This window comes from Haemorhous mexicanus, chromosome 2 (assembly GCF_027477595.1).
Source record: "Haemorhous mexicanus isolate bHaeMex1 chromosome 2, bHaeMex1.pri, whole genome shotgun sequence".
Lineage (NCBI taxonomy): Eukaryota > Metazoa > Chordata > Aves > Passeriformes > Fringillidae > Haemorhous > Haemorhous mexicanus.
The window spans coordinates 108,015,837-108,140,387 of NC_082342.1; the positions used below are offsets into that span (position 1 = coordinate 108,015,837).

Below are 124,551 nucleotides of genomic sequence, written 5' to 3' on the forward strand. Positions count from 1 at the left end.
AGATTCTCTTAGGAAATTACACAAAGTAGTTTTTAAAATCTTCACATCTTCCTTTACACCCCTATGAATTAAGAGTTGTGGACAGGCAATATCTCTTCTAAAAGGATAAAAAAAATGCCTGGAAAAAGAAACTATATTCAGCTGTTTCACTCCATCTCCTCTGGCTGCCCAACACAAGCTCTTTAAAGTACAGCTCAGTTCTCAAGATCTGGAGCTGAAAGTGATGCTTGAAAATCATTTGTCTTGGAAATTACTTTCGAGAACTGCAGGCTGCTCTGTGTTTCCTGTGCCCACCAGCTACTGGTAAGGTACTGGCTATACTCTGACTAGAGTATCCATGAAGATGTTCCCTGTTTTATTGCAGCCAACTCTCAAATTGTTTATCTTTATTAGTAAGAAGGAAATGCCCCTAGCTTAGGCTCCTAACACAAAGTGGTCTGTGTAAGGCAAACCCACAGTTTTGTCAAGGATAGTTCACAGGTGCTCTGGCTGACAATGGGCAGAGTGGATTTGTAGTACTGGGACACCAGTTAAAATTAGTTTATCCACTGTGTGCAGTGCTATGTAATCACAAAGCTGCTCCCCTCTGTCCTTGAGGTAGAACAAAGCCAGTGCTGGTTTAACTGACTGCTATGCTGCATGATGAAGCAATTCAGGAGCTGCAGTCCAAGTGAACAGATCTGGGGACATCCTCACTGGGTCATCCTGTGCAAGACATTCCTATTGTTCAGAACAGCCAAGTATCACATATGCACAGATTAATCCAGACTGGATGGGGCCCTGAGCAACCTGGTGTAGGGGAAGGTGTGCCTGCCCATGGTGGGGGACTGGAACTAGGTGGTTTTAAGGCCCCTCCCAACCCAACCCAATCTATGCTTCTAAAAAGAGAGATGCTTCAGGCTTTAACAGCCTATGAAATTATGAACTACAGACTACTTTGTCTCAAACTCTTACCTCACTTTGACTTGCTTGTGCTAAGGGCACTTCTTTCCCTTTCCCTTCCCTAGGGTTTAAGGGTTCCATACAGGTTTTGGGTTCAAAGTTGATAGGTCTAATGCTATCATGTGCATTTATTTCAGGTTACAGTAGGTATGAAACAATACCTGTTAGACCGAAACTATTCAATTTATTTTGCATTCTGCATTAGAATAGGGAATTGTGTCCATAGGAACTTCACAGGTAATTTAAAGCAAAAAAAAAATCCCTCAAACCTTGAAAAAATTTTTTGATATTATGCCCTTTTATGGTCTCCTTCACTGACTAAGCCCTTTATTTCCTGTAATTTAGGTAAACTCACTTTCATGGATAGATTTTTAAAGTTGTAAAGGGCTCCCAACATAAGAGCTAATGCTGAGTAGCTGTTCTCCAGTAGATTTTCCTCATGTATAACTTCTAAATTTTTATAGAGGATGCAAGCATGACTATAATCTAAAAATGGGTAGCATAAGTCTGAAACTAATATTTTTATGGAACTGTATTCTAGAATAATATTCAAACCACATCTCTCAAGTTCCTCTATTTCCTTTGTTTTTCTCTGATACTTATTTCTCCTTGGAATGCAACAGCTTTGGAGGACCCTCTCTTAGATGGAACTTGAGCTGAGATTTGCCTAACAGAGTTAACACAGAGGGGTAAATGCTGCAAACTGACAGCAAGAAAAATCTATAATTTGTTTTGCCATAGATCAACACTGTGAGACAGGTGGTGAAAAAGCATGTACAACCATTATTTTTTGAATAATAATCTAGTAAAGGAATATTTCTAGGAACATTTGTGCTTTACCTATGTTTTCATGTGAATAGTGACTTAAGAACAAATTTCATTTGTTTTAAGAATCAAAATCCCACCTTTCCAGCAAGTATTTTTGGTAACCAGGTTAAATACTGCAAACAAATCCTGAACCTTAACAGAGTATTTTGACCTCATTTCTATTTAAATAAAGCAAGACTGTTTCATACTGTAATTGGAACATAAAAAACACCCAAACCAATAAAATAGTGTAACATCCTGCTATTATCTGTTTTAAAGAGAGCAAAGATGAAAGGATATTTTTTATTTTCTTGTTTGGATTTCAGTTTAAAATATCACACATATAACCTATCTCCCTAATTCCCACTACCTGAGTTTCTCTCTCTCTTGAGATTTTTTTTATACAATAATATTAGTAAGGTAATGAAAACATATTTTCCTTCATACTTTCACAACCAATGCTACACATCTCTGTAATGTGCCAGTCTCTGTATGTCTCCTCCTGTGTCTCAGATTTCTTGTTTATTCTGATCTCTTTATTTCTTCCAGAAGCAATCTCCTAACCTGCAGAAGTGCTAAATGGACCATCTATTTAATCATTTCCCATGAATTTCTTCTTTCACGCATTCTAGTCTGTACTTTAAATTCTCAGGTACGCTTGGAGGCTCATTCTGGAAACATTCCTGTATTCTGTGAAAGCACCCCTTTACTTTAAGTTACAGTGGCACATAAACACTTTCAGAATCACATTTCGTCCCAGCAGTCCTTTCCTGTCCTTAGCTCATCTCTATGCACAACAGTCTAGAGATGAAGGCCACTCAGAATATATCTAAAACCCCATTTTCTTTCCCTGAGGCTCAAACACTTATCCAATCAATTCATGTTCTGATTGTAGCATCTTCAAACTGGTAAAATTCACAGCCTCTCCTTGACAAAATCAACATTTTAGCTGATTTTAGGTCTGAGCTTGTGATGAACTGCAATTGGGTACAATTTCCCTGAAGCCCTGCAAACCCCTCTAACTTAAGAGTTTTTGATAGTGCTGTTCATACTAGTTTTACTTTTTATTATGCAACATGTCTTCTATGGCAATATCTGAATAATCACATATCTACTTCAATAATAGATCAAAGCTGAAGAGATTAATTTTTTGACATATTATTAATTAATCTAAAGATAAATATATTTACCATTTCTAGAAAAAGATGCCTATGATATTAAATCACTAATTGAACTTGAATATCTTAAGTACTATATTAATAACAGATTCTATTTGGTATTTACTTGATAAATTATATTTAATCAGTAGTATTGTTTATGAGAGAATTTTTTTCCCGTCCAAGCTTTTTGCATGAACTCAGATACTCCCGACGATTGATGTTTAACCTTTTCCAACATTCTTTGATACTTGCCCTGTTGAGGTCCAGCCACGCCCTCCCCTGATGCACCCCTCAGCTGTGACTCCTGACACTGTGACAGCTGAGCCGCTCTGGAACAGCGTGGGGACACTGTGCACTCACATGGTGACTGCAGGGCACTCTGCTCTGGCCACTGCTTCAGCTTAAGACCAGCTCTAAGTAAAACCAAGCAGGGGGAGAACGTGTATCAGAATCTGTGCTACCTCCTGAACCATTCTGAAATGGAAATCTTTAATCCTGAATACCTTTACTTTAAAATGCAACCACTCTGTGTGACACGTCACAGTCCACAACAATTTAACTCCATGGGAACAAGGATAAACTTTGCCTCTCTGCCATGGGCAAAACACCTGCTCAAGTTACCCAAGTCAGAGCTGGCAGTTCACTCAGAACTCATGGAACTGTTCATCCATCTTCTGCATTTTATAAAATTCTTATTTTTGTTTGTTTTCTGGAGATAAACTTTCCAGCAGTAAAATACAGACTGTGTATCTTATTTTCATTCCTTTTTTAGTTGCACTTCCAGTTTCTATAAAAACTTACTAAAATTCAAGTCTGTATTTTTATGGTACACTGACTGAATGTAGAAGCAAAAATATAATGATGTTACAAAACCTGGTCAATGACTGGTTAATTTAAACATGTCCATTTTATTTTGCTTTATTTCGAGGATATGACACTAGGAAAAGCGAGGATATGACACTAGGAAAAGTACTTGTGTTCACAACTGTTTGAATATAATTCCCCTTCACTGCTTCTGAAGACCACCACTGGTTTACAGTCTGTGTATTTATATTAAATTCATGTAGGTCTATGTAACAACTTGAGTTTTCAACCAGTAAGGTGTGGAATAAACCATATTTGCACAATTTCTCAATGATTTGATAAATTTGTTAGACTGGAAACCAGTGCAGAAAAAAATCATTATCAGATCTCACTATAATGTTACTGTTTGTAAGTCCTTTTAGATGCTGGGGACATCCCAAAGTCATCTATGTCAGTGAATAAACTCAAATTTGGTTGCATGAAGGGCTGGATACACTTCTTGTAATTCTTCAGCTTTTATGTCCAAATGAAGTTCTTTCCAACCTTCTCAAAAGGCATCAGTCAACATGGACGGCTTTCATCAAAAAGTGGAGTTGTTAGAATGATGGAAAATCTAAACGTAAGGGGTAGATAAGCCCCCAGCTGAGATGAAAGACAAAGGAATTAAGCAAACACAACAAGTGAAAACCAGAATGCACTTCTAGCATCAGTTCCTGCTCTGCGCCCACAAATGTCAATGCTGAGAGGCTGCCCAGGGCTGTTTTCCCTCACTTGCTGTGGAAGTCAAACACTGTAAATAACAAATGCCTCCTCCTCCTTTTCTTGGTTTTTTTAAATCTAATGCCACATGGTATGGAATATCCCTTTGGTTAATTTGGGTCAGCCGTCCCAGTAGTATCCTCTCCCAGGACCTTGCCCGCTGAGAATGTCGCAGGGCCAGCGCTGATGCCGTGCCACACCCCGGTGTGTCACCAGCACCTTCGCAGGCACCGATGCAAAGCCGTGAGGCTGCCGAGGGAAAGTGAGCCCGTGTCAGCCTGACCCAATACAGGCACACGGCCCGAGAATTAGCACTGACCGCGGCCTGCTAAGGAAACTCGGGGCCCAGGAAGCATCTGCTTAAAAGCCATGCTCCCAGGCAGCCGCACAGAATGATTTTGTTGTGCACCGAGGTCCGTGCTAAACTTCTGACAGAACGTCAGCGGCTAAAGGGAGCCGCATTACTCTCTCGTTACTGAAGCGCTTCCACAATGTGCTTTGATCTTGCCATCACAAACGATTTTTATTCTCCCGCGCAATCACCTGATCGCGGCCAGCAGAGCCTCTCCGAAGAACCAACTGGAGGAGGCAGGTGAGGGAAATTAAGCTAGAGGAGAGGGAACCGGCGCCCCCAGCCCCCGGCGCCCCCAGCCCCCGGCGCCCCCAGCCCCCGGCGCCCCCAGCCCCCGGCGCCCCCAGCCCCCGGCGCCCCCAGCCCCCGGCGCCCCCAGCCCCCGGCGCCCCCAGCCCCCGGCGCCGCCCCTCTGCCCTCCCGCCCCACTGCGCACGCGCCCCGCCCTAACGCCCCGAGCGCTGCCCCGCGCCCCGGCCTGTGACGTCATGCCGCCACCTGCCCGCGCTCTACGCGTTGCCCGGAAGCGTCCGCCCGGGCAGCAGAACCAGTGGGAGAAAGGTTCCGGGCAGGTTGGGTTCCGGGGCTGCCGCGCTGGGGCGCGGCGCGGCCCGCGATGATCCCGGTGCCGGTGGTGGTGACCGTGCTGGGCGGCTGGTGCGCCGTGTACCTGGCGGACACGCTGCTCAAGGTGAGGGCCGAGGGCGCAGGGCCGGACGGGGCCGGGAGGAGGCAGCGGCAGCCCCGTTCCCCCCGCGCCGGGCGGCCCAGGGCCCCGCTGCCGAGCCCGGGCTGGCGGAGCGGCCGCGCCTGGCCCGGGCCCGCTGCGCCCCGCGGGCTGAGAGGCGATCCCGGCCCCCGGCGCCCCTCCCGCCCCGCAGCCGGGCCCGCGGGCCGCGCAGCCCCTGCTCCGCTTCCGCCGGTGCTGGGCTCCAAACGCCGTCCGGGAGAGTGCACGGGCTCCGGTCTGTGCTAAAGGACCGGAGCCGCGAAAAGTTGGGGAAACCAGCTTTTAATATACTGCTTAAGCGGCTCCGTGGCAGTTTAACGTGCTGTCTGGAGTTTATTATTAACTAAACCTAATATACAACCTTGTAACTTTGCGGTGTAGCGTATATGCCTTATAATGATGATTTTCCTAAAAACTGTAAAAAGCAATGCATATTTATTACTTTTGAATGCTTTTAGTTTTACTGGAGAAAGTTTGAGACAGAACTTGATGCAAATACTTTTTTAAATAAATAAACTTTGGTCCTCGGAGAGTATTACGAGACTCATCCTTTTCCTCCTGATACAGGGGGGAAGTTTGGAAAAGAAAATACACCGAGACATCATTTATTATATCTGGGATTCATCTATGGATTGCTCAAATTTCATTAAGTGGTGTTGCATTGTTTTGGGTTTTTTTAAAAAAGATTCAGAGATATGATTTCTATTACATGAACGAAATTGCAAAGAATGCATACAAAGTAGGCTGTGTGCTGGTTAAATATGAGGGAAAATGAAATGTGAGATTTGATCTGTAATTCTTAATTTTACAGTCCAGGAGCTGTATCTGTTTCTGCCAAGGCAGATAAAGCTTAGTGATATGAAAGTACAAAATGTGCATTTTGTCACTCCTGTAAAATAAAGAAAGAAATACAAGAAAATTTAGGTGCTTAAAAAACTTGGAAAAGTGTCTCCCCCTGCAGCTAATTAGAGAGCAGATGTAGCTCTGTTAGTGATGAAAGCTGATAATTGCAAAATATAGTCTGTACATAATGACAATAATAAATACAGTAATTTACCTGAAGACTTCTCAAATTTTCTTGCAGCAAGTCTATGTTAAATATTAAAAAAAAAAAATAAAATACAGCATTGTTTTGAAACACATGAGATTAGCCAGGTACCAGAAGAACATGCTCTGACTGCAGTGAGACACCAGGAAGGTCAGGCAGGAGTCTGCTTCTCTTTTGGCAGCAGATTTGTGTCTGGTGGAGACTCTTGGGCGGTGAAGCAGGAACTGAGCTCAGGTACCAGACCTGTTGTGCCATGATGCTGAGACCATTTGCATCTCTGAGATTCTGAAGGTCTCTTTCTGCATTTGACCATAAAATCATTCTCTTCTGTAATTAAGGAGAGGCACCACCTTTCTTGCAGCAGCAAGGGAAGGAAAAAAAACCAAACAACCCTACACTGGAGCCTACTTAATGCCTGATTTTTGTTGATAAAGAAGGGGGAATGCCTAGAATTCTACAGTAAGCATGAGAATCCAGGAGTTAAATTTTAATTCTGATCTTTTAAGTAAAAGTTGACCAAGGTTATTAATCCTCAGAAATTATATGGGAGCTTTTGAGTTTCAGTGAATTTACTGGTAGATCTGTTGTACATCTCAGTCACCGGTTTCACTGTGAGTACCACAGTTGAAATAGAATTTGCATTAAATAACCAGATTTATATCATTAGGAAGCTCAGGTTGCTTGTTTTTGTGCTGGTACTGTAAATCTCCACCACAGTCACAACCCAAGGCTGCCAGCAGCCACAGCAACATTGTGCTGTTTAATTAATTGTACTGTTTAAATCTCAAATCACTTTCAGTGTAATTACACCAAGAGGATGTACAGAGCATGAGTAAAAAATAACATGGGAACACTTTTCCATGTGTGGTCATGTTGATATTTTTGGCAAGAGAAGGATGTGTGCTGTAACTTGCAGTTAATGTTTATTCTGTAAACCTGTTCAATGTGCAATATTTTTTGCTCAGTTTGTTCCCTTACTGGTTTTGTTCAGATTTTAAATATTTCATTTTGGCAGTCTCACTCCTAGACTACAATATAGAAAGTATAACTGTGTATAAATGTATTTTTGCCCAGATAAATCCACATTTTATAATGTTGCTAGAAATAAAAGATACATTTGTGTCAGGAAGCTAAAGCTATGCCAAATCAAGCTGGGATTTTGAATGTTAAGTCCCCCTTGTTGCTCCTCATTGTACCACTGCCACCAACGTTTTCATTGAAGCTTGGATTCTGTAAGAGGGAATCACTCAGACCCCTAAACTCCTTCTCCCCAGCATCCTAAGTCATCACATTTCATTCTGCCTGAAGGATCAGGAACAAGTGAAGTGTAGGAGGTTGTCCCTCCTTTTGTTGTGAGAAATAAAGGTTGCATTGGACACACTCAGTCAAGGTTGGCTCTCAGCATTTAAGGTGGTCAGGAAGCTGAAATTATTCAGAGCTCTTGAACAGATTTTGCCAGCAGAGAAGAGTGTTAAGGACTCCTGCTTGCTGGCAGATACCTGTGGAGCTCCTGGAGTGTTTAGCAGGTGTCTAGCATTTTAAAGGCTGCATAAATAAATAGGAGCTGCTTTTATAGTAAAACTAATCTAACAAAGATCTCTTAGATCTCACAGGGCCTAGGTCTGTGTGGAAGCAGCTTGAAATGAAGCATGCCAGGGCATGAGGGTGTGTGTTTAATGTGGTGATCCCACTAGGATCAGGACAGAAGGAGCAAAACTTTTCAAAGAGCTTTTTAATATATTTTGCAAAGGTTTGCAGTCATTTGGTGATTATATAATAATGTTTCCACAACTTGTGAGCAAAATAAAAAAGGAAAATTTTTTGTTACCTTTTTTTTCCACATTTGACAGCTGTATGGTCAGTGATTCTATATTCCTCATGGAAAACTTCTTACTTATTTGTCTTGCTAGGACAGTGGGGCTGTGATGTTGTTGGAATGAATTCAAAGGGATGAATTTGTGGCAATTCTAGGGAAAAAAGTGAGGTTTGCATGAGATAGAAGGAACACATTTTCAAGTGTCAAATCAATGTGTCTGATTAACTTTATTAGAATAATGTATTAGGATTGTTTTGAGGTTTTTTTGAGTGTGTGAATGAATAGGACTTTTTTTTTAATTCACAAAAGACAGTTTCTCATATCAGGGGTTCTTAATGATGTATGTAATTTTGTTCCTAATTATCTGGTAGATTATGTGAGGTCTTTTTCTATGTTTCCTTGCCTTATGTATCACTAATTGTGTACAAGTCTAATGATCTCTTCTGTTAAAATTAGCAAAAGCTGATATGATTGTGGACACTATACTTAATGGTGCCATAGGGAGTGAGTGGTGTTGATGGGAGTGCATTACAGTGAAAATTTTTGTTGGTGCCCTCAGCTGATGGGACAAAAATGTGGCTAAAATCAGTAGGGTGAAGAAGAAGGAAATGATACAGAAATGCATAAGCAGAAAGGATAAATGGTGTAATAGGTGATACATGAACAATGGCTCAAGTAAACGGGTCTCACAGCTGAGGATATTGTTATTTGAGATAAACTTTTAGTGGTCAAGATTTAATGAATTTGACAAAATGAGAAAAACTGTTAATAGAAGTTTGCAGTATGAGATCCTCAACCCCCACCACCACTGTGGTGCAGGGCAGGAGGAATGCAAGGAATTGGCAAGTTCTAAATTTGTTCAAAGGACCACAGACAAGAGCCAGAAACTTGTGGAGTTCCTTGTTGGGGAGGAGAAGGGAGCCTGTTGTGAACTACACATTTGGATGTCTTCAGTAGGTGCTGCTGCTTGTGGGGAACCTTGGGAACAGTGCTCCAGTTCTGACAGCTCCAAAGACTTGTCTGGATTGTGTCAGACACTCCTGCCTTGGGAACTGCCCAATGTCAGAATGCTGGAACCTCATCTGTGCTTTTCCTGAGCTCTGAGTTCCTCCAAGGAAAGTATTCCTTCATCTGGGTTTCTGACACAAGCTTCCATGAAGCAGGTGACTAAAGCCAATTGAGAATGCAGGCACCAAAAAGTAAAGTTGGCAATTGCAAAAACCATGTCTGTTGGTCTATAATTCAAGATAATGCTGAAGATAAGTATTCATAGGTCATATTTATAGGTCACATTTCTTATCAAGAGAAATCTTTGGAACTACTAGAAGTTCCTTGAAATGCTGGGAAATTACCATAGTGAAACTACTATTGCAATACAGGTTGATAATTTTAAATTCCTTGTGGTTTTTTGTTAGCCTGATCAGATATTCCAGACCCTCTTTAGGCATAGTATTTGTGTTTGGAAATAGACCTTGTTTTTATCCTTACTAACAGGTATCTGCAATACTGAGCCATATCTCATCTGTTTTAGAAAGTTTTTTTCAGCTGGAGACAAAAGAAGCATTTTTCATTATTGTAGTTTTTAAGATGTTTATTGGAATATAATTGCATGTTGAGAGACTACCATCAACAGTCTCTAGACTTCTAACCAGAAAGTAGAACTACTGAAAGGGATTTAACACTAGGAAAGATGATGCAAAACTTTGTTTGTCAGATATCTCTGGACACCCAATCTCTCTCACAAACCTACAGTTGTTGGAAATAACATCAAAACAGTGACATAACTTTTTCACATTAAATGTCACACCTTACCTATATGTCAAAACTTATGTAAATAAGGTGTAGGACATCTACTTAAAATTATGTATCTGTTTTTATATAAACAGATCACATTTACTGCTTGGTCACATTACAAAATCTTCCTAGAATGTTTTGGTCAAACTGGTTTTCTGTTGTTTTGCAGTCCTCCAACTCTCTGAAGGCATCGTACGAGGACTGGCTGCTGACGTACGGCCTGAGCGTCTCTCCCTTCCACCTGCGCTGGCAAACCGCGCTCTTCAATCGCCAGTTCTACAACTGGGGGAGATGGAAACCCAAATTTCTCTACTTATGGTAAAAATTCAGCCTCCTTTTTCTTCTGTCATAGTCAACAATTGAACCACGTTGGTGCCTTTCAGCATTAGAAGGGCAGTGGGTAGATATTTTAATAGGCTAATGATTAAACCAGTTGGAGTGGTTGCTCTAACTGTACTGTGCGAGTATAAGTATTTAACCTCTTCTAAAAAATACATAAATGTAATGCAAGTTGCATATTGAGATTCTATAAAACTAGAAATCCTTAAACTATTTTTATGTGTGGTTTGAAGTATGCATAGTTCTGAAGAGTACAGGTATTACATCCAATTCTGCATACAGAAGTAGGTCTGAAAGCAGCTGCTCAGATCCTAGATCATTCCCAATGCTGTAGACTTAGCTCTCCCAAGTACAGTTTACAAAGTATTCAGAGCCAGCTGTGTACCTGTAGTTAATCATTGCCCAGACATTCAGCAATGATACCTGCTCAGGAGCACCTTGCTTACCTTCTGTCTTTTATCTGCCTACACCTTTCCATGCAAATGGTGCACAGTGCTGGGAATGGGTAGATAAGTAGGGTGGACTAATATGGATGCTCCTGGACTAGTTAAGAAATCTATCGTTCAGTTGCAGTTCCTAGCATTACTTTGTATCTGCTCTGACAATATAAAATAAGTAAGGTTTGAATTTCTTTTCATTTCCTGTATTGCTACCCTCAGTGAGATAGTAATAAAAGAGAGGTCTGCTTCAAATTGGTTTCTCTAGTATGTAATGATTTTGTAATAATCAGTCTGAAATAGCTCTATATCAATTACAATTTTTAATGTGTGTAATTTATTACAGTATAATGTTTCCACTAGTCTCTTTAATTAACATTACAAGTACATGTTGCTTAAAATAAATCTACTAATTCCCAGTGAGCTTCATTAAGGCTGATAAGAGAACAGTTGAGCTGTTATGAGAGGAGGAAGGATTGGTAGTGAGGTGTATGTGCTGGATTTGCATCATTGAAGTTTTTTTTTAGTTAGAAAAAAGAGTTATCATATCCTTCAGCTATAGGACAGTGTAAAATAAGAATAATAATATTAATGGTGAATAAAATTTGTCATTAGGTGGAATGACATGAATTGAAATTATTTTCAACATTGATTTTAATGAAAAATTGGTGAGAAGAACAATGTAGCTTAAGAAATTGGTGTTTATGTGGTCTTGCAGTTGTACGTTTTAGTTATTCTTTAAAAAAGATTCCGTCTCATTTATTGTTCCTGTTTGTGAGAATGATGCAAAATGTACTGAAGAAGTTTATATATATAAGTACAAAAGCTGCCCCATAATTTGATCCAGGTCTCTAAATATGTGATGCTGTGGTGCAACATGGCCAATTATACATTGTTAGTTAAGTTTCTATATTCTTATCAACTTATATATTCATAGCTACAGGCAAGTTACACGGGTAACTGAATAAAAGTATTTGAAAATTGATCAGGATGTGGTTTGGATGTAAATAATTTATTAAAAAGGAGAATATAAATTACTAGTGTATATTTTTGTTGTTAGTTGCCTTTAGCATTTTTGTACTGGATTGTTGGTGAATTGTGGTAGCATCAGGTAAGTTTTGCTCTGTGTTTTGTGCAGTAACTTGTTCAATAAAGCAGAGATTTACATAGCCAGAGCTGATACCCTTTTTCTCTTGTGGCTGTGCATTGCTGAACTATTTGCTTCTCTGTGTAGGTTCAGCATAGGAATGGTGTTTGGAATAGTTGCCATGTTTGGCTCTGTTATTCTGCTTGGAAAGACCCTGCTGCAAACACTGACCCAAATGCTCACCGAGGCTCCAAAAGCCCAGAATGATCGAATGCTGCAAGTTGTGGTGAGTGTTCCCTCCTCAGGTCTTTGTTTGAGAACTGTGTACAGATCTAAAGCAGCTTCTTAATTGGGTATGAGATGCTAAAATATTCCTATGCAAGAATAACCCAACTCCTGATGTTCATCTATGTGAAAATGTGCTGGTTTTTTACCAGCCTTAAAAATGGGAGAGTGGGTATAGAAAAAGGAAAAATGAAGGCAAGCATGTGGAAGAGTTTGTGTTAAAAATCCTCAGGAGAGGGAATTGGATAATCATTTTGCAAAGCCCTAAATTATAGTGCTAAGAATAAAATTATAGTATTAAGCATATAAAACTGAGTTAAGAACTTGTTTCCTGTAAGCTGTGCAGTGGGCTCTGGTGACCTTACAGTTTGCAGAGCTCGTACATAATTGACAAGAGGAGACAAGTTCTGTTTCTTTTAATACAGTAGAAAACAGCAGTGGAAAAGGAAAGAAGGGCAAAAAACTTTGTGTGATAGTAGAAGCAAAGAATCATTAGTGAGGAGGTGTTTTTTGATTCTTCAAGGACTTATAGCTTAATTTACTATGTGAAATTTCAAGTGCTGTTTCTGGCAGTAGCAAAGTCCAATGATATATTTAATTGTTCTATGCATTTCTGGTGCTGAACAATATATTGTATGGTTTTAGAATGGAATGTATTTCACAGGATAGGGAAGATTGCAAATACTGTCTTTTTAATCTCTTCGCAAGGCAGTAATGAAAGAACTGACATTGCCTTGCTACAGTTTTCACCTCAAGGATTCCTAGTCACCTTTTTTATACCACGAGTGCAATGTGGCCAAAATGTAAGGTCATTTTCCTGAAATTCAGAAATGTATGGGGTTGCTCTGCCTTCTGTTACATGGCTTAGAGCAGAGGTGCCCAGCCATGTTACTCTTTTTAAGTACTCAGCTCTTCAAGTGATCAGATATTGAGAACTGTGTGCAGATACAACAGACCTTAGTAAGCACTAAACTGACTGCATGCAGCTAGACTGGCATGAGTGCAGGAAGCCTAATTTAGCATGTGCCATAAACACAGTGCCTTTGGATGGCTGGGTCTGTTTCCCACAAGCAGAGTGAATATGCAGAGTTCAGCATGTGTTGGAAAAAGCAGGCAGTGAAACCTGAGGGGGAACCACTGTCACTGCCACTGCTGTCCCCTGTCCAGAGCCTGCTCCTGAATTACCTTCAGGGGCAGACAGGAGTGGGCAGTCTGTGTATCTGGGAGGGCATGAGCTGAACATGAGACAGAAAATTTTGTAATTTACATTCCAACAGGATCTGTCCTAACTTTTATGGAGTTCCTTTACATCTTCATTTTCTGAGGTCTTTGAATGGATCCATCCACTTTTGTGACAACAGACTAAAGTGGTCATTGACAATATATTGCTCTTTGGAGAAAATAACACAGACACAACGAAAGTAAAGATGAGCCTTTGGAATTAATCTGGAGTGAACTGGAACAGCGAAAGTAGAAAAGTAGGATAATGTTCACAATTTCAATGTGGACTTGTTTCATCAGTCACTGCCTCCTGGCAATATCACTACATTCAAACCAAGAATTGACTGGCTCTGAAAACAGCTTAATAGATAGGGATAAAGTAATGTCATGTGTGGGGATAAGGTTGCTTCTCCTGAGTTGTCGTTCTCTTCCTTTCTTACCTCATTCTTTCATATTTGAATGGTCACGGTTGTATAATTCTGCCTTTAGCAAGTTTCAGTATTCTTTTTCAGGGGAATGTGCTAGTGTAAATTGACACCAAAAAGGGATTTATGTGGTTGCAAAGAGGTGAAGAATGACTTAGGAGGACCTTCTCATTTAAATTATTTACATGTATTTGGCTGTCTGGAACAGAGCAAAGTGGTTTAAAAAACCCAACAAAACCTCACTTTTTCTTTGTAAACTTAATTTTAGGCTGTGGCATAAAGCTGTTTAACCTTTACCCTCTGGGTGTGGAGAGAGGGAGAAACAGTTGTACTTACATTTTATTAAGATTTTTGTATGCTTCCTCTTTTGTTCAGTCACGTACTTGATTTAAAATACCTGTCTATAGGTAACTGGGCTCTTTCTCTTCAGCTGCCCCCTCTTGTGTTGGTTACCTGCTGACAAAAGTAGGTTACCTACTGACAAAAGTAGGAAAGAGGCAGATTAGCTACAAGCAAAGGATCTTCTTTTACTGAAGGCATTTCCAGAAGGCCATAAAATACAAGACAGCATGCTTTTTAACAAAATACTGCTATTGATTGCAGAGCCCTTCATGAGAGGTAACTTCAGTTTTAGGTGAATCTTAAAATAGCTTCTTTGACGTAAAGTCTGAAAGCATCTGGTGCTGTGTTCTAGCACGCTGTAGTCATGGTGGAATTGAGATGGCAGCTCTTGCTGTTGCCATCTGTGCTCTCACTGCAAAGGCAGCACCACTGAAGTGATGCATTAGTGCCACCAGCTGATGCTGTAATGCAAGCATGATGTTTAAGAAATGAAGTGTGGCTGTCTTTCATGCTGTGAGGTACCACAGCTGAGCCAGTTAAGGTAAATTCCTTGGTCACCATTACACTGGACAGAATTTGTGAGGTGATTAACATCAATGAATCCTTTTGAAGGATTTAATTTAGCTAGATTATCTCAACCAACTCTTGTAGAATTCTGCTACATGGGTAGGTAAATGCATAGAAGTGAAGAAAGTGCAGGACTGAACAAAGGTAGAATCCAGTCTACCTAGTTGGATGTGCAGCATTTTGTTTTCCATGATGCTGGGTTTTATAGAGTTCTCTAGACAGGCCAGGAGTTTTTGCCCACAGCATCTCTTCTGTGTGGCTGGATTGCAATTCATGTTGTGCTCACATCAGTTGTTAGTGAGTGTACTGGAGTGCAGCCTGCCTTGAGTAGAAAAAGCTGTAGATCTGACAGGAGAAATGTCCCAGAGCAATCCCACTGCAGCCCAGCAGCTGAGGGTGATGGAACTGAGCAGGATGAAGGTCCATCAGGAGGAAGGAGGGGATGATTCCTCATGCTTTGACTAGTGACCACTTTGGAGCTTGTCTGGAAGCAGTTAGTGTCTCATGGCAAGCACAGTGAAGGACCTGGGAGTGGTGGGAATCCAAAGCAACAGGAAGAATATGAGAGGCCTGCATATTATGTCTCAGGTAAATTAAAATAGTATACTCATTTCAAGGTGGGATTTTTTTTTTAAGGTTAAATTGCCATGTGTAGACTACCAAAACCTGAAGAATAGATGAAAATTACTTTTTTTTTTTTTTTGATGCTGTAAACTGAAATAATTTTGTGATTTGTATAGGAAGAGAGAAGGAAGAGACTGACTGTTCAGCAGTCAACTCATTTTTGAATTTTTCATGTTCATTCTTTTTGAAGTGCCTTACAATTTTTATTATTTTCTTTTGAAAGGTGGATCTTTTCTATAGTTACGTGACTGGCTGCAGGAATTGTAAACTAATGCTCACAGTGCCAAGCCTGTTTCATTTGAATGGAAGTCTGTGTACGTTTTTATAAACTTCTCGAGCTTAATATAGAGTAGGACATGTTTGGTCAGAGCTGTGGGGAATATATAGGGCAGGGAGAGGGCTTTTATGCCTGGAGAGCTGTTTAACGTTCCACAAAAGAATATATATTTAATATACTTTAAAATACACTGAATAAGTTGGTAAAAGAGGTGCAAACTGATTGTGCTGCTTTGAGAACAGCCCCTGGTCTGTCGTGGATCTGAAGAAGTGAGTGAGAGCAGCAAATTTAGGAGCAGAATGATTTGTCTTTGTACCTCTTATGTTCCTCCTGTGTTTTGTTTTGTTGTCATGCCCACATCAACAGGTGCCTGGTGTCAATTTGCCCATCAGCCAGCTGACCTATTTCTTCTCTGCAATCCTCATCAGCGGTGTGATACACGAAGTCGGCCATGGGGTGGCAGCTATTCGGTAATTTCTGTTTTGCTTTTCTGCTACTCTGACAACAAAGCCAAATATGCCAGAGCAGTTACCTAGCCGTGAATGTTGTTAGCACTGCTTTGTTTTATCTAGAGAGTCTGTTTAGTCTGTAATTCATAGCTTCCTTAGATTTGAAGTTTGGAAGAGTGTACAAATTAGGGATAGAGTTTTAGTACAGTGTCTGTTATACAGATCATGAGAAGGGACTTCTGCTTTGCAAGTATAGCATCAGGTTTAAAACAATTTTTTTTAAGTGGTCCTGTTTTTTACACAGCAATTTAATTCCTGCATTTGTGGCACTTGAACTCATGTGCTATTGCACAGTGATACTTTAAAATTGATTTTAATTGGTTTGTTTAAACAGAGCTCGTGAAATATTATATGAACAGGTTGAAATAATAACTTGGTCAAATGTGACTTGTCCCTGTTAACCTCAGTGATTTATTAGCTTTGATCAAAAATTATATTTTTAATGTCCTTAACTATGATGATTACTTCACCAAAATTATTTGACAGGTTAGTCATTACTGTTAAATGCCATTTTAGCATAAGAAGGTTAAGCAGTGATTACTGGGACTGATGATCAGGTGTCCTCCACATTTCTCCTGGGCAGCAGCATTATCTCTTCTTTGAGCATAAAGCCCTAAGTTGTTTCTCTGATTTTCCTGTGTGTAGGGAGTCATGACTGCATTTTAACCCACATACTACCTTTTTTGTAACCCCAAAGGTTCTCACTCAAAGGGGTGGTTTGAGAACCTCTGGGTTTCATATGCTCTGCTTGTCTTTCAGCTTTCTTCCCTCAAATGTTCACAGGGAATTTTCTCTGGAGGATGAACCTTTTGCTTATCCCATCACAGGAAGAAGCAACACAATTTTCTTTCTAGTGCATGTTGCTGGCAGACTGCAGAGAAGCTAGGAATTACTACAGCGCTCTTTTTAAGCAGAAAGGAAGAATAATTCTTGTATCTTGATGGTGTGATATCTTTATTCATGGTGTAGAGCAAAGGCTTTGAATATTAAATTTTGTGTTATATTTTTGTCAAAAAATTCTTTTTCCAGCTATTTCCATAGGAGAAATTAGTTGGTCCAATGTACATTGGCAGCCAATATTGCTGCTGCTGTTTTCTACTTGACTTTTTTATTCTCCTTCTGGCACAGGTTGCGTCTATAGTGCTGTTATTGTAAATTCTCAGGGTTTCAACATCACTAAAAAGCTGTGCTGTGGGCAAATTTTATTATTCTGGCAAGTCTTAGCGTTCCTGAAATCTAATACCTTTTTGCCAATTTCAGTTCTAGAAAGCATTAGCTGTGAACCAGAAGAACTTAAATATTTGAGCCTTAGCTTAGTCAAGGCTGGTACCAAACAAGTCTTTTTCTTCCTCCCTGTGTGTCTTCTACCCAAGTCATGAAATCCTGAACAGGCATTAAACTGCCTATTATTAATTGGTAGCATGGCATGAGTTAACTCCACAGTAATAGTGTGAGACTTAATTCTGAATAATTTTGTATAATTGTTTGTCTTCTTTTGGTGTATATACACATTAAATAGATAAATGTAAATAAGGAAAAGGTTAGACCCAGTATATTGTCTACGTAAAGATATGGGATTAGCTGATCTGTGCCTGGTTTGTCTTGGAACATGATTTTGCCATGCCTCTCTTAAGTCCCTTGTAAAATTTCTAGCTTCAAAAAAAACTTAATGTGTTTGTTCCAAAAAATTCAATTTAAAAGTAATTAAAAAACCCTTAGGAAAAAATATTATCTGTAGAATAGTGTCAGCTACTAATATATTTCAATAGAATCATGGATTGTTAAGGTTTGGAAGGGCATTACCATTTGTCCTTTTAACTTCTTGTTTTCATTTTTTCAGATGGCATTTCCTTCATTTTTTTTAGTTTACAACATACTCTAAGATCCATTTGGGAGAAACAGAATTAAAAATTCCAGAATTGTGGAAGTATTTCTTTAAATGGAAAGCAATTGATTCTTGCAAATATTTTTACATGGATGAGTTTGAAACTGCTTCCTACGGGCTGCAATTTTTTTACTTAAAAGAGCAATTACCTCAAATGTTGAAATATATGTTAGTATGGAAGCTAGGTAGGTTTTCTAAAAGTGTTTTACGTGTTACTGTTACCAGGAGACAGAAGTTGAATTTATCCTTTATGTTTTTACCAAACTTAAAAATGTATAGTGCTTAGAAGTGGTAACTACTCCAGAAAGCATCCTTTAATTTATTTATCTTTCAATTACTGATAGTATAAAAAAATACATTAGTTTTATAATTAAAATTTAGTCATTCTTGTTGTCAAAAACTGTGTGCTTTGTAGAATCTCTCAGGTTTTCTTTTGTTTGTTTGCAGTTACACCGCTTCACTTTTCTTTTCTTCTTTTTAAGAGAACAAGTACGATTTAATGGATTTGGAATTTTTATCTTCATTGTCTATCCTGGAGCATTTGTTGACCTCTTCACAACTCACTTGCAGTTGATATCTCCTGTTCAGCAGTTAAGAATATTTTGTGCAGGTAATAGTTTGTGGTTTTTTATTAAATCTTTGCTTAGCACCATTGCAAGGCATCATTGTGAATCTTTGATTGAGTATTTAAGGTTTAGAATTAAATAAGTACCAAAGCTTCTCTTTACCTAATGGTGATCCTTCTGTTCTGAAGCTGTGCTGGGATCTCAGAGAATCATTTGATCATTAGTGTCCTTATCAAGCTGCTTTATGGGCTAGAGATGTCAGTTTCTAGGATCTTAAATGAGCGCAAATTTCCTGCCTTGAGAAACTTTATTCTATTCTAGATCCAATTTAGAATAGTTGTGCATAAGAAATTCCAGTTGTGTGGTTGGGGAAAAACTGTGGTTTCTGATGTTCCTCTCATTAGAAAGAGCTCTTGCACTAGGTGCAGAAGTTCCTCTGTGCAGAAGTTTCTCTGTTTTTTGTTTGTTTGTTGTTTGGGATGTTTCTCCACCTTCTCCACGGTGCAAAACCTTGGAGCACACAAGCTGGGAAATACTGAGCCGGAATGGTGCTATGAGAAAAATGACTTCCTGTCAACACAGGTCAACATCCTTGAACAATTCACTACTGTTTTCTGCAAGAGCAATCTATTTTTCAATAGTATTTAGAGTGATTTTCACTGACCTGTGAGTTGTGTTATTGTACAGGTCACTGTGTTTTGATGTTGCCATCAGGAGGAAATAAAGGTTAAAACACAAACATCCAAAGAGGGTCGTAGCTTATGGCTCCAGATAACCTCCAGATGTTTTTGAATTGATGTTTTCTGAAGTCTCTGGCTGCTGGGAAGTAGAACCTCGTTGCTGTGAGAAGTCAAACCGAGACTGTGTCATTCTGCCTGAACCACTTGTATGATTATTTCTAGAGCCAAGGTGGCTCCCAAAGAATTGAAATAGAGATAGAAAAGCTATCACCTTGGTTCAGTTCTTGATGCTGGTGGTTTTTCGGTTGCAGACTAGCAGCCAGCCTGTTGTAATGTTTAGTTATTAACATTGTTTCTTGAATATTGTATCTAAAATGTCATATAGAGGGTGGACATATAGAAGCCTTTAGTATGCATGTTTTCAAGCTTTCATAAATCAAGTAAATAATTACAAATATTAGGTAAGTAAATATATCTGTATTCCAAATACCTGAATCAACAAAAATCATTCACATACAATAGGCTAACTTCTTGGAAGCCCTGTTTCTCAAATTAATCTGTTTCCATTTCCATCTGCTGGGAACAGGACTGAAAGAAAAGGCATACTGAATTCCAAAATTATTTGTTTACATAGATTCCAAAGACATTATTTAGAAAAATAGAATTCTAAGCTGTAATTGAAAATAATTGCTAGCATGTTTTGATGTCAATCAAACACCTGTAATAATTTCTCATGTTTCTCAGGAAACCTGAGATAGGGGAATACAAGGCAGGAGCAAGCATGTTGGAAGACTGGTCAGCATGAATGGCTTGCTTTCAGTTAGGTATAACAAAGAAATGCATTTTTTCACAGTTTATGATAGATATGCTTCAGAACTAGGATGTTTGATAATGATAAAATGCAGTAAACAACCAATTTCTTTTATTTGTCATAACAGTTGAATGAACCTATTCCTGGTGTTCAGAAATTTGAATTTAGGGAGACATACTCTCATATTTTTGTAAAGCACCGAAGTAACAGAGCTAGACTAGAGGCCAATACCAAATATTATTTTTGTAGTCCAAACTATAGTCTGGAGATTAAAAAATATATTTTTTGTACAGCAGATGGCATCATATGTTCAAGAATAGGAAATGAGTGTTCTTATAAGACTTGTGATATTTATAGCATAATTTCATGCCTACTAGTTAGATTAAAAGGGATTCTGTGCAGCACATTCTTGTAATTAGTTCAAATATTTGTATTCCTTTTAGAGATAATTTTTAATACATTTCATCTTGTCTTTAACAGGAGTTAAATGTTTTTTGTTTTCTTTTTTAAATGAAATAATAGTTAATCAATTATTTTAAGGTGTTTTAGGGTTGTGTAAAGTGTCTCTTCTCAGATGTAAGGAATTAGATGTCCAAGGATGAGGTTGTTTTAGCAAGATAAAGTTGAAGGTAGACTGAGCAGTATGCCTCTACAGGTATTCTGATTTGGAGCATGTTTATTTTTCTGTGGATCACCTGGGATGAGTTTGTAAACCTTTTTTTTTTATACTTCTTGCTGTATTCCACACAGCAAATGGTGTCAATTTTGGTAGCAAGGCCCTTTTTTCCTAACTGTTTGAAAGTATTCCTTGTCACTCTCTAGCAGTTCCATCACCTCTTTCTTATTTTTTTAAGGGTTGGGATTTTTTTCAGTTTACTCTGTGTAGCAGCCACACTGTTGAAAAGAATTTTGTTTCCATTTTACATTTTTTGTCTTTTGTTAAGGTGTTAAGCTGAAAAAATATTTTTTAAGATAAAAAGGTTAAAACAATAAAGTTAAAATATTTGCTCAGTATTTCTGGATTTGTTGCAAATAAATGTGTGTATGTGAGATAAGGAGAACTGATTACAAAAACATTTCCTCTATCTGAGTGCCTTTCCATGAGATACAATTAAAATTATAGGGAAAAAAATACTTTAAGAAGTGTGTACCAGTGGAAATGGCAACTTACTTCAAGGACTTCAAAAATGTCTCTCATTTCTGCAGCAATAGAAGTGTAAAAGAAGGTGAGGTGGGATGTGGAGATAGACAGGGGAGATAAGTCTGCCATATGCTATGATTCTCTGTTATATACACTGCAGGAAAGATAGCTTTAATACATTTGTAAATATATTTAATTGAATTCCTGTGCTGGAACTGCACTGTAAGTACAGAATTGAATCAAACTGCTCACAACAGGATGAAGAACTGTAAGAAGGAAATGAAGACTGTTCAACACTGAAGTTTTCCTGCATTATTCATACAAAACTGTTTGTCCAAGAACACAAACTAATGAGAAAATTTGTGTAGAGCTGAATGTGGAAAGCCACAAAGCTTTGATGATGAGCACCAGCTGTGTCTTATAATAGTGGCTTATTGCTTCTTATGGAGAACCACATACTATAAAGATGGCAATTGCAAATAGGTTCCCCAAAACATGTCAGGAAGTGCTGATTGTACTATTGGTTTCTTCATGGGCTTTTAGGTCCATATTTTGTTGTAGAAGAAGCCTTTTTTTTTTTTTCAAATAATTTCCTAAATTCATTTGGCACATATACATGTAATAATTTTAATTGAAATAATGTAGGTTACCATCATAAATACTGAATTGCAAGTAAATTTCAGACATCTTGCTCTTTAGGACAAACAGTATTTTTTCAAAAATAAGCCCATTTATTGAAATTCTTAATTTCAACAGTTTATTGTGGTAGAAGGTAATACATAATGTATTTCAATCCACTGATTTTTTTTTTTTAATATTTATGATTGAAGACAACTCTGTAGATAGAAACTGTATTTTAATAATTGATTCAGAAGCCCCATTTCTCTTCTGGGTACACTACCCTCTCATACTTAGAAAAGTAGAGGTACATGAAATCTTAACCTGTTAGAATGACACCTTAAAAATGGACTTACTGCTCTCCTGTCTTTTTTGATAGTATAATTCTCAGGCACTTAGAGTTTTCTCTAAAACTCCCTTGCAAAGGGGCAAAAGAAGCTAAAGTTTGTAATCTATGTACTCTTCTTTTATGCCTATGTTCAAATGAACTTCATTTATTCTTGCAGTAATAATTTCAAGAAAGGTAATTAGAAGGCAGCTGTAGGATCATTTAAAAAACAGTTTTTTGTTATTAGTGTTTATTTAGAAACTTTTTTTGCCTTCTTTTTAGGAGTGTGGCATAATTTTGTTCTTGGTGTTGCCAGTTTCATGGTGTTGTTTCTGCTGCCAGCCATTCTTTTCCCTTTCTATTACACGGGTGTTGGGGCACTTGTCACTGAGGTTGCAGAGGTAAGAAGGATATTTGCTGTTTCCATATTATATGCTTTGTGATCTGAAATGTACCTGTATCTCTTATTACCACAATCAGATTTGGTCAGTGCAGCTCTTTGCAGATTCTTATATACTGAACTTGTTGCTTAAAGTTTTCCTTTCAGTCTCATGTATCTTAGTATAAGTAAATAAAGGAACATGGTGTGAATAATGATAGACTAATTAGCATACTATAAAACTGTTGAGACATTTGAGATGAGTTTGCAGGTTTATTTCTGGTTTTAACTGTTTTTCAGTATTGGCACAAATCAAATCTACTGGAAATTGTATTATCACTCCAGTTACTGCTATCTTTTTTCAATGTTAAAGATTATTTTGAGCTGATTTCCTTGTTTGGTCAGCTGGAAGCGAAGTAGAGATAAACTTCTGGGATTCTGGAAAGGAATGATTTTTTTCTGACTTAATCAAATACAGCACAGTTGAACAGCAGAGCTGAAAGGATCCAATCTTTCTTGGACCTAAAAGTCAATTAATAAAACTCAGGAGAGAGTGACATTTATAATGCTTTATTTCCTTTGAAAATATAGGTACACCGGCTTTCTTGAAAAGTATAATATGGGTATTAATTTAAGTTACTTGAACTTAATATGTTGTGAGTTTTCTTACCTATATGAAAATAATTACTCAAATTTGAAGATGTGTCCACGACGCCTGAAGACTTCCCTTTCCCTCCCCTTCCTGCCCATTTTTTAGTGTCTTAACCTAAGGATTTCATAGTATTCAGCGAACTGTAAACTAATCCTTGTTTATCCTCCTATAGTAATATGACTGACTTCACTGTTCTTCTCAGGATTCTCCTGCCAATGGACCAAGAGGTCTTTTTGTGGGAGACCTTGTCACTAACCTACAAGACTGCCCAGTTTATAATGTGGAAGACTGGAATTCCTGTCTGGGAGATATTTCAGAGAAGTCCCAGGTCGGCTACTGTGTAAGTGCAGCCACCCTACAGCAATTAAGCTTTCCAGCTAGAGGTATGACTTAAGGTGCTCTCCTCATTATTTTGTATGTTAATTAATTTATATTTTAATTTAATCATGTCTTAAAGACTATTTTGGATTTAGAATTTGTTGTTGGGGTCAAATTTCTTGTAAGTCAAATCTGCTGTCCTGTCTTAAGCAATTACCAATGTGCCATGCTGTTTTGTGAAATCTGAAAGTGAGAGAGGGCTAGATATGGGAATTTCTCTTGTCTTTCAGTCATCTTGTACAAATATCCTTTATGATCTGAATAATAAAATTTGCTTCTTCAGGATATTGCAGAACTTGGTTCTTAGTAGTACAATTATCTCCTCTAAGTTCTGTAAAATGGATCAACTCCGTGATCTTCTGCAGATGTAAATTTCACATTATCTCATAGCTTTGATAAGCATGACATTGCAAATTACATGATTTAACCCAATGATGTACTTTATTATGGTCGATTCTTCAGATATGTCTCCCTATAGGGTTTTATGTCATTGCCCATAAACTCAGTTTTGTCTGGATTGCACATACTGCTTCTGGAAGTCAGTCTACTTCCTTCTGTTTCCTTTTATACATTAGAGTGCTTGTTGCTCTAAGGGCTTATCCCCAAGAAACCAAAAAATACTAAAAACCAAAAACCTGAACTAAACTAGAACAATAAACAAAAATTGAGTAGAACAAAACAGAACAGTCAAGTTAAATTGGCTGAGCTTCTTGTGACATGCCCTGAAGCTCTCTAAAGTTTCTTTCATACAAGCATTCATGGAAACCGAATTCCAGAGGTAAGGGGCTGCTGCTGAGCAAAGCTTTTAGAATACTATTTAGAGCTTTAAAATTGTCACTGCATTTTTCCATCATCCTGGAAATAAACAGGAGGTCAGGCAACTCGACTGTCCGTGGTTTTGATGCACTATAGAACTTTCATGAGGCTGAAAAAGTTGGTTTTTTTCTTTTTTTTATTATGTAAAGAAAGTGATGTTATAGCTGATACAGAGATCAATATTTAAACTGGAAACTAGTGGAGTATGGGCAAGAACCTGCTTTCATGGTTTGACAGTTTGGATTATGCCTCTGGAGAGGAGTGCAACTTTGGCCCATGCTTTCAGCTGGGCAGGGATGGCAAGAACCAATTCTCAGATGTAGGTATATATATCCTCAGATTCTGCTGTTCTCTGAAGTGCAATTTTGGAGTAATGGGTAATAAAACTGCATATTTTGCAGATGAACTAGTCCTATTTAGATTGGAATACTAGAGGCTTAGTGCTGGAGATTCAATATTGCTTCCAAGCCTGGTTGCTGTATTGTATTAGCAGCCCATTGTCCCCATTGCTGCCTTCTAATCAGACCAGTCTGTCTGCATTTTTGGAGTCATAAGCCTCCAGCAGTGAGAAATATTCCTCTGAAATTAAATGAACTCTGTTTGGTCTTGAGCAGCTGTCATTTATCAAAATCTTGACAGTTCACAACTTGACATAAATACAGAATATTGATAAAAATGTATATAGCAAATGGACTCCATCTAGTTGACTATAAAACAAATGGAGAGTGAACTATCTGAGTACTGAAGCTAGAGAGAAAACAATGCCCTAAGGAACTTTTTGAAATTAAAAAAAAAGTGGTTTCAATGTAGTTTATAAGAATACTAATTTCATGGTCATTTGCTATTCAAATAAATATGTGGTTTCTTAGCCTCAGGGTACTTGAAAAAGGTTTGTACGGTACAGTGCTTGCACCTGTAAGCCCCAGGCATAAAGCTCCATGTCAGTGGATTGCAGGTTATGCAGTGATAAATCAGCAGCCTGTATCACAGGCTTGATCTGCCTGGGAAGGGACTGCAGTTGCTGTGATACAGATCCTTACCGTGACCATTCTTCTGCATCTGTGTGTGTCTGTTTGTCTCAGATGGACAGCAAGTTAGGCTTAATTCATTTCGAGAGCATATGTACAAAGGTTCTTTACCAGACTAGTTAAATCAAGGTTTAAAACATCATTTGTTCACTGCTGCAGCCTTCAAGGCTTGGAAGGCTTTTGTGATGTAAAAAGTATGTTTTGAGTCTTGGCCATTTCCATAGCCAGCCCGTGAAATCAGTACAGTAGTAGCTAACAAATTTCTATGCCAAATATTGGTGCAAGTTAGGGGCAATGGATATAAAAGTCTTTTGCAACTTGTAATACTCAAAATAATGCAGTGGTAGATTCTCAGTATCTCAAGGAGATTTATAAAGGTGAAAAAGTCAGTATGTCACATGACTGAAATCACGGGACATTCACATGTTGGTGGTGAAGCTTTTTTTGTAGCTGTGACTGAGCCTCAGCTAGACTGTGAATTAGTGTAATTCTTGAAGGCTGCAGAATAATTAATAATAATAATAATAGTTTTACTTTATTCAGAGACTAATTTTTTCAGGAATTAATATTGATTATTTTGCTCTATGCCTATGTTCTGTAGTTTACAGAAGACTTGATGGCACAGTTGAATGTTGTAGTAACAACAGCCTCACAGACATTTGCTTTTCATACAGCAATAAGTTGGACAGCCATATGGTAAGTTACTTAAACTGCTAATTCTCTTTGGTAAATCCAATTTTTTTTTAGATTAAATTAGTAATATTTGCCCACACCTATACAGCATACTCAACTGTTTAAGAATATCTACAGTTTGTAATAAAGGTGTGCATGTATACTGTTTTCCCAATTACAGCTTAAAAAATCACAAAGTGCTAGTTATGATTTTTCCCATAATTAAACAGGGGGTCTCTGGAAGAATCATAAAAAATCTTAGAGACCTCATGCCTTTAGGCAGAAAGACAGCTCAGTCATTGTCAGTATTCTGTATGCACAATACTGGTGAGAAAAAACTTTTGAGAAGTCGAAATTGCTTATTTTGGTGTTTCAGTCTTCTAATGTATTCAGCACTACAGGGAAAGCAAGGCCCTGGACTGTCTGTTCAGTTATTTTGTCTGAAGTCAGCAGTGCTGCCCCCTAAATTTAAAAACATGCAGGAGAAGGTCCTAGAAATTGCCCAGTTTCTCAAAATAAGGACCCATACTTCAATCTTTTTTCACTATGTTCATTTTCTTGTCATGTAGAAACAAAGTTTCTCAGTAGGATTTTGCCTTCCTCCCTTAGAAAAGGGTTTAGCAGCATGCCAGTGCCTACAGGGGCTACAAGAAAGCTGGGGAGAGACTTTTCACAGGGACCTATAGTGATAGGACAAGAGGGAATGGCTTTAAACTGACATTAGGAAGAAATTCTTTACTGTGAGGGTGCTGAGCCACTGGCACAGGTTACTCAGAAGAGCTGTGGATGCCCTATCCCCAGAAATGTTCAAGGCCAGGCTGGATGGAGCTCTGAGTAACCTGGTCCAGGGAAAGGTCCCTGCCTGTGACTGGGGTTAGAATGGGATATCTTTAAGGTCCCTTCCAAGCCAAGCCATTCTATGATTCTATGAAAATACATCAATGTTTTTTAAAATATGTGTTCCATACTGACTGTGATGGAATATTTCTGTTGGTTCTTTACAAGCAGAAAAACACACTAATCAACTGTGTAAACTTTTCTACACATACCAGTTTGTTATTGTTCTGACTCTAGTGATAAATATCTGAAGAAATTCAAATATTTTTTTTCCAAATCTGCTATAATTTATAGTTTCTACAGTGGTAAACTTCCTACTCCAGGGTATTTAACCACTAAGAGCTGAACACATTCCAGTGGTTCATTTGAAATATGGCAGTGGCAGCAAGATTTGATAAATCACTCTCCCATTGAGCCTGGGCATTCTTAAGCTTGTAGTTGCTACTTATGAACAGGGAAGAAAGAAAAGCATTGGGAAGCTTGAGACCTTGTGACTTTGAAGTGTCTTTAGACTGGCTGTGATTTTTGAACATTTTTTAATGGTCTTTGCAGTGCTATGCAGAAGTTTTTTGAACGTGTGTCCATTTTGAAAGTGCGTCTTCTCCTCCTTCCTCCAGAAGGAATTTGTATCAAGGTTAATGGTGAGGGTCTGACACTCACATGTTATGGGGAGTGCAGTGATCAGGCTGAGAAGGTAGAAATTACTTTTGCTTTTCCTCCTAAGGCAAATAGTAGATTATGATTCCTTGCTTCTATTTTTAGAACAAAAGGAAAAGTGTCACTGAGATTTTCCAAGAGACATGAAGGAGAAAACTAATTTCCTGTTCCCTTCTGCTGTACTGTCTTTGGCCCATGGGGAGCAAGAAAGATCTGGTCTGTCAGACTTAGAGAGTGGAAGAGTGTTATAGGCAGGGGTTGGGGCACAGCAGTGCATTGAGTCCTATGTTCATCTTAGTTGAGAATGATTTCTTAGCTACCACACACCAGGTAGGTTTGTTGGTTTATTTGCTAAAACTTCAACAGGTAAGTCACTAGGATGCTGATATAGGCTCTGTCCATTAGAAATTGCTGAGCTATGTTTAGATACCATGATTTTTTGTTGTGGTATGTGTACTTTGCTAGAAATAGTTTGCTTTTATTTTGGTATATGTAACAGACCCTCTCTTCCACACTACAAAATATGGAATGACAGGTTGAATATGAATCAGGTAGAGATTCATCAGGATTTCACAACAAAAAGCTAGGGAAAAAAATTAGATTTTACTTTTAAGCAAATAAATGCCTCACTGATATAAGCCCATGAAGAGTATCTTTTGCTTCTTTTATTTTGATGTGCTGGAAAATAGCTTACCTTCACCTTTCATAATGATTTTGAATGCCCTTTGCAGTATGCCTGTCTGCCAGCACGAAAAGTTATTGAAGCCAGCAAAGTTTGTCGAACCAACATGGACTGCCATAAGGACTTTGTGCCAAGCTTTTGTGTGACTCCTTCTTTGGAGAACCAAACAAGGCTGATCAGGGTAAAGCATCCACCTCATATTGACATGCTCTACGTAGGACACCCCATGCATCTTCAGTACACAGGTTGGTATCATTTATTTAAAGTTTAGCAAAAGCAATCTCTAATATGGTTTCCTTTGCCTGCCTGCTTAAACAAGGTCTTAGAGTGCTTCTCAGTTAATTTGTTTAAAGCAGAATCCATTTCTTATTACAGCCAGTGGAGAGACATGGACTACTCAGACCTAAAATAAAATGTTCACAGTGCACTGAGTTATGAAGGTAATAGAAACCATATGTGATATGTGATGGTTGTTTTTTCAGAAAACTATGAAAGGGCTATTTCTGGAACAGATCTTATTCAGGTTAGTCATAGGAACCAGGTGCATGCATTTTCCTAGCACATAAATGTCTCAAAATGCTATTGTAAAATCTCTAGGGCACCTTGCTCCAACACCTTGCCTGGAATATTAGCATAACTGCTTAAATCACACTTATATCCAAGTGTCTGTGACAGATTCTCGTGACTACTGAGCCACAAGTGTTATCACAGTATAGTTTTTTCCGGATTTATTTTTTCATTTGACTGCCCCAAATTAAGTAACATTTAAAATTTTAGTTCCTTTCTTTGAAGTTTACTGTGACTCTCCTTTGGGCATTTTATATAAATAAAAAGTACTTCTGCTCCTGAAGTGAGTATGGAAAGAATGAACAAATTCATCAACCTCGGACTTGGTAGCTTGAGTGGCATGGTGAAAATTAGCTGCAGATGGGCTTTAAGAAATTTGAAGTGTTAAATTACTATCCCTTCCTGCTAGGATATCTGTTCCTCACAGACAGCTGAAATTCTTGAGGTGAGTTTAGACAGCAGTACTACCTTGGAAGTGTCTCCTTAGGAAGGCATTGTACTTTTCTGAATAAGCACTGGAACTAGGTACAAAAGAGTTTTAGAAGCAGTGATGAAATCTGGTGGTGTAAATCAAATAACATTCTTGGATACCATATTTTTAATTAATCTATCAGTCTTTATCTTTCCATACTGGTAATTTGATACTCTTTGAGGAGTTACTTATTTCAACTTTTTTTATAATATACTCTAATATAAGCCCAAAATATGATCTCTTCATTTGTTACTTCTGGCCTTATGCCATTTAAGAGGAAAACATTTTTCATTTGTGTGTTACCAACACACCCTACTGTATCTGATGATATTTATTTCAAACGCAGCAACATATTTTAGAATAGAGTTTTACAATTATTCAGAATTCCTTTTCTTGGTCTTTAACAATACGAACTATTGGTACTGAAGAACAATTGATGTTGTTCTCTTTTCAATACATTGGAGCAATGGCGTTTTCATTGGTGTTTCCCACTGTAGTAATTCTGCAGAATAATTGAACCTGCCAGTCTTTCAGAGGTCAGAAAAGAATGTTATGGCATTTTAAAAGGTAGTTCTTCTTTAAGAAGTTACTTTGTGAAAATACTGTTTGCATACACATATAGGAGTAGAATTTCAAAGTGATTTACCCTTGGAATTGTGCACTGAATGTATTAATTTGAAAACTAGAAGATTAATTTTATTACCATCTTTGCTGCAAATATAATCTATTCCCTTATGTTCCCTTTGGAAAAACACTAGGCCAAAATGATAGGATGCTGGCTTGGGTAGCAGGCAGTCTGCTGTGCCATTGTAGAGTTTCATTCCAGTGAAACAACTTCTAAATATTTCAGGCTTAGCATTGCACTGTACAGGACTGGCTGGGGCCAACAGGTTTGGTGTGGTTGTTTTTTTTTTGTTTGTTTTTTTTTCCCAAATGTGACTGATCAGAATGTGGTAACTGTTTTTTACAGTTAAAAAAAGAAAATAATTTCTTCTGCTGCTGTGAGCTTTGAAATAGGAATATGTTTTAATGAAATGCCTTATTCTTTAGCATGATCTTTCTGCCTGCAGGAAACATTACTTTTTAGAGTGGTGCTATATTTAACACACAACATAATATGGGAATTGTAGTACTATGTGTACTATGACTATACTTTCTCTAGAAATGTCACTGTTTGAATAACATTCTAAAATTATGCATGCATTATTTTCTGCTTAGGCTTGTATTGTTGTCATGGTAGTCCTGATTTATGGAAAAGCAGTAATTATTTCATATTTTCATTTGTAGGTAACTTCCAGGTGACATATTTTTAAAAAAAGTATATCTATATTAGTTGCTTAGAAGAAATAGTCTTTACAGTTTATTTCTATTAAATCTTTCTGCTGCCTCAAATTAAAATATCCTAGCAAAAATGTTTTTGTTGATATGGAGGCTATATATACCACTTGTTTCCAGTATTTAAAAATAGCAAAATTTTAAAGATTTATAATCCTAAATGAACTTACAGGAGATTTGGAGATTTGGCCAAAACCAAAACAGAAGGATGATTAGGAGTGCATGTTGTTGGGACAGACACATTAATGCTTTTAATTAGCATTCTTTCTGTAAAAAGTATCTAATGTTATCCAGTATAAATTCATACTCTTGGTTCAATACACATGGTATTAAGTCTTTTAAATTCTTCCTATTGCAGGCCAGTTATGTTCCTCCTCTGTTGGACAGTTGCTATGTAAGGTTGAAATGGAGGGCCCTGTCAGTACTGCTATACAAATTTGCAGTGTTTCTTCTTTATTATATATGAGGGGTTTTATTCCCTCATGTGATTTCTAATACTGCAACATTTTTGCTTCCTTCTCTGGCCCTCATTGGTTGGGAAGAATCTGGTGACTAAGATTTATATTAGGAATTCACACTACTTGAGGAAACATCATATCCCTGAATGTTACTCTTACCCATCACAGACCAAAAGTGTAATATTTTCTTCACAAAAAGAAGGAACTTACCTAGAGATCATTTCCTCAAGCTTGACCAGTCTCCTACTCCTGTTGTATCCAAGTCTTTTAAAATAAAAAAGGCACTTCCTGGCTTTGGGTGTGTTTATGAGCAACAACAATCCTTGGTGAAGGTCTTTTTGTTACAGCCCGTTCTTTCAGTATTTCCAAGCTTGTTTACCCTTATAACTGAGGATGGTCCTTCACTGCTTTTAACCCAGGTTTAAAGGATTTATAGTTCTTCAGGAGACCACACAGAAATATCTCATGCCATGCTGTCTTTCTCCTCCTCCCTTTCCCCCATGAAGAAGTTTTGAAAAGCTCTTTGGTCAACCTAGTCTCCAAATCACTTCCAATTAAAATTGTGTCTGTTGTGAATCCTTCTCAATATTTGCCAACACCATTTAGCATGAGCCAACAAAAGAAATGTTATTTCCAGGTCAAAGAATTGTTTAATTAGAGTGGGAAAACAGTGACTGTTTTCTCTCACCCGGGCTCATTGCTGTTCACCTCTTCCCAGCAGTGTCTTTGAAGACAAGTCTGTAGAGCATAATTTCTTTAACTCTTTTGTTATTCTTCAGAGGACAGATTTGCCTACTACCATTAGGTTTGATCCATTGCAACCACAGAATTCATTGCTTAATATTACAGTCTCTAGAGCTCAGTCCAGCAACTTCCTGAAGAGTTTCTCTGTGTTTGGAGCTTGCTTCAGCAGCAATATTTGGAGTTTAGATCCATGTCTAGTGGCTGTCAGGGACAACAGTTTATTGTAATGAAGAGGGTAGAACAGCAATGATCCATTCTCAATGTAGGCATAATTTCAGGTTCAGGATGGTAGTGGCCATTAGGTGTTTGTCAAGAGGCAGGCTTTGAAACTATAGTGTTTTGCAGTGTGTGTCTTTTGAAACCTTTGAATACACTGGCTGTCTCAGCCATTTTGCTATTTTGGCTCATGAACAGGAGTTTTGATCAGATGTTCTGATACCAGCCTTCAACTTGACAAGTTGTTTGCTTTGGATATCACTTGACCTGTGCATACTGACAGACTGGATAATGCGAGGCTAGAGAGCCTGCAGGAAGACATCTGAGTGTCTTGGTGAGTGGCAAGCTGAACACGAGCCAGCAGTGCCCTCGCAGCCAGGAGGGCCACCTGTGTCCTGGGAGCATCAGGAACAGCATGGCCAGCTGGGCAAGGGAGGGGATTGTGCTCTGCACTGGGGCAGCCTCACCTCAAGTGCTGGGGGCAGTTTTGGGCACCACAATGTAAGAAAGATATAAAACCATTAGAGTGTGTCCAGAGGAGGGCTACAAAGGTGGTGAAGGGTCTAGACAGGAAACCATTTGAGGAGCAGCTGAGGTCACTTGGCTTCCTCAGTTTCCAGAAGTTTCCTGGAGGAAACTTCATGATGGTCTACAACCTCACGAGGGGAAGTGGAGGGACAGGCATTGATCTCTTCCCTCTGGTGACCAGTGACAGGACCCCAGGAAGAGGCCTGAAACTGTGCCAGGGGAGGTTTAGGTCAGGTATCAGAAAAAGGTTCTTCACCCAGAGGGTGGTCAGGCAGTGGAACAAGCTCCCCAGGGAAGCAGTCATGACACCAAGCTTGAGAGAGTTCAAGCAGCATTTGGACAATGCTCTCAGGTACATGGTGTGTCTCCTGGGGATGTCCTCTGCAGGGCCAGGAGTTGACTTGATGATCCTTGTGAGTTCCTTCCAACTCTGGATATTGTGATACTATACAAACACTTGTGTGAAGACTGTCCCTTTTATTGAGACGAAAAGCCAATCCCTGAAGCTGTTGGTTGTGCTTCTGTCAGCCCAACCCCCACCCTGGCATGCCCACCTTCAGCTTTGTCCAGAGGGCTGGGCCCCCAGGTTTGGGAGTGGAGGGGGCTGTTTCTGTTGTGGCTGGGGCTGGGCAGTTCCCACAGCTGCTTAAGGGCAGCCAAGGAGGTGCAGAGACAGCTGAGGGATCAGATGTGTGAGAGTTTCTTAGGGCTACTGCAGTGGCAGGGCAGGTTCAGGTGAACTGGTCTGGCTGTCTGAGTGTGTGATCAGGCGTGCGCGTTCCTCCTGGTCTCCAAAGAGACGCCTGTGGAGAGAGGAGGTGGCTTAGCTGCAGGTGGGACACAGGGACTATCCACCACAGCAGGACCCAGAGCTGGCAGGGCTCACTGCTGTGAGTGGAGCTGCTGGCACACCTTGGCAGAGGCACCGCCAAGCAGGGGGACTCCTCCAGGCGGGATCACTGGTCAGCAGGAGGTGCCAATGCATCTCTTGCTTTCTAGAACAATATTACCCCTCACTCTTTCTCATCCTGATTTTGTTTTGCCTCTGCCTGTCGCTCATGCAAGCTACTCTTGTCCAGGCAGGCTCAATTTGAGCAAACAAATTTGGCTACAGTCCAAGTAGGCTCCCCAGGAGAAGACCCAGAAAATAAGAGGCCAGTTAAAGCTGCTGACAGCTGCAAAAGCCTCAGCAGAGTTTTTCAACCAACCCCTAACTTACTGCGCAGCAGCAGCCCGACTAGAAGTGCTTTGTGGCTGTGAGCTGCCTTTGAAGGAAGCAGGAGCTGTGAGGGGATTGATGACTCACCGTTTTCTCCGACACCACCAGCAGGTTGCAAGAGAACAACACACCAGTATCCCAGCTGGCACAGCAACCACGATTATCACTATGCCTACCATACAGCATGTTCCACCACAGAAAATACTTTCAATGTGCTCATGGGCATTAGGATCTTGTTTGGTTGTTTCTCCAGCCTTTTCTGCAGAGCAATTCAAAGTGTTAGCCTATCTGCTGCCAGTTTACCACTCATGAACTTACAGCATGTTTGATATCACCAGAATGTTCTCTTTTCCCCCCAGTGCTGGTCCTGGAGGCATACTCCCACCCTTTGGGGATAGGTTGTCCCTCTGAACAGAGCTCAAATGATGAGGATTGGGGAGCACTGCTGCTTGGCCAGTCACTTCTTTGGCAAAAACTCATCAGGAAGTTCCACATGCAATTCTCCCTCTCTGGGCCAGCTCCCACACCCTAAAGGGATGGAATTACGCCTTCACAGGAGACACTTGAGCCTTGCTTTCCCTGTCTGCCTTTTCCCCAGCATGTGCACCCCTTTCAGCCACTCCCAGGTTTCAGGATCTGTTTCCCCATAAGGGACCCCAGCAGGACTGCTCAGTACCTGAATGCCTTGGATCTTTTTGAGGAGATTGACCAGCTTTCATATTCTCTTTTTTTTCTCCAGACTTTGGTAGAACTGCCAAAAAGCAGATACAGGTAAAGCCTCAGTATGGGACAGGCATGGAGGATGCAGGAGGATGGGGAGGTTCCCTCCAGCTTCCTTGCCCAATATACGAGTCAGAACACTAATGTGGACCTCAGCTCATGAGAGGGATCCTGTCTGGGGCTACTTTTCTGCTTCAGTCATCTAGGTGCTCAGGCCTAGCTCTGGGATGGAGCTGCAGGGGAAGCTATGTGTGTGCAGGAGTCCTGTTTTTCATTGTCTCCGCAATGGGATCCAGATATCTTGAACCTGACACACTTTCAGCTTAGTTGCTGATGGGACATCCAAGAGTAGGCACTGGGGAAAGAGCCTGCTGCCACACAGCCATTCTGTGCTGATCATAGGACAGCAACTACCTGGCCATGCCAGAGGCTGGCATTGGCCTTGGGATGAACAACTTGCATTTGACATGGAGGGAAGATGAAAAGGTAAATGTACTTTTTTCCAGCTAACTTACCTGTGGGATTTTGCATATGCTTGGTGGCTGGAGATTTCTGCAAGCCATCAGCCTCAACATCTTAAAGAAAATTGCTCATTAGTAAGCTATTGACACATTAGTGATAATTATTCTTTCAAAAGAAGGGACGTTTAGAACTTACATGCTCCAAGCTCGCCCAAGGGCTCCAAACCATCTTTCTTCCAAGCTGCCAGAGAATCTGCTAAAGAATCAGCTAGAAGCAAGCACAGAGAAGTGTTTCCATTGTGTATTGGGATCTTCTACTTTTGTTTACAGAAGCACTGGATGGGGGTCAGATAACAACATGGGAGCCAGATGTCAGTGGATTGCCAGAGCTGCAGAGGACGACCTGGGGACCTCTGAGCTGGCAGTTCAACACTCTTCAAGCACAATGTGCAACACCCCTGGAAGAGAGATGAACCCTTGGGACTCTCTTAATAGGAGAGTGGTCATGCAGAGGAATCCCTCACTAAAGCACTGGAGAGAAGACTGCCCCTAGCCCATGAAAGGCTGGACCAGTGCTGGCAGCTTACCTGCTTCCTGTGATTTCTGTGGAGCATAGTTGGCAGCCCCGGAATGCAGGACCATCAAGAGAATGAGGAGGGAGAGGAAAAGATGCTGGACAAGGGCCATGGTCCTCCTTCCACCACACTGCTGCTGCAGTTGGGGATGGGGGCTGAGCAGTTGGTTCAGTTGGTTCTTATGGTCATGCAGTGCCATGGAGTTCTGTGACCTCATGGTCTCATGCAGCCAGGGCAGGGCTGTGTGGGGATGGCACTCAGGGTGCTCATGGAAAGCTGCTGGAGCACCATGGGGCTGTGTGACCTCATGGCCCTGGAATGAGCAGGCAGCCAGGCTGGGCCTGTGGGGGGATGGAACTCAGGGTGCTCCTGGGAAGCTGTGCTCCCAAGCAGGGGAGCCCATCCCATAGGGCAGCTCCACCCAAGGGCTGGGACAGGGCCTCCCACTGCAGGATCAAGTACACCTTCTACAAGTCTGCAGACAATGCCACACCGAGTGGTGCAGTTGGCACACCCGAAGGATGGGAAGCCATCCAGAGGGACCTGAACAAACTTGAAAAGAGCCCTTATGACGTTCAATAAGATGAAGTTCAAGGTCCTGCACCTGCACTGGGGCAATCCCCTGTATCATGCTGCAGAAGGCTGTAGTGTCTGCTTGGTTAACCAATGTAATTTTTAAAATGAGACTAAAAGAGTATTTTAATGAAATATTGCATTTAGTTAAGTAATTCTGTGTGTAGAATAGGTATAAGAGAAAAAAAAAATTGTATCTTTGGGGCTTTTTTGTGGTTCAACTATTTTTTCACCGTAATGCCTTGGTACTAAAAACTGCTTGAAAAACACATAGAATGTTTCAAAGAACTTCCCAGGTGACTTATCATACAGGCTTTCTTCTAGAAAGAGATTAGATACAATGAAGAAATTCTTCTCTAAACATGGTGAGGCACTGAAGCATTGTCCATAGAAATGGTGGCTGCCCCATCCCTGGTAGTGTTCAAGGCAAGGCTGGATGGGGTTTTGAGCAACCTGGTCTAGAAGATGTTCCTGCCTGTGCCGGGAGGTTGGAACAGAATGATGTTTAAGGTCCCTTCCTACCCAGATCATTCTATGATTCTGTGATTGACTTGACTTTCTGAGCTGGGTGGTATGCAGGATTTCTGTCTGTTGTGGTCTTCACTTAGTCATCCAACAGATTTATTTTCTCTCAGTTCCCCTAAATCAAAGGTCATTCTTAATCTTTAAGCAAAAACATAACTTTCAAGCACACTGGCAGTTTTGATACTGAATAGTTCTCTGCTTGTTGCCACACCAAACCCATTCTTTTTTTTTGGTTCTCCTTGCTGTCCATATCTTTCCAACCCATGGTGTGTTTGTTGGTTGGACTTCTCAGAAGGTCATCTATTAACAGAAGAAAATGTCTTTATGTGGCTAAATGGACCAGTTCTCTGTCTTATGTGACTTTAGAACTGCTTTCCCCTGCCTTTGTTACTGTGTCCTTGAATTCTTTAGTGAACCTGAAGAAATCTGATCTCATTCTGAAGTAAGATATACTTAGCACTACTTTTGGTATGTTATGTTCCAGTGTTCTCTTAGCCTGTGGTTGAAATTTTTCCAAGGGTGGGTTAAACTGTTCCTTTCCCAAGGGGTGTTTGTATTGAGTGGGATTTGAACTCTTGCCTTCAAATATCTCTGTGGAGGTATGTATTTCTTATGGCTATAACTATTCTCCACATAGGTAGGGAAAATTCAGGCCATTGTGGCTGGCAACTCCCATCTAAAGTTGTTCTTTAAAGAGAGAAAGTATTGGTGGTTTAAACTATGCAAGTTTATTCTCAAGGTGGTTTTCTAATTCTGCATTAATTTACCCTAACCTCTTCTTCTGGGGATAAGAGCCTACTGTGCCTTCCTTTTATTAGCAAAGATGTTTTTCTTGCAGCTATCACAGAATGGTTCCCAAACAGTCCCTGGTGCTGGCAGACCCAGAATGCTACCCAGGTGGAACATCCCTGTACTAACATAGTGCCTTCTGGCAGGTCTCAAACTACTGCACCTGCCTTGAAGAATCTCTTAGAAACATTTGACATGCAGTCTACTGAAGGTTCATGTACACTGTCAAAGAACAGTGTATACAGTAATAAAGTATTCAAGATCATGACCCTGCAATTTTCCAGTCACTATTTTTAAGGATGCTAAGTCCCACCTCCCAGGTTTTTGAGTTGCACCAAGCTATATCTTGAAGTCACTTATCATCTAAACACAGAAGAGAAGCTACTGATATACTATGATGCCTTGTGAAGGCTGACCTAGAACAGAGGCTAGAAAGAGTTAAAGAGTAAAGTAGGGATTTATTAAAAGACCTCAATGGATACACCTTGGGCAGCACAAGAGCCCAGCCAGGGTTATACCCAAGATGAATCCAGAATGGTCACAAAATGGACAACTGGTTACGGGGTCTCTCACTTTTATATGTTCTGGTCCATTTGCATATGGGAGTTAGTTGTCCAGTTATAGCTTTAGGTTGTGAAGTCCCATCCTGCTTGTTTTTCTCTTTTCATTCCACCAGTGTTTCTGCTCTTGTGCCTGAGATTTGGGTAATTTATCCTTGGTCCCCAGCTAGAGAAGGAATTGTTTTGTCTACCTACTCTGTGAAGAGAGCTTACTATATGAAGCTCAGAACTACACACTTAAGCAGTACAGAATCTGAAAAATGTAAAAGTGAAACCTGAGGCATCAGCTAACTGGTATTGTGTCATGCAACTGTGCTTCCCCTCGTAGCCTTTGTTTTCTCAGAGGGACTCCAGAATTCTGCTCCCTATCTCCCCCTCTCCTGTACACCATGAGCTCAGCCTCAGTTTAGGGGGATCTGCTGCAGGTACTACCAGAGAAAATTTTTTCTGGCCTTCAGAAAAAATACACGTGTGCACCCACTGTGTGCATGTGGACTGCATATGTTGAAAAAGTCTGGTAACTATAATCTCTTTTCTTTGAAAAATACCGGAATCATACAGTGGAGTCTTTATGACTAAAGATGCCTCTGAAAATTTGTATTTTAGATCTAGTTTTACTGAAATGCTAATTGTGCTTTGTGTAGTGACTTTACTGTGATAGTGGCCACGTTTAAGAAAAATATAATAGCTGCACTCTTGTAAAAACAAAAAAAACCAATCAAACCCTTATAGAGATTATTTGTCCTGGAAGAGGGTCATTTCACATGTGATTTTTCTGCAAAATTATAATTAAAATTCATAATGTTATAACCCTGGAATGACTTTTCATGCTTTGTGTATTTTCATTTCAGTAAGTCTCAGCAGTTTTGTACCACGACAAAACTTTCTAAGTATCAATCTGCCTGTGGTGATAGAGACATTTTGCAAGTATCCTTTGAAGTATGTTTGTTCTTTTAAGGTAAGAAGACAACTGTTCAGAATTAAGTGACCTTCAAAACTTCAGTTGGATGTCATTTTAGACAGGATGCCCTAAAATATTTCTGTAGAGATTTGACATCTTTATCCCATCTCTGCATTGATTACTGTCCATGTGCCAAGCTAAAAATGAAATCTCTCACTTTCTTGTGCTTAAGAGCATATTTTTGGTCAGTGCTTTTTTTAACTCTTGAGGGTGAGCTTTAACAGATGTGACAAGGAAGCCAAAGTAAGCCTGAATTTAAGTCAGGAAAAATTAGCTGTTCTTGCTAATTTTGCAATATCAGAGTTTTATTATTTTTGTGTCATTATACTGAACTAAATAACAGGATATGGTAGTTTTCTTTTTGGTTTTTTTTTTCCTTCAAAAGAAAATGAAATTCCTGTTCAAAAACAGGATAATTTAATTAACTCTAGCTTATTAATTAACAAGATTTTATATATCCACATACTTAGAGATTAGTAGACTTGAATGTGGGAAATCTAGGAATCCTTAGCCTTAGGAAGTGAAATGTTTATGCGTGGCCATAGAGTAACTAAACTTTGTAGTTCAGTTTAATAACAAGTCTATAGAACCAGAGGAAAGGTAGCCCATAAGCTCCTGTTTTCTGAGAACACATCAAGGTTCACACTGCCCCAGCTGCTTTCTGACTGTGTCTTCTTGCCAGGCTATTCAGGATGGAGGTAGGTACTGCAGTTAGCAAGCCTTTAACCAGCAGTGAAATTTACCTGCCTGTGCCTCATTCTCACGTGCACACACATGTACAGAAATCCACTCAGCTTTTCTGGCTGACAGGTAAGTAGGAGAGATAGGTTAGATTTCTGATGATATTCTAGTAATTTACTAGGGTGTGTTTTGGAAAATATTCCTAATCATGATTTCATACTTGGGTCTAGAATACCTTCTTAGATCAGGCATGGTGTCAGAGCTACAACCATCCTCCAAAACCACACAAAGCAAGCAAAGAAGATGGTGGTTTTGCTGTCTCCTGCTTTCACTCAAGTTGTGTGGACTGCAGGTTTAAGTATCCAAACTTAGCTCTTAAAAAATAAAAATCTGTAAAGGCAGTTCCCTGAGTGGGTGTGTTATGGCATAAAACTAATTTTACTCACATAATTTCTGTGATACAGAATTAGGTAGCTAGAAAAACAACCTTTGTATGTCTCTCTGTGCATACTCGAAATACAATACATATATCTTTATTTTTTATTACTTTTTTTTTAAACATTTTCTCAGATACTTTCAATGAGCCTTAACTACATTCAACCAGGTACCTCATCTCACTATCAGGAGCACTGGCAGTTATCAACGCTGTACCCTGCTTCGCTTTGGATGGTCAGTGGATATTAAATTCCTTCCTGGAAGCCACACTGAGCTCCCTGATTGTAGAAAAACAAAACAGAGAGCTTGTTGGCTTTTTGATTTTGCTTGCTGGTAGTGCACTTTTGGCTGCCAATGTTGCACTGGGACTTTGGATGGTGACAGCACGCTAGAACATCGGATATTCTTCCATCAGTTCTCAAAGTACACAGAAATAATGAATACATTACATTTTAAAATTTGTCCAGTACTGAGATTGAAATAATTCCCTTAATATGACTCTGAAAGAACAATCAACTGGTGGTTGCTGTTTTAATTTAAAACTTTATAACACCATGCCTGTGGTCATGGGAAATCCAATAGGAAAAAGTAGGGGCCTTTTTATTTACTCTTTAAGCACCGTATTCATTCTGGAGAAATCGCATTTTAAGGTTTCATAGGAAAAAATCAGACTTCATTAATTCAGATCTCAAAATAAGGGAATTATTTTGCCTCAAGCATTTTTAAAGTGGGACAAAAAACCAGTTTTATTTTATAATTTAAATAATCATCTGTGTGAGCTCTGATAATTTCTCAATCAGCATAGTCTTCAGTGACTTGTTTTGGTTTTTGTGGTCTGGTATTCTACCAAACTGGATTTTAAGAAGCCCTAAAGTCTGGTCTCAAAATGGGGAAAAGCTAGGTAAATGCTTACCATGTGTTAATGGGGAGAAAACAGCCATTTGGGTTAGTGGCTTTCCTTTCCACCTGGCCAAAATGACTGGAGGAATGTTGTCCTCAGTATGTAGATGAGAAGTGCCAATGTCTGCTAAAAATGAAGCATGTGGGAGGATAACAAAGCTCACATTTGTGTTGCTTACACTTTCAGTTGTATGTTATCAGACACAGCTGAAGTTTTTTTTAAAGGCAATATTTGTCAGCAATAGCTACAAGATAACTGAAATTTAGTTTCTGAGTGCTGAAGTATGCTGTGCACAGTTTTCCTAAGTGATGTGTAATGTTTGTGGTGTTTTACTCAGAAAATAATACTGTATTCTACCTGTTCACAGTTGAAAGTGAAACCTATTGTTTTTATGGTGTCTATCTTCTAATGCTATGCATGCAATATGTACAGTAACTCACTGATGATTTTCTGTATTTCAAAGGGTAATTTTCCTTTGCTACAATTAATTCTGTTCAAAGATAGCTAACGAAGATATTTAGCTTGTCTTAGATATGAGTTATTTAGAGGAAGAATATGATTGTGACTTTAACTATTTAAACATTTGGCTTTGCTTCCTGAGATGAATACAGACCATATCCTTGTTCTTAAATGAACAGTGGAAGGACAGTCAGTGTTTTACTGACTGAAGTATGTCTGATGTGCTTTGAAGCTCTTTAGGTTTGTAATGTTTTGTACCCAATAGGATTATATATTTCATGTCTTTTCCTCCTGTGATATATTGCCTAGTTTATCTAAACCAGGTTCAGTCAGAGCCTTGCCTCAATATAGGCTGATATTTAAACAAAAATGCTCTGGTTTGGGAGCCTAAATATTTGAAATAGAGCATTTTTGAAAAATGCCCTGCAACTTCTGCCTCATACAGTGTTCCCCACAGGAGCTGCAGCAGCTCAGAGTTCCTTTACAGAAATGGCCTTTCCACCCGAACTGAAATGGAACCTAAGCTCACAGATCCTGGCCTGCAGGGAGTACTGAAACATCCAGGACCAGGTGAAATAGATTCTTTTGGCACTTGAGGTGAAAGCCTGGGTAATTTCAAAGTGGGGCTGAGCCCAGTTCCTTCACAGATTCGTAACTCTGTGGTGTTTACATTTGCCCACTGATGTGTACTTTTGCACAGTAGCTTTCACACTTAAGATGCACTCCTTTCTTACAATGATGCAAGCAGTAATGAGAAACCATGTTTATTTATTTGCTGTTGGCTAGTTTACATCCCCTTCCAGTGCTGCCACAGGCTGGGTGGGCCCTTGAAGTTCACCTCTGTGGGGTGGCTGGCCTGTGCCTCTCCTTTTCAGTCATTTCAACCCAGGCAAATTGGGACAGGTCCTGGTAGGAGAGGGTGAATCAGTCCAGTGTGAGCTGGCCCCTTTGGGGACCATTAAAAGTAAAACCAAGTGCAAGAAAGGAAAAGCAAACTGCACCCTGTAGTCTAACTTGTCATCACTCCTGGAAACACAGAGAGGTTTCAGAGTAGCAGTTCTGGTGGGCCACTCTGCCATCCCTCGGTGGGCACGAGGACAGGAGCAGCCTGGTCCTTGCACAAGGCCTGGCTCTGAGACTCTGTTCCAGACTGCTCTCCCACCTCAGTGGCTGTTTACTGATCTGAGCTCTTCCTTTCGGTGGCTCTCTAACACTTTCCTCTGTCTCATCCAATCTACAGTGCAAAAATTTAATTTGGACTTACAAGTTTTAATGTAGTTTAGTAAGACAGGATATTTACTTTCAAAACATGTCAAGTTTGATATTTATTTATTCATGTTGACTACAATGGCTTGGGACAATCCTTTAGCATAGTGCCTCTCATGGAAATGTAGGCAACAAATTTGGGAAAACCCAAAGCTTCTGAACTGGCATGCACAAATTTCAACTGCTATAATGAGGCTGGCTGTTCCTGGTTATTTAGTGTGCTTCCAAAACATGAAGTTTTATCAAATGAAGCTAAAGCCAGTGTACTTTACACAGTCAGTGAAAGCCACAGTTCTACTTAGTAGAACTTCAGTCTGTGTCTGACCTCATAAGGAAGTAGAGAGTGGAGAAGACATTGGTCATGGCTTTGGCAAAACAGACACACTAGTGCACTGTACAGACCATAGATATCATGTATGGAAGAGAAAGTACTAGAAGTGCTTAATAATAATTCATGAGTCCATCTCTCCACATGCTAAAATTTGATTGAGTAAGGGTTGATTTAGGTATGTACAGGTTCTTTAGATCAAGACTTTAGGCAAACTGAGTATGAATGGTGACCCAGCACATCTTTGATTAGTGCAGACAAATGTAATAGTCAGGTTGGACTACTCTCTTAAGAAGAAGTTGTTCAGTGGGTTAATTTCACTCTCTATAATCCTGACATATGGATTACATTCTGATAAGCATGTGCCATACATATACTTCCTGGGATGATTTTTCCTTGGGTTTTGGTCATTTATTTAGCAAGAGAAAACAAAAAGTACAGAGTGATTTTTGTGTGTTGGATTTTTACATCCGTATTTCTGATATGTGTTTTGTTTTAGTAAAAATAGGAAGTCTTTCAATTAAATCCTTCTTATTCTAATTAGCCCCTCAGAATCTTTCATATGGAATCCATCAATATAATTTTAGGGCATATTGACTGGACTATAAAACACAGCACTCATAAAGATGGGATGGCTGCTATTATTTATGTATATACTATGCATTTTAAATCTGTATCAGATGGAAAAAGTAATGTCTAATATTCAGAAATGTTATACTTAGCTTTTGTTTGCAAATTTCCAGAAGAATTCCATAATATAGTCATTGTTCTACTTTTTTTTAAAAATGAAGTTGTTTTTTATATCAGCAGATATTTACATAGCATGTTCTGATAGTGCATGATATGACATGAAAATGGCAAACTCCTTAGCATGGGGGATGTTACATGCTCTTTGCTAGCTTAGGAATTTGAAACCAGCTTGCTTCTGTACAAATTAAATGAAAGAGGCTTCAGTAGAAAAAGTATAGACAAACTTGCAGATTAGTCATCCCAAATTATGAGCCACAGTGGAAAATTTGTTAACTCATCCTTTTTATTTAGAATGAAACAACCGTGTCAATAGTTTCTGTGACAACCATGTTAATAGCTAATGTGATAATTCTACATTTGTGGGTATGTGTGTATACATACATTTGTATAACAGACACATACATAGCCATAGGATGGATTAGTGCTTTCTTAGGGATAGCTTGCAGCAATCCTCCATATCCTGCAATGTAGGCTTTTGTTTTTCTTTTTCCTCCTCTCTGTGAATTCTCTCTATGGTTTTCTCTGGACTTGAAAAGAGAGACTTAAGTTTTCTTCCCAAAAGCAATTCTTAACTTCTTTTTATTACAGAAGACAAGTGATGGGGACATGACGTAACCACAGCTACATGAGTTTTGTTCAGCTGATGTTTAAAACATGTTTCTTATTTCTATGAAACCTCAGCTACAAGGACAGTAAACACAGCTTTTTCAGGGCAATTAAATAAGGTCAGCCTTCACTCTTTAGTGCTGCTGTTTGTGCTGTTCTGGAGAACAGCGATGAACGAGGCTCTGTAGAGCATAGTGATTAAATAAAGTTTTCAGGACAGAGCTCTCCATGGCAGCCAGGGTATTTCAGCTTTCTTTTAACAAGGATATGTTTTGTTCAGTTTAGCACATCAACAATCCCAGCACTCCCATAGCTCCCCATACATTTTACATGATGTCAAAGGGTGACCTGTAGGAATATTTTTTAAATAAATTATGTATGTCTTACAAATTCAGAGCTTTCATACAGATCTGGATATCACTAATGACAGATGAAGAAGGCTTATAAAGGTTTATATAGCCTAGTCCGTATTTAATTGTTTTTAAAATATGTGAGTTAAACTCTAGATATAAGTAGTTAGTTGTAAAATATGCTTTCTGTACACCTGCATTCAGACCAATTTCCACAACCAGTCTTGTCTCAGCTTTGTTCTTGTAATTTTGTGAGTAAGGAATCTTGAATCTTAACACAGGTAAGACCCAATATTGGCAAATATTTTATACCCTCTTGATCCTGAATTTCATGTGACGTGTTGTATTGATTAGTTATTTAATGTGACTGAGTTACCTGGGATACACACCCTGCACAATGCAGCATTTGGGAACATTGCACTGGGGGCTGCCACAGAACAGCAGCTCTGTGACTCCTGGTCCTTGAGCTCATCCACTCCATCATGTGAAGAGCAGATGGCAGCGTTTAAGGGCAGTGAAGGACTTCACTTCATGGCAGCTTTATGAAACTTTCACACTACTGACCTGGTGTGAAAGGACAGGAACAAAGAGCAGGATATGACACTGCAATTCCTTCCATTCCATTTACATTGTCATGAAACCTGAAAAGAACTTGTAATTAACATTTCAGAGCAGGAAGATATGTTTTTCAGCCCTTCACTGAATCTTTCAGTGACTGGTGGTCAAACTTTTTTTCTTAACACTTTGTCATTCCTTCAATAAATATGTGCTGAATAAGTAGCATGGGTAGTTGAAGCATATTTTGTAAAATGGACTTGGGTATTTTCTCACCTCTGGATGTTTATCCTGGGATGGTTTTTGCAGCATCGTAGTGTAATTGATCTTCATTGATACTGGTTGAAAGTTTGGAGGCTATTTCCAAGCCTGTTTGGAAAATCTATTTCCAAGTTATTTGTTAATATTTTAAATTCATCTTTTCCTTACATTACTTTGTTTTTAGATTTCATATACTCAGTTGATCTTATCTGAAGCCTGTCAATGGAATATGTATTGTTTAGAAATTCACTGTGGCATTTTTTTCCCTCTACATGGCCTTATTTTTCACACTGACTCACAGCTGTGGAATGTTAGATTTCTAGACCCTTTGTTCCCACTATGCATTGTTCATGATCATGGGTTTTTTAAAAAACAGGAAAAAAAGAAAGCTTCATTTTGAAAATGTCAGCTAACAAATATATGGAACACTGAATAATGTATTGTGATTTTGTTTTGCTTTTTTCTCTATTTAATTAACCAAACAATAAGTATTGTTTTTTATGTATGATAAATGTATCCTGCAAATAAATTCATTGTCTGATTGTTGATGTGCTTAAGTCTGTTTTTAAAAATAAGGTAAAGTGACAAAAATAAGGTAGAGTGATAAATTCCTTATTAGTGGCAATTGCCATATTTTGTCATATATTCTTGTTCTCTTCATATGTGATTCATATATTCTCTCTGGGTGCCAACAAGATACACCATCCTCTTCAGTATCTGACCACCTAAAAATAATAACTATAACTGAACTTTCCCTTATTTATCAGCTTATCACAGTAAGTAGTAGTTGAAATATTGGACGCTGGATGTCATCATCAAGGTAAGCAAAAACACTGCTCTGGCCCAGTGCTGTGTGAGGAACTCAAAATGTCAGCTCTTCAAAGGTGAACTCACAAATGACAACCTTTGATTTGTTTATCCAAGCCAGCCCAGAGCTGGGCACATCCCCTGGCTGGGTCTGGACAGGTTTCCTTGGGTATCCAGGTGGTGTCTGGGCTGTGCTAGACCCAGCTCTGTGTGGGAGGGAAGTGTTGTTGCTGTTCCTTGAGCAAGCTCATCTGGAGCCAGCCAGGTTATTTGTTCTGAGAACTGAGCCAGTCTTTGTTGCCTATTGGACACGCTGTTACTTTATACAAGCAGAGCTGTTTCAGTAATTGTGGCTTTGTTCCCAGATAAAAGATTGCCATGAGAAATGGACACAAAGCACAGATTGGATATATTGGTAGGATTTCCCGGGTAGGTTGCTATGCAGTTTTTGCATTTTTCTGGCATGATCAGATGAGATGCCTTTTTTTTTAATCTCTTACCCATGTTAAAGGTAGATACAATAGCATTTTTCTTTCTGGAGCATGTAAGCTTTTAGGAGAGTCCTGAGGTTTTTCAGTTGTTTTTTAAAGTCTTATCCTTTACTGTGATGTTCCTCTTGTAATCTAAAAAACCAATCAGTTATATTCTAATGTCATCCTGAAGAATGTTGCCCTATTCACTAATGTAAGTTCAGGGTAAAATTTAAAAAGAAACCTTGTATCTATAAGTCTTATTGCTGGTAACTTTATAAAGAAAGCAAAATATAATTCTTCCTGTGATCCTACCAGTTTGAACCACGAAGCATTCCTAAATATCTGCAGTAGATCTGTATGCACTAAACTCACTTAAATATTTTTAAAGTATTTTTATGATCTTCTGATGTGACCTACACAACAAAACAAAATTGAAGGTTTGATTCTAATCTTATGGTGGTAAACTGAGAGAATTCACAACATTTATGAGGATTAAAGCTGATAAATGTCTTGTAGCTGGACTAAAATTTTCCCCTTTTACCTCAGAGAGATGTGGGTCTGGTGTTTGCTTTCATACTTTTAAGTATGCTGTTGTTGAAATATAATTGGATGTTCTTAGCAATTGTGTATCATATTATTTACATTTATGATTAAGTCTATCTCTTTTTCATTCTTTGCAAGTATATTAGTGGCTGAATACTATGTCACTGCCACTTCTGCCTGTCTTGCCACATGGTCCTACATCCTTTTTTATTACCCCTTCAAAGGAATCTCTCAAACTGAAAATAAATACTTTTTTCCTTTTTTCTTTTTAATGTTGTCCCTGTAATTTGTTAATGCAGTACAAAAGTTCCCGTCCTTTTACCTTTTATGGCTCTTTGAGGACATCTATTAAAATATTACCAGACTTTTTTTTTTTAAATTTCCCTAAACCAACTGAATTTTATTCAGTTGCCCACGCAGGCATCTGGTGTAGTCTGAGATATCCTAAGGTGTTCTTAGGTTAAACAACTGACTTGAAAGAACATTTTGAAACTCATCCCCCACTTGTCTCCTTTTGTCTCCTGGTGGATGAGTCCCAGGGTTTCTGAGACCTACACATGGGGCTTCCAGATGTGGGTGAGACCCTACTGGAGATCAAAGACATTCTGGACCAGCTGCTGGATACTTGGAAAGGTACCTGAGGGCATTTTGCATCACACCAGATGCTTGCACGTGGGCAACAAATCAAGCCAAACAGATTCCTTCCTTTCCTTGCATTTTTTCTTTTTGGCTCATGAATTACAGTAGACTATGAGGCTTTTTGAGTAAGTATATCATCTAAGCTTTTCTGTTTATGCAGAATAGTGTGATCCAGACTGTTAGAAAAGCCAGGCTAGCAGAATACATTCACTCTCCTCCTGCACTGACCTCAGGCCTGGAAGCAGCAGAAATTAGTGGTGCTGCCTGACCTACAGCAAGAATAAGGAAGGCTGATGTTATGAGGAAAATCCTATCAGTCTCTATCTAGAGGCACCAGGTAGAGACAAGGCATGTGAGGGGTCTCTGATCATCTCTGCCAAGTGCCACTACTGTGCATTTGACTGGATTTAATTTGCAGGAGAAAAGAAATGAGACTTACAGTTAAACATGGGATAAAGTCAGGGAAGGCTGTGATAGAGAGAGGTGGTTTGTTCATTTACAGAATCTTAATAACTCCACAGTAAGCATTTTTACTGCTTTTTTTTTTTTTTCCATTAAAGCATTCATAGAGCTGACCTGCAACTAGAACTAACAAACTTCAGTCATTGCTAAAAACACATTGGTAGCAAGACCAGAGGGGCAATAAAAGCCTGTCCTGACAGCAGTTCAGGGTGTTCAGACTTCAGAGTTTTGTCCCTCTCCCTGACTGAGGATCAGGACCAATCTTTCAGTTAGTCTGGATGCCAAGTCAGAACTTTTCTCCTCCTGTTCCCACAGTCCCCCTTCAGCATGAGTTAACCTTACAAATGCAATTATTAAGAAAATAATTTTTTTAAAAGTTTTGCCCCTTAGCTTTGTTTTCATTCCTGTAGCTATTTGAATAACTAGCAGATACTTGGCCAAACCACCTGTATCTCTACCATTGCTGCAAAATCAACAAAGATTATGAATATGCATTATAAACCATAAGTTCCTGGGTACTTGCCACTGGTTATACCAACAAATTTTTTTTCCTTCACTTTGACTGTTTATTGCTCTTTCTTAGATGCTTGAATTTATTCCCTGGAAATGTTCTGGCACTTGCAGTGCTAAAAGTGCTGCAGTGCTGAAGGAAGGAAAAAATAGGGAATCCAAACTTGCATAGTGTGCTTTTGACAATAAAATTCACTGTTTTCTTTAGTGAACCAACACAGATAAGATTATTTTATCATAGATAAAAGCTCTGGTTATTTTTCCAGCATTTATATTCAAAGGTACTCCTAAGGAGAGCATTTCAGTAGTTAACCTAACTGTCCTCTGTGTACCACTGACCTCTGCAATTAAATGGAACTGAACCAGAAGTTAGACCAGAAGTTAAAATATTACTGTCATTGTTGTGAAAACTTCAGCATATTATCAAACGGTAATTTTTCATCAAAATGCAGAAATCTATTGTTCAGTTGAGATTTTTACTAACTGGAACTGCACAATTTTTTTAACCTCTCTTTCTTTTTTCATTTTGATGGAAAATATCAAAAGCCTTTCTGAAGAGAATATTTTAGCTTTCACTTACAGGGTTACTTTAGAGGGGTTCTCTTTTAACATGTGCAAATGATAGTGTAAAAATAAAAGTGCATAATTTAACAAAGTGATGCTAAATGTGATACTAAATGTATACATCACCGTTCTCATATATGTGGTCATGAAAGAAAACCTGTCACGTTCGGATGCAAAATAGCAAAAATAATCCAGAAAATTTATTGCCATGCAAGTTTAAAAAAAATATTTTTATTATTAATTACATGTAAGTAAATAAATTGAGGGGGAAAGCCCCTTAAATGAAGGCATTCTTCTAGATCAAAGAGGAGTTAAAAGGCAAAATGACCATGGGTTTGTGCATACACAGAATTGTGAATTTGATAAGCACTTGGTTAGCTTCTGCTGGCCTGCACTAGCATCAGTTGAGATAAAAGTAACGATTGTTGGTGTCCTTAGAAGGCTGGGGACCATACAGGCTGTGGCTGCAGTGAAGTGGCACTGTCAGATCCATAAAACACAACTTGTAGTGAAGAAAAGTGGTCGAGCAGCTCTGTCTGGGCCTGGGATGTGAGGCCACCCTGCAGGACCAGAGTCCATCCTGCTGTGCTCCCCTGTGTGACCCGCAGCCCCTGCCATGGCCAGCCCCAGAAAGGCACCTGCACTCCTTAGCAGGGACTTAGGCCAGTAGATCTCACAAAGCTCTACCATTAAGACCTTTCTTGCCCTGAAGTCAACAACCCTCCAGAACTAGCTCAGATTTTTACCCAAAATAGCCCCAAGCTCTTCTGCACATGCCCAGCCCTGGCAGGAGAAGAGCTCACATACAACATCCAGGCTGAGGTCTGGCAACAACACTGCTGCTCCTCTTGCTTGAGGCTCAGTGTAGCACTCAATCTCAGTGTGAAATTTTATAATCCAGCATCCCACAAAACGCAGCAGGGGTTAGTTCTGTCTTTGTAAATCCTGTGGTGTGCAAGGGTGGGAGCAGGATAGAGCAGATGGGAAACAGCCTGGATACAATCCAGTGTCTGTTTAGTGAACCCCTGAACAGCTTATGTAATACTGTAGGTGAGTTTAGTATCCTGAGTGGCCAGGACCTACTTAAAATCTCTGGGACAGAGCCACAAAGTTTCCAGGAGTGTTTTAAATTGTGTCTTGGTTGTTGGGGTTTTTTTAATCTTTGCTTTATCTGCAGATGCACACAAACCATGTAAGAATCAAGTGTTTTCTTGCTGGAGAGGAGTGTTAAAGAGATGCTGCCAATTTTAAGCTTTGGGGAAAAAAGCTTTTATTTCAAAGAATAAAATTGCTCTGATATTTGAAAAGCTGTTCTGCTTTTCTACAGAATTTGCTGAAATACCTTTTCAATGATTAAAAATATATTTTAACTTTCTTCAGTCTAGGGAGTGTGCAGCTTGGGCCATGGAAGCTTATATACAAAGGAGCTTTGAAATGGGCTGTCTCCTCTTCAACTGCTCCAAATGTTTGACCTTGTGTCAGCACCAACAACTTGCTGTTGTGTAGCTGTAAGGGAAGTCAGCTGTCTTAAGAACACTAAACTTATTAGTCAGTTAGGCATCTGAAACTAGAAATTTTTGCTTGTGCATCCCAGGCTTTGGAATGCTGTCCTATGAAATCTAACACTGCAGCCAGACAATTCGACCTGATACCAGGAAATTGTAGGTCCAAATTAAATTGAGTTCTTGAACTAGACCCTGAATATGATATGTATGTGAAAACAGAGCTATATTGTGCATGAGCAGTAAGACTCTTATCAATATGGAAATGTGAAGGAATCCTTCCCTCCATCCCCATTCACCACAGACATGGTCTGGCTACACTGACCTTAGTGGGAAACATCCTGGCCCTATATGGAGGGGAGTATGGAGTGTTAAAGTGATAGCAGAGTAAGGTGGCTAAAGAACAGGGTCAGAACTGAACCTGCTGAAGGAGGAAAACAGTTGCTTCAACGTACAGAATGAAGCAAGGGGCTTCTCTTGTAGTTAATGCTCTGTGCAAAGCTCTTCACTTCTGTAGTGTAAAATATAGCCCTATTTTTCAAGCACATCTTGTAAAAGTTATTTTGTATTGAAGCATAAGGATGTAGCAATCAAATGGAATTTGGAAGGTTTTTCTTGCTTTGGGCTGTAACAAGCTTTCAAGGCTGCTTGTTTGATTAAACACGCTGCTGCTGTAAGGGGAGGAATTCAGGGACTGAACCCCACCTAGCTTGAGTCACTTGCTTTAGGCATTTGGAAAGCCACCCTAGCCTCTCTCTAGAGTTAACACAGACAGACATACCACCATAGATAAGCCATGAGAGGAGCACCGGGCTCTGGGGCTGCTTCTCAACCAACATACTGCAGACCCAGCCTGGGGGAGCAGCCAGGGCACAGCCTGCTCCACAGCCATGTTGCAGAAGGACTACATTAATGGATAGGATTGCTCAGAGCACCTACACAGGCAGTATAGAGTCAAACAGGATAATGAGTGTTGGTTCCTACACTGCCTTATTTCCTCTTTCTTTCTTTGTCAGATTTATGAATAAAAAGTTTTGTGTGAATAAACACTTGTTTTTGGCTGATTACTATGCTCGAAAGGTCTTTATTCATGTGCACCACATTCTTCCAGAGAATGTTTTAGAACATGTTTTAAAACTTGTAAGTATTGGTCCTAATCATTCATAATTTTAAAATATTTTAGTATAGTAACACAGTATCTCTTATATATGTGTGTGTCTTTAAGATCACTGAAACATGATGAATATTTCTCCTTGCTAGGTATCTGTAGCTAACAATCTCTTCTTATTTTTTAAAGTAACAATTAAAATACAAAGAGTTGAAAAAGTAAACAATAATGCTTAAAAGTACTAATGATGAAGATAGTGATTTAGAAATCAACCTGTCTAGAACAGGCTTAGGAATAAGAAAAATGTATGCCAGAAGACAGGCATTCTCAATTGCATGTGTGGCCTCATGTCATCCCTGTCCACCTCCCACACCATACATCTCTGCTGTCGTTGTAAATAATCACTTTTTTCTTTCAGAATCGCTCACTAGCCTTTTCTCTGTCTTTCTGCCAAGATCAAGTTTGAAGGCTGGAAAGCCAATTAGAGATACAACTTCCCTGTCACAGCTGACTGCTCATTCATTCAGTGAAAAGGACTTTTCACAAGGGTGCACATGATAGGACAAGGGGGAAAGAGTTTAAGTTGCAAATGGACACATTTAGGTTGTGTATTAGGAAGGAATTCTCTACTGTGAAGGTGGTGAGGCACTGGAACAGGTTGTCCAGGTTGGGGATGTCTCTGGAAGTGTTCCAGGCCAGATTGGATGGGGCTTTGAGCAACCTGGTCTAGTGGGAGGTGTTCCTGTCTATGGCAGGGGGGTTGGGATGAGAGGATTTTTAAGGTCCCTTCCAGTCCAAACCATTCTGTGATTCTATTATTGGTTTGGCACGGAATTCACAACCTGTATTTCTTTTGCCTGCTGCCTTTCCCAGAACTTCCCCCCTCTCCTCACTTTGACTTCACCTTCTCACTAACAAATCCAGAACCTCATTGATGAGTTAGTATCTGCCTGCCTTTGTTTTGTCAATAATACTTGATTTTTAAATGAAAAAGTGATATTTCTCAACAAGCTCTTCCTATGCAACCAGGAGGAAGCAACGGAGGAGCATGGCATCTGTGTTTTTTACTCTTGATTTAGCTGGGGACTTAATTAGCAAATGTATTTGTCAGACTTTCTGGTTTTTACATGTCTTTAAAAGAAATGACTGTGCTGATATGATTGACAAGGACTGCTTAGAGAATGATGACTCCCTGTGTAATTATGTGCAGTTTGCCAGCTGTGGCAACTATTTGAAAGACTGCACTTCTGGCCAGAGATTATTAGCTTATACATCCCAGGTTACATACTTTCATACAATCTATTGCTTAATGCTTTATCTCCCTTGAGGTCATTAGCAATATTAGGCAAAAACCTGGATTCATGCTGAAGGATGATTTGCTTTAGGAAGAAAGATGTTTTTACAGTGAATAAGCATTACATGCATTGTGTAAAGATCCAGCGAAGCTTCTGGAAAGCAATGACTGAACCTGGGTACATTTCTAGAATTCTCAGTCTAAAGGATTTATTTTTCCAATGCAAGAGAACAGAAAATGAAGTCTTCTTAGAAGAGCCAGCTTGCACACCAGGACCATTGCTGACCACACACTAACATTTGTGTTTGTGTATGTGACTCTGATTTACTTCCCACTGAAAGAAAAAATGAAATGGTTGGAAAAACTGAAGACAGGTGCTAGTTAGGGCACTAACCATATTATCACACACAATCCCACTAGTTTCCTGGACAGCTGAAATAATAGCAGCCTGGTTTAGTGCCTTGGACCAGTTTCTACTGGATGACTGCACTTCACAGTAAAGGCTGCAATACATCTGTCATCAAAATTGACAGCACCTTAAATGTGATGCTGAGTAACTATGGCAGGTGTTAAGAAAATCTCCACATCTGCCCAGGCTTGGCTTTACTTCTTGGAGAACCAGGGAGATGATGGTTTGAGTAACAGAGTATTTCCACCATTAACAAACTGGACTAGGTTTTACAAGACCTGAATTAAACTTTCAGCTCAGCCCATGTAAAAGAACAATAATGCTTTTGTGTTTTGCTAATCCCTTTTCAGTATTTGAATCATAAATTCTTTGTGTAGAAACTCCCTTTTCTGAGTGCAATGATGTGAGGATATAACTCTCTTTGGAGAGAGGGGCTCCAAGTACTGATAGGAAGATGGTTTGAAAGTAGTGTGCATTGGAAAAATTGATTTTTAGAAAACAGATACTAGGTCTTAAACATGATCCCTGTCACAAAGTCCAAACCCCAACAGCAGCATGCATTTTGAAAATTAATTCAGTCAAGAAGTCAGCAGCAGTGCAGGCAGAGCAAGAAAAGGCAGTTGTAAACAGCAGGGAAATCAGAAACTGAGGGAATGAACATCCTGCAAAGGACTCAGCAGGAGAGAATGCAAATGATGGTATCAAACAGAATAAAAGATGGTTTAGGAGAAGAAGAAAGGAAGAAGCACTGAGAACAAACAGTGCTGTATTCAGAACAGGTTGGGCAAAAGGGTTTGAATGGGAACATGGAGAAAGCTCTGCTGATTTTGAAATAACAGATCAAGATGCTGAGATAAATGAAAGATATTAAGGTAAATTAAGTATCAGCGAGCTATAGACAGAAGAAGGGCTGGAGTAGCATGCAGCAAATGAAAAATCAAGTTACTGGAGGGGAAATAGTTGGGAGAGTATTGAAATACGAGGCCTCCAGTCAGCAAAGATTTAAAGTGATGATCACAGGAAAGAAAGAAGAGAGAATGGAACTAAGGGACGGAAAGTTGAAAAGGGGAATGGGAAAGATGACTGGGACTTGAAACTGCAGAAAGAGTGTAGGGATTAAAGAGAGGTCATATAGATAGTCACTGCTTCTCCCTCATTCTGAGGTATTTTGTGCATTTTTATTATTTCCTTGTCTACTTACTCATGCAGCACTTTTTGCATTTAAACCACAGTTGCACTACACATTTTTAAGATTCGTTATTTCAAGCAGCCTGCAATATGACCTTAGGGGAGGTTTAAGGTTTTATAGCAACCTTTTACCTATCCACCCCCTCTTCTCAGGAAATTTCCAGTTCATTCCTGCCATGACTGAAATTCTGCATGATAGCATCTTTGCAAAGCCTTCAGAAACAGCACCCGGCCAAAAGCATCTTATTGCTTCTCAGCAATCTCTCAAAGTCAGTTTAATCCCACATATTTAGTGCTGCAAGCAAGCAATTTCAGAAAATTAAGCTGGAATTTCCCTGTGTGTTTATAACATGGCAGTAACGATAGATTTTTATTTGTAGTTAAATATTATCCTGCAGTGTTTACCAATTAAACATTCAAGGCACACAGGGAAAGTGATTGTGGGCTTGACTGAAAGCCAGATGAAGGGAGAAAATGTCATTGATTCAGCCATGGTTTAGAATTGATAAAACAAGCCCAGAGAATGATTTGTGAATAAATGTGGTCATTTCACTAATACATTGGAAGTGGAAATGCTTGCTTTTAAGGGCTGGAACACTTATGAGACATTTAACTCCTAAACAGTTTATAAATAGAGCTCTGTGTTGTTTTCAGCAGAAGGATATACTGTAAGTGTGTTCCTGGAGGCTACCATTCAGACAGACTGCACATGATCCAAGCAATGGAATATGCCATGCCTGATGGATGTCATATGAAAACAGGACTACTCTGGCAATGCACTATCCCTTAAAGTTGAGCTCCATTAATTATTATAAAGGTATAAGTGAGGCTTACTAACAGAAGTAAGCCTAAAGCTAATGCTACTTACAAGATACAGTTTGACCAGAATTGCCTACAAGCAGAGAATTATGGTCTCTTTCCCATCAAAAAGTACCATTTACATTTTGAACAAAACACAGGAAAACAAATTTCATGTGTTTTAATCTTGCTATTATTAATGAATGAGAAAGAAAAACAATAGGAAAACAATAGAATGGTTAAGGCTGAAAAAGACCTTTGAGATCCTCAAGTCCAACCATCAACCCAGTCCTACCACCACATTCAACATTAAACCATGTTCTCCAGTGCCCTACCCCCATGTTTTTTGAACACTTCCAGGGATGGTGACTACAACAGCTCCCTGGCTAGCCTGTTTCAATGCCTTATAATGCTTTCAGTGAATAAATTTTTTGTAATATCCAATCTAAACCACCCCTGGTACAACTCAAAACCATTTCATCTTGTCCTGACAATTGCTACTTGGGAGAAGAGACTGACCCCCACCTGGCTACAACCTCCTTTCAGGTAGTTCAAGTGAGTGATAAGGTCTCCCCAGAGACTCTTTCTCTCCAGGCTAGAAAACCCCAGCTCTCTCAGATGCTCATCATAAGACCTGTGCTCCAGACCCTTCACTAGCTCTGACCCTTCTTTGGACTTGCTCCAGCACCTCAAATAAATCTGACTGAAAGAAAAGCAAATTTGTTGCCAAGTGGTCAGTAGTCTAAACAGTCCTATATGCATAGTAATAATGGGCTTGTTCTCTTGTTCAGAAATCAAAGAAATGTTTCAGAGTCCCTTAGGTTTACCCTGCAAAACCATAATCATGTGGTCTCATAACTAGAAGGGATCCAACAGTAGAAATGCTGACAAGAAGGGAAGGAGAATACTTGAAGAGTAAGGTGCTTACTAGTATTTCCTCTGACCATCTTGGCTTCCTCCTGCAGGTGTATTGCAACCCCTCCCAAGAGATCCCATGGGATTTGTTTCCATACCACTAGGAAGCACTACAGGAAGTACCATGCCTGGGGATCAGAGGGACCCCAGCATCAGTCTTCAAGCCTGGCTTATGACAGGATAAGCTCTAGGGCCGAGTCTTTTAATCCATCTACAGAGTTCCAACGCAGGACAGTGAGTGGGACAGCAGTGCTGGGTGCTGCCTCTGTACTCCTGCAGTGCTGCAGCCAGCAAAGGCTCCACACAAAGTCTGGTTGCACTAATGCTGCCCATAACACAAAGGAAAACTGGCCCCATCGACCAGGAGAGCATCCTTGTGTCAGTGGCTCTCAGTGCCACAGTGTAACCATGTCACAGTGCAATAAAATCTGTGGAAAAGTTTTCTGCAAGAATGGAGTCAGTCAACTGCATAATTTGTTCCAAGAAGTCTGCATGACATATTGTCTAAGTTTTACAGCTTTGTTTGACATACCCAGAAGTGGCTGTTGCACTGAAAATGTATCTTGTCTTTTCCTGAGCCATTTTTGTTGCAAAATCTGTTATTCAGCGTTCGTTGGTCAAAAATGAATTCATACACTTTGTCATTAGTTCCTGCATACTTCCTAAGCAAACAGTAAAAGTTAAAGGCTGGCAGTTCTGTATTGTTTATTGTTACATGGGGCTCTGTCAGTTTGAATATGTGATGAAGAGAAATACAATAGTGCACAATTTAAAACAGGAATCAGGAAGAAAATATAATCCAAAAGTTTCATTTCAGCATTCTCAAATATCTTTTTGAATCGGTGTCCTTTGGCATTGACAAGACACCAGTTTGAGCTCTTTTGGCACAATGAAACACAGTGTCATTGATAATGACAGATGAAGCCTTTGAAAAGAGGGCAAAATAAAAAAAAGGTCAGGAAGTAGTGAGCACTCAGAATACAGCAGCTTGAATTCATCAGAGTACAAAAACAAGGCCACCATATCACTGCCTAGATCAGAAGAGAAACCTAACCAGGATTTCTAGTACCCTGCAGGTACGACAATACATTCTTTTCTTCTGACAGATTAACCCCTGCATAGCAGCAATCCCAAAACACTGAAAGCATAAGAGCCAGACCAAACTAAATTACCCACGATTTGCTTTAGGTCATAAAAGCAACCCTTCTGTCAAGTTTTAATTGAAAAATTAAAATGTTTCCACACCAGAAATTCTAATGACATTACCTATTCACTTATGTTTTTAATTTTGCATGTCATGCTGGTCTAGTTGGGATTGAGAAATGACAGGAAACAAAATAGCTACTTGCTTTCTTTTCCAGGATTCATGCACTCGCAAGAGAAAGACCCTGAATTTGTAAACTTTAAAATAAAGAAAATACAATTGCATGTTATTCCACAAGATACTTGAAGCTCTTAAATTACAGAACCCTGTAGGAATAGCCTTCCTTCATGTAGCTGAACAATCTCTGTCTATTGAAGCAGCTGGCATCTTCAGTGCCTATGCTTTGACATAATTCTCATCAAGGGAGTTTCTTGCTTCCTATTTTGTCCAGACAGAAATTAACGATGATTTGAATTCTGTATGAGAAATTTTTTTGTTCTCTTTTTCCAAGTCTGCATTTCTTTCACCATTTTCAGCCCAAAAGTCAAAATAGATACAGTACTCAAGAGACCTGCCTTTGAAAATTATCCTCAGGTGTTACCAGCAGCTGCAGGTTCTATTGGAAATCCCCTTAAAAATTTGAAAATCTTCCTTCTCAAGATTTTCACCTCTCACCTCTTTGAAGAAAACCTTCCAGAATTCTGATGCTGAGAAGAAAAAAAAAAAAAAAAAACAACCCACCTACATTTGAACTTTGCATATGGTAAGTATTCCTATCTGATTACTTTTCTGATTTTCTTGTATTTGAGGTTAAGTTGCTGGCAATAATAGTCATTATATAAGTGTTGCAGCCAAAAGCTCTAAGCAAACTACATGTTATCTTTTGAACAACTGCTTGCTCATTGACAATATCTTTACATACCATTTTGTGTTCAGCAGGAGTTCTTTCAGTTTAAAATTAACAGAGCAAAGAAGAAAACCTAAATAAGAAATCTAAACTAACCTGTTAAGTAACTGGAGAATATATTAAAGACTGTGTAAGGCATCATTCAGATAATATAAGGCAAGTAATAATTTAAGGCAAGTAATAAAGAACCATTATGGAAAATTCGTGTAGAATACCATATACATAATTCACAAGAGGAATTTAGAGCTACCTGTTGAATTTGTATTTTTTAAAATGTCACAGCTGAAATGGTTTTCATCCTCATGAGTGTACAAACTAACAGAGAAAGACAGTACTGTTACCCCCACTTTTTAAGTGGAATAATCATTAGCAACTTCAGAATGAAAACACCGATCTCCTGACACCCAACCTACTGCTCTAGTTTCTCTCAAAATATCAGCTGAGACATTTTAGTAAAGACCCAGCTAGTACCAGTGGGGACTAACTTCTGCAATCAGTATATCTTACCTGACAAATTTCTGAGTTGCAAGGTTACATAAATTTTCTGATGTTTACAACAGGCTGTTTTAGACTGAATATTTTTATGTCATTTCCAAAAGACACTTCGCTGTAATTACTGCCAATAACTTCTTTATCGTGTTCTGGTGGAATTTTGGTAATAGATTGCAATACATTAATATTGTATTACCTTGTTAATGGGATCAGTATTTTTCCATAGGTTTTGGAGGATTAGCTACTAGACTTTTGTCTGTTTCCCCAAATTTGGTTTATCTGTTCTAGCTCTAATTGTGAAAGTACTCAGATGAGCTATAAAATCAATAACTTTGAATTATATTCTTGACTCTACATTTTGATTTGCATTGCATTTAAAAAATATACAAATTTATGATCAGATGTTACCTGACAACTAATTAGAGGAACTGACTGTGCAAAACCATAGTCTTTCACAAAGGCCTTTCAACTTTTTTTCTGTGACGTTTTTTAATGAACTCAAAGATGGTCTGACAGCAGATAAAACAAGATCATGGCCAGCCGAGTTGATTGATATTATCTTACGGTATTGTTTGTTCCCCTAGGAAACTCATCTCCCTTTCCTAAGCACATGCTGTTTCTTATATACAAGAGAAAATGGACAAGTTGGTACAAAAGTTTCTGCTAAGGAGAAAACTTGGGAAAAAGTACTCCTGGCTCTCATCCCTACATGGCAATTCTTATTTCATGTTGACAGTATCGCTGAATAGAAGGAAATTAATTCAATCTGTTCAAAGCACTCCAAAAATATGGAATTCACCTGAACTGGTCATAGGGAACAGATAGGAGCAGAACACATTTTATCTGATCTGGTTTAAACTGCAGATGAGATGAACTACATCTTAAAATTGGCTCTCTGCTGTTTCTGAATGCAGTCAAGACAGCCAGATCAAATACAGGCTTCTGGATTGTAGACATGTGAGTTAGAGGAGATAAGTTTCATGAACAGGCTGCACAGGAGAACCTGATGTGCAACAGCTGTTCTGCACTGGCATGTTGGCCTATTTAGACATTATTTCTTTCTTTAATCTGGAAATCCCTTTGCAGAAGAGACCATTTTCGGACTTGGAATTCGTATTGCACTTGCAATCAAAAGGTTCACTCATGACAGCCACAATGGTAATACCTTGTCTCACAGTAAGAAAGCTGAACTTATCAATACAGTAATACCCCTTATAGAGTTCTGAGGGGTTGAGTTGAGTTTATGACTTAGTTGTACCTAGTATGAGCTATTGGCATGTATTTAAGCATTTTGTTCATTCTCCTTGGTTTTATATTTTGAATGCTGTTACATACAATTCTGCCTGAAAAGTCAATGAGCAGGTAAAAAAGAGTATTGGTCTAACCTTGTCTGCAGTGCACCAGACAAATACTGACATTCTGGCTCCCTTGAAGGTAGCATTAAGTCTGTTTTTGACTTCAGTGGCAACAGAATTTCATGTAAGAAGCCCTGAATCCAGTATACAATACAGATGTGAGAATAAAATTCAAACTATAATTTATCAGCATTTCTCACAGAGTGCACACTGAGGCATCATCACTCAAAAGAGAATTGAAAAATATAACTAAAAGGAACAACTTCATGAGACATATTATTGTAAAACATGCATATAAAGTACATATTACTGATGTCTAGTTAAGGTAAAACATCTTTTCTATTGTATTTTTTTTTTACACTCCCTCTCTTTTTCTCATTTGTTCTACTGCTTCCATGCTGTCTGGATGAATTCATTACTCTAATTTTAATCAATTTACCATCCATTCTTCTCTGCGCAGGGATTCCCTCCCTCCCTAAAAAAAAAAAAAAACTTTGATCAGAAAGAATATTATTTTCTTCATATTATGAGAGTCTAGGATTACAAATTATCCCATGTATATTTTTCCCTAATATAAAGAGTTTTACAAGGGATAAAAGAAATTATTTCACCCTGATCAGGTTTTCTGTAATATTTACCTTGTTCCAACTGTAGCTGCAGAAAGGAGAATGGTGTCCACTGGATACAGAGTGTTGTGATGAAAAAAGAGGGGATTTACCTATTCAGTGTGTTTTCTGAAATCTAGGGGAAACTTCTTCCTGAAGTCACCTGCATACTGTGGGAAATTACAGACAGGATGCTGTAACTTGAAGGGATTGGGGAAACCTGCTTTACTGCTTTTGTGACAGTAATTATTAGGACATATAAACAAAACAGAAGGAGAACAGAAAAAAAAAACCAACCCCAAGAAAACAACCAGAACCAGCTTAATGTAATAGACAAATGATTCTCTTTTATTGCTGCTGGAAACAAGGGCTATCCTAAAGTCCCAACCATGTCACACACAGTCACTCCCAGCACTTGTTATCTGACCTCACCTGAGCTTGCCATCATTCTGCTTTGTGTGGGGGGAAATGAAGCATCAGAATCCAATTTTTTTCTGTCATATTTTTTTTTTATGAACCACAGGTCCTGTCCTGTACTCTGTAAGTCACCACTTGGGAGTGGTTTAGATATTCTAACAAGCTGATGCAGCCATCAGACATAACTTCTATAGCTTAGGTCATAAAGGAAGACTCGTACTGGCAGGCCCTATCGATGCCTGAGGAGGTGCATCCAGACAATGTGACAGGCATTACAGGAGGTGGACAAGCCAGACAAGCCCTTTGGTTGCTATCCAAGAGGATGATAATCTGATGTGTTACTGGGAATCACCTGATGAGCTGCCCATGGGATCAGATGATGATTGGGGACCAAGAGCGAATAGGGGAGATTATCTGATAGGAGTTATAAAAAAGATTCCTCAAAGGCTATTTTCAAACACCAAGAGGGACTTCTTATAGGCTGTAATTGTTCTCAGAGATGACACAGATGTTAAAGAAAAGCTTGATCAAATTTTGCTGCATCATGTGGTAAGTTCACAGGCAAGACTGTGGTTGGGATGGAAAAGCAGTGTTCATCTAGCCTTTCCTTGTATTTCGTTTGGGGATGAGGAAATACTGGGTTTCTCTATTGAATGGTCAAACATCTATAGAGAAACCCAGAAAGAAACTGTCAGGTCTGTGGCATTTTGGCAGTTAGGAAAAAGTCCCAATCCCAAACCTCCCAATATGCGCAGGTTAGAGGTACAACATGGGCTAAGCTTAGAGGATGTGAAGGGAAGGCAAAGGTAAGGAAGGGTCTGTAAATGGCTTCTGTGGCAACTTCTCAGTGTTATCAAAATAATTCATTAGTTTCTGTCAAGATTGAAACCTGATTAGTGAGTGTTTTAAGGCAAGTAAAGTGTCCCTGAAGAAGATGAGCAGGATGACCAGGATCTTGGGATGACTGAACTTGAGGTCTCACCTCCATGGTAAATAACCTCTGCCCAAAGGGAACAGACCGGAGTCTATCTGGACCAAAGGAAATCGCAAGGGTTCACACACAGCACCCTGGCTAAAATCCAGCACAGGGTTCTCAAAAAGCAGGGAGTATAATAGCTGCTATAATTTATGGTAGCACTTATTTAAGTAATTAACTCTTATCTGAGTTTGCTAACTTCCTGAAATTGTTCTCTTGTTCTGTGAGAAGTCTTACATCCTATGATATAATTGGACTCTCCAGGGTCTTTCTTTGCAGAATTTAAAAAAAAAAAAAAAGGAAAAAAAAAGGACTGTTGAACTCAATATACTTCTTTTTAAAGTTAGAGATTTTTCTCATAGTTTCCAGTAAGATGTAGACTCCAAACTGCCTAAATTTAATTTGAAATTGACAGTTTGCTCTCTTTTTCTTAAGCCTCTAGAGCTATGCCCCAACAAGCCTACATATTAGATAGAAAGCATCCAAGTGAGGGGGGGATAAACAGTATTTGTTTTAGTAAACAGTAACATGCTCAGGCACAAAAGTAGAAATAAGAATTAAAGAAGTAAATTCATTACAATAATCAGTTCTCATTCTCTTAGCTGTATTAAACAGTTGCTCACCTCTAGAAAACACAAATTTCATCTTATATAATAAGATAATGCCGTTTCGCAGTGGTGAATTTCATGTTTGGTCTCAATTGTGATACTACACTGTCACCTCAAATAATTTCTAAAACAACAATTAACTTACAAGACCCTCTCCCATCCTACCCCACCAATATTCTTCTAAAATTAAGTATTATCTTCCCTCTCCTCCCTCTCAAAATTTACTATGACTTCTGTCAATGATAAGCAAATACTTAACTAGAGCTGTGTTCAAAAAAAGAAAATTCCTAGGGAAAAACTGATCCAGATGCACAAACAACGAACATGATGAAAGCACTTTCAGGGGCTTGTACCAAGTTCTACCCCTCTTCTGTTTGCAGCCCCTTTTCCCATTTTAGTAACATCTTCTAGCAGGCACTTCAGCTTGGGGTAATATGTTTGCACATGTTATTCTGCTTATTTAATTGTACTGCCTTGCATTAATGTTTAATAATACTTTGAATATACAGAACCAGGCATGGAGACAGAACTCATGTGTATGTATATTTTAGATAGATGTGTTTAATTTCAAGGTTTCAATTAGCATTGTGAGATGGCCACATTATTCCCAAGTGATAATGCCATGAGATATACAATTGTTTCTAAACAAGGGTGAACACAACCTTTGTGAACTCCTGTCTTAAATGTGCCATCACTTTAGAAACTTTTTAGCCATTCAGGAGAAAAAGTCTACTGTTGTTGAACAACCCTAGTGAGCTGGACTCAGAAGGACCAGAAGTTAATGAATTTCTGAACAGATTATAAGCATGAGGAAAATGAATCTTTTTCTTAAAGGATGTTTCTTAGCTGTGTATGAGAAGAAGTTTGTTTATCTTTCATTCCTGAGGTGAATTTAGGATTGTGCAGTTGTAGGTGAAATATCTTCAGAACAATGAACAGAGATGGATGTAGTCAGAGAGAATGAACAGGGAACCTGTGGTTAAAAATTACACCCTGCTTAAAAACACCCGAGACTTGAAACACTTGGTATTTCAGTCCTGCATGAAGAACAAAGGTTATGCAGGCTAAACCAGACATCTAGTGCAGGTTACTCCATACTGTGCAAAGCCTTTGTTCCAGCTATTTGCCAGTGCAAGATTGTTCCCATCAGCTGGTGTGTTTTATCTGACCTATCCAATCTACCTGTAGAGGGTATGGTCTCTGCCCTTGATTTTCAGCCCAAAGCTTTTCAAACACTGGTGCCTCAACCTTTTTTTCCCACTTTTGCAGTTTCTACTAGTTTCAAAATACACAGGTAACCTCACACTGAATAAACTCTTTCCAAACAGTCTGTGCTAATCTTAACAACGTGATGTCATCCAAACTCCACAGCATTTGTGAAACATGTTTTAATATTCCAGATCTTTTGATCTTGTCTCATAAATCAATCCCTTCATCTCTTTAATTATTTTAATTGCTCTTTTTTAAATTCCCTTCAGTGTAATTTTCTAACAGGAAGATTCCCAAAAATATCCCAGGCATGACCTAGTTAAGTAGTATGCACACAGTAGTCACACCAAAGAAGTGGTAGAGAATGGTGTTAGTTCCTTCCTCAGCGATGGGATCCTTCACAAGGAGGCTTAAATTCTGTGGGCTTTGTTTTTATGCTTTTCTGTAAAACCATAGGTAATTTACTGTTTGCTTTCACTCCTACATACTGATATTGCAGGTTTCTTCCTCTTGTTGGATGTTTTCCTACAGCTCTACCAAAGTTTCTAAGATGAACCTCTTCTTTTTCTTCTTTTCCACCGTGTATTGAATTTGTTCATGTTGTTTTGCCAGCTTTTCCAGTTCCACCTAACCCAATGAGCAGCTGCAAAAGCCATTTATGCATAGGAGCTATCCTTTAAGTCAAAGTTTAAGAAAGAAAGACTTCATACTGTTCTTTGTAATAATTCATTAGCCTTTTCAGCTCTTCAGCCCACTAAAAAATCGTAAAATAGGACACAGTAAAACCAGTGTTCTTTTTTCCATGGCAAATTTAATTAAAAAGATGATGTTTGAACTTTCTCTAAGTGCCAGTCTGAAATGATTGGCTTCAACTGCAAAACTAATGCCAGGAAAAGATTTGGATGACATATTGATGTTCCTTTTTTTTTTTTTCCCTTCCCTGTAAATGCAGGAAAGTTGTTCATGTGTATGTAAGGGCATAATTTAGCAAGGCACTTAGCACATATGAACAAATACATTTGAAGGTACTTAGGTGGGAACATCATTATTACCTTCTTCCAAATATTCCACAATGGATAGACAATGTAATAGGCTGAACAGAACATAAGGTGTTGCTCCCACTGAAGAGAGTAAAAATCAATCCAGTAAGCTCTTTCATGGAATGAGGTAACTGAAACCACTGCAGCAGCCACAAGCAAAGGTGAGAGATGTAAGAGATTTTAAAGAGCAGAGATTTTACTGGCTGTCTTGTGGCAGTTGCATGTCTGGGGCAAAAAAAAAAGTAGAGAGATTGAAGTTGGCAGCAAGGAAGCATTGATTTTGGTTAAAAAAAGAAAAAAGAGAGATAGCATTAAGAAAAATTGGAATTCCTGATGTAATGGCAACAAGGATACACAAGCCACCCAAACAGAACTATATAACCCCCTACAACATCCAGGACTGGATCAAAGACATTGAATGGGAACATGCAAAGCTGTCTGTTTTAGGTAATTAATCATAAAATCCCCCAGCCTCTCATGTATGAGCTGTGTCAAATGAAGACCATCTGAAGAAAGCATAGTTAAGTACAGACCTGAAGATGTCTGTGTGTCTTCTGATGCACATTTCCAGAGAATGTTTCTGCTTTGCTCAGGGTGCTTGTGGGGAACTGTAACTGTTCAAAACAGGGATATTGTAAATTTGCCCTGAAAAAAACCTTATGGAAAGTTATGGAAATAATCACGGTAGCACAATAGATTACATGCTAGCAGTTACTTGTAAATATCTTAATTTAATTGTGGAATCATGTAAAACCATTGATGCCATGGCATTGTGCAAATCCACTCTCATTCATGCAATAAAACTAAAGGAATTTGCCAGCTGGCACAGCTCCTAGTGACTGACACAGCCAAACATCTTCCCTTGTTCTCAACATTGGTGAGGCCACACCTGGACTCCTGTGCCCAGTTCTGGGCCCCTCAATTCCGGAAGGATGTTGAGGGGCTGGAGCATGTCCAGAGAAGGACAGCGGAGCTGGGGAAGGGTCTGGAGCACAAGTCTGATGAGAAGCAACAGAGGAAGCTGGGGTTGTTAGGCCTGGAGAAAAGGAGACAGAGATGACCTTATCCTCTACAATTCCCTGAAAGGAGACTGTAGACAGATGGGGCTCGGTCTCTTCTGCCAGGCAGCCTGCGACAGGAGGAGAGGAACAGTCTTTATCTGCACCTGAGGAGATTTAGCTTGGACATTAGGAGGAACTGCTTCACAGACAGGTTAATGGAATGGGCTGCCCAGAGGGGTGGTGGAGTCACCGTCCCTGGATGTTTTTAAGGAAAGACTGGACGTGGCACTCTGTGCCATGGTCTCGTTGACACAGTGGTGGTCGGTCACAGGTTGGATTCGATACCTCAGACGTCTTTACCAACCTAATTGATTCTGTGATGTTGTGATTCTGTGATCAGTCCTGTAGCCAACTACTTCTGGATGCTGTTTTTCTGGGCTTGTAATTGCATGTGATTAATGAAATTTGTGACTTCAGCCCGCTGTTTTATAGTTATCCGTTATGAATAAAAAAGACTTGAAACAAAAGGCTTTAAAGACTCCCTGGTCTGCTCCCTCTCCAGGGAGGGACAGCGGGGCCCCTTCGTGCCCACGGCGGCAGCAGGTGACACACAGCAGCCCCACCGCCGCTGGGACCGCTCCGCGGCCTCAGCGCCAGGACACCATTAAGGGATTTCAGGGGGTGGGTGGTGGTGAGTCGCACCCCCAAGGGCTCTGCGGACACGCCGAGCGGGGTCTCTGGGCCCGCCGCTTCCCCGGGCCCGCCCCGGCCCCGCCCCGCCGCGCTCCCCCCCGGCGCCGCCGCAGCCCCCGCGCATATAGGGCCGCTCCGCCGCACGGGCCGCGCCGCCGCCGCCGCTGCTCCAGGCATGGCACAGGGCTCTACCTCACTATGGCAGCAGCAGCGCGGCACAGCACCCTGGACTTCCTGCTCGGCGCCACAGGTAACCGGGCTAGAAGACGGCGGGCGGCCAGCACCTTCCCCGCCCGCCCCGCTGGGTGTCTCGCCGGGGCCGCCGAGGATGAGGCCCGCACGGGCGCCGCCTCCCCCCTCCGGCCCTTTCCCCGGCGTTCCCACCGGGCCGTGTTTGTCCCCGGCATCAGCCTCTGTCCCTGGCCAGGCGGGCGGCCCGCTGCGGCCTCCTGCCCAGAGTCCGCCGCCGCGGGGGCTGCACCACCCGGGGGGAACCAGCGGAGCTGGGCCGGGCCGGGTCGAGGCGGACGTGCGGGTTCCTCCGCGGCGACTCCGGGCGCCCCAGGGCGCGCTTTCCGCGGGGGCAGCGGGGGCGGGCGGCAGGCGCCGAACCGCAGGGCCGGGGGGAGGGAAGGAGAGCCTGGCTGTTGGCGAGCGGCCTGGCCCGGGTAGCCCCGAGGCCGCCCTGGCGCTGCGGCTGCACCGCACTTGAGGCGGGCGCGACGAGCCGGGCTTGCGGCTGCCGCCGAGCGAGGCGGGAGTGCGGTGTCACCGCGGTGCTGCTCGAACCTGGTGGAGAACGCGATTAGCGCTGGAGCGCCGGGCTGTGGCGGGGCCTGACCCCGCGGGTATCTGCAGGGGGCACGTTCGGGCCGGGAGCTGCGGCAACAACCACGTTTCCCGTCGGCCGAGCCGGGTGGAAAGGTTTGGTGGGGGAAGGGGGGAGCTGCCGTGGGCGCCAAAGCGCCTCGCTGAGTGCTGAGCCAGGCCGCGGGCTCGGTGTGGCCTCCGGCACCCGCCCCTGAGCCAGCCTGGCCCTGTGTCGAGCCCCTTTCTCCTTCCCAGTTTGGTGTGAAGGCAGTTCCTTGAATCTTGCATCCTTGCAAAGACAAAATTCCTTAAAATCTTGGCTTGAGAAAGAGGTTTCCTGACCGCAGGGGCTTTGCTGCGAGCAGTGCTCTTTGTGGCATTGCTGCATGTGCACTTCGGAGAGCCAGGAGCAGGAAGGGGAAGGTGTTACTGCAGTTGTTCCCAAAGAGTGTGCTTTTGGGTAGGGTACTGTGGTTTTCACAGTGAAAACCTTTCGGTTTCCCTTTTACACTGAGTTTTTTTTCAGGGCGAGTTAGCCATTCTAATGGTGACCTAATGGCAAATGAGATAGTGCTGCTATTTTCCTTGCACCTTGTGCTTGACTAATCAGCTATGAGCAGAATTGGTAAGCTAGACTAGTGTAAAAACTAGTTTCATTGAAACCAACCAGCCCCCACAATGGCTTTGTTGTCACTGTAGTTCTCTGAACTACCATAGGTTCAGGAGTTATAACAATGACTGGCTTCTGCAGAAGGGTCAAAATTGCCAGGGATAAAGTAGGTACTTTACCTATGGCTTATTTATTGAAAATAAGCCATAGGTATGTTAGCTCCTCTGTGATATAAAAAGCAATGCTGTTAATTAGAGAATGTGGTAAGGACCTTAACAATTGCTTTGATTTTAGGTAGACTTTTCCACTTGCCTTTACTTTTGAGGGCAATGTTTGCATCATTGTCTGACCAAGATGGATGTACCTAAGTGGGGATGGGTTGATAGACCCACTGTAGAAGTGTTGATGTGTAGGTCAAAGGAAGGAAGAAGCGTTTTTCTCTTCTTATATTGGTCTCAGCAAAACAGACATCTTCAGTGAGACATGAACTTTTCAGCTGTGACGGCTCAGTAGTTGGTTTGTAATTCTTCTGCGGAATTTTTCCTCTCATCTAGTGCTTATGGTCCAAAGCACAGAGTGTCATCTAAATAGAAAAAACTGGTGAGTGTGCATGTGTAGTTTGTATTACAGGTATTAAATTTTATAGCTTAATCGTAGATTGTCAACTAATTGAGTTTTTTTTTCCTCCGAATTAGGTGGACAGTTAGACTTCTGAATGGTATGGAATGCCCTGAAATAGCATTTAATAAAATTAAATATGTGGTTTTGGACCTTGAGATCTTGTGAGGATAACGTATTTTTTCTAGGTCTCAGCTAAAGCTGTTGCATCTTTCCTTATGGAGAGGGCAGAATCTGTAAATTTGGTAAATGCACAGTCCTTTTACCTCAAAACATTAGCTGTGTCCTTGTTTTGACAAATGTGTATTTTTGTATATAACAAAAGTTGCCAGCTTATCATGGATGGGTTAAAAGGGACCTTAAGTGTTATCTACTTCCAAGTTCCCTGCCATGGGCAGCTACATCTTGGGTTGGGTCAATTTACACTGAACCACATCCAGCCTGGCCTTGAACACTTTCAGGGATGTGGTATCCACAGCTTCTCTGGGCAGCCTATTCCAATGATTTGCCACTCTCACAGTAAAGAATTTTTTCCTAACATCTAACCAAACCCTTTTCTCTTTCAGTTTGAAGCCATTCTCCCTTGTCACTCCAGGCTCTTTTTCAAAAGTTTCTCTTCTGCTTTAAGTTCCCTTCAGGTATTGGAAAGCTGTGATTAGTTCCCCTCAAAGCCTTCTCTTTTCCATACTGAACAATCCCAGTTCTCTCAGCCTTTCCTTGTAGGGGAGATTCTCCATCTCTCTGAATATCTTGAACTTGGTCCTTTCTGGACTTGAACAGGTCCATGTCCTTCCTGTGCTGGGACCCCCGAGCTGGAGGCAGCACTGCAGGTGGGGTCTCAGCAGAGCAGAGGGGCAGAATTCCCTTCCTCACCCTACTGCCCCTCAGTGCTTTGGATCCAGCCCAGGACACTGTTGGTTTTCTGGGCTGCAAAGGCCTGTTGCTGGGTCATGTCCAGCTTCTCACCCACCAGCACCCCCCAGTCCTTCTAGGCAGGGCTGCTCTTGAACTATTCATCCCCAGACTTTGTTGATACAAGGAGTTGCCCAGGCCTGAGTGCAGCCCCTTGTCCTTGGTCTTGTTTAACCTCATGAGATTCCCATGAGCCACTTCTCAAGCTTGTCCAGATCTCTCTAGATGCCATCCCATCCTTCATGTGTGGCAGCCATACCACTCTGCTTGATGCTGTCTGTAACTGATCTCTTTGTCTATGTCATTAATGAAGATACTAAATAACTGGTCCCAGTATGGAGCCCTGAGGGGCGCTTCTTGTTACTGATGTCCACTAGAACTCTTGAGCCACTGACCATGACCCTCTGGATGTGACTGTCCAATATTTACTTATGCACCAGACAGTTCACCCACCAAGTCCAGCTCTCACCAATTTAGAGAGAAGGATGTTGTGGGGGATCATATCTGGACCTTTGCAGAAGTCCAGATAATGGCATCTGTACTTTGTAGGAAGGTTGTACGATAGTTTGTTTCAGTGCAATGCATCTTGCAATAAATGTACATGGTAATGGCGTTTGTTTTTTTTTTAAGAATCTTCTTGATCTGAGTCATTATACATGGTTGAAATAATCTGTATATGTTTCTCACAGTTCCCTTTTAACACAGCAGCTATCCAAAGGCATCATTGTAATTGTGTACCATCAAGACTGAAGATAATTATTAAAGGCTGAGATGTTAGTAGTTCTCTGGGATCTGTTTATCACTTTGTTCTCTGGTATGTGTCTCTTGTCTTTATCCTCAGATTTCTGAGGTTCTCTGTGAGTGAAGGATGGAGGCTGTCTTCGTTGCTGCAGGGAGGAGATCTGCAGGATACTGCTCTGCCTAAGGAAGATGGGATTTTGCCATGTGTTAATACTTGTGTAGCTGTTAGCAACTGCTTGTGCTGCAGAATAGTGTGGGTTCTGGTGGGTTGTTCTCACTGGCTGACTTACTTGGCATGTTACAAACCCTTTCAAATAACAGCCCTGGTTTCTTCAGGCAGTCCAGTTGTCTTGGAATATTGTACTGTGGAGCTTGTAATGTATATTCTTTAGGACTCAGATGTACTCAGTAAGAATCGTGAGACTGATAACTCTTATGTAGCCCTTCTTTAGTGTTTGCAGTCATCACTTCCATAAGGTTGTTGGAAATGCCAGCAATGTCAATAAAAACGTGGGTCTGGGGAGTTGGAGAAAACAGGTCCTCTTGTGTTGGTTTGAGATGGGGGACCACAGTATTGCCTTGGGAATGGGGTTGCATGAGATGATTAAAGCCATGTACTTCTGCTAAAAGCTGCTGGTTTTTTTCCAAACTTTTCAATAAATTTTTTGTTTACTACTAAAATCTATATACTATTAAAAAAATACCCTTTTGCCTGTCCATGTGCTGTCCTTGTCCTTTTTTGTGTACTACAAAAATCTATATTCTATTAAAAAAAGGTCCTTTTGCCTGTCCTTGTAGCTATTTCCTCTAATTAGGCACCTCATTAGTTTTTTAGGAATAGTCAGTTAAAAATATAAGCAGGGGTGAATTTTTTGATAGCTGGATAGCACAGCCTGAGTTTCAGTAATCGTCTTCTCAAGAGCTGGTTAAATTAGCAACTCCAGAGCTCAGCCCTTTGAACAGAAGTATTTTATTTATCTGTGACCCTGGAGATAAACAGACAGCTTTAGCGGGGAAACAGCATATAGTTCCCTATCCTAAAATACAAGAAGAGTATTTTAACATTTATAAAAATGAATGCAGCTCACTGGCCTTCTTTATTTGGGGCATAGAAAGCTTTAGTTGTGGTCTTTTTGTTAGTCAGAAGAAATGAATTTGAGACTCCTCAAGTTACTTACTTTGAGGGCTTTATTATGAAAGTGTGTACACATTTGATGCCTTATACCTGTACAGAGTTGATTTTAGATTTACTGTTTGTTGTAAATCTGCTTGCACATGGGAGTTTTTCCATCCATGCATGAATTAGAGAACAAAGCTTAGTTTTCTTGGTTGTAGAGTATTGAAGTGATGGATGTTCTTCAGGTTTCTCTAAGGGTGGGAGGAGAGATAATATGAAGACTCTTGAGAGATTTGGGTTCTTTGCTTCAGCAAGTTGTTTTGAAAGGCAGATTGATTGGAAATCAGTTTGAATTGTCTCTGCTGTTTAGGATTATTGCTGAGGGGATTATAAACAGCACATGGTACAGTGGCACAAACAGTTGTGCCTGTAATACTCAGGGCCAGGGCACAGATGAGTGAGCTGGTGGAGGAGAGCAGTGATTACCTGAGCTGGCACAGTTACTGAAACCAATGCTTAGGAAGCTCTTGGGTGAATTAAACTCTGGGAATGCTGGGGTTGGAGAGAGTGCAGGTAGGGCAATGCTTAAATGTAAGAAAAATTTCAAGTGAATGTGTGTGTGCACATGATCTGATTTTCCTCAGATTAATGTTTTTAAGGAGCTAGAAAGAAGGGAATAACCTTTTGTAGGCTGAGCATCCTCTGTCAGTAGCTTGCTTCCTGTCTGCAGGGTTGGGTCAACTGCTCAATTCTGACACTGGGGGGGGGGGGGGGGGGGGGGGGGGGATGGGGATGGGGAAATCTTATCTATCAGAGTTATTCTCCTAAATATTCTTTCAGTATTGAAGTTTTTACTTAGGCTATCGAATTGTTAAATATTTGAACAGAATGCAGTTAAAATAATATTTTCCTTCTTGTCTTTGTTTGGATTGGAAGTCTTAATGTTCTTCATGGAGCAGTACTAAACTTTTATGTGCTTATTTTTGGCTGTGTTGATCTAAAATTTTGAAGGGGGGGAAGACTTGACAAGGTTTTGAGTTTTGCCCCTTTTAAAATATTTTTTGTTGTGTTTCCTTACTTCAAGAAATAATTAAGAAAATGGTTTTCTGAAAGGGTAATCTGCTGGGAAGAGGAGTGTTTAGGAGAACTAAATACTGCAGGGAGGGGGATTGAGGTTAGGGTTAGGGCTCTTCCTTGTGTTGGCTCTTCCTTGCTACTGTCTCTGAAATCTCTACCCTAACTTCTACCTGGGAAAACACTGCATGAGTTCAGTTGCTTGTGTTTTGAACTGTGTCTTGCTGTATTAAAGACAATTTGGAATTGGTGCTGGTTTGCTTTATTTAGCAGATTATCAACAGTTCTAGATGTTGAATCATTGTTCATCCCATACTAAGCGTGGAAATAGCAGAGAATGCAGGAAGAGATGACTAGCATTGAAAACTTGATATTTTGCTTGAAAACTTGTGGTTTCTTTCTCAAGTAAGTCAATCTTGTGTATGAAGGAGCAAGAAGATGCCAAGTTCAGCATTAGTCTAAGCCCAAGATTATAAATAAAATTAATAAAAGATTTGAGCACTTACCTATATAGAGAGTTACTTTTAATTTGATGTTCTCTGGTGGGTGCTTTTGTTGCCAGATGTACTAGAGGTGCTAAGGCTTTCTTTTTTCCTGTGAGACAGATTTTGCTTTTGTGGCTGGAGCTGGCTGCAGTTAGCTGTAGAAACAAGTATATTTGAACTTCTTGTGAGGAAATGGTATCTCTGATGCTTATAGCTAAGTTTGACTGGTTCTGTCAAGCATTGGATTGTCTGAAGTGCTGAAACATCTGATTGCAGTGATAACATGCAATCGACAGGCTTATCTCCTTACATTATTGATTTATGGTGAACAAAATTTGCTGACTCCTTAGCTATGATCTGTATGTGAAGACCATGTAAATAAGAATTAGACAAGACTCAGATGTCTCTGGAGTTTGCAACTTTGTTGTCAACCTTTGCTAAAAGTGTGTTTGCAACCTCGGTTCAGGAATGGGTCTGTTTTGGTTGTGTTTCCTTAGCAGCCTCCATGAGTGGTGTGGGCTCAGCCCGTGCCTTTGTCTGGGCTGTTGTGAGCTGAGCCCTCTGCAGGTCTCCACGGTCTAGTTCTGGCAGGCCTGGACCAAGAACTGGCCTGATGAGTGTCAGGGCACAAATGGGGCTTGTCAGGAGGTGTTAATACAGGTATTAATAGCTTTCCATTTTTAGCAGTAACGACTGCTATGAACTCATTGCCTGCTTTTGTTGGTTTCTAGTTTTGACGATTAAAATGCTTTATGACTGGAAATCTGAAAATATAATTATCTGATTCTCCAGCATGATGTCAAGTTCTCAATTCCTGCTTGCTCAGACATGAAGGAACTGTCACCTGCAAAGGTGAAGGCTAACAGTGTGGGAGATGTTTGTTGTGAGACTCATGGTTTGAGGCTGTAGAGCAAATTCTTGCTACTGGAAATGAAGACTGCTTTGAACACATTGGTATTTCCCATTTCAGATACATTTCTCTGACTGTGCCTCTTAAATATCAAAATAATGGAAAGGAGAGGAAAGTATATAGGTCAAGTACTATGCTTAATATTTTTCTAGAAGATGGTCAGGTCATAGGTGATTAAAGGGGCTTGAAAGATGTAAGTGACCAGAAGAGCTGATATTATTTGGACATGCTGAAGTTCTGTAACCAAGTGTGTTTTCTTCTCTGTAATTTTTTTTGTGTGGAAGGTCTACAGGCATTTCAACAGTTGCTAAAGTTTAAAATGTGAATGGTCTTTGTGTGCCAGTTGGTGGACTTCAGTTGTGTATTACTGGGTGACAAATGAAGTTTAAGGCATTGAAACGACATTTGTTGATACTAAGGCTCAAGTGGAGGCCTGTGTTGTTTTGGGATTTTTTTGTAGTTACCAGAGAATTGCTTTGTGATCTGTTGTGCGCATTTCCAGAAGATGGGCATTTAAGAAGTTAACTGTAGTAGGATGCCAATCATTACTGACTGCAATTAGAAGCCAGATATAGGAGAATACTTTTAAAGGATATATTTAATTAAAAATAGAGGAAGAAATAATTTGTAAATGTCAGTGAATGGGGGAGACTCTACTAGTGGTTGAAAATATGGTCCCCGATATGCTTCCAGACACGATGGTGTTCTAAAATTTTGCCAAAAACTAACAAGGGAAAACCCATGTCACAGATCTCTGTGGTGGATTCTTTTTAGTTTTTCATAATACATTGTTCTGCAGGAATCGTTGGGAGTGAGCCTTCAGATATTGATGAATCCACAACCAGAGGCACCCTATATTTGCATGATGAATTAGATTTTTTGATAGCCCTGATACAGCAAATCAAGTAGAGGAAGGGTGAAGGAATAACTTATTTTTAGTGCATTTATTCCATTATGGAAGTGGATGGATCTCATAGACCTATATTTGCTGAAAACTTGAGATCTTCTATGGAATTTTCCCCTGAAAGTGATTAGGGAGCTAATACCAAGTGCAGGGGAGGAGAGAGTGTTGAATTCTCCTTTTTGTAGCTGGGTGTTGTTAATGCTTTGAGGGCTCGTTCTGATCATGGTTGTTTTACCCACAATTTCCTAAAGGACCCTTGGATGCACAGAGTGATTCCTAATGGCTCTGGTGATCTTATGGAGGTGCCAGTAAGTTCATGCACTTGCTGGTGTGACACAGTATAGCTGCTTTTGCCCATATTCACTGTGTAGCTGAAAATCCTTAAAAATAGGAGTGGGGGAGGTGCTCTGTGGAAACCTTTGAAAAAAGCAGCCTTCTGCTCCTAACCTTGTGTAATACATAATGCAATAGAGTGAGTGCACTAGGAAGCTTGATGATTTGTTTTCTTGTGGATGAACGAGTAGTAGATGACTATTTCCACCTGCTGCCCCCTTAAGCCTCATGCCATACATGATTTATTGACTTGTTGTCTAAGTCAACATAATGAGCATGGTCCTCATGGGTGAAATTGATTGAAAGGAGTAATTTTAGTATAATTTTCTGCTTCCCGCTGTTTTCTTCTTTTGCAGAGCTGGCAAGGACAAAACAAAAGATTTTTCCTGTATGTGTGTTCTGATGGGAGACTTTGAAACTTAATACTCAGAAGGTGTACGTTGCTAAAACCAGTTATTCATTTGCATCTGTTATCATGTCAGGAAAAAGCTACCTGCTTTGTTCTGGGCAGTTATGAAAGCAGAGGTCTTAGGGTATGCTTGGAGTGTGTACTTTCATTCTTGTGAGGTGTGGGATTATCTTGTTATAGGAGGACTAGGCTCAGCTTAGGCAACTGTTGGCATTCTGACTTCAGTTGAGCCTGTGATATTGCTGTGAAAACTTCTCCAGATAGTCTGTTTCAAACACCTGTGTGCTCTGCTCACTCATTTTCCATGCAGGCAGATCCTTTTAACTAGCACAAAATAATTACAATTCTTAAGTTTTCTAGTGCTGAGAAAAAGATTGCCGTGCAGGAGTTGGTGACTAAGTGATAACAAGTTATCTGTAAATTATTATGTACTGCTCTACCTGGTCACATACAATGGAAAGGGGGACCTAGGAGGAGGAGGCAGCTGTTGACTTTCCATAAACTGTTGTGACTTTTAGCTTTTTTTTTTTTTTTTTTTGTTTGTTTGTTTGTTTGTTTGTTTGTTTTCTCAAGTGCTAAAAAAATCTAGGACATGAAAAATACATGGGAGCCTAAAGCTTCTCCTTGGCTCTGGCTTTTTAAAGCTTATGAACAATTTGGTCACCAATCATTTCTGCTGCAAACCTCTTAATTCTGCAGTTTTTTCATGGTTGAGATTGAGATACAATATTGGCATTGGAAAAACGCCTTGGATCAGTCTGTGAGTGAGAGATTCCCTGTACACCTGTGAGGCTGAGGACACTGTTTCCAAGAAGAGGTGGTGTTGGGGGGGCCGCCAGTTTGACTGTGGTGAGCTGAATGCCAGAGCAGTCCGGTGTGCATCTGTAGCAGGTTGGAGGCACCCCTCCTCACTGCTCTTCTTGCACTGCCCCTGGACCTCAGCTGCCTAGAAATGAATCTCTTCTGTCTGTTGTGTTCCCTTCATCATTTGTATGTGGTACCCTCCCACCTTGTCTCTGTATTTCCTTTAAGAATTTTGAAGAATGGGAGTTGATAGGTAGTGTGCCTGTATGCAAGAATATCAGACTTGCAAAACACAAGGATTTATTATGTTGAAACAACATAAACAGCTCTGAGCTGAAACAATATGCCAGCAGTTCAGGTTACTATTTACTGTTAGCATATTCTGCATCTTGATTCCTAATGTATGCTAACTCTTTAATGTATTCTTATGAAGCACTTAGTTTGATTTGTTTTATTCACCTTTCTCTACTGAATATTTAGCTGCCAAGGGGAAAATTCATCGGTTCCAGAATCATATATAAATGCTTTGTGTTTTATTGTTTTGGTTATGCTATATTCTCACTTGCTAGAAGAAATGATAGAAAATCAGGGTAAAAAAAAATTAAAGTTGGAAGTGGGGTGAATATTTTCAATGAGAATTAATCTATTCCCATAGCTAACTGAGGTTTTGTTAATTCTAGGGCATAAAGAAGTCTTAATCCAGAATATTTTTAGAGGTAGTCTGGCTCAATAGCAGATGATTCCAACACTGAGCTCAAGTATGAGGGTAGAACTAGCCAGTGTTGTGCATGAGGCCAGACCTGGTGCCTACAGAAACTCTGGACTTTGCTCTCATGTTCACAGATTATTGTCAATTACTGACTGCTTTGCTGCTCAAATTCAGAGGAACATCTGCAACTGCTGCAAGTCTTCTCTTCAGATGTGCTGGGGTTCAGAAATGTTCTGGCTAAACTGGGCATTAACTCTCTTGAAAAATACATATCTTTCAAATCCAGTACATAGTGGGTTTTGTTCCTGTTCTCTAAAGTTGAAACTCTGGGTATTTTTTATTACTTCTGGCAAATAATTATCAAATGCCTAAATCAGTATTTTATACTCGGTATCCAGAGTTTGTTTCCTTTGTTCCTGAATAATCAAAAATGTAATGACTACTTGAATAAACATTTAGATGTAGATTCAAAGGTGTTCCTGTTGTTTTAATAACCATTGTCCTATTTGCTTATCAATGCTTGATAAGAGCATATCTGAGCTTGGAGTGAGGTGGTGACAAGTGAGATATCCTGAGACTGCTGAAACTTCCTGATGCCTTCAAGCAACCACTTAAGGCCTCAAACATTTTATAAGGGAATCTCCAACTTGGGAGAATTAATTACCCCTCCAAGGCAAATCTTGTGTGGTATAACTAAAAGGATACCTGGTGAAAGAGCATGTTGTTGTTTTAATTTCCTAAGGTTAATAGCATAATAGGGAGAGCTTAATCAAGCTTGTGCCTGGGTTCTTAGCAAAGAACTTTATGGCTGAGTGATGAGCTGTATGCAAGGGGTTGATCTGTTCATGTAGCAGAAAAATACCAGTGGTGATTTGTCCTGCTGTGTCTGCCAAGATGCACCTAGCAGGATTCCTTAAAGCTGTTGAAAACAGGTCAAATGTGTTATGAGTACTTCAGTTCTTTAAGTCTGTTTGCCATCTTGCTGCTGTCTTGCAGAAGCTGCAGAAGTGAGGTGGTTTGGGGGTTGGTCGGACACTGGTTCAATTTGAGTCTCATGTAATTTTACCCTTGGCCCTTGGAAGGTATGGCATGCATTAGCAAAAAGGGTTTTTAAAGTTTTTGTGGTGGTGGCTTAAGGAGTAAATGGTGGAAATAGGCATTTGTTGTGAAAATGGTGGAGAAGGTAAAGGAGTTGGGCAAGGAAACAAATGCTTCTGAGAGAGTGGGGACTACATGTTCGAAGTGACAAAAATTCTTCGTGAATGTATTGGCATTGGAGCAGCTGCTCTTACCTTCTCCAGAAACGGCTGATGCTTGCCAGAAGCTGCAAGTTCAAAGTGAGCCTTGCGAAGTTCCCTTTGCAAGAGATTAGAACCTGTTAAAGAACTGTGGCTCATAGTTATGGCCCCATTTATCTATTCTTTTGATGTCTGAAAAACATGTTGGTTTGATTGCTGGCCCACTTATTACTGCTGTAACCATGGTTACTGGGCAGGCAAGCTGTGTACTCTGAGCCTTATTGCCTGTGCCATGGTAGAACGTGACACGGGATAGCAAGTCTAAAATTTTACTGGTACAGATGATGCAAATTTTTAAAGAAAGGTAGGGGAAGGAAGAAGTTTCATGATGGTAGTGGACTGTGGTGTTTCATCAGTGGTGCTCCTGACTAAGAAGGAACCAGCAGTTAAATAGTTCACTGTGGTCTAGCAGAATTTAGTTTTGTTGGTCCGATTTGCCTTTAGCTTGCAACATGGAGTTGAGTAAGATTTAGAAGGTTGAAAAATGAATCTATCTCAGAAGATACATCGAGATGAGATAGAATGAGCAATAAGCAAAGCCTTCCAACATCTATTCAGTATCCTTGGCTACTGGGGAATTGGCTTGCTCTTGGTTTTGCTTGAAGAAAAGTAAATACTCTATCAGTTACTTCAGTCTGTCTGGTTGAAACATTCAGGGGTAATTCAAGTCTGGGGTTTATGGATGGGCAAACATAACTTTCAAGCAATCAGGTTTTTAGCTTAGTCTAACGTGGAGTTGGATAGAGATGACTGATTGAGGAACTTTATTTGGTATGGATCTGTTTTTCAGTTCTTTGTAGCTCATCCAACTCAATTTTATCCTGGAAACTATTGCTGATTATGTCTTCTGGCTACCTGTACTGGCTTCCAACGTATATGCATTTTGGGAGCAGGGGTAAAACAAAATAAGTACCTTGGGAATAACTCTTTAAGACAGTCACAATGGGGAAGATTGTGTCTGTGCTGGGGCATTTGATTGCAAACTGTGCATCCATCCTAAGTCAGCGTCAGGTGATTTCTCTCCTGGAGATACTCACTCCTGGTTACATTGTTGCCATATTGCATGACCTTAGTGGCGTAGTTCTGTGTTTTGTGATGCTACTTGTCCTCCAGGGACAGCCTGAAGATTAATGTTTTGTTAGGTCTCCTCACTTACACTGGTGTGATAAGTCTTTCCAGTTCTGTTCCTGTTCTGCTAAGTCCAATTTTAGGAGCATCCTCCACTAATTCACCTTGTCAGTTCCAAAATAAATGGGCAAAGCTTGCAACTTGTTTTTGAGACACTTAATTGAAGAAACTAAAATTGTTCATTAAAACTATGTTGTGGGAGCAAAGCACTCCCAAAAATGTACATCAAACTTGAGACTTCTGGATTTAGCGTATTCTGACTGAATAAATACCTTTATGGACAAATTATCAGCTTGCTTTTGAAGGTAGTTGTACCAGAGTAATGTCAGTTATTTCCAAGTGAGTTTTTGTGTGCTCTTCTGAGAGTTCTTTTCCATAATATCTTGAAGATTTCAGCTGGGGACTAGCTCTGGCCTGGATGTTAGAAGAAAGAATGTTTGTGTAAGGGTAGAGTGGATGGGTTATTTTTCAATGCCTTTGTAGTTATCCAGTACTACAGCTTAACATTTTTCAAGGTTGCTTGTCAGTGCTGTGGGGTTTTTTGGGATTGCTGTTTGTGTGTTAAGCAATTTTTAAAAGAAATTATGTGAGTAAAGACTTGTGTGATTGTGATATAGTATATGATCAATAGTAGCTGTAAATTTAAAAATATTCTGGTTACACCCATAGTAGACAACCATTTTTGCTCAGGTGTGAAAACTGATTTAAAGTTGTTTGGATAACCATGCACTGAGAAAGATCTCTGGGTAGATGAGGATGGGCAGAAGAGAAGACAGATGAAAGAGTGTTCAAATAGTACTTTAATAAAAATTAATCCAGGCTTCCAGGAAAAACTTTTCAGCCTCTAAAAAAAGGTAGAAGTAACTTGAGTGGAAAATGCTCACTGATTATTTTTTTCTCTCTTAATCTTGCAGCTGATTGTAATGCCGTTCTTAAAGCTCTACAGCCCATTTTTCAGGAGCAGGGAATGACAGAAACAGTTCATAACTGGGAAGACCATGGTTATTTAGTAACCTACATCAAAAAAAATGGCAGGTGAGTGGATTTTCTTTTGATTATATCTCTGCTGTCCTTCCTTAACGTATTTATTTTTTCCTCTATTGGACCTTCTGTAGTGTTGATAGGGCAGGCTGTCCTTTTATCAGCCTTGTGTATGAAGTAGCTGTGATAAAGCAAAATATTGTTTCTAATCTGGACTATGTCATCTTGCAGTTTGGATATCAGAAGGTTGAACTGGTCAGTCTGGTCTGGGCCATAGAATGGTGCCTTGGTCTCAGCACTAGTCCTTCCAGATGCAGGAAAGCTCAAGTCAGTTCAATGTATTTGTAATTTTCTGACCATTAAATATGTCTGAACATGTTGGAGTCTAACCTTGGCATGTGAACAATTGCAGCTTTGTGTCTGTCTGTATTTACATACTGTTATATGCTTCAAATTCTCAAGCAGCTTCTGAGGTAATTAGCAGCATGATAAGGGTGGTTGGTGTCATTAGTGACACAAAAGCTGAGTCTGCTGGGACAAACTGATAAGCAAAACTACATTCACGTTATTTCCAGATGCTGCTTCACGGTTAGCTGATTATGGTATACGTTAATCTGGTCTATTTATAAGTAACTATCATGGCTTTATTGCACTAAATTTCTTTATTGTTATTCAGTTACCTGTTCTTTACATAATTGTGGCAGCTGCTGCTTTGGGGTTGCCTGTTTTCTGTTTTTTTTGCTGGTTGGATTTGTTTTGCTTGGTGGTTTGTTTCTGTTTGTTTAATTGGGATTTTTTTATGGGGGGCTTTTGGGACCCAAACTAAGGTAGCAAGTAAGTGGATATGAGTAGTTCTATGTTTATCATTCTCACTTGTGCTCTATGAAGTTTTTAGTATATTTCAGTTAGCTTTTCAAATGTGATGCTGGCTTTTTCTGCTTGAAATTACTTGTTTTTTATACTTGATGTGTCTAGAAAAACCTGTTAGTTGTATCTTGCTTTTGTACAGCCTTGTTTATTTTGTCTTTAATTGCATGTACTTTTATATTCTTCCTGCATAATTTGATCAGCATTGCAGTTCTGGAAACCTTTTGTCTCTGAGTTGGTAAAAAGATAGCAAAGTTGGTAATTTCCTACTCTGGTTCTATCCTTCCTCTCTATTGAGTTAAGCTTTCATGTAATTTTTCTAAAAAGATATCAAGGTTCTACCAACTCTGAAGAATTAAAAGATAATACCTAAAAGTAAAAAGAAGTTAGAAGATTAAAAGGTTGGGTTTATTTGATTACATGTCCTCACGTTGCTTTCCTGCATTTCCTTGAGTGTTAGAGGTATATGAGATGTGAATTCTCAAGTCGGGTTTTCTCTTTGCAAATTCATCTGATCATTCTCCTTAAGATGATAGCCTCTTCTAAAGGAGCAGTTTCAGAGTTAAATTACCTGTCTTTTGATGTGTTCCAGGAACTTCCTAGAAAACAGTGTTTCGTTGCATAACTTTTCTAGGACATAAGTGAACTGGCACCTGGATGCATCTCTGAGAAACATTCTTATAAAAACCTAGATTTTAAAATATCTGACTCATTTGCTCTTGTTACACTGTCAGCTGAACATGTGCATAGGGGAACTTTCTGTGAATTTTGGGATCTCAGCAGTTTTGTTACCTCTGGTTATACAACAAGCCTGAATACTTTTTTTTTGAAGGTAGCCCTAAACAGTATATTTTTGCTAGTGTAGTTTGTATTTGTTTGATGTAGTTTCAGGTAACTTAAACAAATGAGGTTGTAAACCCATAAAACCCAACAGACTGTACAGTTAAAAAACCTTGCAAAACAAGCACATTTCACAAATTGTAAGAATGAACTGATGAGCATATGGATTTCAACTGACTAAATAATTAAAGCAGAACTTGCTAGTTCTGTTTTAATACCAGCAAGTTTGCCTGTACTTAGTGCCTTAAAATATCATACATTTTAATTAGCATAAAAATATTGCGTGACACAACTAGGTAGAAAGTAGCCAGGGCATGCAGGCTTTTCCTCTTCTTTCCTTGCAAAACAGTGAGTGTACTTCATTTCCAGCAGCAGCTTGTGGTAAAACTTGGAAAAAAGAATTGTAATGTAGGTATGTCATGAGCAGCTCTTGTAAGGATGGCTGGCTACAACTTGTTACAAGTTCCCTAGAAGGAGAGATGGCGTGGGTGCTGTGAGTAAAGGTTTTGTGAGCATGTGCACACAAACATGTTTTTAGCCAGCCAAAGGTGACTGAGCCATTGCAAGACAGATGTGCAGTTGATGTAAAGCTGGGTACTAATCCCTGGGAAAAATATTTGAGATGAGATAGTAATATGTTGCTAAACAATGTCAAACTCCAAAGTTTGCTGAGATAACCCCCATAGCCTGCAGGTGCTGCAGTCTGTGGAATTGTGGGCCCTGCTGTTGACAAAACTGTCTCTGACAAAGCCACCAAGTGAACAGCTCCATGGAGGGCTGCACTGGTGGAATGAATTGGAGCTGATTTGGGGATTAAGACCTGCTTTCCTGTTGTTATTACCTAAGCAACAGATCCCTGTTCTCTTTTGTCCAAAGCTAAGCAAGCAGAAGTCATATGTGGCAACTCTTACCTGGTCCATTTACTTTGTGATTCGCTCTGACAAAAAAACCAATTGAGGGAGGTTCAGCTGAAGATATTTACTAATGGGGTTGTCAACACAAGGCTCTGGAGTTGGGCAGGGAATGGCTCACTTGAGCCACTCAACTTCTTCTCTGAAGTAGTGGGGATGGATGCATTCCTCTCTGCTTTGCCAGCCCCCTTGCCCAAGCACTGCTTGGGGAGCTGTAGCATGTGCCAGAGTGGAGGTCTGTCTCTTGAGTTTTGAATCTCAAGCAGTATTGTTTTTCTGAGCTGTGTGTTTTTAGGTTCTTTTAGAGAGGTTTGTAGGGTCACATTAAGCAGCATGCTTTTATTGAAATGTCACTATCTTGGACTGAGCAGTTAAAAGTTAGGTTTAAAACATGTGACGTTTTTATTTATGTATATGTGACTTTGTACAGTCATACTGCTCATTATATTTCAACAGATTGAGAAGTGTTGTTCCATCTAAGTTAAGGAGAAAAATCAGTGAAGCTAATCTTTAAAAACTGCTATCTTCTGAATTTATACTTTGGTTTAATCTCATTACTGCTTGTGAGCAAGTAGCCTTTTATTATACTGCATAGAACTATGAGAGTTTTTTTTTTCCTTGTAAATCTGTGCTCAGTCTTTTGTCATGTTCCACCTTGAAGTTCTTCAAAAACCCGCAAAACCTGAAACTAGAGTCATGGTTTCTGCAGTAGAAGAGTGTCTTTTAGAAAAGTTTTGACCTCCCCTAGACCACACATCAATTTTTAACTTTGGTGTCTGAATTCTTATTTAGACAAGTATAATCCTACTGCATTTGACTTCACTGTTCACAGCAGTGCAAATTTTACCCAGTTGAATTTGGTTTGTATGTCACAGAGATGCTGATGAATCTGTTAACACTATGAAGGGGGAGGGGAGTATGTTTACTTTTTTCTTTTCTTTGTTAGTCTTGCTAACCACTCTGTATGCTAGACAGCATATTTTAAAGGAGCAGGATGAACATTCCTCAGCTCTTTGTTTCAGGCTAAAATGTTTTGGTTGCCTATAGAGTGACCCAGAATGTAAAAATGGCTGAAGAATAGGAAGCAGTTGGTAGGCATCAGCAAAAGCTACCATGGTAGCTTTTATTGGTTTAATTTTCTTATTCTGTAAAAACAGAACTGGATTAATGATATAATGAAGAAATGTGATTGCCTAGCTCCTTAAGGTCCCTCAAGTACTTTGTAGTTAAGGTGAAGAACTTTAAAAAAGAGTATGTTTTAGTTAAACAGTGTCATGCCATTTTCAAAAATTTTACATTTCCCTAGTATAAGCAAATTTTTATTTCCCCTCTCATTCAGTAGTTTGACAGGTGATGCTTTTAATGGCAAGCTGTTTTTTAAGTACTTGAACTATTCTTTCATAGTGATTCAAAGTTAGTCAGCAGATAAAAGCTTTGATGGGTAAAGAGGATTTTGTAGATACTTGTCTTTCCATCCAGCTTTATTCTGTGGGTGTGATGGTTTGGGAAATCCTTTCTTGGGTACGTGGGATTGTAATGTTGCATTGTACTCTGCAGTGCAAGTAACTTAAGGTAGGATGGTACATTCTGGGTTAGAAGATTTTAGCAGTTACTTTTTGATTTGTGTAGTTAGGAATTATTTGTTGACATCTGATGTTTTCTGATGTTCAGGTGCTAAGAAGCAGTGCTCAGTAGAATTGTGTCTATAGCCTACACCTGTTTGCATACAAGCACAAAAAGCTTGAGCATTGCCTTGGAGGACGTGACAGATATGCAGGTGCAGCAGCAAATGGAGTGTTCTTACCAGAAGTGTGACGGGTGGTTTTTTTTTTTTTTTTTAACAGGTATTGTATTTTTCAGAAAGATGAGACAGAAGACTAATTTTGAAGCAAACTTTATTTTTCCCTTATTGGATTCTAAAATAATATTTCCTGTATATTTATGTATAGAAAATGGAAACTATTTTGATTGTTTTAAGGAACACTCTTCCACATATTAAAAGAGCAGCTGCTAATAAAAACTTGTGTTCATATATGTTCTGCCAAGCAGAAAAATGTAAAGTGACAAAAGCCAGCATAGCCTTTGCTGTCTGCTGACTGAAGCTAGTAACTTTTTGTGAGTTCAGATTTGGCCTACCACTACTGTATTAATACTACTTAATACTAACTGTTCCTTTTTGAGTACACTTGTACTGTTGGCTGTGTGCTTAAATCTTTACAGGCATTTTAGCTTATTTTAGGTGTCTGTTTTCATCTGGATAACTTATAGCCAAGGTATAACCAACCTGGACTTGTATTATTGTTGAGAACTTTGAATTTCATCCAAGTTTTTTTACCATAAACTAGCTGAGAATATCGGCCAGAAACTTGGAACCTCTTGGAACTTGAAATTTAGTCCCATTACACAGCCGGCTGCCTGCCTTTCATCTCTTCCCCCTTGCCCCAGGTGTCAGGACCCTTCTGTTCTGCTAGAGGTGACAATTGAATGGGATGGATGGTCCTGCAGGCTGTTGTCTCTGTATTCTAAGGCTGTCATATCACTTACAAATCTGAAGTTGTGTGGCTGTACTTTCAGAGCAACTCTCTTCTCTGCCTTTATTGCCTCCCACCTCAAAGCAGGGGCAGGAATATCCCCTGCTGAGGCTCTCATGGAGACACAGGGGAAGTGAAGATGTCAGCTGTCGAATCTTATGACAGCTGTGTGATTCTTGTAGGAAATTAATTTAAAAGAGAACTGGAGTCACAGGGCAGTCAATCTATTGCTCATTTGTGCCAGCAGCAACTCCCAGAATATGGAAACAAACTGATAAGAACTTTTTCTAACAGTGAAAATATTTGACACCATGCCAGTTTTCAGGGAATCAGAGCTGTCTTATGAGCTGCATATACATTTTTCTGTCTGTAGTGCTGCAACTCTGAGGGCCTATGGACTTCACTCTCTTCACTGTGAATGGTCATGTCCAAAACCTGCTGGTGTGACCAGTACTTCCATCTTTTAAGTTCTGCTCTTTTGTCCTTCTCTCCTTTAAAAAACCTCAAACCCTCATGTAAACAGAGCCCTGGTAGGCTTTTGTGATTCCTCACCAAAACCCTGTGTCAGAGGACACCTAGTGGGGAAGCTCTGGGATGGAGGGAGGGCTGCTCCCAGGTGATGACAGTCTGTGTGCGCTGGGTGTGCATGTGTGTAGTAAATGGAAATACCTTTTCTTCCTGGGAAAAGGAACTGTCTGCAGAGTCTTGAGGAAAGACTCAGACTGCCCAGACCGTTCCACTGAAGAGAACTGGGTGACAGAAGTAACACATGAGAGCTGCAGATCACTGCTGTTCCAAAGCCAGCAAGGTGTTTTTATTCTTGAATTGCTTCAGTCAGTTTCATAATTTGATTGTTTTACAGTTACCAGAAGTTATCTTCAGATAACACACAATATTCAGGGTTTTATCTCTGACTGCAGCTGAGGGCTGAAGGTCCCAGCACCATGGGGAAGGTGGTGTTCCTATTGAGGCTGACAGTTTGCAAAAGGGACTCTGGAAGAGACAAAAAAGGTGGGAGTGGTGGGGAGATGAAAGGTCATGTAAACTTTGTCATAACAAGTGTTGGTTTGTGTTTTCCTTTGGGGCTGAGAGGGGTGATAAGAGAAGACAGGCAGAAAGAATGGAGCATTCAGAGAATGATACAGCTTTATCTGAGGTTTCTATGTTGTACTAGTGCATTTCTATCCCTGAATACCCTTTCTTTGTTCAGCCATTCCTTTTCTCATCCCCTCTTCTGCTTTTTTTTTTTTGGTGTATGTCTTTCTCCTCCACTTCCTTTGTAGCCTTTCTGTTTCTTTTTGTCTTCTCTCCTCCCTGGAATGTGAAGGATATTGCCTCTGCTACACTGTTTTCTTGTGTCCTTCCCCACTGCCCTTAGTTCTTGTTTTCCTCATTGCAAGTTCTTGGAGATTTGCTATTTGTTTGCCTAATGTACTTAGCATGGTGAGGCCTTGCTCTTTGGTCTTTAAATGTTTCTGTAGTAAATATACAGTAGGAGTTTTGTTGACTTTGCATGTGCATTCATCAATGAGAGTTTGCTGCTGCAATTTCTTTGCCAGTCAAAGCTGTGCGTTGCTCCAGGATGCTTATTGTTTTTCACTGACAGATTTTTATTCAGCTTTAAATGGGATCAGTGTCTCTGAATAGGTACTGTAAAAAAATTAAAACAACCAATCCCACCCACCCTGCCTGCAAAACAAAACAGAGACACACTTCCAGAAGTGAAAAGGAAAATACAGAGGAAGGAAAGTGTCCTGCTGTTTTCTTAAGGCTTGTTTTCAATTAAAAAGCCTAAACCAACACACCTGTTCCAGCAGGCCTGTAGACTAGCAAGCAGTGTTTTCTCATTGTACAATTGTTGTGGCTTAAACACCCAGTTTCACTGCCTTGCTTCCTACTGGTTTTATTAGTTGTGTAGTGATAGGCAAGTTCTCGCAACTTTGTTTGCTCTTTGTCACTTGCAGAGGAAGACTTGAGCTGGCACTGCCAACAGTTACAGATGCTGGGGAAAAATATACTCATTCTGAATTTTAATATAACTTGCTTTAGATTTTCTTTCCATACTCTGATTTTTGATAATAAAATTGACAACACTCTCTGTTGTAGTTTTGCCAATTTGAGAATTCACCCTCATGGACTGGTGTTGGTGGATCTGCAGAGCTACAACAATGACATGAAAGGAAGAGAAGAAGTTGATCAGGTACAAGTGTTGCTTACCTTATTAGGATTACCTAACTGTATGGAGAACCCCTTTTTTTGTCAGGTCTGTCAAAGTCTGTCATGGTAAAAGATTGAAAATATTGAAGTCAGTTCAAACCTGGATGCTCATAAATGAGGAACAGTAGCACCTGTTGAAGTTGTACACACATGTGAATGCATGAATGCACACCCTCCTCTTGCAAGTACTGGGCCTCATGTTCTTTGTAATAGTTGTGAATATACAGCAGCCTTGGTTAGGGCTTGGGTCTCTTCAGCTACCCAGGGCAGTGAGGGAGAGCATGAGATGCTCAGCCTCCAGCCTGGTGTATTGGTGTGAGATTTCTTTGTATTCTCTGTTCTGAGAGATGGGAAGCCTCCATACTCAATCTTTTGCTCCATGGAGAAAAACAATTTCATCTTTCCTGGCATGAAGGCTCTGGACATGGAGTATTGCAGGGGAAGAGGCCACTACTGAAGCAGGAATGGAATTGTGAAGAGTTCTCATGTTCCCTCTTTGGATGTGTTGTCCTGGAGAACAGCTAAATGCAGTGATGACAGCTGCTGAAATGTGCGCATTCTTGCTAGTAACAAGGCTGAGGAGGCCAGCTAGTTACTCATGGGCTTCTAGTGTTACATTTCAAAGCCTTTTCATATCAGGTGCTGCTTTATTGACTTCCAAGTTGGCTAATTTAACAGATATTTTGCATTAAGTGCTGATCTACAAATTCTACCTCTTGTTTGCTATTTTTTGCAGCTTCTAAACAAAGTAGAAGAAAGAATGAAAGAGCTGATTCATGGTAACATAAAAAGGGTAAAACGGTAAGTTTGTACCTCCCTCTGCTTCTGTATGTGGCTTGTCTGCGTAGTTACTAAGAGAATAAGCAAGTTAGGCTTTGCTGTAATGCAGTGAATAGCCTGGAGTATGAAGGGATGGATGGGATTTATTTTTAGTTTCTTGTGAGGGTTGCATGAAATAGAGAAAATGCAACGTGGAAGCAGGAGCAGACTGCTCTGAAAGAGCTGGGCAGCCAAGGGTGGCTGCTGTAGTACTGAGGCAACTCTGAGCACAAGCTGAATGTCAAGGATTGGCAAAAGACTTGGGCAGGTGGGAATAGAGCTGCAGTGCAGCTCTGGCACAGGGACCAGGGATGAGGATTAGAGCTAAAATGGAGCTCAAGCCCACAGAGGAGACTTTGCTCTGACAAGGTTTCCTGCAAGTCTTTCTCACAACTCTGCCTCTGCTGTGCCTCATGGTGCTCGCTGTGGGTATGTGTGATTTAGGGACCTGCCAAGAAGGCAGCTATGTTTTGTAGCAAATTTTTGTAATTAAACTTAAGGATGGAGACTTTGCAAGCTCTTTGTCGGTTTGGATTATTTAAATTCAAGGCTAAAATTTAAGGACTCAAATTACAGCTCATGGCCTGGTGCTGAAATAACTTTCATATTGGACATGGCTTGTTGTTGTCTTTGTGGTGGCTGTCTGGTAGTGACTGACACCTTGAAGCCAGGGAGCCCTTACTCTAGGCATGCACATGGTAGAAAGTGCAGCAGGTGCTTGAAGGAACATAAAAGTGAAAGTGGGTCAAGAAAAGTAAAAAGCAAGTTTGAAATCAACAAGGCTTAGTAAAGCCAAGGAATGAACTACAAAATAGGAAAACATTTAAGCAGTACTATGGCAGAAAGTAGATCTGAAGGTTATTAGAGAGCACAAGAAAATGGTAGTAATTTGAAAAGTGGTATTATACTTGTATAGTGTTAATTTACTCTGTTTTACATACAACTGTAAAACAGAAATACCTTGTTACTTCAACCTGGGAAAGTCTCACAAAAGGTGCGCAGTGTACGAACAGAGATGATCTTGCATTTGTCCTTATGGAGGAGAAGCTTTCTGAGGCAGTTTTGATGCTGAAATGATAAAGGGAGTTTGTTGAATCCCTGTGATAGGAATTTCTTAAAAAACAGGTCAGGACAGTGTCTGCCTGGAGTGGTCTAGATCTTTTGCTTACCTCAGTATGGGGAGATGAACAGTGCATCAGGCATGGGTCTTGTCACATGCTCCTCAATGTCTTTTTTTTTTTTTTCTTGTTTTTGGTTTGTGGGTTTTTTTTGGGGCTTTAATTTGTTTTGCATTTTGCATTGTTTTGTTTAGGTGCCAGCTGCACTCATGCAGCTGCAGTAGTATGGATGTAGGTGAAGTTTCTCAAGCCTTTTTGTTGTAAGGCAGGGTTGCTCTTGCTCCCACCGTGTGCTGCCATCTGGCGGCTCGCTGCGGGTAGGAAGTGTTTCTGAAATGTTGATTGGGAATCACTAGGGAATTTAGAAGAAGCTTGCTGGATCTGATCTTCTGCTACAGTCTCCTGGAAAAAAACGCTTTAATTCTTTGAAGTGCATGTGGGAGATCTGATGAACTCTGTGCCTGCATGTTTTGTTTTGTCTAAATGCAATCTCTTTGGTTGTTTTCTGTCACTTCAAAGATAGTTTGTCTTTACAGGCAAAATGCTGGTTTGAACCAATGTACATCTCTATGGAATTAAAAAAAAAAAAATCCTAAAACCCACAAGCAACATACCCAAAACAATCCTAGCAGATACTTAGACCACTTTTAAAAAGTAATGCAGACTATGGAGTGATATCAAGGATTGTAGTTATGTACTGCAGGCTGACCCAGCTCAGTTTGAAACTCTGTAATAGTTCTTTTTTTGTTTCTCTATGTGTTAAAGTGTATCTCAGTTTAGTGTCAGAATGAGATCCACCTTATCTCAGAGAAATGTCATTCTTAACTGACCTGAAGATGGGAAGAGGTTTTGTCATGGTTTTTTTGCCTGCATTCTGTTTTTGTATTGTATTAATTTCTAGTCATGAGCTGATTCTTCTACAGAGGCTCATTCATTATGTAAATTCCATCTCTTATAATAGAGAGAAATTCACAAGTACATTGTAGAAGTTGTACATAAAGAAGAACCATGTGTACTACTTGTCCCTTAGCAAGTTACATGTATTTAACATATGGCTGGTAGATTTCATATATCTGTTATTTATTATGGTGAATCCACAGTATGTTTAAAGTAGATTTTTTAAAAATAAACTTTCCAAATTTTTTGTAATCTTCTTTCATGTTATTTTTTTTCAGGTTGCCAGCCATTTTGAGAGGAGGTGTTATTGATAGGTACTGGCCCACAGCTGATGGGCGCCTGGTGGAGTATGACATAGATGAAGTTGTTTATGATGAAGATTCACCTTTTCAGAATATTAAAATTCTGCATTCAAAACAGTTTGGGAATATTCTTATTCTCAGTGGGGATGTTAGTAAGTATCATCTCATTTAAGGATCTCTGGTATGAAAATGTCAAAAGTGTTGTTTTCTATCCTGCTATGGCAGTTTTAATAGATGTCTAAGGGTTATGGTTCAGATGCTGGAAACTGTTTGTGCATGTACATATATATCTGTTCCTGTATATTAAGAATGTTAATCAGGCTGAACAATGTAAAATCTATAGAGTTAAAAAAAAAAGGAAATTATTTTTCCAGAGTTAGTATCTTTGCTGCAGAAAGTGGCCTGGGAGAATAGAAGATGGTGTTCTTTAGCGGAGCTTGCTCTACTCCATTCTTTTATATAAGCTGTTCTGTTTGTTGCCAGTCCAACCTTCTGAGACCTTCTCTTTGACAGTAAAACAAGCTACTTTGTCAGTCTTCAAAACACAATGGAGTTTTAAGGAAATATGAAGTGATACCTGCAGTGTGTGTATAATCCTGCTGCTCCCTTGATTCTCTTAAGGGAATTTCCTGCTTGGTGAGGTGTTGGACAGCTGTATCTCGAACCATTTAGCTGCTTTATTGGTGAACAAATAATAGGACTTGAACTCGTAAGTTAATCAAAATAGTGACTCAACCTTTATGTGGGGATTTTTATATGTGGTACTTCGTGCCTGCTCACCTTTGTATATTTGAAAGTGGACTTAGAGAAGATGGACTGTTCTTCATTATAGCTGGAGACTGCTGGAAAATCTAGGCAGTAAAGGACTATGCTTTGTAAAATGTCTTAGTTCTTACGTTGAAAAGGACTGACTCTGGTAAAAGAAGGACGTTGCTGTCCAGGGATGGAATACCTATCTTCACTCTAATGGCAGAGTAATTAAGAAATTGAAATACAGCTTTTTGAAATCATTGGAAGTACCTCTAACAATTCAATTAGCTTTCTGCAACTGTCAAGAGGGCTTCTGTGCAGATGGCAGCTGAAAAGCACTGTTATTGAATTCATTAGCAAGGTATTTTCTAATTCAGATAGAATTGTATTAGAAATCATCAAACTGGATAGTCAATAATTCTAGCCAGTTTTTATCAGAGTTTAATATGGGGATGAGGTTTTGCTTGAACATTATGACAATGTGCCTTGTAGGAAGGGAAGTATGCCATTACTTATTTCCCTTCCATGGGATTTTGAAATAATGCTTTGTCTCATTTTGTTATTGTGCACTCATAAGTGAGGTGGCGATTGCCAGGCAGTGACAGGATATGCCACGATTGGCCCTGGTAGTGTGGATCTTGGCCCTTGTTGCAGCTTGGGAGTGTTACTGCCTGCTTTGAAGCTAATGCTGGCTGCAGGCAAACTGCAGGGCCCTTCAGCACCTGGGTGTTAATGGTCATGTGTATTTCTGTGCAGGGATCCACTGGTGTGCATCTAGGTTGCTCTTTAGCTCAGGTCCACAATGGATTTTCAAAAATTTCCAGATCTATGTCTCGCAGGATGAGTCTGAGATAAAAACCCACTGAAGTGTGAAGTGTGAGCATCAAGTTACAAAGACCGATGGTTTTGCTCTGGTACTTTTTCTCTTGGCACACAGTGCTTCTCAGTGCTGAGGTGGCCTTTGTTGGGCTCATGTGGAGAACTGGAGAAATCCTGTGTGGGATTTTGAGAAGTATCTCATACATTACTTGGGCTGTCTCTGAGTGCCAGGTTGTTTCTGTACATGTTCTTGCTTTGGTCTGTAGGGTGTCACCTCTGGAATAATACCGGTTAATGGAAACAACTGAAGATTTAATATTTATGTCCAATTCTTTCTTGCTTCCATTCAGATCTGGCAGAAAGTGACCTGGCATATACTCAAGCCATAATGGGCAGTGGAAAGGAAGATTACACTGGGAAAGAAGTGCTAATCCTAGGAGGTGGTGATGGAGGTATACTCTATGAGATAGTCAAACTGAAGCCAAAGATGGTTACTATGGTAGAGATATCCTTTGACAAATGCCCAGTCATTCATATCAACCTGAGCTTTCTGCTCATACCTTAGCACTGAGGATAGTTACCTGTCAGGTTACCTGATTTGCATGAAGAGATAGGGTCTAAAGTGAAATCTCTTTTTGTCAGCTTAGAGAGACCCAGTGACTGCATATTTGTGCATCATTATGCAGCACCTGCTTTCAGGTTCCCAATCCATACCATAACTCTCAGTAGCAGTTCACATAAGGCTGGAAAGGAATGCCTTTGTCATCAGACTGATGCTTTCTCTAATAACAGAAGACAGGTATGTCAAATTTGGGCTTACTTCTGCCTTCTTGAGTTTGTCTGTTTTCCTAAAGAAAGAGCTAAAAAAATAGTGCCTAGAAGCAAAAAAACTTAATCAATAGAAATGTCAGGACTTGATGAACTGAATTGATGAATTGACCAACCGTGTTTTAAAAATACCAATATAAATCAAGTTTTCAACATTTTGTAGTTGCTACAGTTTGTAACATAAACCACTGTTAGCCATATGAGATGTTGATCATCCTAGGTTTTGAGATCTATTTGCTGAGATTAAAAATAATTGTTATAAAAATGTAGGTTAAAATCTTTACCTAGTTTAACTTAATGGAGTTTTCAGTACAATGGAGTACAATTCACATTTCAGGCTTTCACAGTAATGATCACCTAAGGTATCAAAAATTCTGGTTAAAATCAAAAAGAAGCACTTTGTGATCCTCTAATTGAATCTGGAGTACAGATCTATGTATGTACCAGTATGTAATCTATGTACCGGTGCATAAGGTTGATTATTGCAGTATATATACCAACAGACACATTTAATTATTTCTTTGTGAATGCCTCTTTGTAAACTTGTTTCTGAAGAGGTAGAAACTCTTACCTCTGTTATTTCTGGAATTTATGATGCCTTGACAAACTTCAAACATTGACCAAATGGTGATTGACGGGTGTAAAAAACACATGCGGAAAACGTGCGGAGATGTCTTAGACAATCTGAAAGGAGACTGCTACCAGGTAATGTTTTGTTCTTCTTTCGTTACAAGTGGTATTTCAAATACACCTAGACCTAATGTGGAAGGACTGCTGTGGCAAAGTTTTGGGGGCAAGTCTTCTGATTTAAGTTTGGGAAGCTTTTTTTCCTTTTGTATGACACTTGCATGTTTTAATAACTGGAGTTTATGTTGGAAGTATTTTAGCTCTCTGTCTTTAGACTTCTGAAATTAATTGCATGTGTAGCTTTTAAGGAATGTGAAATAGGAGAATGTTTGCTATAACTCAGAAATAAAGAAGAGACAGCAGTAAGAATGTTGTGTTTAACATCAGTGCTTAAACTATTAAGAAGAGAGAAGAAATGTGTTTCTTAGTCGTTCTACACTGTTGAAAATAGCTGAACTTGTAATATACATTTAAGAATTATTTTTAATTTGCAGGCAAAATCCCTTAATATTATACTGCTGTTATATTAAAATAAGAACCCCAAGAGATGTCATGCATCCCTGCAGTTGAGTTCTTTGTGCTGCATCTGACAGCACCTAAAAATGAGCCCAGGTGTAATCTGACATGTTTCTGTTTTCATTACTGGCCCTTAGATGTTGTCACAGCTATTAAGTTAGAGGAGCTAGCTAATAAAAACACACAAAAAAACCCCCAGAGAAGTCACATGCTATTCCATGGAAATCAGTGGCCCTTCATACAAATATCTTATTTAACTCACATGTTGGAACTGCTAACTGTTGTCAGCATTTGATTGAAAGAGCAGTGGTCACAGATCTAGGAACTTCAGTCCTGGAATGTTTGTGTTTTCATTTCATAATTCCTACAAAGTTCCTCCTTTGTATATGATGCAAAAAGTTGAAAGTGAAGCTTAAAATTAAATATGTATTTATTTTGTAATTTTTTCCTCCTAATTTCTGTGAATCCACATTTGTTCCTTTTACCTGGTCGTTTTTAGGCTATTTTTAGGACTAGTAACAGTATTTCATTCTTACAGGTTCTAATTGAAGACTGTATTCCTGTACTGAAGAGATATGCCAAAGAAGGAAGAATGTTTGATTATGTAATTAATGATCTGACAGCTGTTCCAATCTCCACATCTCCAGAAGAAGGTAAGTCTTCTAATTTATTTGCTTCTGAGAATTTTCACATTTTGGTCCTTCTGCTGCATAATAGTCTGCAGCATAAATGCTTTTATTTTTTTTAATTTAAAAAGCAGATCTGAGAAAAAAGACAACTGTTTTTTTAAATTTTTTTTTAATATTAGAAAAGACTAGCAAGTGCCTAGCACTCTTTTTAATCTCTCATTCCAGAAAATATAAACTCACATAGCTCTTGAGATGTATTTGAAGTTCAGACTCCAGTAAATTTTCTTCACTGCATAATTTATTGGAAACTTCAGGAAAATTCCTGTGAATAAAAACAATACTCCTGCCATCATTGCCATTGTGTATGGTTTGCATTTTTTTTTTTTAAATCCAGGCTTTATTTTTTTTAAAACTTTGCAAGTCTTGAATATATAATAAGTAAAAAATCCAATCATGTGCTGTTCTGTTTTTCAATCATTGCCCATATGTAGATTCCACCTGGGAATTTCTACGGTTGATTCTTGATCTCTCAATGAAAGTCCTGAAACAAGATGGAAAATACTTCACACAGGTATGATATTTTGATGTAATAAAGTACTGCTTTATGTCTATTGCAATTTGCATATTTTCAGTTAAGAAAAGGTAAAACTAACTAAAAATCTTCTTCAAGCTGGTTTTCTCCCTTTGTTGACCTATCAGGCATTTTTCATGAAAGTTAGGATTTGCTAACTGACTTGTCTTTTTTCATTATTTCAGCTGAATATATAGTGCTTTTGTCTGGATTTCAAAAGCATAATTTTAAGACTCAGCAAGGCACACTGCAGAATATTGCAGCTAAACAATTCTTAGAAAAGAAAAACAGTTGTGCTTCATGAAGAGATACATGGTTTTTAAGCTGATTTCTCTAATTGTAGAGAGTAAACCACAGAAATTTGTCATTCATGAAAGTATAAGAGTTTAATGTAGGTACAGTGGGAGGAGAAAATTGGTACAGTCACCTCATAGGTAATAGAATTGTGGTATAGCTTTCAGCAGATAATACTTCAGGTAATCCTGAATTTGAAATGCCACAAAGTTGTGTGCAATTGTACAAGAATGTGACAGGAGCCAGGGGATGGTTCAGTGAAGTTTCAGTCTCTGAAGTTGTATTTCTTTTGTCATGCTCATAAACTAGTCTTCTGATGTGTGGAGAATCTAGGTACTGTATTTTAGAATAATATCCTTAAGCTCTTAAGTATATAGAAATTGGTTTACTGTAAAATTGTGCAGGTTTATAAAGAAAAGCAAAACTTGTGGGATGAGGTTTCTGGCAATTCTAGTAGGCTGCTCTATTTTAAAATGCTGTGGTTGTATGGGCAACAGAAATTATCTTGTGGTTGAAATATAAGATATGATTAACGTGGTTTTACCACACTTTAAATTTTAATGCATTGCTGTCCTGTTAATTGTGGAAATATTTGGGGCAGATTTTGCTATCAAAAGAACACTAAATGTTTTGGAAACAGTGGAAGTTGTGTTACGGTTGCTGTCCTTGTAGCATACACAGTGATACTAGCTCACCTTGTTGGAGTGTAGGCAAGATATCTGGGAACAGGTTTTGTTGGACTTTGCAGAAGGATTTTTAAAAGAAGGTTGTGCTGAAAGCTGGAATGATGGCTGTGCTGCAGCCAGAGGGCATGGGGGTTGTTATGTGACAGCTGGAACCAGCTGAGGTGCAGACTGGTGCCGCCCCTGCTGCCTGTTTTGTCCTCATGGGAGGAGATAAGTCAGCTCTCCAGCATGTGGTTGCACAGCAAGAAGGAAAGGACAGCAATCCTGAACCAGCCCTGGTGGGCTTTAGCTGCTGTGAAACTATGCAATGTTATATTTAGTGTTCCCAAAGCAACAAGGTGGTACATGGCAGGATAGGAAAGAAACAATATTAAAATTGATGTGGCTTAAAATTGAACTCTAGGGCTAATGGGTAGCCAGTGCAAAGGCTGGAGTATAGAAGCAGTGTTCTCTAGCAATTTAGTCTTTCTGAAGATGTTGAAAAAAGGGCAGTTAATACTAGCTATCAGAGCTTTTGATTCTTCTGTTGATAGACTACTCAGCCCGTTTGATGGTCCTTGTAGCTACTTCCCAGTTGGGCCTGAAAAAACAAAATAGTCCTCTGTAAAAATGGAATAACCCTCTCTATTGGGTTTATATGGCCAGGTTTTGGTAATGAGAAGTGGGAAGGGCTCCCCATGTCCAACAGAGGCAATGCCAGCTAGCTCCAGGATGGACCTGCTCCTGACCAAGGCTGAGCCCATCAGTGACTATGGTAGTGCCTCTGGGATAAGATTTTTGAAAGGCCAAAAGTTGCTGCACAACAGCCAGAGAGAGAAGTGAGACCATGGGAGAGAAACAGCTCTGCAGACTCCAAGGTCGTTGAAGGAGGGGCAGGAGATGCTTCAGGTGCCAGAGCAGAGATTCCCCTGCAGCCCATGATGAACACCATGGTGTGGCAGGCTGTGCTCCTGCAGCCCATGAAGCTCCACAGGGGAGCAGAGATCCACCTGCAGCCCCTGGAGGGCCCCGCGGTGGAGCTTGTGGATACCTCAAGGAGGCTGTGACCCTGTGGGAAGCCCACACTAGACCAGGCTTCCTGGAAGAACCTGAGACCCTGCAGGGGACCCATGCTGGAACAATTAATGAAAAGCTGCAGCCCATGGAAGGACTTGTGTTGGAGGAGCTCATGGAGAACTGTCCCCCATAGAGGGAGACCCCACACTGGAGCAGAGCAGAGTGTGAGGGGGAAGGAGCAGCAGAAGTAACATGGGATGAACTGATCACAATCCCCATTCCCCATCTTCGTCAGTGCAGTGGGGAAGAAGTAGAGAACTTGTGAATAAAGTTCACCCTGGGGAAAAAAGAGAGGTAGGGGAGGGTATTGTTATAATTTGGGTTTATTTCCTATTATCCCACTCTGATTTGATGAGGAAATTGAGTTTATTACCCAAGTTGAGCCTGTTTGCCTGTGACAGTAACTGGTGAGTGCTCTCTCCCCAGCCTTATCTTGGCTCTTGAGCCTTTTGCTGTATTTTCTCTCCTCTGTCCAGCTGAGCAGGAGAATGACAGTTTTTTGTGGGCACCTGGCACCCAGACAGAGTCAACCCTCCACACCCTCAGACAATTCAGTCTGGCCATAGGATGAACAATTACTGGCTGCTTTAAATAAAATTAGCTGTTTATAACTTTAAATTACTTAAATTTAAATTCAATTGAACTAACTGAAGCTGGCTTTTTGGAGGATTGGTTTAACTATAGACAGAAGGTCAAACATGACCGCTACCAACTTTGGCAGCTTAGTTACACATTGGGAACTCATAAATGAATTTGAATGTTCTCTTGTGTTTTGTATTAAATGCCAGTGGTTTTATCTCTGTGGAATTGGGAATTTAAGTTACTTTTGGTCCAGCTATCTACTTCCAGGATGCTTATGTTACATAGCAGGCCTTGCCAAAGAAATCATGTGCCTTTTAAGGCAATTGTATTTTTAAAACACAGGACTATGTGTGCCCCCAGCCTCTTCTTTGTATCTTGGTTCTCTAAAACAAAAAATATTCAATTTCGTCTAGGAAAGGGACTGAGGGAATGTCCACTTACTTGTCAAAGTATCATCTTTGCTATGGTGAGGAAATGTCTCATAGGAAAAATGCAGCGAAAGGATTGTTGTCCTGGTGAGCACTAGCCAGCAATTACAATTGTCTCTTCTGCCTTGGCACTATGTTATATTAACATTGAACATTTCTGTCCTTTGTAGCTTTTAGACTGTCCCCTTGCACCCTGAACAGAATCATGTACATCTAGTTAGGATGTCATTTATTTCAATGCCAAAGAAATGCTTTACCTAAAAGTGGAATTGTGTTCACAGAATGCCATCCTTTCCCATAATGTATTGCTGTCTGTCTCTAAATGCCGCTGCTGGGAAAAATAAAGGGAAATGCTCATCACCTCTTCATTGAGCTCTGCACAAGTTTTAGAAAATGTTCTGATCTGCACGTGAATTGTCAGCAAGCAGGATCTAGTGCTGTCTGACTCCAGATGGATATAATTTATCTGAGATTATGAAAAGAATTATTTCTGGCATGCTGCTCTTAACGCCCCTGGTGTTTCCTTCGGGATTCCTACCGTGGTGATCCTCGAAGCAGTCTCCAAAGGCTGCTGCAGAATGTCCTGTCACCACTAGGTGGAGGCAGGTAACCGGTATTGCCTGGCAGTTTATGAACATATATACAGATTCTGCCTGTGGAAGGTTTTTCAGACTATTTATTTGTATTCCTGGGAGATGTAAGAACTTACGTGGCCAATTTTAAGATTCAGGAGGGATTTCTTCCCTTTTTTTCAGCTCTGAAAAGATATAAAAGGGCAGTTAATGGATGTCATTCTCTGCTGCTTTAAGTTTGTGTCTGAGTGTGTTTGGGGAAAAATGCCTTTATTTTCTCTGTGCAAATACTAATCACAGCTTAGAACAAAAACTTGTATGAGTAGCAGCCGTGCTTTACACACCCTTGCTTTTCCAGCTGCATCATCCATATTGAGTGTTGCAGCGTACGCAGGATCTGCACAGAGAGACATGACCTTTAGGGCCCTTAGCATGCAGAACTTGCAACCTGTCTGTAGGTTTGAGACTTGAAGCTTGTTTGTGAAAACTTACCGTTAAGCATAATCCCACCACTCTGAGGTTCAGTGGTCATATGGTATGCTCTTATTTCCATTCTTCTTCGGAAGCTGGTGCTTTGAAGTGTTTAATGATCTGATATGATATGAGGCCGTGTCTGTGAGGTGCTTGGTGTTATGTTCTCCAAGGAGAGACAGAGGTACAGGCTCGCAGCCATCACAGTGGAGAGAAGTGGGAATTGATAAGGTTGTAAGACCTTGGTGTATCCTGAGGTCCACTTTCATCTCTTCTATACCTTCCTGGCAACTTGTTTTCAGACACTTTGTGTTTTTACAGTGTTGGACTTTCTAATGATTTTTATATGGCCCAAGTGATTCCTTTCAAGTGAGTATATATACTTGTAGATATCAGCATGATATGTGGCTTTTGCTTTTCTGAGCCATCACTCATGTGCATTCACAGTACCACGTGAGGATTGTCCCAAGAGCTGTGAAGCCATGCTCTGTCAGATGCAGAGACTGGTTGTAAGGTTGTCTTTGAGTGTCAGTGGATTATGTGTAGCCAAGAAAATGCCTTCTTCTGTGCTATGTTTTTGTTCTGTTGATCTAATCTTTTGAGGTTGAGAAGGCTATCATTTTCAGCCTGTTTATGTAGTAGAACCTTTAAAAATACCTCTGAACAGGAATTTGTGACTTCCTGGTTGGGGTCACTCAGCCCAGGCAGGATAGAAACTCAGACTGCTCACAGGTTCCAGTAAACAGCCCTGACCCACTGAAGGGATCATGTGTCTCCCACATGAACATGTGGCCCTACACTAAGCTGTCTCTTCCTGGCCACTCTCTTATACAGCCCTCTAAATGTCTAGACAATCATCATGTTGCTCCATAGTTAGACTCCTTTTTTTGGCTGCTGTGTGGGCTTTCTAATTAGCATTTCCATTGAGGGAACAAGATTCTCCAAGACTGAACCATGAAAGGAGGCTGGAAGAATGGCTGTATGTTCCTATGTGAGCCTCTGTGATTTCTTGGTGGTTTTAGAGACTTTAGGGAACAGACATTTTCATTTCCTTATGTTTAGCCCGTGGAGGTACTTACAGTTGAGTTTGCCTCCATTATTTCCTTAGCAGCCCTCCCTGTCCCCCAAAACCTAAGCCTAGCTTTGATGTTAGTGTTTCATGCTCTGTGTCTTACTGCTTATTAGTCACTCTGAAGTGAGGAAGGATAAAATCCAACCATGGCTGTGTCCAATTCTGGCACATCATTATAAAATACAAATAGAAACCCATGCTAAACATAAAAATTAAATTTTGCTGGCATACAGTCACAGACAAAGGTGGCCCATGACAATGACATATGGGGTAAGACATGTAAGAAATGGGCAAATATGGAAAAGAGCCCCTTTCACCTGCTTTCAACTCACTAGTTTACTTTCTGAGGTTGGAGGAAGCATAGTGGCCTAATCCACTGGCTGCATACACTTTGTAGATGGGCAGAGGTAAATGGAACTTACAGGGTTAATTGAAACAATTTTATTTCTTTGCTACTTACTTTAAGGGATGTTTTTTGTCTGTTCAGAACTATATTTGATATTTAAATTTGTTGTGTGCATTGACCTGTAGAAACCTAAAAACTAAACCCATGGAACTACAGAATTTATGCCTTGTGAGAGCCCAGAAGAATGCATACTGGGAGATGGGCATGAGCTGTTGAAGTGAGTGCAAGCACCGAGCAGACTCTGGATGCATAGGCTGTGAAACAATTCAGAGGCCAGCTGTCGTACGGAAGGTCTTAGAGATTAAGATTTGTTAATCTCAAAGTTAAAACTGCCTCGAGTACTTTTGTGTCAGAAAGATGCATTTTAAGGGTAAAAAAAAATCATAATTCTCCTAGTTTTTACCTTCCTAGTTCTTACCAAATTGTTTGTCATGGAACAGAGATTAAGTGAGAGGGGCTGGGGAGATGAGTTTGGTAAAGGCTTTTGTATATATTGAAAAATTGGCTGACCCCTGTGGGGAAAATAAAAGGAAGTGATTTTGCTTTTTGAAAATGTGCAGTTGGTGAGTCAACTGCTTTAAACGTTGTTAAACAGCATTCAGTATTAGCTATTGTTTGAGTTATTTGGTGTCTGTTCAGAACAAACAATGCATTGCTCTACCACATAACTCTTCATTAGACAGTGGGAGTTAAAGGGAACACTGGGCTGCATTCTGGGCTTGGTTCCCTGTGGCATTTTGGTGATACTGGAACATCTAAGTGTGATTGACGTTGTTACTAACACTGTAGCTTGGTCAATAAAGCTGGTCATGTTTTAAAGAAAGGACTGATTTTTTTTTCACTAAGTTTATTGAAATATACCTTAAGTTTCATAGATTTGATTTTTGGAGTGCTTAACTTTGTGTTAAGACAAATAGTTAAAAAAAAAAACTATTCAGAACTATAAAATCCTGTAATGTTTGTCCAGAAGAAATGTTGATAAAAGAGCCAGATGAATTGTCTGTACCTTTAGGCAAGATCTTGATTTGGAGATTGGAGAGTTGTGAGTTTGAAAAGTAAAAATTATTTTTTTCTTGGCATGTTCATTGTTCCTGTAGTTTGTTTTCCATGGTGTCTGCAGTGATTTGTGTCTTGCTGGAGAAGGGAGAAATAATGAAATACTGAAATGACAGTTTGGGAAACTGTATACTCTTCTATCATTGTGTATCCTGTTCAGCTTCCTACGTAATAGTGGTGTGCTCTGTCAATTACCTAGCAGTGTTCCTATTTGTGACTCAAATTACCCACACAGGTTGTTTTTTAGGTTTTTTTTTGCATTCAGTTTGATGTTGAAACAAAATGATATGTTTGGTGAAGGGCAGCTGAACCAAAAAAAACCCACCACAATCCCCTGGATAATAACAGGTTACTAAACAAGTGCTGCCTGCACCAGTCTGTTCATTGTGCTCAGTTTGTGTTAGTCTACTTTTGACAAGTCTCATTTCTTTTCTGATACCCAAATATGAAAATTTCTATATACAGCAAGTCATCTTCCTTTACCAAATAAACAAGTACTTGTTTGCTTGTGCAATATGACCAAAATTATAATCAAACATGTTTTATGTGAGTTCTTTTGAAGGAGTACTTTCCCAAATATGATTCTTAAAAGATTAGAGAGTGATAGAGTGGAGTCATAGGATTTTGTGGTGTGGAAGGGGCCCACAACAATCATCCAAGTCCAACTCCTGGCCCTGTACAGGACAACCCCAAGAATCATATCATGTGCCTGAGACCATTGTCAAGATGCTGTGTTAAGATTTTTTTTTAAGTTGAGGTTTTCTTTTCTACTTGTGAAGACTTGAGCACAGTCCAAAAAAAAAAAATTGAGCAGGATGCAAAACATTCAGAGGAAGATGAGTGGAATTTCACTTCCTCTGGAAATAGAAATGTTTTAAATACACTGTGAAAAAATCCTACCAGTAAAAAGTAGGAAAAATAGTATAAATCCCAGCGTCAGAATGTACATTTTACACTTTGGTTCTAGTTACCATGTGATGTTTTTACATGGAAAAATCAATGTAAATGGAGCTGTTCAGAAATACTGATTTCAAATGTCACCTCTGCTTGTTTTAGCCTCTGCCTGTTGTATGCTTTATAGAGCACAGATAGTACTTGTTCAAATGCATCTTAGTTCCTTGCTTTGTGAAAATTAATTTTCAGTTGCATCTGTGTGCATGTAAGAATTTTAAGGCCATTTAAAAAAATCTGGGTGCACGAAAAATAAGCTGCACAGTAAACCAAAGCCTCTGCTCCTGGATTTAAAAGCTTTGCAGTGTCTTAGCAGAGCAACACAATGTGTGAAACATAGGCAGTCAGACACTGGAAGCATTGAATAAGTCTTTGGTTCCTGGGGTCCTCATTTCAAGTTAGAGGTCCTAAAATACTGAATAAGATGTGAATGTAGGGGAGCTGATTTTTTCATGAGATCTAGTGTTTTCTAATTGATCCATCTGCATTCTTTCACAGTCAGGAGCAGTTATACATGTTGAATGGCAGTAATGCATGGGATACTGCATTCAATGGTCAGTTAAACCCCAAAATTATGTGTACTTGTGTGTACATACAATCACTTCCCAAAGTCATTCAGAGCAGCAGGAAGATCCTGTCATTCTGTGGAGGCTCTTGCTTTAGCCTTCTTTCTAACACAACTTCTGTGCCTTGCATTTCTTGCTGTCATTTTGTGGGGCTTTGGCTCTTGTGCGGAATCTTTAGGAGCTGTGTGTATTCATTAACATAAAATTTTCCTTTTTGTTCCTTTTTATCTTCTTTGGCAAACATTTCTCCACTAGGAGTGGTAAAATGTGTGGGAAAGCTGAGGATTTTTATATATATTGAGAATAGCTCTAGAAAATGCTAGTTAATGCTTCTGTGTCTACCAGTCAGAAATCAGAAGAGGAAAGCAGGGTTTGTTCGAGATCACAGTAAAAGACATTTATACTACATGCTAGTAAACCCAACCACTAGGGGAAGATGGGGACACCCATCTCCTGAAGATCTCATCCTGCCCCCCCCCAGATGGCCAGACTGGCACATACTGTGTGGGCAGGAGAGATTCATAGGCATCGTACAACTTGCTGTTGATGTGCAGTGTTACAGCATGGTTGGTTTATCATGTTTGGGGCCTGTAGGTTGAGCTGAAGATTCCTTAGGAAAGTGGTGGAAGTAGAAGACCACAAGCCAATTCATTTGGCTGTCAGTGTGCCAAGGGCCTTTAACCATATCTCCACCTTGACCACAATCACAGAATATATTTTCTCTGTGCTGTGCCACAGCAGCAGTGCACTTCTTTTTGGTGAGTCTTCATTCAGTGCCTCATACCTGGAAAAAGACAGCCTGAGTGGTTTGTAGACCATGCAGTGGTGACTATTCAACTTCGCTGCATTTCAAATTAGTGTCCAGATAACTTGTATTTGCCACACTCTAAGAACATTGAATTTAAGGTTGTAAAGTGTTTGCTTGTCTACTTGGTTATGTAGTCAAGAAACTTGACAAAGTTGTTTTGATTGAACTTACACAATTGACTTTTCTTGCTTTGGGTAGTTGGTGTTTGTTCAGTCTGGTGTTCTGGTGATCTCACTGTAACCATTAAATCTTAAAATGTGTTATGGATATGGAGAATTCAGACTCCTAATTAGAGCTTTCTCCATATGGGAGCCCCAGGTATATATTGCAGTAACTTCTGCTTATTAATACTTAGCTTGGGACAAGGTAGTGTTTGCAATTAGGAATTGCTTGGGGGAGAGTTGGGTGGGGTTTTTTATTTTAATTTTTTTTGGGGGGGTGGTGTTTGGTGGTTTTGGGGAGGTGGGGTGTTTTTTTCATGGGGTTTGCTTTTTTTTTTTTAATTTCTCACTCAATCCTTGATGTGTTTGTATTCCAAGAATGAAATGTTGTTTCACCCCTAAGATAAAAAAAGTATTGTAGGAAAATCTTCTTTTTCAGAAGCATGACATGTGGAAACTCAAGATAATGTAGCCCGCGACCAGAGAACTTCAGTATAATTTGATGTATTTTGTCATATTGCTTTGTGGAAGAATCTGTTTAAAATTAATAGGCTATAGTTTCTGAAAGTGCATTTAAACACTGTAAGATCTAGGCAACGTTAAATAACTGAGAAAAATCTGGATGTTGTAATACTGTTTACTAATATGTTTAAGTAATTATAAAGAAAATGGTTATGGAGTAGATGTTATAGGTAAACAACACATGGTGGTCTGTTTTAACTGGAAGGCCTCATATAATGGTTGCTTCTTCTAATGAGAATGTAGATAATCCCCTCCATACTTACCCTTTCTTGAAAGGATACAAATTGTTGTTTGCTGTAGGCAGAATGAAGACAAGCTGTTCAGTGTTTGCCTTGTAAATATTAAGAACAGCATGTATCTGCTTCTGAAATATGTGGGAACCTTGCAGTAATGTCAAAATGTATATGTTCATCTGAAATTTTGCTTATTTGCTTGATTGTGACTGGGATTTTTTTTTTTCTTTAGGGAAACTGTATCAATCTGACTGATGCCTTGACTCTGTATGAAGAACAACTTAGCAGGCTTTATTGTCCTGTGGAATTTTCAAAAGAAACTGTGTGTGTTCCTTCCTACATGGAATTGTATCCTTAAAGACTGAAGAAGACTGGAGAGTGTGTATTAATAAATCAAGCAAGCATAGATTGTTTGGAGGTAATGAACTCAAGCAAAAAGGCAGTTCTGATTTAAATACTTAAGGTTTTTTTCATAGTAAATGAACTGTTGCAGTTTTATTTTGAGTATAATTGTAGGAATTGTTTTCTAAAAGTGCTATAAATTCCCAGCTGGTAAAATGATCAGCACCTTTCATGAATTGGCTGTGGTTTTTTTAAATGTTTTTGAGTGGTGTGTGTGATGGAGGATAGACTGTGTGATAAGGGTAATGCTGCCTGGCAGTTCTGACAAGGCTGTATCTTCTTATTTTCTTTTCCTAAAATAAGAAACTAACTTCATACAGATTAGCATGATCCAGATCTTTAGATATTATCTGATAGAGCTGTTCTTGAATATACAGCTCAGACTTTATTTTTAAGGCTGGGGAATGAGGAAGAGTGATTCCCAACAATAATTACTAGTTAGTGTTACTGGAAAAAAAAATATGCCAAGTAAAGGGTTATGCGTATTCTCAGCAACATCCCATTCCCAAAAATAATCCTTCAGAATTTCTTCAATTTGTGGGTGGTAAGGAAGTTGTGGAAGGAGCCTAGAAGATTAAACTCCAAGCCCTTAGTGTGAGAGGGGCATTTTGATCTGCTGTGAGGTGGTTCTGCCATCTGCATTTGCCTTGAGTGTTTGCTGCTTTAATGGGATCTCCCTGGAAATGTTTCTGCAGAGTGAAGCCTGCTGTGGCTGTCTCTTTTGACAGGAAACATCTTTCCACAATCTTCTTATTTGTAATGCATTAAGCACACAATACTGCCACAGCCTTTCTTCTGTCGTGTGTGTTCGTTCCCCTCCCTCCTGTGTCTCTAAGGTAGTGCTCACTGCTGCAGCCCCCATACTGACTCCAGACTGACCCTATACTGACTCCAGACTGACTATAGCCAGCTCCTCCTGCTTCTCATTACTGTCAGCTCTTTGGGAAATGCAGATTTCTCCTTGCATTTTCAAGACAAAAGAATGTGAAGGATATCAAGATACTTGCCCTTAAAGCTTACAGTTTCAGAGAAACTGGTTATTTTTGCCTTTACAACTGCCAGGCCTTAATGGAACATGTGTGTGTTTTGAAGAGTAGGTGTCTTTGAGCTGCTGAGTCAAGAAGAGACTCCAGGTAGATATCACTTTTGAGTGTTTTCCCTAGCGTTTATGAGCTACCAGAAGTTTTCAGAATTTAAATATAAGTAAAAAGAACTGCATTTTAACTATGTACAGGTGTTGCCTTTTTTCCTTAACTGCTTGTTTGCTCCAGATGGGTATTCTACACGATTTGGAAGAAACAGACTGACATCTGAACATCAAGATTATTTGAGATGATCCCAAATGTACATGCTGCATGGAGCATATAGGCCTGCCACATGCTGCATATTGGCATCTTGAACCTTTAAATTATATGCTGTAGATGATCCTGAAACTTAGTCATGCTATTGATTGTGAATTCTTTAAATGTTTTTTATTATTATTTTAATTTAAAAGCAAATGGAAAATGTATATTTTGACGAGCTAGGGTGTTATTTTTGAAAGTCAGATGAATAAGCAGCAAAACTATATAGCTGCTGACTGCACTGAACCTTTAGAATGTGATCCTTTTTATTTTTTTGTAGATCTTCACAAACTGGTTGATTAAAAAAGACATCTTTAGCATTTCATCCCTGAAGGGTGGTCCATGGAGTTTTTGTTTTTGTTTTTTTCAACAGATTTTTCATTTATGGTGCTTTTTAAAAATGGGGAGAGGGTTTTGAGTGGTTTTGTTTTTTTAAATAAACACTGTAGTGCTTCCATATTGAGAAGGGCATAACTAAAAAGAAGAAAATCTTGTGGGAGAATACCCCAGGTCCTTTGTTGCAAATGGAAGAAAGCCAGTCTTAAATTTTTATTTACCCTAGCAATTAATCATTACTCTAATCTCTGCTGCAGAAGAATCTTTGGCCTTTTACCTCCTGGATTTTTTTAGTCACTGCCATATTGATTATTTGGATTCTGATATGGATTTGACAGTAGCTTTGTACTGAAGCATGAAGATCAAGGCTGGGGTTTCATTCCACCATGGTGCAAGAAATTGAGTGTAATGAGGTTCATGTGGGCATATCCTCTCCCTAGCCTTTTGGGAAGCACTAGATTTTTGAAGTAAAAGTTGGCTTAGAGGATGAAGAAATGTGGGTGTGATAATGATCTATCTTTGTGCACCTGTACTGAATGTTTTGAAGCGTGTGTGTACTTCAGTAGGGTCAGTGCTGGTTGTATTGCTGCACATGGCCCATATTGTGTGAAGCTCTTACTCCGTTAGATTCACTTGCAGTGTAAAAATCAGTAGAAGCTGGGGTGCCTGGTAGTTCTGTTCTGAAAGAAAACACATTTTTCTTCAGTAGTTTGTCATGCTGTCAGAAGTTATATTTTTGTAAGCGTTTGCTATGTAGCAACTAAAATATTTGTGCTTAAAAATCCCACTTGAAAGGAGGTAGGAATGATATGACCAATATGTGCATTTTTTACTTTTCCAAGGTAGAATAAAAAGTGCACTATTTCCCTAAACACTCTAATCCTGAGCAATGATGTTTCATTCAACACCCATATCAACATTTTCTTAGTTTTATTGGAGAGAGTTGATTTGCCCTGCCAATATACTGTTAATGCAAACAAATCATACAAAAGCTGTCCCTTATGTTTCTAAACCACACATAAAAATTTTATTGCATGTCACATATATAAACTCTTCATAGAATCTGAGTAGCCTATGCAGAATTCCAGAGTGATACTCAAAAATGTGCCAAAATTTGCTTTTTCTTTGGCCTGTAATTGGTCTAAAGGTTTTCAGTTTGATAGCCAATAGAAGCATTTTTCAGTCTTACTATTCTAAATTATCTCAGTTAATTCTCTAATGCACACAGGGCTCAGTTCTTCCATGGCCTACAGCTTGTGAATCACTGAATGCTCCCAAAGAACAGAACTTCCCTCTAAATAGAATAAAATTTCCTGTATTTCCATGAGTGTTATAGGTCTGTTGCAAGCATCCCAGAAAATACTTTGATATTATTACCTGTAATCTAATAGAGACTCTTCATTTATGATCCAGGACTGCAATCAGTTTGTCTAGGTGCAGATGAATGCAGATATCCTGTAAACAGGTGTATCCATAACTTTGCAAGCATGAATATTTCCATTGGTTCTTAGTGTGATTACTCATGTAGATGAAATAAGCCCACAGGGACAGAGCTCAGAGCATCTGTGTTCCTGGATGAGCTTGGCAGATGTAGAAATCAGTCACAACAGATGGGGGTGGTTTGGTTTTTAGCAAGGAAACTTGTGAGCTAGAAGATGACTTAATCTGCTCATTGTACCAGGGCTTGTGCTTCCCTTTGGTCTCGCTGCACAGGGAGCTGCTGGGTGTGCATGGATGTTCTGTAAAGATTCTCAGAATGACCAGGGGACCTGAATTGCATATTAATAGCTGAGTGGCAGCAGTGCTTGCAAACTTTTTAACTAATAGGGTATGAAGAGAGTTGGAAGAATTTTTTCTTTAACTTTTTTTAATGTAGTGTTTCGCAGTGATAGATGCAGTATAAAGCAATTCAGCAAACACTGAACATTATATTTTTTAAAGTTGCTGAATTGATTCTGAGCAAATATATATACACAATGTTAGTCTTTATTTATTTGTTGCTGTAGTATAGGTTTTTTTAAATGAAAAACAAGTCTCTGTGTTAGAATTTTCAAATGCAAACTGCTATAGCTGATCAGTTTTCCATGTTTAAGGGCAGTTGGGGAATGGCTGTGAATGCTGCACTATGTATGCAAACAGTTCCCAAGAGATAGTTAACATTAGAGGTTTCTTAATTATTCTTTGCACTAAATGCTGCTTCCACCTAGAAGTTATTGATTGATAGTAGTTTGTGCAAGGAGAAGACTGCTGGCATTGTATCTACTGCATCAGTGCAGTGCACGTGTTACAATAAAGGTACGCTGTCATTACTTGTGTGTTTGAATTGTTAAATCCATTGTGGATTCAGTGTTCAAATGACAGAACTGATGGGTATGATGCTTACCATTGTACCTCCTTTTTCCTTGTCGCATAAAGGTACTTCCTGGTCCTTTTACTGAGTATCTTTTCTGTCTCAGATTAATAAAGTGTTATTTTCCATATAAAAAAAGCTCAAATAAGGTACTCTGTGTATGGAACAGCACACTGATATTTGTAATGAGGGGAATCACTTGAGGCTTCGGTGATATTTGCCTAGAAAGAGTTAATTTTCTGTACAGCATTTTACCTGTGAATTCTTTGAAGGTCTCTAAGTGGAAGTTTGAATTTTTCTGCTAAAGCAGTAAGTTGGCTTTGGGGGACAGTGACTCATTGTGTGGCACAGAGAAAAGACAGGCTTAGGAGAAGTCAGTGTGACATTGAGAATGATGGAAACTGACACAGAAGTTTAGGAGGCAGGGAGAAGGGCACAAACAGGATGGGCACATCAAAGAAGTTATTAGTCTTACCAAATCGCACCCCAGAAAAATGTCATACAATGAAAGAAAGACATTACTCCTAGAAAACAGAGAGATTTACATGAATTCCAGCCAACTGGGAAAGAGAAATATTCACATCTGCATTAAGTACAGTGACAGCAGAAAGCTTGCTAGTAGGGAAAAAGAAAGGGGAAGGCTTAACTTTGAGGGGAAAAAAGTGTCACACATAGACTGAGGGTAGAATAAGGAGTAATTTTTGGAATGCCTGCATGCATGGTAGGGAGGATAGGTATCTTGGGTTTTTATTTTTGGTGTTTGAGAGTTTGAGGTGTTGACAGCTTGCTGGAGGGAAAAAGGTGAGGGGACGGGTGAGAGGAAGAGAACTCAATTTCTTATTTTAATTGAGGAATAGGAGACTGCAGATGATGTTGCCTGTGGGTAATAGGAGAAAGCTGACAAACTTTGCCCACAGAGAGAAGAGTAGTTGGAGTCATTAGAGATGCCGAGGGAGCAAGTGAGAGAAGTAGCAAAGTAAGCAATTGCTGCAGTGATTAATAATAGCACTGAGCTGCTCAGAAGTGCCTTTTTGAAATGTGGAATACTGTAGGAAGCAAGGAATGAGGAATGTGGAATGGGAACTGGGAGGATATCAAGAAGTTCATACTGTGGTCATACATTGCAGTGAACTTGAGCTTCAGATGCAGAAGTAGAGAAGGTAGAAATAAGGAAAAGTAACAGAAGTAGAGAAGGTAGAAAGAAGGAAAAGTAACAGAAGTAGAGAAGGTAGAAAGAAGGAAAAGTAAAATGTGAAATTGATTTCATAATTGGAAGTGTGATGAGAAGTATTCCTGTGCAGTGTCAAGAGCAGAAAGGATGCAGGGGCAAGAGACATTAAGTTGAAAAGGAACTGAGGAAATGAGCCAGGAAGAAGAACCAAGAAACAGGACAGCACAACAGATGTGGTGTGGGGATTTGGGGAACACATCTGGACATACAAAAAAGTGCCAGTCACACTGCCCAGCCTGTCCTCTGATGGTATTGGATGGAGAAGGAAGAGAAATTGGAAACATTTGGGTTTGTTTTGTTGTTTTGTTTTTTTTCTGACTAATGAGTGCAAGATGTCTTCTAAGTATTTCTGAAGGAGAAGAGCTTAACTGCTGGAAATTAAATGAAGACTAAAAGGAAACTTCAGATTTAGGATGTTTAAGAGTAGACTGATTACTGAAGCAAATAAATACAAACTTAATGAAGTCCAAAGGCAGGGCAGCTGTGGGATTTAACTGTCGTGGATTGTCATGGAAGGGAGGAAGGCAGGAAGATACCAGTGGTGTCTCTGCTGTCTTCAGCTCATGGAACTGGAAATGCTGATCAGAACTGGCAGATATATGATAATAACTAAAAAGCACTGCTACAGCCAACTGACTTCAACAAGCCATGATAACTTTGTGTGTTACTTGAGAGGGCATTCTCATCAGTGATGAATGCACAGCACAATGTGCCATATTGCCTGTGCAGCACCCAAATACAAAAGTATGTTATTGGTGTATAATGGAAACATTTTAATGTGACTGTTCTTTGTGCACAGAAATGCACCAATGGAATGAAACAATGGTTTTAGTAGATGGGAATAACAAAGATGAGTGTGTACAGCTCTGTGAAGCCTTTTGTTGTTCTGGTAGCTGCTAGTGTTATCTAACAATTCCCTGTTTAACTTTAGTTAATTATCAAACCTGATGGGTTTGATTTTAAAAATTATTTTATTCCATGCTTTGTCCTGATTCTGCTTTTAAGCTCCTCACTGGACATTCTGTGAAGTTACTTCTTAGTGATTGGCATGTCTGTAACACTTAGGTGTTTTCAATGATGATTTATAACCAGTGGTTAGTTAATTGGGGTGGTGGAAGATGACAGGTTCTTTTTCAGGAAACAAAATTTTGACAGCTCATTGTTTAAAATCACAATGAAGACTGACAGAATATTTACAGGAACATGCCATGACTTTTCTTTTTAGAAAGGACCAAATACTGTTAGAAATTTTCACTTGTGTCTTGAATTAAAATGTTTATACTAGGATTGTAAAATTCTTACAGTATATATAACAGTTAAATACTAAGGAAAGGAAAGTTACCTGCTGGCATTTTCTGGAGCTGATTTGCAGACAGCCACGTGGCTTAAGTTGTAGTCTAGATGCACTTAATAGAAGCATGAAGATAAACAACAATTAACTTAATACTGCCAACACTAAAGCATGTCCCTGAATGCCCTATCTGCTCCATGGATGGTGACTCATCTGCTTCCCTGGACAGCCTGTTCCAGTGCTTCACAACGCTTTCAGTGAAAAAAATTGTTCTTAATAGCCAGTGTAAACTGCCTGTGTCACTAAGTGAGGCCACTGCCTCTTGTCCTGCTGTTTAGTACTTGGGGGAAAAGAGTGACCCCCACCTCTCTACAGTCTCCTTTCAGGTGGTTACAGAGAGCAGTAACGTCTCCCCGGTCTTTTTTCAAGGCTAGAGAAACCATCTTGCCTCAGCTGCCCCTCCTAAGGTTTTTGCTCCAGGGTCCCACAGAGTGAACCCCCAAAGGCCTGTAGGGCCCCTGAGTTTCTCTGTTCCTGACTGTCAGACCTTCACCCACTGCTGGAGCCTCACCCACCTCTGGATGCAGTTTGATGGCTTCTGAGAGATGGCCTCGTGTACAGAGACTTCTGTTTTTTGCTTTTCTTTCTGCCCTGCTCCGAAGTAGAAGCATTTCCTGTGTCTCCTGGGCAGCTGCAAGGGTCGCTCATGGTGCAGGTAAATGGATGTCTTTGGCCCAGGTCTCTGGGCCTGGGAGCAGTGAAGCTGCAGGAGGGGCTGGGCTGAGAAGTGACAAAATGCTGCACAGTGGAGTTGGGAACAGCCCTGTGAGCAGTGAAGTGAGAGGAGAAAGGGAGAAAGTACTGCAGGCATCAGAGGAGAGATTCCTGTGCTGCCCTGGGCAGGCCTCCAGCGGAGCATGGACTTCCCTGCCACCCTTGGAGGAGCTAGGCCGGAGCAGGGACCCACACTGCTCTCCACAGGACTTGCACTGGGGCACGTGGCTATTTCCTGAAGAAACTACAGCCCCTCTGGCAGCAGGTTTATCCTGAAGGACTGTGGCTCCCACTCTGGAGCAAGGGAACGCTGTGTGGAGGATGGAGCAGCGGGGTAGAGTTGGTGGTAGTGACTGAGCCCAGCTCGGTGCCTTGCACCTCTCAGGGGAGCGGGGCAAGGAAGGGGCAGGAGTGAATTTGAGCCCAAGAAAAAAAGATGAGGTGTGAGAGGTGTTTAATCTTTGTGGCTCGCTTCCCTGCATTTTTAACTGGCAACATATTGAACCAGTTTGGGAACTGGTAAAATGAGTGGAATGGAAGCTCAGCTGGAAGGCAAAAAGAAGTATCTAGTCCAACTTCCTGACCACTTCAGACTGACCAAAAATTGGAGCATGTTGTTAAAGGGCATTACCCAAATGCCTCTTAAATGCTGACAGACTTGAGGCATTCACCACCTCTCTTGGAGGCTGTAGGATGGACATTTTTCTTAGGTCTCCCTGGAATGCCTTTAACCTTTTAAAAAAACAGGTGATACCTTAGGTATGACTGGGAAAACAAGAGAGGAATTTGGTGCTCTTCTGGGTAAGTAGGGCAAGAGACAGCCTCATTAAAACTGAGGAGTCCAAACCATTTTCAAGTTGCTGACTGCTTAGCCTGGAGGCATGAAAATACTAACAACTTTTGGAACTTCAGGAACAATAAAAGAGGTTGTTCTCTTGAGCTAAATCAAAAGAGCCAAACTACTGCCTAACCTTTCTATTGCAGTGTGTTTTCAGCCTAAGGGCTGTGCTAGAACTATTTTAAGGGCTTGCTCCCAGTACAGACCTAACCCTTAGGTTTCCTGAAGCTAGAACGTAGAGTCCCTCTTGTCCCCTGTCTCTCTAAACTTCTGTTTCTAGAAGTGCTGCAAATGCTTATGAGATGTATAGAAATCTAATTGGCTGTCCCTTCAAAGATAAGTATTTCAGATTTTCTTGACTGGAGTGTTTTTTAAGGTCTGTTTAACCCAGTCCCCCCAGTGCTGCAGCTTATGGGAGAGGGTTGCTGTGGAGTCATTTTTTCCACTAGCTGTGCCATGTGAATAGTCCCAGCTGTCTCTGCCCTCTCACTGCTTTGGCCTCACCCTGTGTTGTCCTCTCTGCCCCGAGAGTTTCAGGGAGCTCTCCCATGGCCATGTGACAAACCAAGTGGGTTAAAAACAAGCAAGCAGAGATGTTAAAGGTAAATGGGGAACTGAGGTTGCTCAGCTACACTGCTGAAATGAATGGACAAGAGAAGCTGTCTGTGCTTCAAATAGACCTGTCTGGCTCCTCATGTGCTGGTCGACCTCAGTGGTGAGCAGGAATGGGAACTGGTGGTGACATTGAGAAGCAAGCCACACCAGGTATAGAATATGGGGAAAATGCTTAAAGTAAAGGCTGCAGAGCATCATGGTTTATGCTTGCTTTAGAAATAGGCAGAGGAGTTAAGGGGACTACCTCATGTTTTTTTTCTTTTCTCTGACCCCATCTACTCAATTACTTATGGGTCCCTTCCAACTAAAGATATTCTATGGCATTTTGATTTCAGTCATCCGGAAGTTCAAATCATTTGAACTTTTGACAGCACATAAAAGGTGAGCTGGTAACTTTGATCTAGTGGGAATTAAAAGCTTTATCCGTGTTAGTACTCTGATGGTGGTGTAGCTTTGTAGGAGGATGTGTTGTTTTTTGGTTTCTTTTTGCCATTCATACCTTCTAAACTTTTAAATAAAATTTTATGTCAGCAATTCGGCTGTCCAAGTTGATTTTGGTTACATGGACTGATTTTTTTTCTATTCTTCTGAAAATAAGATTAAAAATATGACGATGCTACTCAAGTTTTAGATACATTTTCTCACAAGGAATTTGTTTTAAAGAATATGGGGGCAGCACCCATTTCCTGCAATGTGGTCTTCTTTGCTCTTGACCTTCTTTGCTCTGTTCTTTAAAAAGAAAGAAATATGAAGCCCATTATTTCATTTCATTTTTACTACAAGCAAAATCAGCAATGTGGTTTTAGATACCTTTGCACAGGGAGTGCTGTTATTTGCTATCACAAAGGCAAGCCCCTGCTCAGTGAGTTACAGTGGCAGGGTACCTGTGTGGATCACAGTGAGTTCCTTCATCCAGTGGAAGTGTTCTTCTGTACTGAGCATGCATCATTTGGGAGAGCAGAACAACATGGTCTGGGTCTGGATCATGCTTGTGACCTGGCTTTCCAGCACCTGCTTGGCTGTCTGGTGACAGTGAGTAAATAGTTTTTCCAGTGAACAGAAATGTGGCCATTTTTAAGCATTTAATTGTGAACAAATGATACTCAAATACATCTGAACTTCAAACACACTAAAATGCCTTTTATGTCATGCTGATCAAATGTATTTGAATAGCTTTAAATATTTTATGGTGCATCCAGGTTCATGGAACAATGGATGAGTTTCATTCAGTATTTTATTTAGCCTAAATTTTTTTATAGTTGCTTTTATGCCCAGATATAGGGAAGAAAAATATGTAGTTAAAATAAAAGCAGTAAGTCATAAATGTTTTTATGAAATGAGTTTGAAAGCATTCCATACCTCTTAAGACTGTGTTTTCCAAAGGCAGAGGCTTCAATGTCCCAAGAAAAAGTAGTCATGGCATCACACTATGACAGCCTAGACAGGAGTGTGAGTTTATCTGATTGACTCAGAGTGAAGTGAGCTGCATTTGCATCATTCCTGGTAATGTGTTCTGGTGCTCTGAACAGTGGGAGTAGTGACAGCAGAGGGAATGAATTCATTTCAGCAACAGTCAGCACCTTGGTAAAAAGCAGCAACATGGCACTGCATTTTTTCAGACTGCTTTTCCAGGGAAAGACTTGAACCAGAGAAAGTTAGGAAAGGCCTGTGTGAAAGGAGCAGGTCTTAGCCTTCAGGAAGCATAAGAAAGTCCTGTGAGGAAATGGAGGGCTTTCACTTAACACAGTTGATGGGCTATGGGACCACGTTCTGGCTGGCTACAGCACAGCCTCGGATCCTGATCTCTCTGATGCCCGTGGAACAGGGGAATTCTCATCAAGGTCTTTGCAGTGTTTTTCTGTCCCAAGCTGCCCTGAACATGGTGGGGGCTGTAGCCAGATGAGGAGTTAAGTCAGGTTTGGGAAGCCAGTAGGAAATTCTTTTGTGTGTCTTAGTCCAGATGTAGTCTGGCTGTGAGTGCTTTTTCTCTGTTTTGGGGAGGTGAAATATGCCTCTCTGGGCTCTTATTTTCTCTCATTAATTCCTGCTTCAAAAGCCATGATACTCCTAGGTTGTTTTTAGAAACTTACTGCCAACCTGCAGACTTTTGCTTAGGTAGAGCAGATGCAGTGAGTATGTTCTGGCCAATCTGAATTCTGTTGGTAGTCCAAATTGCAAGACACTTATTGCATCTTTCACTTTTTTATTAAAAGCACAATCGTCATGGAAGTTTTACTTGAGTATTGTTTTAAAGTTGGATAATGAAATGTCCCATTTCAGTCAACCAGTTCAGCCAAGGAAGAGGCTCATCATGTTTGCAGCAATTTCAAAGAACTAGCAACAGAAACAGAATTAAATTATTAAAAACCTATGAGTTTATCAGCTTCTTTTAGTGGACTAAGGTTCTGTCATTTTCTTGGGAAGTACATATTGAAGAAGTTAAGGAATTTTTTCCGAAGAGCATGATTTTTTTCTGCAAGTTGTAGAAAAGGATTTAGCTTTGATCAGCATAATTTTCCTTCCCTTTCTTTAAGCAAGCTTTGTCATGACTATTTTTGTCATTAACTTTGCTAACAGTATTGCTAATTCCTTTGCATGGTTATTTAAATGTCTAAGAGTAGCTAGTTAGAGCCATACTGAGGCCCTTTCATCAGTTTCCCTAATCCAGCTACTTGTTCTTAGGTTAGTGAAAATTTATGGTGAGAAATACCATATAATGATCCAGCTTTTGATCTATAACAAGTAGTTTGGGTATGTTTGATAGTACAGAAATCCTTATTCTGTTCAAAAACCTTGTGTTAATAGTAAAGAAGACAACAAAGCTTTATTTGAAATAGAGATGTTGGAAACTTAAGGGAAGGGCTGTCAGAGACATAGCAATTTGACTTGTAAAGATAATTATAGTTGGTGCCTAACTGTTTGATTTTTGAAGATTTCTGCAGCTTCAGGAAAGCAAATGTTTGGTCTCCATGATCCTGTCCCATGGGGCCTCATGCTGTGGTTTCAACCTGATCCAACTCTGGTGTCCCCTTTCCAGAGAACTCGCTGACTAAACACATTTAAACTCTGCTGAGGGGCTGCTGCTTAGCATTATTAGATACATACATAGTTCCTGGAGTTGCACCAAGATGAGGACAAGATGAGAAATATCTAGAAATACCTCCACTGAATTAATATACACAAAATCTCACATTGTCAAGGGGCGTTTTATTTAGGACATCATACTTTATATGTGATTTTTCTGGCTTTTAGCAGAAAAAGTGTGCAAAGTGAATTTTAATCTAATTTTGAGATGAAGGAAAAGAACTCAGTGGAATAAAATGCTTTGAAATAAAACTAGCTTCAGTAAGACCCTGAGCTGGTTGTAGCAATGTTCTGGAAGAGCAGGATTTGGTTTTTCAGGTTTGTGGATGGGGTTTTTTTGTTGTTGGTTTTCTTGGTTTTTTTGTTTTTTTTTGCCAGGCTGATTTCTTCTGAAAACAGAGATTATGCAGTTGTGCTTTCCTGTCCTGTATCCCTTCTCTCCCACCCAGCCTTGCTAAGTAATGCTAGATCTTGTCAGCCAGCTTCAGTCAAATTTTACAGAAGGGATTTGGGTTCAAAGACATTAATTCTGACAAGTCTTTGCCTGGATGAAAAGATCTCTTACTTCTGCTACCAGCCTGCGGTTAGGTGCATTTGTTGTGCAGAGGGATGTGACCCAACAGCCCCTGTGTGAGAAGAGCTTTCACCAGAGCTTGTGCCTGATGGGACTGCTGAGCTCTGCTGCCTTGGGGTTAAAGCGCTCGGAGGAGCTTCTGCTTCACTTTTTTTTGTCTCCTACAAAAGTTAGCACAAGCAGGCTCCGAGTATATAACAGTGACAGAATGCCTGTTACCTGTTCAGTGGCACCTCTGTGGAAGGATTGCTCTGCTCCTGGCTGCAGCTGTCTCTGAGCTCTGTTGCTGCCAAAGACAGATTTGTGCTGCTGGAGATCCAAGTGGGAGAGCAGGCAGAAGCCATTGCTTTTGCAGAGGCAGTCGTGCTTCTCCGAGAGACAGGAGGTCACAGTGGAGGGATCTCTTTGGCAGATGCTGAAAGCAGTCACATGCAAGGCTGGTGGCTCTCCTCCCCTTTTAATTTAAAATGCTGGTGAATGTGTGTTTCACTGCACACCTGAAAATTCATCCACAGGACACAAACTCCTTGGTAACCAAGCTTCTTGCTTCCACACATATAAAGAGACTTTGACAGCCATGAGCAACATCTGACCAAAGCAAAATAAGTGGGTAAAGCTCTGGTGGAATGATGCAATATTTTAAGGAAACAACAGATATTTGTGTTCTATTTCCCTGTACCTACAGCTGTAGTCAAAAAGTGATATTTCACAGCAATGTCTTTTTCCGTGTCTTTACAGCCTGTGTATGTAGTTAGATTACATGAATAAAAGCAAAAATTTGCTCTGAGTTATGCCAGGGTATTTTGTATATTTCTTAATCCCCAACTGAAATGCCTTTCTACAGCCCATGTCAGCGTGCACCCTTGTTTAATCTCTGCAGCAGGATGACAGATGGGAAGGATGCCCATGTGATGGCTGAGTGTAAACACTCTCTGGTTGTAGTGCGAATGTGGTCTTTAGGAGAAGTAGTGTTTGGTTTAGCCAGAATTTAATGTGCTTCGTGATGAAAAATTGCCGGAAGACCTAAAGCAGTTCCTTCTGCTTGAGAACATATGCATTGCTTCGTTAAAGTGCTTTTTCAAAAGAGGCAAATAAAAAGATTGCAAACTTGAGTGGCGTAACTTTAATCATCCCAGATGTTGGGTTTCATAGTCAGTTGCTGTTTGGGTTAGATATAAGCACCTTTTGGTCAGAGAATGCAATGTTTCCTGCAGCAGGGAAAATTTTTTCTTGGAGTAATGAGAATAGCTTAGTCTACTTGGAATTGAAAAAGAAAAAATTGATTTGGGTATTAAATGTTGGAGAACAAAGTTTTCTGCTTTGCAGGGTGTTCTCCTTACAGTTGCAGTTATAATTCGTGGAGAAGCTTGCCACCAGCAGTGTTTGTAGCCCTGCAAATCCTGTTGGCTCAGTATTGACTCCTAATTAATGATCCACATTCTCACAGATGCACTGAGGCCTTCTGTGATGTGGCTGGACCAGTAGAAAACAATAGAGTAATTTATTTCCAGCTGTATTTGTCCCATGAATAAAGGACATGAATTAGTGCCAGTGTGTGGTTTCTGTTGGCTGCTGTACAGAAATTTGGCAGCTTTTGTAGCCAAGGGAATGTAATTTATAAAATTCAGAGAGCTGATGACAACTGGTCAAGCTGTCTTCAAATGCAACATGTTGGGCTTTTCTCAAGTTCACTTGGTGTACATAAAGCCCAGTTCTGGCTACAACAGCTGCATAGTCCAAAAAAACAGTTCAAGGCCCAGGGTGAAATGGGATGGAACACAGCCTTTACTCTGACCCACACTAATTAATCTCTTTCAATGAAGCCAGCATATACCTCTGTTTCTATGAGGAAGCCACTCAATCTCTATCTGGTGTCTCCTTCCATCCAGTGTGATGGTGACTGTGTTTTCCTCTTACCATGGGCTAAAAGTGCTCAATAGTACATCACCAAAGCTGTGATGCTGTGATTGTGGACTGGTTCTGATAAGCTGTACTTGCGCTAATGTACTTTAGGAACCTCTCAGGTAGGGCAAGTCTTTAACGTGTACCATGAGGACAGTGTCCTCTGAGGCAATGTCTGTAACTCATGTGTTGATGTAACCTAATATATTTTACCCATGTTACATTGGGGTTTACATCTAGAACTGAACTGGGTTTTTTTCTTTTTTTATAAAAAGAGAAAAATATCAGTGATTGTTTTAATATGTTTTGAAGTTATCTAAATGCCAGAAAGATGAAATATTTTACAATACTCAGACACATTGCACGCAGGTTCTTTAAGCAAGCTTGGGCTGACCATGTGCTGTCCTCAGGCTGTTTTGCTGTTCCAGGTATTCACCAACACCTATGGAACTGGTTTTGACTGTTCCAGTGAAAACTAGGCAATATGTGTGACTTTGTTGATCAACTGAATAATCAAACCTCACTTTCTTGGGCCAAGCTATACGAGGTGAAGCTGACATGGTGCTATTGATTTTGGCTCTGATAATGCTCTTGTGTGACTCTGATGTTATGGCTGGAAGTGAGAATTGTGTCTGCTTGTGGAAGAGCAGGATAACACACATTTGTGTGTGTTTGTGAGTGTACATTCATGTGCATACACACACTTATATTCACAGACAGACTTTTTCTGGATGCTGGGACACTTGCTGTGGTTCAGCCCAGAGCATGTTCCAGAGGGTTGGCCAGCTCTGGCATATGACCATGGATAGAATTGTTTGTGCATTGTCCTGGCTTTTTATAAGTGCTGGAGTGATCCTGTTATTTGAGTGGGATCTTGGTCAGATGGAATTCTGAGTGAATGAAGCGTGGTTTGGAGCATGTAGCACCTAGTTACTACGTTTTTGCCCCTTATGTGTGTTCAATGTTTATGAATGTTTAGCAGAGTCTTTGCACAGCCTCATTAAGTGCTTTATTGCGCTGCAGTGGCCAGGAGTGCTGTTAGCAGTTCCAGCAGGAGATGTGGCCATGTATCCTGTACCTGCCAAAGAGCTGCTGGACTTGGGAAGAGCCAGGCCACCAAATCCTAGAACGCTCATCAAAAACGCGAATTAAATTCCGCAAGCTTCTGTCGCAGATCATCAGTATCAGGAACTTACTCACATGTGCTCTGTGCACCTTTTCAAACACTGCTAGAAATGGACCTCTGCAGCTGTTGCCTGCAGCTGTTTATGGTTTAGCTGTAATTTCATAGTTCTGTTCATGCTAGAGAAACCAAGATGGTTTATTGACTACAGGCAGGCTCTACAGGCAGAGGAAAGGACACTTTTTATTATGCCACACTGTAAATAAGCCCACAAACCCAAACATGGAAAAGTCATTCTGTTGCTGACAGCTGATTTGTGATTTTTCTTGCCACAAGGATTAGGTGCTGCTTGGAGCTGACTCACCAGAAGACTCATGTAGTTGGAGCTTGCTGGATTTTGTTGGGGTAGTTCCATGTTCCCACAGTCCTCATCTTCTTGTGTTTGGGAGAGAGGAACGAATTGTCCAGTTTCTCCCTGCTCTTTCCCTATCTTTCCTTTGCCTCTTCCCCTGACACAGATTTCCAAAGAGAAATAACAGGTTGCTGCTTTGTCTGTTGAAAGCTGTTCTTAGTTTCTGGCTTGATGTTGTCCTAGAAAGAGATCAATTGTGACAATGAAGAGTGATGCAGAGTCCCCAGGCAGTGCAAAGGAGAGCTGCTTTATTGCAAAAACCAGTCCTTTTAAAGCAGTTAACCATTTATCAGTTTACCTAGTTTTGAGGCACAACAAGCCCAAGTCAGCCAACTGCCGTACAGCACGATGTGGACATGCATCCGTCACGTGGCACATCTCTCACGACTCTCATGTCTCTCTACCCCTATTCCAGCTGAGTCACTCTCCCAGAGTTCCCTTCTACTTAGCCTAAGTAGCAGGCCTGGGCCATGATTTTACAAGGGTAACAAGGCCCTTATTTTATAAGGCTTTACCTATGTGCAACAACTGATGAAAGCGAAATCCTGCTAGTGAAACACTGACAGAGCAGGATGTTCAGTACATACAAGTACTTCTCAAGGGGGAAGAATCTGAAATGTAGAAATCCTGGGGGAATTGAGTAAGCATATGATAATTCAGTGTTGGTTGGGGGGACATAAAGCTGACAGTACGAATAGGTCTAATAGCTCAGCATTTGTAGTGTTGGGGTTCAGGAGAAAAGCTGTAAGGTACCTGACAGCAAATACTTGTCAAAAGGTCCTTCTGAGGTTTACTCAGCGTTCGAGTCATGGATAGAGTGGATTAAGTGTTGAGATCACATGGTGTCCATGCATTTTCTGTCAATACCCTGCCCTTTTGGCAGCCCCCAGATCATAGTGATTTCTGTTATGAGGACTAAATTGCACCAACATCACAGAAATACCTTCCCAAACCTGTGCTGGTAACAGTCTTGTGCTGAGTGTTTCTTATAACCAGGTATCTGCTCACACCCATGGAGTCATGCACACATGAATGGGAATTTTTATAGTGGGAGGCATGTGGTCCTCCTGGTTCTGCAGCATCATTTCCCTCTCCTGCCTCAGCTGATGGATGTCAAAATCATGGGTTATATGTGGGGCAATAGGCAGGTGAAAAGGAACAAATATGTTTTTCCTGTTCTGCATCAAGCAGAGATGGGAATGCCCTCTTGGAGCTTCCTGGTGAAGAGGGACGGGAATAAGAACTAAGGGCATTTTGTTTGCAGGACACCAAGGCAGTAGAGGGGGATGAGAAAGGAGGATTTCAGGACCTTCAAACTCTAATTCTTCTTAGAGTGGGCTTCCCCTTAATGTCCATGTGACATCTGGGACAACATGTGTGCAGGTACTCACATGGAAAAAGGTTTCAGTCTCCAAGCTGATAACTGCCATTACACACATTTTGTGACACATGTATGTCTTTCTTCTCTCTTTACTTGTGCAACTTTTTATCAGGATGGTTGGGGGCTGAGATAAGGACTTTTAAGTCCCCATGAAAGTAAGTAACTCAGTAACACAAACTGTTGTTGAGAGCATGAGCATGGTTCTGCCTCTCCCTGCATCCTTATGTTTGGTATGAGAGCCCAGCTCTCGAGAAAGCAAGAGCTCCTCAGAGGGCTGAATGTCACCCTCAGCTCAGAGAATTCACCCTGAAATGGCTGTTTTTTCGCTTGATGAATGGAGAATATTTGCTACATGAGGGGGACTATCAAGTCTACTCCACTGAGAAATCTATATAAAAAAGATTTTTTTTTAAATCCCCCACCATCTTAAAGTGCCAAATAGATACTTTTCCACTAAGCTCATAGTAGTACTTGACTTGGAAGCATAGGATCATCTCTTAAAATGTGTTGTGTACCAGCAAGGACTGAAATATCTTG

General features: G+C 40.0%; 2 protein-coding genes and 1 long non-coding RNA gene across 11 annotated transcripts; 2 read left to right on the forward strand and 1 right to left on the reverse strand.

The window, feature by feature from the left end:
• The first annotated feature begins 4,922 nt into the window (after window positions 1–4,922).
• MBTPS2 (membrane bound transcription factor peptidase, site 2) lies at window positions 4,923–57,334 on the forward strand. 9 transcript variants are annotated; one of them, XM_059839890.1, is made up of 13 exons: window positions 5,356–5,515; window positions 10,382–10,530; window positions 12,223–12,361; window positions 16,183–16,286; window positions 18,693–18,820; window positions 22,637–22,755; window positions 23,588–23,768; window positions 26,209–26,303; window positions 28,505–28,700; window positions 39,049–39,124; window positions 40,444–40,508; window positions 42,092–42,204; window positions 44,567–46,296. In XM_059839890.1, exons 1-12 carry the CDS (start codon window positions 5,441–5,443, stop codon window positions 42,187–42,189), a joined length of 1,425 nt encoding a protein of 474 aa, XP_059695873.1. In that variant the 5' UTR covers window positions 5,356–5,440; the 3' UTR covers window positions 42,190–42,204; window positions 44,567–46,296. The 9 variants fall into 9 exon arrangements, 8 of the variants coding, with proteins under 8 accessions (XP_059695876.1, XP_059695873.1, XP_059695872.1 ...); XR_009485484.1 differs by having other exon boundaries at window positions 40,444–42,204; XM_059839889.1 differs by having other exon boundaries at window positions 42,092–46,296.
• Window positions 4,970–5,625, reverse strand: LOC132323987 (uncharacterized). The gene is made up of 2 exons (XR_009485485.1): window positions 5,495–5,625; window positions 4,970–5,051 (listed from the first exon to the last, which is right to left on the reverse strand). It is a non-coding gene; the product is annotated as an uncharacterized LOC132323987 (long non-coding RNA).
• Window positions 57,335–67,508: 10,174 nt separating the features above from the next.
• Window positions 67,509–110,748, forward strand: SMS (spermine synthase). The gene is made up of 11 exons (XM_059839897.1): window positions 67,509–67,659; window positions 81,186–81,306; window positions 88,508–88,601; window positions 89,355–89,419; window positions 91,731–91,906; window positions 93,674–93,828; window positions 94,767–94,856; window positions 95,833–95,947; window positions 96,415–96,494; window positions 106,591–106,706; window positions 108,032–110,748. Exons 1-11 carry the CDS (start codon window positions 67,608–67,610, stop codon window positions 108,072–108,074), a joined length of 1,107 nt encoding a protein of 368 aa, XP_059695880.1. The 5' UTR covers window positions 67,509–67,607; the 3' UTR covers window positions 108,075–110,748.
• The last annotated feature ends 13,803 nt before the right edge of the window (window positions 110,749–124,551 follow it).

Coding starts and splice junctions, on each gene's coding strand:
- SMS (XM_059839897.1), top strand. CDS start 67,608: ATGGCAGCAGCAGCGCGGCACAGCACCCTGGACTTCCTGCTCGGCGCC. Junction 67,660..81,185: donor CTTCCTGCTCGGCGCCACAG/GTAACCGGGCTA, acceptor TTAATCTTGCAG/CTGATTGTAATGCCGTTCTT. Junction 88,602..89,354: donor GAAGAGAAGAAGTTGATCAG/GTACAAGTGTTG, acceptor TATTTTTTGCAG/CTTCTAAACAAAGTAGAAGA.
- MBTPS2 (XM_059839886.1), top strand. CDS start 5,441: ATGATCCCGGTGCCGGTGGTGGTGACCGTGCTGGGCGGCTGGTGCGCC. Junction 16,287..18,692: donor CATGGGGTGGCAGCTATTCG/GTAATTTCTGTT, acceptor CTTCTTTTTAAG/AGAACAAGTACGATTTAATG. Junction 22,756..23,587: donor TTGTCACTGAGGTTGCAGAG/GTAAGAAGGATA, acceptor TGTTCTTCTCAG/GATTCTCCTGCCAATGGACC.